The 140,968-nt window shown below is 50.5% G+C and overlaps 4 protein-coding genes across 8 annotated transcripts; 3 read left to right on the forward strand and 1 right to left on the reverse strand.

Annotated features, from left to right (window-relative positions):
* The first annotated feature begins 19,531 nt into the window (after positions 1 to 19,531).
* PLA2G6 (phospholipase A2 group VI) lies at positions 19,532 to 56,789 on the forward strand. 4 transcript variants are annotated; one of them, XM_080939168.1, is made up of 17 exons: positions 19,553 to 19,579; positions 20,078 to 20,149; positions 28,911 to 29,160; positions 32,597 to 32,812; positions 33,623 to 33,806; positions 37,224 to 37,411; positions 38,623 to 38,719; positions 39,621 to 39,803; positions 40,258 to 40,366; positions 43,319 to 43,397; positions 46,111 to 46,274; positions 47,799 to 47,949; positions 52,943 to 53,079; positions 53,404 to 53,558; positions 54,608 to 54,775; positions 55,215 to 55,288; positions 55,465 to 56,786. In XM_080939168.1, exons 3-17 carry the CDS (start codon positions 28,952 to 28,954, stop codon positions 55,607 to 55,609), a joined length of 2,259 nt encoding a protein of 752 aa, XP_080795294.1. In that variant the 5' UTR covers positions 19,553 to 19,579; positions 20,078 to 20,149; positions 28,911 to 28,951; the 3' UTR covers positions 55,610 to 56,786. The 4 variants fall into 4 exon arrangements, with proteins under 4 accessions (XP_080795295.1, XP_080795294.1, XP_080795293.1 ...); XM_080939167.1 differs by lacking the exon at positions 19,553 to 19,579 and adding an exon at positions 19,621 to 19,787; XM_080939169.1 differs by lacking the exon at positions 20,078 to 20,149 and having other exon boundaries at positions 19,532 to 19,579.
* A 4-nt stretch (positions 56,790 to 56,793) lies between these two features.
* On the forward strand, positions 56,794 to 84,859 carry BAIAP2L2 (BAR/IMD domain containing adaptor protein 2 like 2). Its single transcript, XM_080939171.1, has 14 exons — positions 56,794 to 57,018; positions 57,725 to 57,800; positions 58,213 to 58,299; positions 58,886 to 58,947; positions 69,854 to 69,925; positions 70,127 to 70,243; positions 70,780 to 70,926; positions 81,528 to 81,680; positions 81,953 to 82,091; positions 82,209 to 82,422; positions 83,476 to 83,598; positions 83,844 to 84,051; positions 84,388 to 84,431; positions 84,566 to 84,859. The coding sequence occupies exons 1-14, from the start codon at positions 56,968 to 56,970 to the stop codon at positions 84,639 to 84,641; spliced, it is 1,569 nt and encodes a 522-aa protein (XP_080795297.1). The 5' UTR covers positions 56,794 to 56,967; the 3' UTR covers positions 84,642 to 84,859.
* A 3,269-nt stretch (positions 84,860 to 88,128) lies between these two features.
* SLC16A8 (solute carrier family 16 member 8) lies at positions 88,129 to 90,805 on the forward strand (the record flags this gene model as incomplete). Its single annotated transcript, XM_080939269.1, has 4 exons — positions 88,129 to 88,342; positions 88,923 to 89,066; positions 89,279 to 90,046; positions 90,462 to 90,805. The coding sequence occupies 4 exons, from the start codon at positions 88,129 to 88,131 to the stop codon at positions 90,803 to 90,805; spliced, it is 1,470 nt and encodes a 489-aa protein (XP_080795395.1).
* Positions 90,806 to 92,448: 1,643 nt separating this feature from the next.
* On the reverse strand, positions 92,449 to 109,346 carry PICK1 (protein interacting with PRKCA 1). Of its 2 annotated transcripts, none has more exons than XM_080939203.1 (13): positions 109,218 to 109,346; positions 108,793 to 108,896; positions 108,169 to 108,280; positions 101,717 to 101,845; positions 100,231 to 100,297; positions 98,757 to 98,846; positions 96,992 to 97,045; positions 96,589 to 96,651; positions 95,808 to 95,941; positions 95,413 to 95,505; positions 94,564 to 94,614; positions 93,615 to 93,759; positions 92,449 to 93,195 (listed from the first exon to the last, which is right to left on the reverse strand). In XM_080939203.1, the coding sequence occupies exons 2-13, from the start codon at positions 108,831 to 108,833 to the stop codon at positions 92,924 to 92,926; spliced, it is 1,251 nt and encodes a 416-aa protein (XP_080795329.1). In that variant the 5' UTR covers positions 108,834 to 108,896; positions 109,218 to 109,346; the 3' UTR covers positions 92,449 to 92,923. The 2 variants fall into 2 exon arrangements, with proteins under 2 accessions (XP_080795329.1, XP_080795328.1); XM_080939202.1 differs by having other exon boundaries at positions 109,067 to 109,338.
* Positions 109,347 to 140,968: the final 31,622 nt, after the last annotated feature.

A 140,968-nucleotide genomic window follows, 5' to 3' on the forward strand; every position in this document is an offset into this window, starting at 1 on the left:
TCTTTAAAAGGAAATTCTCATAGTTTCACAAGAAAACTATTAACTCTTATTTTTATGTTTCTATTTTATTTATTACTAGTGTGTGTGAGAGGAGAGAGGAGAGAGAGACAGAGACAGAAAGACAGAGAGAGACACAGAGAGAGACAGAGAGAGACAGAGACAGAGAGAGACAGAGAGAGACAGAGAGAAAGACAGAGAGAGACAAAGAGAAAGAGAGACAGAAAGAGACAGAGAGACAGGGAGAGACAGAGAGATAGAGAGATAGAGAGAGACAGAGAGACAGAGAGAGAGAGAGACAAAGAGAGACAGAAAGAGACAGAGAGACAGGGAGAGACAGAGAGAGAGAGAGAGACAGAGAGTAGGTCAGAAGACCAACATTCAGAAGTCAGTTCTCTCCTTCCTCTGTGGGTTCAGGGCTCAAACTCTGGTCATGAGGCTGACACAACATCCACTTTTCCATGCTGAGCTTTTTCACTGGCTTGAAAGAGTTAATTATTAACTATGGGAAGAACATAGTAACTCTACAGTGGAGAACCATGGCAGATTAGCCTTCCGTAAGTGATCCAAGCTAATACACCAGAGTGGGGCAAACAGATGAACTGGAGGGCATGTGTGGTGGTTTGTATATGCTCAGCCCAGGGAGTGGCAGGATTAGAAGGTGTCACCTTGTTGAAGTGGGTATGTCACTGGGGGCATGGGGTTAAGACCCTCACCCTAGCTACCTGGAAGTCAGTCTTTCACTATCAGCCTTCAGGTGAAGATGTTGAACTCTCAGCTCCTTTTGCACCATGCCTGCCTAGAAGCTTCCATGTTCCTGCCTTGATGATACTGGACTGAACCTCTGAACCTGTAAGCCAGCCCCAATTAAATGTTGTCCTTTATAAGACTTGCCTTGGGCTGGACAGATGGCTCAGCGGTTAAGAGCATTGACTGCTCTTCCAGAGGTCCTGAGTTCAATTCCCAACATCCACATAGTGGCTCACAGCCATCTGTAATGAGATCTGACAACCTCCTCTGGTATGTGAAGACAGCTATATACAGTGCAGTCATATAAATAAAAATAAAGTAAGAAAAAAAAAAAAAGAGTTGCCTTGGTCATGGTGTCTGTTCTCAGTAGTAGAACCTTAAGCCAGCATGATAGCTCCTAGCAGACAAGACTCACGTCTTTGGTTACTCTGAAGGCAGGGAGATACAAACATAAATAGTCTGTGATAGATAGTTTTAGGTCAACTTGTCACAAACTAGAGTCAGTTGGAAAGAGAGAACCTCAGTGAGAAATGCCCTCATCACCCCGGTCTGTGGGCAAGCCTGTGGTACATTTTCTTGATTCATGTGGGAGATGCAGCTCCCCTTGTGCAGTGCCTGTGCTGGGCTAGTGGTCCTAGAAAGCAGGCTGAGCAAGCCGCGAGGAGTAAGCCAGAAAGCACTGCTCCTCTGTGGGCTCTGCCAGCTCTTGCCTTGAGTTCTCTGGAGGATGAACTACAAGCTGTAAGAGGAGATTTAACCCTCTCCTCCCCAGGTTGCTTTGGGTCATGGTGGTTATCAGAGCAATAGGAATCCTAAGACGTTGTACTGTGGGTCAAATTGGGGATATTGAAGTCCCATACCTAACATGTCAGACCACGACTGTACTTGGAAGGAAGACGGTTTTTAATTTATTTTGATTTTTGTGCATGAATGCTTGATTGCATGTGCTTATTTGTTTTACATGTATACAGGGCCCTTAGACACCAGACAGGACATCAGTGTCCCCAGAAATGGAGTTACAGATGGTGGTGAGCCACCCTGCAGTTACCATGTCCTCTGAAATATCAGTGAAGTGCCTTCTCTCCAGGCCCTCAGTAAGAGTTTTAAGGACTCGTAAGTTAAAATAAGGTCTTTAGTGGAGACCCTGACTTCATCTGATTCCAGTCCTTAGAAGAAATGAGAACACATAGAGAGAGCCACGGGTCCCCCACACAGAGAAACATCTGGGAAGACACAAGCCCAATAGTGAGGCTTCCGTAGAAACCCACCCTGTGGTAGCTTTGTCCTCAATTTCCGGTGTGTGGTGCGGCAAGGACATGGGTTTCAGCGCTGAAGCCACTCAAGATGTGACCTTTTGTCATGAGCGCCTTATCACAAAAGACAGATAAAAGGAAGTGTGATACAACAAACTTTGCTTAAAAAATATCAACATCTGGGGACTCTTGTTGACAATCACAAGAAAAATTGAGCTCATTGTTTTTCTTTAAATTTGAATTATGTCATAATGAAAACATGTGGACTATCAAGATAGGTGTCGAGTCGGGCTCTGGGCTGCCCCTCTCAGCTGCTCTGCGTGCTGGCCTAGTAACTGTGCCTCCTCTGTGGGCTGGGGAATAGTTTCATGCGTTCACGCCTATAAGCCTTTCTGCCTGCTTATTACATAATAGAAAATCAATGATATTGGGTGAGAGGCAGATGAGGCCTTCTAGGACACTCCCTCTGAGAAGTCTACTTATCCCATAGTGACTTTAGTCATACCAAGTTGGGTGTAGCCTTACTCTGCCAGGACAGCTCATCATTCAGGGAGGTACCTTGTTGCCAGTTTCTAGAGAGAGAGAGAGAGAGAGAGAGAGAGAGAGAGAGAGAGAGAGAGACTCTCTGCTTTTTCAGAACTGCCCCCGGCCCAGCTGGTCTCCCGTTTGTCTGCTTGAGTCTCAGCGATGGCTGCCCAGCCTTGTACCCATGAGTCTCTGGCTCACAGCAGAGGAAGAGCCTTCTGGTTGACCTCAGTCCAGGTCAGCAGGTGCTATTTTTTTTTTTTTTTTCTAAGTCTTAGTTTATGCCTGCAGACTGAGAGTGTCGAACCTGGTCTCTCTGGTTTGATTCCCAGTCACTGTGAGCTGATGTCATTTGGATGTCCCATTCAGCATCAGGACATCCATTCAGCACTGGGCCAGCATGCACATTTCCATGGGTCCCTCTGTCAAGTGGCAGTGATGCCCAAGGGGATTCCTTCTAGCACCTTCTGATACCTGGTATTACTCCAAAGGCTTCCACGAATTTCTCACTACAGGTAACTGATGACAATTAATGATGATTATTGTGCCCTTAATGGGACACTTCCTGTGTACCAGCACTGCACCGTACACGAAGCCTTTCTCATAGTTTCTGTAACTCTTTTATTTTGAGGCAGAATCTCATGTAGCCCAGGCTGGCCTCAAACTTTTTTATGTCTGAGAATCAACTTCTAATTCTCTGGCCTCCACCTCCTCAGTGCTGGGATCACACCCAGGGCTTTGTGCAGGCTGGGCAAGTGTTCTACCAACTAAGCTACACGCCCTGAAGAGCAGCCAGTACTCTTAATGGCTGAGCCATCTCTCCAGCCCCTGAAACATGTCAGTGTATTTAAAGCTCTGTTTCTCCTTCTCACAAAGGCCTCCCTAGTGAAAAGCACAAAAACTTACCATCTCAGAACCATGGGCAGACTAGCAAAGCTAGGAAGTGGGGACCTCTGGTTCCCCAGGTGTAGTGAGTCCCTAGTCCTCAGCCAACTCTCTGTCTTAGCAGTTAGGTATCAGCAGCTTGTAAAAACTTAGCAGCTGGTTCTTGCCAGAAAGGATCTGATCTTGGGGCTAAGTCAAGGGCAGGACTGAGTGTCTCCTGTGGCCTCTGCTAGGGAGGTGTCCCCCATTGGGTGCTTGGAATTGTTGACAGTACTGACCTCAAATCTATTTCTTCTTATACATCGTAGCCAGCTGTAATGAAATTTAGTTTATAAATTAGGCATAGTAAAAAAAAACTTAGCAGCAGGAGCTAGAGAGATGGCTCAGTGGTTAAGAGTACTTTTGCAGAGGAATTGAGCTTGATTCAGTCAACTAACAACAACCTGTAACCCTAGCGCAGGAGATCTGACGCCCTCTTCTGGCCCCCCAGGCACACAGCACCCACGTGTACATACCCACACAGGCATGTAATTAAAAATAAAATGAATCTTTAACGAAAGAGATTAGCAACAGTAGATCATGATAGAATAGAATAGTTGTCACAGGAAGTATAGGAGTGATGTGGATGTAGCTTCTCCATCCCATTTCCCCTGAGTCCAGACAAACGTTACTATTTTGGGGTCACAGCTGAGGACATAGAAGTGAGGCTATGGGAAAGGAATCATGGGTAAGGGACTCTACTGTGCCTTATACTTTCTTATGTGTCTCCTACTTACCCTTCATCTTCCTCTCTAAAAGTCTTTTTTTCTCTGACAGTGGCAGTGAATGTCTCTTATCTAACATGTTAGAGACCGGAAACATTTTGAATTTCAAGTCTGGGGATATTTGCATTATATTCAATAAGATACTTGGGGCATCGTGCCCAAGATGGAAGGCAACATTCATCTGTAGTTCATGTACATCTTCTACATATATCCTAAAGCCAATTGTAGCATATTTAAAGCATCTGTTTTGGTGTGTGTGTGTCTTTTCTTTTTTGTACCGGGTCTTCTGTATCCCAGGCTTGAACTCCCCACGTAGCCAAGAATGACCTTGCATTTCTGATCCTCCAACTTCCACCTTCTAAGTGTTAGGGCCACATGTCACCTTGCTTAGTCATGCAGTACTAGGGATCAAACCCGGAGTCTTGTGCATACTAGGCAAAGAAAGCCCCAGCCTGCCTAAGTGCACCAGTGTCACCTAAGATCAGGTGCTAACGGTGGCACTGTGACGGCAATTAAGACGTTTCAGATGTGAGAACATTTCAGGCATGAGACTGTGGGAATAGAACCGCCAGCCTGCACTGGGCGAGCTGTTTCCTTGTCTAGTTCTTGCCACATCATTGGGCTCAAAAGAGAACCCACCATCACTGCCACAGCTGCAGGGGGACTTCACAGTTGGAACTACACAGCGCCATCCCTACAAGCGTCACAGCTCTCTCAGATGTCAGGAGGCTTCTTGCAGGTCCCAGCCCCTGACGACCCCCCATCTTTTACTCCACCTTCCCACAAGCCCCACCTTCAGTCTTCAGGGTGGCCCCACCCTCTCCTTGTCTTTCATCCATCCAGGCCCTTGCAGAAGGTCTTGTCATACCCTATCATAGTTAGGATTTTTCTTGCTGTGAAGAGACACCAAGACCATGGCAGCTCTTATAAAGGACAACATTTAATTGAGGCTGGCTTGCAGTTTCAGAGGTTCAGTGCATTATCATCATGGTGGGAAGCATGACAGAGACCAGGCAGACATTGGGCTGGAGAAGGAGCTGAGGATTCTACATCTTGATCCAAAGGTAGCCAGGAAAAGATCTCAAAATTTCCCCTCTCCCCACCCACAAGTAGAACATTTTCTCCAACAAGGCCACACCCACTCCAACAAGACCACACCCACTCCAACAAGGCCACACCCACTCCAACAAGGCCACATCTCCTAGTAGTGCCACTAAGCTGCTAAACCCACACACCCCAAACCCACATGTCCACCTGTCTACTTCCTAGCCCCTTATGCCCACAGCACAGTCCATTTCACCTAATAGTTAGGTTTTCCTTTCTCCCCTCCCTCCCTTCAGCCCCCACTCCATCTCCCTCCCCTCTTTTTGGCCACACCTCAAGGTATCTCAGTCCCTTCCTCCAACATAGCCAGTGCTGTCCTATAATGGGCTCTTGATGAGAGTCACTAGCCACCTCTTTGATGCTGTACCTAGAGTCCACCTCCAGCCATGGTCAGTGACATCCTTGGCAACCTGTGTACTGCCCCTTCCTTTTCTCTTTCCCCCTTGGCTTTCAAGTCCCCATCACTAGCCCAGCCCCACCCATGACTCTTTCCTACCCTCCTACCTCATTTCACTTGGGTCTCAGAGCTCTGGCCTTTGCGCTCTCTCTTCTCCCCAGGGCTTTTGAACCTCACCCAGGTTTTGGGGTGTCATCCTAGGCTGATGACTCCCCAGTGTCTGCCTCACTTGTCTCTTGGTCCACATCAGTGTCCCCTGCCCTTCATGTGCAGCTCAATGTTGTCACAGTCATTCTCAGCACCATGCTTTGTCATCTGGACTCCTGTCCTTTCTTTAGCAGCTCAGTGGCATCCCCTTCTCCTTGCAGTGAGAAAGCAGGTCACCATCTAATCCATCCCAGCCCTTACTCCCACAACTAAGCAGGGACTCTCGCTTCGGATGATCTCACATCACCAGCTCCTGTGTCTTCTCATTCTCTTTCCTCAGTGATGCTTCTCTTCCAGCCAAACTGCCTCTCCCCAGGACAACTGTCGCAGCCACCTGCCTGTCCTCCGTGCTCCAAGACTCTATGCAAAGGATTGGGGAAGTGTCTGAAAACCTCAGCTTGGCCTGGCTGCCCTGCTGATCAGAGCCTTCTATGGTCCCCTCACACTACAGCACTAAGTGCAGGCCTTACTGGATCTGCCACTTTCTTGCTTCTATGCCTCAGTTTCCCTCTTGCCCCTCAGGCTGCAGCTCCCAGGCTCTACTGCCCTCCCATGCTTTTGGTTCCCCATATTATGTGTCCTCCTGGCCCCCTTGTCTCTCAATCACTACCTTGGATGATGCTTTTTTTCAGTGGCTTCCCAGATCCCATTGGGAAGGAGCTTAGGCTGTCTCGTGGGCTGTTTGGGGCTGCAGCCTTCTCTTCCTTTTCAAACACATCTTATTGAGTAACAACTACATGTGTGTGCACGGGTGGGGTCCTAATTGTCTAGAGATGCCTGGGTAGGCAAAGTACATGCAGGTTAGGGAGCTAAGCTGCCACAAACATTACACAACAGCAGTGTGTGAAACCAAATAGGGTCCTGCATTACTACATTGTCCCAGGTTACCCCACTGTCCCAGGTTACCCCAACATTCCAGGTTACCCCACTGTCCCAGGTTACCCTTCTGTAGCACCTTACTGCATTGCCCCAGGTTATCTCACTGTTACAGGTTTCTGCACTGTCATGAGTTACTATATCATGGCAGGGTTGCTACACTGTTGCCTCTGTGCCTTTCTCACTCCTCTCTTTTTGGATTCTGAAAGATTCTCTGGTTACTTGGCAATTTCCTTACACTAATTCAAAGCGGATTTTTGTAGCTTACATCAAAAGTTCTGACACATTCTGAGCGCTCTTCCTTTTTCTCCTTCCTTTTCCCTCCTTCCCCTTCCTCTTTCTGAACTCTTCCCTTCTTTTCTCTCCTTCCCTCTTCCCTTCCTTGTCCCCTTTCCCTGTCTCCAATGTCTTACAATATAGCTTAGTTGGCTCACTATGTAGCCCAGGTTGGCCTTGAACTTGCAACGTTCCTGGATCCACCTGAGTGCTGTGATTTCAGGCATGTGTCACCACACCCAGCATTTGCTTCCTTCTGTCTAATCAGATTGCCTATCTTTTCTCGTCGCTCTTGGACGGAAATATCTATAAATGATTGTATTGTCACCTCAAGTTCATTTGCATATGGTTTGAGAAACCCGTCCAAAGACTGACTAAACCGTGACTAACAGTTGATCAAGAACAGAGGTCTTTGTCAGCACAAAGCAAACACAACCCACTGCTATGCTGATCTGACGAGAGATTCACAGATTTTCTAGGTTCTTTCTGTTTCATTTCAGGGCTCCTTACAAGTTCAATATGGCTACATGGTTTTCATAGTTCCCTGAATTTTGAGAGTCCATCCCTTCCGAGCCTGTACCTTTAAGAGCTAGGCTTGCTGCTCATTCCTTGCCATGGTGACCATGAGCACCTCCCAGACTGAACTGTAAGTGGTATCAATAAACAAGAGGTCCCATCCATCCTCACACTGAATGGAGAAGGAACCTTATGATGAGCCAAAGAAACTGCGGGACTGTTTAGAACAACAGTATCTATCCTCTTCCTGTTCTGCCTGATCTAATCTAAACCGTGGTCCACTATCACTTCATGGTGTATGTGCATGTCTCTGTGTGTGTATTCATGTGTGCTTGTTGGTGTATGTGTGTCTATGTTGTGTTTATATGTTTGTGTATGTGTGTGTATATGTGTGCATGTTGTGTTTGTGTGTGTGTGTGTGTGTGTGTGTGTGTGTGTGTGTGTGTAGTATACCTGCAAGTCTGTGGAGGCCAGAGGAAGATGCCAGGCATCCTGCCCTATCAGTCTTTGCCCTTTTCCCTTGAGACCGAGCCTGAACCTGGAGCTAGGCTGGCTACCTGCAGTCCCCAGTCTCTCCCTCCCCAGGGCTTAGGTTGTAGAAGCACGTGGCTACAACAGGTTTTTCACATGGCTTCTGGCTCCTCACTCGTATTCAGCAACTGCTTCTGCCCACTGAGTCCTCGCCCCAGTTTACCAGCTCACGACTTTGACCAAGTTTTCACAAGCGCCATCTGAGTCCATGCAAGCTTCTACAGCAACATGCCTCAGACTGGGAACTTTACAAACAGAAAACTCACTGCTGGTAGTGCTGAAGGCTGGGAAGTTCAGGACAGATCCCATCTAGAGCAGGCCTGCTCAGCTTTAGTCAATGTCTTGTTGCTAAGACATACAGGGGAGACAGCAACGTGTACCAATAGGCTCTCTCAAACCTCTTTGTAATGTATTACCATAACCTTGATTATTAGAAGCAGAAAGCCCATGATTGGTGTAAATATAATCCTTCATCTGCATACAGAACTATGCTGGAGTCGATGAAAACACCTTACACACATACTCCTATGTAACCAAACTTTTTTTTTTTTTTTAAATCTTGAAGATAATGTCTCACTCCATAGACCAGGCTGGCTTTGAACTTAAAGCAATTCTCCTGCTTCAACCTCCCAAGTGCCAGGCTTACAGAAATGTATCGCCATACCTAGTTCCACTTGCTTTTCCAGCCAGCTGGGAGACAGCAAACTCCTGTGCTGCCCACTGAAAGGCTTCTGGGATGTGGGGTGGAGTGGCTCAGTGGGTTGAGATGCTTCCTCTGCAAACATGAGGATGTGAGGTTAAATCCCTGAGGTCATACATTCCTGTTCCCCAGCACTGGTGGGTGCAGGAAGGTAGATCCTGAGAAATTACTGGCTGGTCGACTTAGCCCAAACAGAGGATTTATGGTTTAGCTATGGAGTATCTAAGGCGTAGGGAAGGGGAGAGGAAGAAGACACCCAATGTCCTGCTCTGACCTCAGAAGGCACACACAAGTGTGTGTGTTCACACACTCACGAGCATTCACTAACACATAAACAAACAAATGAGGGGAAAAACATGGTTTTTTGCTGGATTTTCCTTGACAACTTGGGATTATTTTCTTGTGCTCAGTGAGGTGAGCTGAGAACACAAAGAGAAGATGGTGGCGGTGGTGGTGGTGGCGGTCCAAGGTAGTGAGGAGCTGAAGAGTAGGGGCTGTGCCGTCTTGTCCTTAAGAGAAGGACCGGTCAAGTTTTAAGAACCAAGGGTCTGCCTGCCAGTGGTAGCTCATGCCTTTACCTCCGGTACTCTGAAGCAGAGGCAGGCAGATCTCTGCATTCAAGGCTGGCTTGATCTACAGAGAGTTTCAGGACAGCCAGGACTATAGTGTAAAAAGAATACCTTATGTATTGTATGGATATATCACCAGTCAATTAACAGGGCCATGGTGGGACATCAGATGGAGAAAGAATTCTGGGATAGCGCCATGCGAGGTGAGACGGGCCCCAGCAAGATACGAGGGGACAACGGATGCAAGGAACCTGAGCACAGGTAAACAGAACATAGATTGAAAATAAATGGGCTCTCTTACGTCATGATCCTAGTCAGAGAAGGGTCTAGCTATATGATCAAGGTATTTGTAGATATATTTTAAGTCTGAGTCTCATTTCTGGGAGCATGGGGCTGGGAGGCAGAACCAGGTCAAATGTCAACAAACAAAAACAAACAAAACAACCCCCACAAGCTGGGACACTAATCTCCGTTAGAAGTTTTAAGTCTCCACACCCTATGCTGCGGAGCTAACACCAGCTAGCACTGACAGTTGCTACTGGTAGTTCCTGGTGAAAAGCCAGGATTTCACCGCCTGCCAAGCACCAGGCCACTCAGAACAGAGTCTCTGAGTGGAGTACTAGGAGCTCCGAGTCTCTCCCGTTTCTGGCGGAGACATGAGCCTCTGAACGTGTCAGCCTGGCCTATAAGTCTTTAGCATGGGAGCCTAGAACTACCAATAGATTTACAGCTGAGAACAAAGGGAGGCCACCAGGTGACCCTGTCACATGCTGAGCATGTGGGCAAGGGTCTCCACCATGGGAAATCCCACCTTTCCTGACCAGGGCCAGGTTTTCCCCTCAGGATGCGAATGCATGTGGCTGCCGCTTCCTTCCTGAAGAAGACAGAAGGACACAGCCCCAGTTGCCCCCTTAGAAACCACATAAATAGCCTAACCACACACAGCTGCCTCTGGCCTCTATCCTGCCCCACCCCCCTCCCTGGCGTCCTTTTATACAGCTAGAGGGATTTCCACACTGCTTCTCTGCATAAGCAAGCCTACTGCCTGCAAAAGAGGGCCACAGCCACAACCCCTGTGCTCTAGGCCCCAGTTGACCCCATTGGTCTGCTCACTAGCTCGTGCACCAGCTTCTTAGCCGTGTTTAGCCCCAATCCATGTCAAGGTGCTGGCCTTAGCTCTCCTCCGGCATGGTTCCTTCCAGCTAGAATGCTCTTACTTCCCTAACCTGTAAACAGTAGGTGTGACTGGGATCCACTAAAACTTTGCAGAAACAGGTGGCCGTTGGACAGCATGCTCACTCCTGCTCATGGGCACCTCACGGAGCTCCCCACAGGAAGGATGTGTGCCTTTGACCTATGACCTTCCTTCACCTCACAACTTTTATCCGGATACCAACCTGGACTACAGTGATTCCCTTGCACAGATGATGGATTGGGTGACATACACACCACTGTCTCCCCAGCAGCTTCCTGGCCTTTGCCTTGCTTTTACAGCCTGTTCTCTCAGCATGGATACTCTGTTAAAATGTAAATTCCATGAAGTCTCTTCTCTGCTACAAATCCTCCCATGGCTCCCTATTGCCATGTAAAGCAAAGATGCTCTGTAAGTCTTATGGGTTTTACACCCTCATCACCTCCACCACCTCCTTCACCACCACCATCACCACCATCACCAGCACCACCAGCCTCATCACCATCACCACCATCACCACCATCATCACCACCACCATCACCATCACCACCATCATCACCACCACCACCACCACCATCACCACCATCATCACCACCACCACCACCATCACCACCATCATCACCACCACCACCACCATCACCATCATCACCACCACCACCACCATCACCACCATCACCTCCATCACCACCATCATCAACCCCACCAGCCTCACCACCTTCACCCCCATCACTACCATCACCACCATCACCACCATCCCCACCACCTTCACCTCCATCACCACCATCACCACCATCACCACCATCACCAGCCTCACCAACTTCACCTTCATCACCTCCATCACCACCATCACCACCATCACCACCATCACCAGCCCCACCAGCCTCACCACCATCACCACCATCACCACCATCATCACCACCACCATCACCACCATCATCACCATCACCACCACCATCACCACCATCACCACCTTCACCACCATCACCACCCCCACCACCATCACCACCCCCACCACCATCACCACCACCACCACCATCACCACCATCACCAGCCCCACCAGCCTCACCACCTTCACCTCCATCACCACCATCACCACCATTACCACCATCCCCACCACCATCACCACCATCACCAGCCCCATCACCATCCCCACCATCCCCACCATTTCTACCACCATCACCATCCCCACCACCTCCACCATCAGCAGCCCCACCAGCCCCACCACTACCACTACCATCACCATCCCCACCATTCCTACCACCACCGTCACCATTTCCACCACCACCACCATCACCATCCTCACCACCACCACCATCACCATCACCATCCATCCCTACCACGACCATCACCACTACAACCCGGCTTACTCTGTTCCAGCCACAACAGCCTCTTTCTCTTAGAAGCCTGGTGTGGGGCCTTTGCCTTCGGCTCCCTTCGCCCAGGGTACTCTTCCCCAGGTAAGCCTGGCTCTCTTCAGCTCTTTTGTGTCTTCTGTACTCTCCCTTCTCAGTGAGGTCATTTCAGCTACTCTAAAAGCTTCAGGGTTTGGGGCATGGCTTGGTGGCAGAGCACTTTCACAGCACACAGAGCCACAAAGATCTGGGCTAGATTCCTGCCACAGCAGGCAAAAGAAATACATGCTGGTACCTTCCCCTGTGTCTTCCCAACGTTGACTCCGGAGCTGGAGAGATGGCTCAGCGGTTAAGAGCACTGACTGCTCTTCCAGAGGTCCTGAGTTCAATTCCCAGCAACCACATGGTGGCTCACAACCATCTGTATTGGGGATCCAATGCCTTCTTCTGGTGTGTCTGAAGACAGCTACAGTGTCATATACACAAAATAAATAAATACATCTTTAAAGAAAGGAATTTATTTAAAAAAAGACACTAAACAACCTCTCCTGCCCACTTATTCAGAGATATTTCCAATGAGAATGATAAAATAGTCTCACTGTGTGGCCCAGGCTGACCCCTAGTGTTCAGCCTTCCTGCCTCTGCCTCCTGAATCCTGGGACTAAAAGTGGTCTATCACATCTGGCTGGCCAGCTTTTATTATAAATATAAAAAGTAGAAAGTCAATGCCCTTGGTCCACTATGAGGTTCATGCTTTCATTCCAGGAAAAGAAGAGGGTCACAGGAACTTCGAGGTTGAGGAACCATAGGCAGAGAAGTCATTTATTCACTACCGGTCAGAGTAATTAGGCAGGCATCAGTGTGCAGGCACCCAGGAGTACGCCAGTGCTCACAGACCAATAAGTAGTACACAGGTTGCATAGAAGTAGATACACAAACCTAAAAGTAAATATACACAGCCAGGCTGGCGAAGGCCTAATAAGAGCTCTGACCTTAAGGCCATGTTTATACAAAATCACACAAGAGGCGTTCAGCCAAGAAAAATTATATAACAGATTATATCACTGTTTACTTTGAGGTTCCCTGGACATTTGCTATCAGCCATTTTGTGCTGACTCATAGCCCCACCCACACACCATGTTTTAGCTGACTCATACCTGTCTGATATTGGCATCACTTCCATATTGTCTTAAGAATATGCCAGACCTCACCACTGGCCCGTCCCAGCCCCCAGAGCCTACATTTGGGGTCTGTTTGAGACAGGATGGCAAGAGGAGGACAACTGAGGCCAAACATGGAAGAAGTCTCTTGTCATCTGAGGCTCGACAATTCCAGCAGAGCGGACAATGGTTGCTGTGATGTTTGCCTATGGGGACAATAAAACATAGCTGAGTGGACCTGGCCACCAGGTTCTCCCAATATCCCTCAGTCCCTACCTGTTACAAGGTTCTCCCTGTATTCAACTTAAATTCAACCCTAAATTCTTCAGCCCAGGGCCTGGACTGCCCTTCCCTCAGAGGCTCTTCCTTATATAATCCAGACATTTTGCTTGACCCTCCCCCCTTTATTTTTACCTCTTGCCCTCTTGGCTACTGCACCTGCTTCTTCCTCTCTCTAGCCCTTCCCTTCCTCCCTCTCCTCAAACTCAGCTCTGTCTGGTCATGTCCACTCCAGACATTCCCAGATGGCCCTGTCCCCCACATGCTCTTCCTTTTGTCTATAACAAACCTTCTCCTCCACCATACTGAGGGGCAGTCATATCCTTCCTTTTATTTCTTTTTTCCCATTCAATGATAGCAATTAATCCTGCTTAAAGCTTAAGGATACATCACAGACTACGAAGTCTCACCAAAAAACTCTTTTGACCCATTGTTTTGTCTTGTGGGGGCTCTAATCCTGTCCAAGGTTCCTACAAAGCCATCCTATAATTCCATTCATAAAAAAGGGAGACTTCAGCGGGGAAGACGGGGATAACATCTGAAATGTAAATACAGAGAACATCCAATAAGATAATAATAAAAAAAGAAGACTTCAGTGGGAGCCGTGCAAGTTTGAAGCCCTGAGTTCTGGTCCCTAAAATCTTTTAACTCTCATCTGTAATTTCAGCCCTCCCAGGCTGTGGCTAGGGGAGGAGCCAGGGGAATCTTTGAAAGCTTATGGGCCAGGCAGCCTGGCACACACAGTGGAAAACAAAGAGTTCTTTAAATTTTACTTATGTATTTAATTTTATTTATTTTATTTTATTTATGTATTTTCTGTGTGAGTGCTCTATCTACATATATACCTGTTTGCCAGAAGAGGGCATCAGATCGCATCATAGATAGTTTTAAGCCACCATGTGGTTGCTGGGAATTGAACCCAGGGCCTCTGGAAGAACAGACAGTGCTCTTAACCACGGAGCCATCTCGCTAGCCCTGGAAGAGATTTAAAAAGAGATTTATTTATGTTCTTTTTAATAGGCATATGAGTGTCTCTGTGTGTAGTTATAAATGCAGGGGCCTACAGAGGACAAAGGAACAGGACTCTCCTGGAGCTGGAGTTACAGGTGGTTGTGATGAGTCTGACGTGGGTGCTGTAATCAAAGGTGGTCCTCCGGGAGTATAAGGTATGTGCCCTTAATTGCTGTGGTGATCCTGGAGAGGATGGCATGTTTTAAAGGTGGAAATGGAGGATTGACAGCCAAGGTTATCTTCTGATATCTACATCTGTCGACTAGCACTCCTGGGCAGACACGCATGATCACACACAGAAAAAAAAAATGCTACATGTGCTAGGACACTTGGGAGCAGTTTGTCCTTAAGAAATTACTGCCAGGGCTGGAGCGACGGCTCAGCGGTTAAGAGCACTGACTCTTCTTCTAAAGGTCCTGAGTTCAATTCCCAGCAACCACATGATGGCTCACAACCTTCTGTAATGGGATACAAGTTCCTCTTCTGGTGTGTCTGAAGTAGTCATATAAATAAAATGAACAAATCTTTAAAAAAAAAGAAAAGAAAGAAATCACAGCCATATTTGTGTGTATACTGCACCTCTCCCCTCAGTCTGTCTTTGTCTCATTTTTCTTTCACAAGGTCTCACTATATAGTCCTGGAATTCACTCTGTAGACCTTGAATTCACAGAGATCTGCCTGCCTCTTCCTCCCAAGTGCTGGGCCTAAAGGTGTGTGTCACCCTACCCAGCTTGCTGTCCTGTTGCTAAGTGAGTCCCCTTTCCCCCGACACCTATGCATAACTGTCCTAAAATTTTCTCTAATAAAGCCCAATTCTATTTCATAATAGCTCATTCTGAATTTCCCCCCTGTGGCAAAGTCATGAATACTGGTTTCACTTGAAAGTGGCTCTCCAAACAAAAAACAAAACAAAACAAACAAACAAAAAAAAAACCATCATTTCTCAGGTTGTCACAGGTAAATCCCGAGGCCCTGACTCCAGGGCCCGCCGCATAGCTGCCACTGCTCTGTTGACAGGAGGCTGCGGATCCCAGGACACGTGAGCAAAGACTTTAAGCACACTGCCTTTCACTCGTGTATCTTGTTTATTGCCTGTTTTGATGACTCGTGTTCTGTCGACTTAACAAAAGCTAGAGTCATTCCAGAGGAGAGAACCCCCGAGAAATTGTCTTCACAGGTTGGCCTGTTGAAGTCAGTGGGGTCATTTTCTTGAATAAGGATTGATGTGGGAAGGCCCAGCTCACTGTAGGTGGCACCACCTCATGGGTCTGGGTAATGTAAAAACAGCACACTGAGCAAACCAACTCCATAGCCTCTGCTTCAGGACCTGCTTTCAGGTTCCTGCCTTGAGTTCGTTCCCTGGCTTCTCTCAGTGATCGGGTATGACCTGAGAGCTGTAAGCAAAACAAACTTGTTCTTCCTCAAATTGGTTTTGGCCAGTGTTTAGTTATAGCCACGGGAGAGCAAACTAGAACACCTACCTATCTTCTCGGGTTAAGGTGTCACCACCACCAGGACTGGGGCTTTGTTGGTTTATTAGCTGTAATTTTGTGAGCACCAAGAACATTGCCTGGCATGTGGCGGATGAAAACACAAGACAGGTCCTGCCACTGTCTCTCACTGACATGCAACTCTGACGAGATTTGTCTCCTTGGTGTCTCTGTCTACAGAGTGGGAATGACAGCATCACTCCTCAGCAGTGTAACCATGGAAACAGTAAGTGTAAGTTTGCTCTATTAATATATGGTTAATTTCTGTCTGCTTCTCTGAAGCAGGGAACTCAGGGCTCCTGGGAAGCTCCATGGTGCTTAATAGCTTCAGGGCCGAGTACAGCCCTTGGGAAATTTTTTTAAAAAAGATTTATTTTCTATGTGTGTGTCTGTGGTGGAACATGTGTGTGCACGCGTGTCACCGTGATTGCAGAGGCCAAAAAAGGGTGCTGGAACCCCTCGAACTGGACTTGCAAGGTTGTTGTGAGCCACCGGATGTGGGAGCTGGGAACAGAACTCTAGTCCTCTGCAAGAGCATCAAGTGCCTGCATCCTCTGTGTCATCTCTTGGGCCCAGGAGATGCCCTTTGGTCTGTGGTACCGCCGTCTCCCATTTAAGATACTACTGAAGTGAGAAGGAGCAAGCTGCCTTGAGCTGTCCCATCCTTTTCGAATGTCATGCTCATTTGCCGTTTCCAGATGATCCCGTGTTTCCCCTTTTGAGGTTGTCATGCGTTGGCCGGAAGTACCAACAGAAAGGACACATTTCCTCAGCCGTCGAGGTTCTGCTCTCTGACTGTGTTTCTGGGCTGTCTGGGTGTTTCCACTAACTCAGGAACCTCTGTTTCAGATTTGGTTGTGCAGCAGTGTGGTCAAACCCGCCATTCTGAACACAGGGTGGGTGTTTGCTTATGAATGGAATGTACCCTGTTAACTTTTCTCGTACTGGGTAGGATGCCCTGTCTTTTGTGGGCTTCCTGAAAGACATTATCCTCCCTAACTTCTTTTGTGGGGGGAGCTGGTGTGAAGGGCAAAGTATGCTCATTGAGAAAAATCTTTATCTCTTTTTTCTCAGATCAAATTTAAAACTTGAGCAAGTGTTAAATCTCAGGTTAAGGGAACAGTTTCTCCTCTGCACAGTGGGGACATTAGCCACTAGCTTCACTGTCCAGGGATGATGGGAGGGAAGACACACTCTCACTGATAAGGCTCTACACAGTTATTAATAACTGAGGTTGGTTTCATCAACCTGTGTAGATTCTCTTACCTATTCTTTTAAACAGTTTATTTATTTATCTATTTTACATACTGATTTCTTCCCTACCCCCACAGGTGCCCCCTCTCATTTATTCTTTTCTTTTTATTTTTCAGATAAAGTCTTGCTATGTATCCCAGGCTGGCTTCGGATTTGTGAAACTGTCTCTTTCCCTCTCCAGTGGTAAGATTACAGATATATATATATATATATGCCCCTGGCAACCTCTGTGGGTTCTTAACTAAATCTGGAAGGGTGGCTTCAGTGGTTGCCTGGCAACTGGGCATTTGTGTCTGTGGAAAGACTAAGGAGAGCCTCAGGAACTGCACTTTCCATTTGGACAGAGGGCAGCCTGGGGAGATCTAGCTAGGCCCCTTGCTCAAGACTAATTAAAGAAAGTAAAGGTTCTACTGAAGTTGGCTGGTGAAGGGGAAGAGACCAGCTTAGTCCAAAGCAAATGAGTCACCAAACTCAGGCTCCTGGCTTTTCTCGAGCAGTCCTTAATATTGGCATTATTTATTTATTTATTTATTTATTTATTTATTATGGTATAAGTGCTGTATGCATGTACACCTGCATGCCAGGAGAGGGCAAGATCCCTTTAACAGATGGCTGTGAGCCACCGTGTGGTTGCTGGAATTGAACTCAGGACCTCTGGAAGTACTCTGAACCAAAGAACCATCTCTCCAGCCCCAGCATTATTAATTTTAATTGCCATCTATTGAAATTCCATGATAGCTAGGCATAAGGGTTGAGTATTTTCAGTGACATCACCTATTCCCATATGTGACCATGGGGCTGTGGGGCTACTTCTCAGCCTGAGAGGTCACTTGATTAAATCCCTACTAAAAGTGCTAATATATATGCAGACATTCATTTATGTATTGAGAGACAGAGTGTCAGGTTGGGATTGAATTGAACTAATTGTGGCTGAGTTTGAACTCCTGTTGGGATGACACGTGTGTGAAAGAGTTAAAATTTCAAGCTAGCCCCACTAACCCTGCCTTGAGGACAAGTATGTCTCAAGACTGAGAACAAAAACCGCAGACCACCTGGTCTCGATAAGGTCTGACTCCAGTCCTGAGAAAAACTAGTATGAAGGTCAGTGTGCCCCAAAACAGGGTGATCTAGATTTAAATTATATCCAAAAGCAGACAGAGTGTGCTAATTTGAATAAACCAATGAAATTGTTATGTGCTTGTTGTTAACTGCCTATGTAATTTTCCCTATAAATATGTCCCCCTAATTGAGTTCAGGGTCAACTCCTTTATCTCCTGAGTGAGATATGTGTTGTCCCCAGAGTTCTGACCTCCCACCCCCCCCTTAGATAAACCTCTTGCCTGATTGCAGTAAGACAGGCTCTCTGTGAGTTCTTGGGTTCGAGTTCTTCCGGTACTAGAGTGAGGGGCTTCCCCAATCTGAGGGTCTTTCATGTGCAATTACCATACCCAGAATTGCCTGACATCTTGAGGAAGAGATGGTAGGTAACAAGTAAAATTTTATCACTTGCCACTTGGTTTGTTTAAGGGCTGGGTAGATAAATCAGTTGGAAAAGTGCTTGTGTCATGATGACCTGAGTTGGATCCCCAGCACCCACAGAAAAAGCTAAACGGCTGTTTTAAACTTCAAAGCTGAGAAAGAGGAAACAAGAAGTCTCCCGGGGCTCCATGGCCAGCTAGGCTAGCTCAATAGGTGAGCTCCAAGTTCAGTGAGAAACCCTATATCAAAAAAAAAAAAAAAAAAAAAAAAAAAGATTGTGGCAAACACCTTTAAACCCAGCACTCAGCAGGCATAACCAGGCAGATCTGTTTGGTCTTATTCAACTGCACACACGCGTGTGCACGCATACACACACACACACACACACACACACACACAGAGGATCTGTTTGGCCTTATTCAACCGGACATGCACACAAACACACACACACACAACACACACACATGAAATTTTTTCTTTGGTCTTATTTCAACCTAACCGTTAATTCTACATTTTTATTTGCAATCTGGCTTGGGAAAAGCCGGCGATATCAAAGCAGGTTTTTCCCGGTTATGTCCTGTAGATTTATTGGCTTTTTTTCCTATTATCTTCATGTGTTATAAAAAAAAAAAAAAAAAGTTCAGAGTCCAGGCCACCCCGGGTTCCTTGAGGTCAGAGGGGGCCAGGAACAGCCGCCTGCCCCTTATCAACATGTCAGCCAAACAGCCGTCACGAGAAACTTCCGCCCGACGCAGACATGGTCGCCATTAGCCAAGCAGGATTGGCTCCAGTCGGAAGCCCGACCGCCTCCTGGCAACAGAAGCGGCTTCCATTGGACAGTTAAAGAAGATGGCGGCGCCTGACCTCGTGAGAGTCCCGTGCTTGGGGGCGGGGCCACAGTCTGCCCGCCGCACGGGCTCGGTGGGTTGGTGGAGATCCGTAGTGTGGTCACGTGGTCGGAGCGCGTTTGTTTGCGGAAGTAGGAGGGCTGAGAAGTGCTGAGTAAGCCGAGGTGAGTGACGGCGCGCCGGGGGCGGGGCCTGACGGCCCTTTCCTAAACCTTCCGGGTACCCCTGCCTTGGATGTCGCCACCTGGACCCTGCATAGGACTGTCCTCGTGTCTGCGACTCTGCGGCATGTCCTCCGTTGACTCTTATCTGGCCTCTTTGAGTGCTCCCGCTTTTGTCCTTTGATCCCCTGGCGTCCCCAACTCCCATCCGGTGACCGCATTCTTCTCCATTGCCGCCCTCAGTTTCCCTAACTTCCTAAATCAGCCCTTCTCCCAATTCATTGTCCGATTTTCACCCTGGACTGACCACTGTCCCCAGCTCCTCCCTCTGCGCTTCTAAGTGCTCCTAGTTTTCTGCCTCATTGCCCGATTGTTGCCCGATTTCCCCCACGCCACCTGTTTCCTGTGTTCCCTCCCTTTGTGCCCAGCCCCCACTCCCCATTTCTAACTACCTGCTTATCTTGTGCCTCCGCTTTTCATCTGTTCCCACGTGTTTTCTAGCCTCCAATCCTGGGTTCACCTCCAGCTCCCACGGATGACCTGGAAGCTGGTGGCAGGGAGCCTGTGACCCAGGTGACTATGTGACTAGGGATTGGGTGTGAGTGCGACAGGGAAGGCAGAGGGTTTATGGATCTGTGCCTGTATTTTTAATGGGCTATTCACATGATCCCAAACAAATACCAATCCTTCCTCTAAAGTTCCCTCACCTGCCCTCTTGCCAGCCCGGCAGGATTGGGCAGGTTTAGTTTGGCATCCTTGAAGCTCCACCCGTGGGCCAGTGCAGTGTTTTGTTCTGTTCTTCGCCTTCCCGTTTCTAAAGCATGAAGATCATGCTTCATTCAAGTATGTTTTCTCACTGTGCCAGATAGGATCGTATTTTCTGCTCACTTAATGGCTGCCATGAGGCCCAGTATTTGGGTGAGAAGATGTAGAAGACAAGGCTTGGTGACCAGTGTAGCCCTATACAATCTCCCAGCCTGTGTCAAAGGCGATATAGAAAGGGTTGGGGGTAGGGAAAGAGAGGAGCAAAAGGCGGAAGAGCAATCCCGTTTGTTCATGTTTTTAGTGTTTATTAATCACCCTGACGACCAGGCTCTTTTATTTCTGTTACCTTTACTCTCTGCTCATTTTCCACTGAGCAAATATTGATGTAGCTAGCGCACGCCTCCGTTCCCACTTAGCATGGGGAAGGGAGGCCAGTGACCTCCCTTGCTAGGGCCATGCTAATACGTTAGTTAGGGGCTAGATTTTCAGTGTAGAGGGTCCCCAATTGATTATTTTTAAAAAAAGATTTGTTTGTTTTTATTTTATCCATTTGAATGTTTTTCCCGGATCTATGTAAATACACTCTCCATGCATACCTGGTGTGTATATGTGCTGGGGTCCAATGGGGTGCTGAATTCACACGGACCCAGAGTTAAAGAAGGTGTGGATTGTTGCGTAGGTACTGGAAACTGAACCCTGGTTCTCTTCAAGAGCATCAAGTGCTCTTCTAGCCGTCTCTCCAGCTCTGAGGGCAGTGGCAGTGCCTACCCCCAGGAAACTGTGCCCGAGGGAAAATGGCAGGCACCGTTCAGTGTGCTGTGCTGCTGAATTCCTTTGCTCATAGGGCAGATGCCTCCCCTGCTTTTCTCCCTGTGCCCTGTTGGAAGTCAGGGGATCTGTGTTCTACAGTGACACCAGCCATGAGATGTGTTGTTTAAGGGCTCTTCCTGTTGGCTCAGCACTTAGGGCATTTCCCCTCCCTAGGGGTTACTTGTCTTGTTAAATATGAGTTTGGTGGCATGCTTAAAAGGGATTTCCTATTCACCCAGTAGAGTGTTATCTCTAAGATACTGTGAGAGGAGTTGCTTGAACACTGCGTGTGTGTGTGTGTGTGTGTGTGTGTGTGTGTGTGTGTGTGTACACAGGTGTGGCCTGTGTGGAGGGCATGCACAGATATGAAAGCTGCAGGAAGTCAAGAGTGACTGCAGGGCCTTGTACTTGGATTGGACCTTAGCTCCTCGGCCTGCAGCCTTGGGGTGGGGTGGGGTGGAGTGGATGTTGATATGTATGTAGCCCCTGCTCGGGAGGGTGACACCCCGGTAATCTAATCGTGAGACTTGCCGTGGGAATCAACAGGCAGTTCTGTGTGTTTGGGTGTGTTCCTGGAAGCCCCTACAGCCATCACCTGAGATCAGCTCAGATGTTCTGGCCTGTTTCTCCTTCCTCTGTGCTTGTCAGTGTCAGGTGGAATCAGCTCCATCATTCAAACAGATAAAACCGCTTGTATACATGCTGGTGAAGCTGATTTTCCCAGGAGGGATCAACCAGTCAAGCCCCTCCTGGCACTCTCCAGACCCAGCAGTGCTGGAGGAAGGGGGTGTCCTTGAAGGAAAGCAGGAGACTGGGTTCATCCGCCTGCCTTGTTTTGAGGAGTGAGAACTTGATGTGCAGGAGAGGGGGAATCCCTGTCCACTTGCCTCAGGGACGCTGGCTGGTGGCTCACAGACATTCATCTGTCCCTATCTGTCCATTGATTTGTTCATCAAACAGGTGCTGGAAATGGACACCATGCTCTGTAAGGAACCAAAGCGGTGTCATGGTCCTTTGTGAGGGACAGCGTGGAGTGGTTGCCAAGGAGAAAGGCTGAGGGACAGAAAGAGCTTTCTGGAGGAAGTGGCCTCCAAACTGGTGCTTGAAAGACAAGAAAGGTTTATTTAAGTGTATGTCCCTTGTCTATCATAAAAGAGTGGTAAGCGGGCGTAGGAGTGATACAGGCCAGGGAGTGAAGGTGCAGGAGTGCTTAGGGACACTAAGGCACACATGTCACCTCTCTGGGAGGTAATGTTGAGACTGAATGACTACAGTGGGGCCAGGGGTTTGGAGTGCAGGCTGGACCTCTTCTGGGGATTCTGTCGAGTGCTAGATTCTGGGCTTTCTGAAGTGTTAGAGATCCACAGGGCATACAGAGTCAGCTTGGAGGTACAGTCATGCAGGGAAATATGTAGCTTGTATTCAGTTTGGAGTCTGTGTGCTAGACAGGAAGAGGGGAGCCATGTGTATAAAGACTAGGCCAGGACCCAAACTCATGCACCTCCATTTAGAAATGTGTTGAGTGTCAGCTTGTAGGGAGGGGCCCGTCCAGTGCCTACGTTGCCTTTGGAGTGACAGTGGACCCAGTGATGAATGGGGGGGTGGGGGGCTCATATAAGGAGGGAGGATATTCTGGGTCTTATAGAATATACTGGATGGATCATGGCGCCCATCAAGCAGCTTCTGCCTGAAACCATCCAAAAGTGAGGAGGGAAAGCAAACAGCCTGGCAGCCTTGCCAAAAGAATGACCCCAAGAGTGGGAGCAGTCTCCCCCTGAGACTGCCCAAGGACCTTCATGACTGAGGTGGATGCAGCCCTCCCTCAGCCAGTCCAGATGACAGTGATCGCCTATGGCGGCCATGCATGCCTCTGTCCTCCTAGCTGTGACCTCTACTGTGTGTGCTGGGAGGGCCTCTCTCGATCCCCCTCAGCTGCCTCTGTCTTTCCTTAGAGCTTGTGTCCTGTCCTCCATTGTCCTTCCCCGGGGAACCACATTGAGCAGAGCCTGGCCCTGGCCCTTATGGACCTAAGTATCCCCTCCTGAGGACTCACTAAAGACCCTTCCACTGTCCCTCGGGGCTTTTGTTTGGTTTTCATTTTGGTGGCCAGAGTGTAGTTCTGTAGTTTGTCATTTGAGGTCCTCCCGGGATGTAATCCCCCTGTCTCCAATGTGAGTATGCTCATCTCTGGTCTTTCTGTCTTCAGTTCTTCCAGGAGAGCCTTAGAAACCCACAGACACCATCTGTCTTCCAGAAACAAGCCAAGGAGGCACACTGGGCCCCTGAAAGGGAGTGGGGTACAGAGACAAGGGAGAAGCCATAGATCTTGACCTTCTGCTGCGTGAAGGATTGTCACTGACACTGTCACCATGGATGGTTTGGGCTTGTCCCTTTTCAGTTATGGCACCTCTAGCTAGAAACAGGCAGTCTGTGTCAGGTGACCTCAACAAGGAGCAGTAGTGACCGTTGGCAGTAGAAGAAAACAGATGTTATAGGAACGTAAAAACTGTGAGACCAAACCCAAACGTTCTGATGGCAGCCCGGTCCTAGCCCGTGTTCTGTCCTGTAGCTAGACTAAAAGGATACGACAGAGATGGTAGGGGCAGGATGGCAAGACGTTGGCACATATAAATGCTTTGTAGCGTTCCTGCCAGGCCCTGCCATACTTGTTCCAGGATGTGGCCTGTGGGCTCATAGAGTTCATTTCCTCTCTTCCACCTAAGAGAACAATGGCTGCTGGTGGTGTGTCACAGTGGGCTGGCATCTGGCCTTTTCCTTAGTTATTGTATCATACTGGCCCCAGGAGGCTGGACAGAAGCCAGGCCTTTCAACCTATAAGATGAGTCTTTTCCAGAGGGTGCTTCATTTCCCGGAGCACTTCTCTGCATCTGACCCGGCCTCTGGCAAATCTGCATAAAACTACATAGCCCAGGGCTCAGCCTATGCTTGCTTTCTAGAAAACAATAATTTCCTGTGCCATTTGGAAAAAAAAGGAAAGGAACAGTATTACTCAGCTAACCAGGACCTTCACCTCTTCCAGATATCCTGGTATGCTCCTTTTATCTATGTCTTTTTTAGGTTTTTGTTTAGTTTACGTTTTTATTTGTATGGGGGCAGAGCGAGTGCTATGGTGCGCATGTGGAAGTCAAAGGACGAGTTGGCTTGTTCATTCCTCCTTTAACGTGGGTTCTAAGAACTGAACTCGGGTCCCCAGACTTGCATGGTAACTGCCTTTGCCCAGTGAGTCATCTCACCAGTTTTTTTTTTTTTTTTTTAAAGAAGATTGTGCAAAACACTTACTCAGTTAAATGTCATCACAAGAATCTTGAATAGAGCCATATTTGGTACTAGGATGAGAGGCCTTGGGAGCCTTCTGAAGGAGCTCAGACTCCGGAGCTGCTCGCCTTAGTCTACAGCACTGTCATTCCTGTCCCTGTCAGCTGTGTGACCTTGGGAATGTCACTCTGCCTTTCTGTCCCTTAGCGTCTTCCAACTTGAAGTGAGGATGGCCGAGATGGGGAGTGGCTGTGCAGAAGAAGTGATAGGAGCTTGGGAAAGCTCCTAGGATGGGGCAGAGAGAGGTGTCAGACATGCCCAGGCTGACAGTCACTGAGAATTTGTTGGAGAAATAGTTGGAGAAATAGTCAGTAAAGAGTAGATCTCACAAGCAGGAAGACCTGAGTTCAGTCCTCAGTGGAGGCGTGTGCTTATGATTCTGGAGCTGGAGAAGTCCTGAGAACTTGCATGTCAACCTAATTAGCTAATCCCAGAAGCCCCTGAAGAGGCCTTATCTCAAACTCCTGAGCAATGGCAGCTGAGGCTGAACTCTGTCCTCCCTACACGTGTGCGCATACACACACACACATACATGTGCACCAGAACATGCACTTATCCCAATGACACAAAGAATATTTGCTGGGGTATAAAAGGAAAGATTTTTGTTGTTACTTGAGACAAGTCTACCCTGTTCTAGAGCTCACTGTGAGACCAGACCAGCTTCAATCCCATGGTGATCTAACCGCTTTAGATTCCCCAGGGCTGGATCATAAGTGTGAGCCATCATACCCTGTAAGATTGTTTTCTTGCAAAGTGTTGGGGACAGTAGGATATCTCAGTGGGTAAAGGCATTTGCTGCCCAGCCTAACAACTTGAGTTTGATTCTTGGCACCCCCATGATGGAAGGATGCAGGGGCCTAGTACACATATTCCTACCACTGGCTCACCGTAGCACACACACTTCAACGTTTATGTGTTTATTTGTGTGTTTGTGTATGTTGTAGAACGTTTTAGTCCTAACCTGGGTTTCTAGCCCTCCTTTGACTGTTGAGTTTCCAGATAAAAGACACACACAGCTTTTATATCTTCAGTGAGCCATAAACAGCGCAAGAGCTGGGCGGATATCTACCCCCTGTGCTGTTAGAATCTTTCCTATCCATAACCCAGTTATCAGTTACTACGTTTCATCTGAGCTGCTCTTAACTCCAGTTGGCCAGCCCTCAGAGCCAAGTTTTTATGACTCACCTAACCCTCCTAGGCTTCTCTTCTTCCTCCAGGTTCTCCTCTGATCCCTAGCTTGGGGAATCCTAAACCCCACCTACATCTCTTCTGCCCTGCTGTTGGCTGTTGGAGTCTTTATTTACCAATCAGAAATAGCTTGGGGTCAGGGTCACAGGTCTGTGCACAGACTCCAGGGCTGCACTTAGCATTACAATAGACAGCAAAACCAAAGCTTGTGTCTGTGTGTGTGTGTGTGTGTGTGTGTGTGTGTGTGTATTAGTCTGTCTGTCTGGGGAGGGGAGCAGTATCCTCTTATATCTATATTTTCAGCCAAAAATCCTGACTGAGGCTGGCCATATAGCCCAGTAGAGTATTTGTTTTGTGTTCCTGAGGTCATGGCATGGATCCCCAAAGATATCCAAAAACAGTTAACTCTATAATTTGTATACGGTTTTTATTTCATTTTACCATTGTTAATGTATGTATGTGTTATGGTACATGTGTGGAGGCCAGAGGGCAACATAAGTCATTTCTCTCCTTCCTCCTTGTGAGCCTCAAAGATCAACCTAGGTTATCAGGCTTGGCTGCAAGTGCTTTAATGTGCCAAGCTACCTTGTTACCTGGTGGTCTTAATTCTAATCATAACCTCGTATTGTTTGTTTAAACTGCTTCACCTTCTAGATCTGCTATTTTATGGTCTTTGGGTTTTGTTGTTGTGTTTTGAGACAGGCTCTCTTTATAGCCCTAGCTATCATAGAATTCACTCTGTAGACCAGGCTGGCTATCCTTGAACTCATAGAGATCCACCTGCCTCTGTCTCCTGAGTGCTGGAACTAAAGGCGTGTATCACCATGCCCAGCTGTGACCTTTGTTCTGCGTTGTTCTATTTTCTGACCCAGTATCCACTGTTCATTTGTTTGTTTGTTTGAATTTAGTTCCACCTATAAGTAAGAATGTGTACATTTTTCTTAGTATTTTATCAAGCCCCATGTCTTACCATTTTTAAGGTTTATTTATTTTTATTTTCTGTACGTGGGTATTTTGCCTGTAGACCATGTGAATACCTGATATCTGTGGAGGACAGAAGAGGGTACCAGATCCTTTGGAACTGAAGTTTCTAATGATTATGAGATGCCACGTGGGTTTTGAGAACTAAATTCAGATACTCTGGAAGAACAGCCAATGCTCCTAACCTCTGAGCTCTCTCTCCAACCCTGCCTATCTTGATTTGTCAAAGCTGACCTGGAACTTGCTGTGTTCCCTGGGCTGCTGCCTTTATTTGCCTCCTGAGTCTGGGATTCCAGGTGTGGGCCACCATACTTGGCTGTTCCTGTGTTAAAAGAAGACACAACTTGCATTCTTTCCCACCATATCTCACTATTGTTGGCAAAGCGAGCTCTTCCAAAGCTCCAGGATTTTTCCAGAGTGATGCAGTCATAGTCTCTAAATTTTAGTTTTCTTATTTGTAAAATGGGGGAGTAGTTAAGTAAAGATAGCCAACATTTGAAACAGTGCTGTCTTTCAGGTGCCAGGCTAGCCCCAAACTTACTCTGTGGACCGGATGTCCTTGAACCCCACCCTCGTAGTGGTCCTGATTCTAGGTATCCATCTCCATGGCCAGTTAATGCTGTGCTAGGGCTTTCGAACTCTGGTCTGTGCTGAACAAACACAGTGTCAGCCCTTGATGCCATTGTTAAGTAACACAAGGGTCACCTACCATAACCATCTGATAATGAAGCAGGCCATGTGTGTGGTGTGGGCTCCTGGGAAGAGACATGTGCATACACCCAGCCAAGACCCAGCAGGCTGGTTTAAGATTCACATTGATTTTGGAAGAGCATAATGTTTACAACCGATGAGTTAACTTATTTCTGGAATGTTCCATGAATGCTTCCAGACTAGAGCTGCTGAAACTGGAAAGGGAAACCCTGAGGTGGTGTCATGGCCAATCACCGCTCTGTTTTTAGCTTACTCCGCAGGCCTCTTGATTTGTCTCTATTCCATCACCAAGGTTAGTCCTCTTTTCCTGCCGTGGGCCAGAACAAAACAAGACTGGAAACTAGTGTCAGGGCCCAGGCTCCCTCAGGGTATCTGTACTGTTGGGTGCTGTCTAAACTACCCTTTCAACAAGGTGGCATGTTGACTCAGAGGTAGAGGGTGGCTTCTGGGGAAGGTAATGTACTTTCTAGAAGCTCAAGAAAATACACTTCTCTTAACTCTGGGGCTGGGGCTGCAGTCCAGTGAATGTGGAGTTTTGGGTTCTATCCCCAGAGCACATGAACACATAGTCTAAGACTCCAGCCTAAACTGGGAGACAATTTTTATAGCAGAAACTCTGACTTAATCTGTAGTCAAAAAAAAAAAAAAAAAAAAAAAAAATATATATATATATATATATATATATATATCCTCTCCTTCTCGGATGGGCGCTAAGGAGGTTGCCTAGTCATTGTGGTGTGAGGTTCTATCCCAGCATCCATCTACAAAGAGCCAGACACAGTGACATGTACTTGGGATCTCAGTGCTGGGGAGGCAGACAGGACACTGGCTGGGGGCTCACTGGCTAACCAGTCTACTTGGTAAGTTCCAGGTCCCTGAGAGACCCTGTCTCAAAAACAAGGTGTAGAGCCTCTGGGGAAGATACCTGCAGGTGACCCTGGCCCCACAAGTACCTGCAACATTCACACACACATGCACACATGTCTCTCTATACACCAGTCCCTAATGCATGCTTGGCATGTCTGAGCCTACGACTTCCCTTTCATCCTGGGGATCTGTTTCTGTGGCCATTTTCAGAAATCTGTGTGAAACCAGTGAGAGGGTGCTCCCTGGCCCCTCCCCGCCGTGGTGTGGTGCATTCTGGTATGGCATAGTGAGGGGCCTTTGGCTTTGCTGTGGAGTCTGGCATGCTAGCACTCAGTTCTGCCATCTCCAGAATGTCGGCTCTGACTTGCATGGTGAGAAGCTGTCTGCTTGGCCAGACCTTGCTGCAGACATCATATTCATGGCCACTGTCCTTCCTGTCGGCATTAGTCCTCAGTCAGTCCTGGACAGGGAGGAAGTGGTCCCTGGCCTGGCCTGAGGGCTCTGGAGCCTTCCATTAGACCTGCTATTCCACTGGGGCTGTTTCTTTCCCTTTCAGGTTCTTGCTAGTGCAGAATCAGGGTAGAGAGCTGCTGGGGATGGCGGAGTGCCCATGCAGGACTCCTGTGAGGGGGTGGGACACTACATCCGACTGACCAGAGACCTCACTTTCTTCCAGAGCAAAGGGGCAGGCTGGGTCTCCCACCTGCCCCACACAAGATGCAGTTCTTTGGACGCCTCGTCAATACCCTCAGTAGCGTCACCAACTTGTTCTCGAACCCATTTCGGGTGAAGGAGGTGTCCTTGGCTGACTATGCCTCAAGTGAACGTGTTCGAGAGGAAGGGCAGCTGATCCTGCTGCAGAATATTTCCAATCGCACCTGGGACTGTGTCCTGGTCAGCCCTAGGAGCCCACAGAGTGGCTTCCGGTAGGTGATGGTCAGTGGGACATGTACCCTTGTTTCATTCCCTCCATCCTCGGGCTTCCATGGAGCTCTGTCTGGAGGCTCTATTACTGGGGGGGGGGGGGGGGGGAGCTGGAAGGAGAAAAAAAGGTGGGGTCACTTCCTAAGGCTTCGCTCCTGTAGAGGGTGGGAAGGACAAAGGATGGGGAAGCTGAAAAGGACCCAGTGGGGTGGCCTCAACTGGGTCTTCAGTGGGGTGACTGTTGTAAGGGGCTGGCACTAGGCATGCTGGGACTTCTTGGTTCTAGAAGGCCAGGGCAGAACTCCAGGGCAAGGCAGAGTGGGAGAATAGAGTTGGCAGAGCCAAGCCATGTTGAGGGTGTGGTGGAACTGCGCTGACTGACACTGAAGTTTATACCATGCTCTGTGTGCTTGCTCTTCTGTCTGGCTGTCCCATCATCCACCTGTTCACAGAGGCCAGAAGATGGCATCAGACTCCCTGATTGCTGGAGTAACAGGCATTTATGATCTACCTTACATGGGTGGGTGCTGGGAACTGAACTCTGGTCTTCTTCCAGAGCACCAAGGGCTCTTAAAGACTTTTTCTCTCAAGCTTCCTTGGATTGTCCTTTGTTTTGGGGTTTACTGGGCAGAAGCTTCTCCCCAAGACTCATGTTCTTTCTGCTCTGTGGAGCTTTCATTGTGTTACCCTTGGCTTCTGTGTGACAAGCAGCTATCACACTGCAGTTGCCCTCTGCCATGTTGAGAACTTCCGAGCACCTGTGCACACATCAGTCTCTGCTCCTGTGCACCTCACTGCCAGTTACTTCTACGTAACAAAGAGCCCAGAACTTAGGGACCTAAAACAGCACGGATTCATTTAGCCTAAGATCTGTGAGCTGAGCAGAGTTCAGAGGCAAAGGCTCATTTCTCTGCAGGGCTCCGGCTGGCGTGGCTTGACTTACTTCCCTCTTTGGAAGTCTCTCAGCCTGGCAGGTTGGTGCTAGCGCTTGGCCGTGAGATCATCCAGGGCCCAAAGATCTCCACCATGGCTGCAGCTCCCAGTGGCATGCTGGCCAGGTCCTGGGAGAGATGTAAATCTTCTAGTGTCTTCAGGCCTCTGTGAGGACAGTGGGACATCTCTGCTTTTGCTTGTTGTAATGATAAAGCATTTAGACAGTCAGGTCACAGAGCAGAGCAATCTAGATCCTGGTGGCTTGGTGACAGACATGCCAGAGGGCTTGGAACCCTGTTTTATAGCCTACGCATGATAGTAGGTATGGATTGCGTTTTTTTGGTTTTTTTTTTTTTAAGGAGATTTATTTAGGGGCCAGTGAGATGATTCTGTAGGTAAGGGCTCTTTTCACCAAGCCTAAACTGTGAGTTCAATTCCTGGTACCCACATTTGTACATGTACACATACAAATGAATAAATATAATAAAATATTTTTCCAAAATATATTTATTTGTATGTGTACAGGAAGATAATGTTATGGAATCATTTCCTTCCTTCAACCGTGTGAGTTCTGGGATCAGACTCTGGTCATCAGGCTTGGCAGCAAGCACCTCTACTCACTGAGCCGTCTTGCCTGCCTTATTTTTATTTTTCCTTATTTTCTGAGACAGGCTCCCAGACTGTTGCCCTGAATCTTACCATGAGGTCTATGCTGGTCTTGAACTCACAGCAGTTCCCTGTGTCAGCCTTCTGAATGCTGGGATCATGGGCATGGGCCGTCATGCCCAGCTTTGGCATTTAAATTTTTGGGGTTTTTTAGGGAGAGAGGTCCAGAGGAGACCCAGGAGAACTGTTTTGTAAACCCGTTTGGAAAGCTTGCAGACATTAACCTTTCACATAAGACATTCACCTAGCCTTTTCTACTGTGTCTGGTGCCCTCATGATGGTTCATGCTTCTTCCTTGCTTTTCCTGTATTTCCCTTTTTTGTTTGTCTCTACACGCTTAATTCTGCCTACTTTCTGCAAGCTTCTCTTCCCATTCGCTAGTTTTCTCTTCAATACTGTCTAGTCTATAGACTATAGAGCCTTGACCTGAGCTTTTAAAAGACAGTGTCTCATGCACCCCATGCTGGCCTCACGCTTGTCACGTAGCTTACGATGACACTGAACCTTGTCCCCTCGTCCGTGACAGATGCCATTCTAAACAGAACAAGTAAGGGAGTAGCCATATGTGAGCACTCAGCTCACTCCTGCTTCCGTGCTCTGGAGTGTGGTGCCGGCCCAGTCGCCCCCCCGCCCCCCGTGCTCTGTTGTGCTGGTGGTGCCTTCCTGGCATGTATTGCGTCACACTCACAGGCCTCATGCTCTTCTGAGAACCCCATGTCGCTGCCCCTGAAGCACAGGCTGTCCACACTGGTTTGTTCTTTTAGTTGCTCTGCTGAGAGCCTTCCCCGAGCACCGCCTGTACTAGAGGCCTGTATAGGTGTTCCACAAAGCCTGGATGGTTGAGAGCCATTGTGAGAACTGCAGTCTCAGTGTGTGTCCGCCTGGCTTCTTGAAGTGTCACACTGCTTTCCTACCAACCCACAGTAGTGCACTTAATCTCTGTCTCAAGTTTCAATGAGGCTCAGAGAGGGGGAGAGACTTACCAAAGTCACACAGCAATTTCATAGCAACTGGACTCCAACCCAACTCTTTTAAAATCAGCAGACTTTGTTTTCTGACTAGGAACATAGTGCATGTGCTCACTAGAGAAGTGTAGAAATAGGAGAAATGGATAGGAAGGTTAGCTTTATTCTGCTTCTATACAAATCTTGACACAAATCTCACTGGCCTGTCTTGTATAGTTGGGATCACGTTGTGTTATATATTATTTGTATCCTGTTTTTTCCATGTTATAAAATAAGCATCTCCCTGTTTTGTTTTGTTTTTAATTTATTATGTTTCACTTACTTTGTATGTGCCCACGCTATAGCATAGAGGGAGATAGGAGAGCAGCTTTGGGAATCAGCTCCCTTCTTCCAAGGGTCCTTGGGATTGAACCCAGGTGGCAGCTTACTGTTAGCCACTGGGACATTTTGCCAGCCTGTCCCTATCATTTTAAACTACTTTGATGGCTGTGTAATATTCACTGCATAGATAGCTGAGCTGTAACTCAACATTATTCTGTAGCTGGGTTAAATGTCACTTACTCAATTCTGACCATATACAAAGAGCCAGAATTTGAAAGTGAGGCTCCTGGACGTGACAATCAAATTAGAAGAGAATATGGCATGGCTTTCATTAAATAAGATATAAACTCACCAGATGAAAGGTCTCAAGCACAAATAAGGCCAAAGTAAGCTCCATCTTTGACAGTGGTGTTGGGACAAGGGATCAGCCTGCAGCGTCGGGCAGAGGGAGGCTGTTTGGGAGATACTGTCTGATTATGCTAGGCACTGCCTCTGAGCTGGCCCAGGGTCTGTCCCTTATGGCTCACCTAAGTGGCCTCTCTCCTGGTGACAGACTCTTTCAACTGGAGTCCGAGGCAGACGCCCTGGTGAACTTCCAGCAGTTTTCCTCCCAGCTGCCACCCTTCTACGAGAGCTCTGTGCAGGTCCTGCATGTGGAGGTGCTGCAGCATCTGACTGACCTCATCCGGAACCACCCCAGCTGGACGGTGACGCACCTGGCTGTGGAGCTTGGCATTCGGGAGTGCTTCCATCACAGCCGAATCATCAGGTGAGCAGTGGGGTGGGGGTGGGTGCTGTGTGGGGGTGGGGCCGCTGGGTGTGGTGCTAGCTGTTCATTAGCCCTGTGGAGCACACATGCTGCCTGCTGGACTGGAGTCTCCATACCCGGCCCTTGTTCTTCCCATGGCTTGGGTGAGAAAGGAATAGTGTTGCTATGGCTTAATAATCCAAGAACACTAATTAAAATCAGAGGGAAATACAGACACTGAATTCTTCCAACTACTCAGTCATTCAGTAGGAGAGGGCTGGCGATCATAGTCTCCTTCCCAAGCCCTGCTATTTTTCTGCAAGCTTGTCTTGTTTCTTTTATATCCATCTACCCAGTGCTGTATCAGCAAATTCCCCAGAGGTCACCATGGCTGTGCTTGCAAGCCACTGGCTGACTGCCTCATACTCGTCTGCTCAGTGCCTGGGCTCTAGCTAAACCTCACCAAGCTGGGCGTGGTGGCTCATGCCTTTAGTCCCAGCTCCTGGCAGGCAGAGGTGGGCAGAACCTGTGAGCCAGGCTTCTTCTAGGCATGGCCTTGGAGACCACGGTGCCCCATCTCAATCTGAAGCACCAAGGTCCAGTGCATCGCTCATGACACTGAAGTTTCTGTCCTTGTGTCCTTTCTCTGTGTCACCTGTTGTCATCATGCTGTCCCCACATGTGAGCAGAATGCACAGCATTCTGGACTGAATCGTGCCAGAACCTCCAGATCTTGCCTATACTCTGCCTCTGCACTTGGGCTTCTCCTGTCCCTGCCTTTGGTCCCCTGCCTGTCACTTACCTATCACTGTCCACCCCACCCTTCAACAGCTGCGCCAACAGCACAGAGAATGAGGAGGGCTGCACCCCACTACATCTGGCCTGCCGCAAGGGTGACAGTGAGATCCTGGTGGAGTTGGTACAGTACTGCCATGCCCATATGGATGTCACTGACAACAAAGGAGAGACCGCCTTTCATTATGCGGTGCAAGGGGACAATCCCCAGGTGCTACAGGTGAGTGTCGGGCAGGGGACTGAGCAACCAAATACCTCCTTGTACTGGAACCTTGATTTGGGGCCTCAAGTTCATGAGTCTTTCTGGGTCTACTCACCATTTTTGATTCCTGAGGCCTAAGTTCCTTTGTCACCCCCCAACCCCATCCTCCACCCTGTGACACTTGGAAGGAGACATATCTTTGGCTACAGAAGTTCTCCAACTCTGAGATGAATTCCATGGAAACTAATTAGGCATGGAGCTCAGCAGCTGCCCAGAGCTGGCCCCTGGGCTGGGTGCATCAGGTCAGCCCCTGCCTGGAGGGTTCAAGATGCAGTGAGACTTGACCTAATTTGGGGGTACTCAGATTACCCAAGCTGGTATATGTGTTTATGCCAGAGGCACTCCTACAGGCTTAGATTTTTTTTAAAGATTTATTTATTTATAATATATTAGTACACTGTAGCTGTCTTCAGACACACCAGAAGAGGGCATCAGATCCCATTACAGATGGTTGTGAGCCACCATGTGGTTGCTGGGATTTGAACTCAGGACCTCTGGAAGAGCAGTCAGTGCTCTTAACCACTGAGCCATCTCTCCAGTCCCCAGGCTTCAATTTTTTTAAAGCCAACTTTTAATGGTGGTTCTTAAACACTTTAACCTCCCTTCTAGCCCACCACCCGCCAGAGGCAGTGGAAAAGAAAGATTATTAGGATACAGGAGAAGTGGACCTGTTTAGAAATAGTTCTTCGGAGCAATTTCAGTCTGCATTGCCAGGATATCAGCAGTTGAGGTCACACGAATCAGCAGCAGCAGCTCAATCCACTGGTGAACACCATTCATGAATCAGCAACATGAGGTCGATCCAGAAGCTGGGAGGTTCACCTGTGTGCTGCTTAGAAGTAGTTCCTTGGGGCAATTTCAGTCTCCAGTTGTCAGGATAGCAAACTTGAACCAGCAGTGGTGGCATTACCTAGCAGAAACGCCAGCAGAAGTCAGCAGGGGTGACCAGGACCGGCAAGGACTCCAGGAAAAGTTCTCTGCCATACCTCTCAATGAAGTGAAGATCAGCGAAGACAAATGTGATGCTGCAGAGCTAGCTATGCAGGCTCACAGTCAGTCTGTTGAGTCCTGTTTATACCCCTGCAAACATGTGTCCTCCACGGGTCTTGCCTCAGGAGGACCCCGCGTGTGTCCCTATCAGCTGACACATCTAGAAACTCCCACTCTGCCTGCATTTATGCCACTCAGCCCAAATTCAAGGAAGTGGCAAGAAGCTTCAGAACACCACCAGAAGTGTTTTGGTTTATTTCTTTCTGTGAAGTGACGACAAGAGATGACCAGTAAGGAATGGCGAAGTGAACCAACACCATCCAGCATCGCCCACTGTCTGTGGTTATGTTTATATTCCTTCTTAACATCACGTGTCCTCCCCTGTGTCTGCTCCAGCAAGACATCCTCTCACCTGTGTGCCCCAGCCAAACATCATTTGACATCACTGACTTTCCAAAGAAACCAGAGGTTTCCACTTCACACTCCTGTTGATTGTTAGGTACTACGATAGAAGACATTTTGATTTTTTGTAATGCATTATTTTCTGTGTGTGGGTGTTTTGCCTGCATTTATGTCTGTGCACACCATATATGCAGTTCCCTCAGGGGTCAGAAGATGGTGATGAATCCCCTCGTGTGGAGTCAAGCAGCTACTTGTGAGCTGCTGTGTGGCTGCTGGGATCCAAACCTCTGCCTCTGGAAGAGCAGCCAGCACACTTTCCCACCGAGCCATCTCTCCAGTCCCAGAAGGTGTTTTCAAATTATGGTTAAATACACAGAGTGGCACTGTTGAGAAGCCACCGTGGGAAGGAAAGACACACTCTCAGCTTGTGCTTTATTGTTTTGAATGAGCAACTTCCTGCTGGTCTGTCCGCTCTGCTTAGCATCAAGATGTTTCTAGAAAACAGATTTCTGTCCACTGCTGAGCAGTCTAGTGCTTCCTGAAGGAGGACGGTATTCCTGACCAGTGGTCATGTGCCACACCTGTCCTCTGACTGTGCTGCCTTGTTTCTGCACTATGTGACTTTGTTCTAGTCACTTCTCAGAGTGCTCCCCTGGGTCAGAGCACTGTTGTGTTTTCCTCACACAAGAAACTGAGGTTCAGTAGAGGTCAGAAATGTGGCCACCGAGGGTCACCAAACTGGGGTCGGGTGGGCTGGCCTAGGCTCCCCCATGTTGCCAGGCCCCTTCTTCACTGCTGGGTTCCCAGCCTTCCTTGAGTTACAGCTATACCTACTAGTCATGACTAACCTTGGGAGATGTCACTGAGCCCCAAGTGAACCAGCAGAATCCTTTCGGCTTCCTGCTAGCGCAGTGGCTCTCTTGGTGCCTGAGCCTCCAGTTCAGTGTCTGGAAGGGAATTGTATCTGTGTATAGATGAACTGTCCTCATTATCTTCACCTAGTATTTGCATTAGGTATTAGAAGTCATCTAGCGATGACTGCAGCTACTGTAGGGCATGCAGAATGTAATCCCAGCTATCCAGGATGCCAAGGCAGTTCCAGTCCAACCTGGAAGACAGTGGGTCCCACTGAAAAGTGCATCCTGGAGCATATGTGTGGGCTTTTTGCAAAATAACCACTTCATACAAAAGACTCAAGGACCTAGGGTTTGGATAGGCAGGAAGGGGCAGTGCAGGAACTGGACTTGGGACCTTATGTTGCTAGGAAAGCATTCTACCACTATCCCCGTTCAGTTCTTTTGTTGAAAGCATAATAACTGCATACAGAAAGGTACTCTGCAGGGCTAGTGTTCCAGTTCTCTTTCTGTTACCTCCATAAGACACTCTAACCAACCATAAAGGGCTGCTGTTCTCTGGCTTGCTCACTTGCTCCTCAGGCTTGGCTCAGCTAGGTGTAAGATCACCTGCCCAGAGATGGTACTGCCCACCATGGGTGTGGCTCTCCTACATCAATTAGTAATCAAGGCAGTACCTCACAGATAAGCCCCCAGGCTAAGATGACCCAGACCATTCCTCAGCTGAGGCTCCTCTTCTCACAAGACTCTGCTATGTCAGTTGACAGAACCAACCAGGGCAGAAGGACACTGGAGGGTAGCAAGAATCACTCCATTCAGAAAACCTAAGGGTCTCATGTAGCCAAGGCTGGCCTGGAACTCATTGTGTAGTCTAGACTAGCTCTGAACTAGACTTCCTGCCTCAGCCTCCCCAGTACTTCGATTGAAGTGTGTATAGTCGGGTCAGCTCCACACCCACAAACTGACCTCACTGGTCAGACTTTCTTTTAATCTCCAGAGCAGCCTTTATTCCCCTGTGTTCCTCTCTGTCCTCATGGAGACAAATGTCTTTCCCTCTGGTGTCCAGAGGAAGATGGCCCCTCAAGGTTAGAGAAGCGAGTGGCAGGTGCTTACCTGTGTTGTCTGTCAGCTCCTAGGAAAGAACGCCTCAGCCGGCCTCAACCAGGTGAACAACCAAGGGCTGACTCCACTGCACCTGGCCTGCCAGATGGGAAAGCAGGAGATGGTCCGCGTCCTGCTGCTCTGCAATGCCCGCTGCAACATCATGGGACCTGGTGGCTTCCCCATCCACACAGCCATGAAATTTTCCCAGAAGGGGTAAGCCTCACCACCACGTGACCCCCACCACCCAGCAGGGCAGGGACTAGGTCCTGGTTCCTCAAGCCTCATCAGATACCTGGCCAAGGGCACTGGCCTAAAGAAGCTCCCGATGCTGTTGTGGTGGCTTCACAGCCAAGTCTACAAACACTGCAAAGAACAGACCCTTTAGAGTTTTGCACTAATGCACCCACGTCTCTGACCATGTGCCAGTTCTGAAGTCTGATGCAGGCCTGAGGCTTGGCAGGTCTGTAGTACTAGCTCCCACGCTTGCTGAGGGCCCAGGGATGCCCCGGTGGTCCAAGGCCCCATGTGCCTAGCACATTGTGTCTTCTTAGCTGGCAGCCCTGCAGGAGGCAGGTACCAGGTTCTTGTCTTAGGGAATCCAGGACTATTGCCTGGCTCTGCTGAGTTCTCAGGTCTCGGGAAGTTCTCCATTTGTGTTGGAAGAGAATCAAAGAGGTAAAATACGGCAAATTGCTGCCCAGCAGGACCGTCTGGAGTGAGTGAACAAACGGGGTCACTTGGTCTTCACGCTGGTTCCTGTGCTAGGCACTGGTCTTGAGATGAACGAGAGGAAGCCCTGTCTAAGGTGGCGGACAGCCTCTCCCCCCTCGCATGCCAGGCTACAGTGTTCAGCATGCACCTCCTCCCCAGCACTGTGTCCTAGCACGTCTTGATAATGGCTTTCCCCAGTTAGAAACCGGATCTCAGAGGTTATGATTTGAACAGCTTGCCAGAGACCCATTGACCATTACAATGTCTTCTTTGGAGAAATATCTATAAAATGAAGTTCCCAGGGCCGGGAAAACCATCCCCACTCCATCTCCACCTCATCTTTTCTGAGCGAGGCTTGCACTATATAGTCTAGGCTAGCCTGGAATTGGAATCCTCCTGTCTCAGCATCCTCAATGTTGGGATTACAAATATAATGCCAGCCACGTCTGACTTTAGATTTTTAATTTTAACTCCAGCATATAGGTTGACTTCTTATTTTGTTGGTCATTTGATTTCTTGGTTTTCACTTTAATGTAATTTATTTATATTTGCCGTGTGTGTGTGTGTGTGTGTGTGTGTGTGTGTGTGTGTGTGTTAAGAAGTCATTGTTAAGCCAGCTAGTTGGCTGTATTGCAACCTCTAATCAGTAAGAAAAGCCCCAAGTTGTGGCTAGTACAGTGTCCCCTCACTGTCCTGCGGCTGCCTCTCCTCAGGTGTGCTGAAATGATTATCAGCATGGACAGCAACCAGATCCACAGCAAGGATCCGCGCTACGGAGCCAGCCCACTCCACTGGGCCAAGAACGCCGAGGTAGGCAGAGTCAGCAGCCGAGGGGCAGGACAGGCCGAGAGGAGACTGGGAAGATGACAGTGGCACCTGGGGACAAGTCTCTTAACGGTGCATGGACAGACAAGCCCAGGAAGAGCTGAGGTCCTACCACTGTCCTGCTGCTCAATAGCTAGTAGCCTTGATTTCTTTATTTGTGACCGGGGCTCCTGCTGCCTGGCTTTAGAAGTATTGGGAAGTTAGCAAGACAGTGGGTGGGAAATTGTGCCTCATATGAAGGAGGTGGCATTAGTGATATGACCAAGGCTATTAGTCCCCAAGGAGCCTGATGGCCACATAGGCTGAGTTTCTCCTGAAGCCCTTCGTTGGCCCTGTCCTCCTGAGAGGATGTTGAGGTAGCCCAGCTTGGCAGCACATGTCTCACCAACACCCTGGCCGCATTTACATGACAGACAAGAGGGTAAGACTTCTACCTCTGTGGGGCACCAGCTTGTTCAGATGTCTCCTTTCATTGCAACATCTGTGAGGTCTGACAGCGTGAGGACTAGGGTGTCAGGGCTGCAGTGACTGATCCAGGCTCAGGCTGCAGGAGGGCTGGTGGGGCTTTGGGCTCAGCACTGTCCTCTCCACTGTCTCAGTTCACAGTGAGCCAGGATACAATGAAAGACCCTGGAACACATCCCATGGGTGACCTCAGGGAGTCAGTGCTTGTGGGACTGGGCCTGGAGAGTCTTTGCTGCTCTAGGAAAGAGCCACGAGCTTCTAGATCAGTCTTCACCTTATTGTCACCCAGTTCCTGGGGAGCTGGTGTGTGTGGGTTAAGGTCTACGGTCACTCCCAGAACTGTGGCTGCCTCTGGACTTGTCTTTGCTCATACCGGAGACTGCTCAGGGAGGCTGTGCCTGAGTGCTCCCTGTGTCCCCAGATGGCCCGGATGCTGCTGAAGCGGGGCTGTGACGTGGACAGCACAAGCGCCTCGGGGAACACAGCCCTGCACGTGGCGGTGATGCGCAACCGCTTTGACTGTGTCATGGTGCTGCTGACCTACGGGGCCAACGCAGGTGCCCGAGGAGAACACGGGAACACGCCACTGCACCTGGCCATGTCGGTGAGCCTGTGGCCACATGGCCTTGTCCCTGTCTGGCTCTGCCAGCTTCTCAGCTGCTCCATGGTGGGCGTGTGGGAGGAACAAGAGAGGCAGAGCTTAGCTCGCTCACTCTCTTTCCCCAGCTGCTACATCATCACACGTGCCTTCTCCCCGAGCCCAAAGTGGGCAGCTGCTGGTTTGTTAGGAGACACCGCCAGCCCTTAAAGCTTCTGTGGTGTGACAAGACAGCAGTCTGACCTTGGTTAGAGAGGAGAGCACATGCTGTTCATCTATTCCCAGATGAGAGAACAGGAGGGCCTAAGACTGAAGGAAGCAGTCAGCTACATTAAGGACCTGGGGAAGAGCAGAGGGATGCTCTGGAAGTTGCTTGTGAGGGCACCAGGATTTAAGCATCATTCTTTGTGGGTGGGGTCTCAAGGAGTTGCTTATTTTTCTTACCTTCTATTCCCAACAGAAAGATAACATGGAGATGGTTAAAGCCCTCATTGTATTTGGGGCAGAAGTGGACACCCCAAATGACTTTGGGGAGACTCCTGCATTCATAGCTTCTAAGATCAGCAAGCGTATGTACTCTGCAGTCTGATACCAGAGTTTCAGGGAGGGCATAGAGACTGAGGAGGGAAGTCAAGTCCCAACTGTAGATGTCACACTGGCCCACAGCTGAGTAGAGGGAGCCTTCTTCCCCATAGACAGGCTCTGCACAGTAGATGCAAACCCACCAAGGGCTTACTGAGCATGGTGCTCAGGGGGAGGGTGGGCTTGGACCAGGCCTGCAGCAGAACATGCATAGGATCATTGCATGCACCATGCATGCCCACGTATGCCCATGCTTCATACAGGCTGGGGACATGCATACAGTTGCATGCGCAGTGCTGCCCCCTGTCCACTGATTGCTTCTGGAGAGCTTGAAGGGGTTATCGTGGGTGTGGCCCTAATCGTTTCACCCCTTTCCCAGCAGAGAGCTCAGCCTCACCTCTATTTAAACAACCTAAATGGGCACTTCCCTCTCCTCTCCTCTCTTCTTCTCTCCTCTCTTTTCCTTTCCTCTCTTCTCTCTTTTTCTCCCTTCTCCAGCTGTGCTCAGCAAGGATTCAGAGTCACCCCTATAAAAAAGACATAAAGCCCAAGGTGGATGCCCTCAAAGGGCTGCCGCTGGTCATGCCATCCTTCCCCATCTCCTCTCTACAGTAGCATTAGCGCCTTGGCTGGCATTGGCTGGCTCATCCTCTGGGACTCCGAAAGGGATAGCTTTTTTTTTTTTTTTTTTTAAGCGTTATTTATGTTTATGAGTAGACTGTCACCATCTTCAGACACACCAGAAGAGGGCATCAGATCCCATTACAGATGGTTGTGAGCCACCATGTGGTTGCTGGGAATTGAACTCAAGAGCAGTTGGTGCTTTTAACCTCTGAGCCATCTCTCCAGCCCTGGCTTTTGTCATTTTTGAGAATGGCCGACCATGGAGTTAGGAGCTTTGCATCACAGCTGGTGTAGAAGGAAGGACAGGATCTCACAGTAACTGAGCCTTTGACTCTGGCCTCCTACTGCCATATTCCAGTCCTCAGCCCCTTCCCTGGTACCGGGAGGCCGCTTTACTGTAGCTGACCTGCTAACGTGCCAGTGAGTAGTTACTCCACACAACCAGGTCACTTGCTAGATAGAGACCGTGTGTGAGGAGGGTCTCACTTGATGTTGACGCCATGTCTACCCTGTGCTGTTTCTCCTTCCCAAACCCTGACAAGTGATTACCAGGAAGGCGCTCTTGACTCTGCTGAAAACGGTGGGGGCCGACTACCACTTCCCATTTATCCAGGGGGTCTCCACGGAGCAGAGCTCTGCAACTTCACCGCACCCCTTCTTCTCCCTGGACAGAACTCAGCCCCCAGCGATCAGCTTAAACAACCTAGGTAGGCCGCTGCTTTCCTCCATCCTCCCCAGCTGTGTCTGGGCCTTGAATCCCAGAAACCCCCACTAAAGGAACAGGGCTTCAGGGCTGCAGTCGTTGAAGGGAGGAGAGCCAAGCTTTACGAGTCAGTGTAGGCAATCAAAAGACCCACTGATCCCTGATGCCCAGGTCACTGGGTGAGGTGCCATGGTCCATCATCCCTGAGAGAATGCCCTGGACATGCTCAGAGTGACCATTTCCCATGAGACCTCTCAGGTGAGCACTGTCCCAGCCTCTGCTTTCCTGGGATGAAGGGTTAGTAGTAAGGGAAGCCGCCTGGCTACTGGCTTTAACTCACACTGTTTAGATCTGTCTAACAAGAGACTTGATATGCCCCCTGCTGGCTTCTTCCGTTTCCTACAGGCTTTTGAGGTGACCAAGCCGCCAACATTTGTCCCTGTGTGTCACTAATGCCCTTAGAGACAGTTCCAGAGTAGATGAGAACTCTGTTCAGGGTCTTCTGTGTCCTGGCCCACTAAGGAACCTAGGATGCTTAGAAGTTAGACTCCCTAGACAGAATGAGTCTAACCAGCCAAACCTCTCTAACTCGGAGGTAGAGACCCCAAGCCCAGCCCCTCCTGCTAAGCCAACCTAGCCAGACCTAGAACTCTGGAGGACAGAGAAGCTAAAATCCCCCAGCACACCATCTTTCTCTCTCCGTTCTACAGGCAGGCAGCCTCTCAAACCAGGCTGGATGGTAGGCCTGGGGTGCGGCAGTGAATGGGTAAAGCCTGGGCCCAAAGAAACCGCTGAGCCTGCCTTGTCCTGCTGTAGCTCTAGTTCCCTACCCCACCCCTTCTCGAGCTGTACACCCAGGCATAGGCACCTTCCCTACATCTTTCCCTGGCACCCTCAGCTGCCTGGCTGGTCAGTTTGCTGCATGTGTACCTTGTCTGCTATGTGGCATGTGCCTGCTGGGGGAGCCACTGCTGGCACCTGCCTGCCTTGCTGCCTCTAGTCTCACTGTACAGTGGCTGTCAACCCAGCTATGCGGGGGCGTGTGGGGGGCAGTACACAGAGGGAGACTAGACCAGATGGGGCAGATGTGTGGATATGAGCCCAGAGCATGGAGGAAGTTTTTAGACCCGGGACAAGGACAAGGGGGTTCTGACAGATGAATGACTGAGATGTTTCCCTTCATCCATGGCCCTGAGTAGTGTCCTCAGTAATAAAGTCCTTTTGGGGTCTGTGGACTGTGGTCAAGGCATGTGTGGTGGCTGACAGCAGCATCTCAGACAGACCACAGGACACACCTGGGAGGTCAAGCAGGGTCGTAGGAGGGGAATCTGACTACCTGACAGCTAGCTAGGTAAGTAGGGAAGTCTTCCCAAAGCAGTGGTCCCTCCTCATTCCAGCTCACCTTTGCCTAGCAGGCCTGTGACACCCTAGTTCAGGGTTAGCCTGAGGCTGGAGGCACATGGTGGGGGCAGTAAAGTGTGGGTTCAGCCATGGGCAGAGCCCAGCCATGAGGAGATGCACCCCATGGTGGGGTACAGCTCTGTTTCTCTAGAGACACTTGGGGTCTCGGTGAGAGCTGGTGGCCTCACAATAGCCTGCCCTGTTCCCACAGAGCTTCAGGACCTGATGCCCATCTCTAGAGCCCGGAAGCCAGCATTCATCCTGAGCTCCATGAGGGATGAGAAGAGAAGGTAAGTGGGGTGAGGGCCAGGCTGGTGCGTGAGAGCTAAGGCGTTCTCAGCGGACTCGTCCCTCATCCCCACCCTATGCTGGGAGCTCCTCTCCTAGCTGTGCACAACCGTGGTAGAGACCCAAGTCATTGGAGCCTGTGACAGCTCCTTGGTGGCAGATGATACACTGGAGACCAGCCTAGGGCCATGCAGCTGGGCTGAGCTTGGGCTTATAGTAGTGTGGTTCCATTGTCTTTTCCTTAACTTTGCGATTTGTGGGGAGAAGGTAGTCTGAACCCCTTCTGGAGAGAGGTATCTGCATCTGCTCCTCACTGCTGCTCATTTCCTTACCCTCCTTCCGTCCTCCACAGCCACGGCTTCCCAGGTGCCCTGGGTAGGAGGTGGGCCTGGGAGGTGGAGCCCAGGGTCCTCTCATGGTCACAGTTCCTACCAGGAGAAACACCCGACCACAGGCCTTGCCTACAGTAAGAGAAAATGCTGAGATAGACACACACGCACACGTGCACACGCACACGCACACACATTCTATCTATATATCTGTATTACAGTTTCCACAAGCCTCTTGCTCTGTCTCTGCTTTGGACACAGTGTTAGAACTTACAGGGAAAGAAATGAACACAAGTCAGGAGGAGATATGCAGATGTGGGCTTGGCTGTGGACTGGAGTTACCAGAACTGCTAGAGAATTCTCTTCTAGTGCTAGGGGTCAGGACCCACTCCCAGCATGGTATTAATATTCCTGTCAGGATCCTGATTTCTAGGCTCCACTACCATTGAACACTTCCAAGTCTTGCTCTTGAGGCACAGACCTTGGTGAGTGCTGCCCAGTGCTCCTGGTGACCATGACAAGGGCTTGCCATCTCCACAGCCTCCCTTTGTTGTCACACACTGTTGTCACTCTTGATTCCCCTCTTGCTAAAGGTCTTCCTGGGAGGAACAATCTTCTCACTTAGCAGATTTCCAGTCTGAGTCCCCAAGGGGTGAGGTGACCCAGGGTGAGTTAGAATGAAGGCTCCCCTCAGACCTTCCAAGGTTCATGTCCTCTCAGGGGTGTGTACTCACTACAGCCCTTGGAGAAACCACACTCTCATCAGCCACGGCTGCTGCTCCTGTTGCCTGGAAGCCTTGCTAGGTGTCACCCTCCGGGGGTCACAGCCCCCTTATTGTCATGGTCACTGCTTACGTATGCCCTGGAAACATCTATTCGTTTGGCATCCTTGCTCTTCCTTCTACAGTGCCTCCTGAGCCACACACCACTGCATATGTTTGTACGTGTGCATATATGTCCACAGAGGCCCAGGCAGAGCAGCTGTACCCCGGGGGGAGGACCAGCTCCTGACCTAGTCCTCTAGAAGAAAAGGTGGATTCTCCAGTAGGCAGGGTGTGAGGCGTTAGGAGATCCGTGAAGGACCCTCAGGGGAATGTGAGCCTCAGACTAACCCTGCTCTTGCCAGGCTCATAGCCGAGTCTTGCTTGTTTCCTCAAGCCCTTCTGGCCAGGGTTGTCCAGAATTCCCTCGCCTGTGCTGCTGCCCTGCTGCTCTCTGCTTCGCTGAGTCTCCTAAAGGACACATGGGCTGCTTCACCGGTCTTCTCTCTCATACCTGTTGGACATCCAGTGCCATGCAGAGCCGAGGGGCCCTGTCATGGACCTTTTTGTCCAGAGGTGGAACATGAGCAAAGAACAGTTCTCGGAGAGCAGCAGGCAAGAGTTTGGGGTGGGGCAGCTGCTTGAGCTAACCCTGCTGGCATTGGTAGATATCCTAGTTTTACTGATGCTGCTGAAGTGAACAGCAGACAACACAGCTTAGGGAGGAAGGAGTTTGTTTCATCTTATAACTCTAGGTTACAGTTCATACAGTCCATCGCTGAGGAGCCAAGGCAGGAATGTCAAGCAGCTAGTCACGTTGCATCCATATTCAAGAGCCCAGAGAAATGAGTGTATTCATGCTCATTTGCTTGTGCTCAGCTTGATTTCTCCAGGGATAGAGTTGGGATACCCTCCCTAGGGAATGGTGCTGCCCACAGAGGGCTGGGTTTCTCCTCGCCTACAGATTTGAGCAGCTAACCCAGAGTAGGTAGTCTCACATGGAGACCTCTCAGGTGATGACAGTTAAAGCCAACAGCCACATGTGGCAGTGACTTGTAAACCTCAGCACTCTAGTGACTAGGAAAGGAGGATTGTCTCACAAAACCAAAAAGAACAAAACCATAAAACTGAGGGGAAAATGAGCTTAAAAGCCACACCTCCCCAGGTCTCAGCACAGACTTTCCTGCCTCCCTGCAACTTCCTTCCCTGATCTCTCTTGAGGAGTGGTCCCTAACCCTGCTGGAGGGAACCAGCCCTTCCTTCTCTTCCCTGTTTACTTCCAACAGGCCTTAGGCCAGGCCTGCAGCTGACTTGCTGCCCCTAACCCTGCTCCTACCTCACTTCTGGCCTTGCCCTCTCCCCACCTCCCCCACCCAGGTCCTCATCCCCTCTCCCCACCCCAGTTCCCATCCCATTCCCTCCCCCTTCTCACTCCTCTCCCCACCCCAGTCCCTACCCTGATCTCTACCCTGCCCCACCCATCCTTTCCCTTTGCACGTCTGCTTTGTCCTTCCCTGCCTTTGCCTTGCTATAGGCTCCAACAGGCTCTGTTACTTTGTTTATGTATGCCTGCTGTGTGCAAGCTCTGCCAACACCCTCTCGCCCCACTGCTGTCCTCACTGCAGCCATGACCACCTGCTCTGCCTGGATGGAGGGGGTGTGAAAGGCCTGGTCATCATCCAGCTTCTCATTGCCATCGAGAAGGCCTCAGGTGTGGCCACCAAGGACCTCTTCGACTGGGTGGCAGGAACCAGCACAGGGGGCATCCTGGCCCTGGCCATTCTACACAGTGAGCAGAGCCTCTGGGGCATGGGGGCGGCGGTGGGCAAGGCTGGCCAACCACCTTACATGGGAGAGTGCAGAGCTAGTTTAGCAGGGTGTTATGTATCTGTGGTCTCATCCACCTCAGACCCTTGCTGGCTGCTGCCAGTAGGAGCACCTCTGGTGGATGGAATGGACATTTCTGGGGTTATGAAACCATCAGAGGATGCCAGAGCCACAGACACACCTGTGGGAGTCCCAGGCCATCACCTTACAGCCACTGACCTGCCTCCTCTCAGGTAGCTTTGCAGATATGTGAGCACTTGGTTAACTGAGGTGGCCATCAAGGTGGCCTGACATCTCCTCTGGGGAGTCACTGAGCTGTGTATTGCTGGCTGGTTGGACATTCCTAGAGGTGGGCTCAGCTGCATCCCAACAGGCCTGTGCCTGGTCTTCAGCTCCACAAATGGCATCCCTTGCCTGATTTTTGGCCAGATTCTGTGTTTTCTAAAGTATCTGCTGAAATCAGAATCCTGGTATTTCAAAGCCCTGGAGACACCAGAGAAGAACACTTCCCTCAGCACAGGCACCACGAGAGCTCATGGGCTCTGGGTCTGAGGATACAGCGAGGAGGCATGGCTTCAGAAAGCTCCTGGTGAGGTGTGGTTCAGACATCTGGGCATCTGTTGAGCCCTGGGATGAGGCCATGGGGTCAGTCTAGGGGTTTTCAGGAACATGGGCATAGCCAACCCAGGAAGCTGTCAGGAGCCATTTTCTGTGGGGCTCTAGAAGAGTCTTTTACCCCACTGACAGCTGCAGGGGTGTTGGTCATCTGGGGTGGTTGACTGTCAAATGGTTCATTTGTGTGACAAGTGTCACCCTAGTTGTGTGGGTGAGCATGTGGGAATCTGAGGGCCAGAGAAGATCACACTGAACATCAGACCAGAGCCAGGACTAGCCTCAAGGAGTCGGCCCTGCTCCCTCCTGATGTCAGAGGCCCTGAGTCTTTTCAGTCTCTTGTAAGAGACCTCAGGACCTGCTCTGCCTACAGAGTATGGGGTCTGCTTCCTGTAGAGTGGGCAGAGGTCCAAGCCCATCTTCAGATTGTAAGAGCTGTGGCAAGAGGGAAAAGCTGCCCAGTTTAGCCTCAGACAGGCCCAAGTCCTGCTTCAGCAGGCCCCTCTGCTTACACACCCTGGGCATCTCCTTCCACATAGCCTGTCTGGCCTACAGGCTCAGAGGACAGTGCTGTTCTTTTATGATGGCAGGGAACTGGTACCAGCTTTTGTACAATTTTATATCTTCAAGGCCCATTTTAGTAATACAAAATTAGGTAGAGAATCCTGAAAGGGGGCTTTCTGCCTCTATGGGCTGGCTTCATAGAAGAGCCTGGAAGCCCTTCCATTATCCCTTTGGCAGATGTGCCCTTTCTCCACCACCTCCTGTGAGTTCCTGCCCATGGTTTCTGAAGCTCGTAGGTACTTAGCATGCCCTCTTCCCTATGGGCCTGCACATCATCCTGGGTTCTCCCCAGCTCATCTCTTCTTCCTAGGTAAATCCATGGCCTATATGCGTGGTGTGTACTTCCGTATGAAGGATGAGGTGTTTCGGGGATCACGGCCCTATGAGTCTGGGCCCCTGGAGGAGTTCCTGAAGCGGGAGTTTGGGGAGCACACCAAGATGACAGATGTCAAAAAACCCAAGTAAGTCATATGCCCTCCTCCTGCTCTGCCCAAATCTGAGGAGGACAGTACCTCATCCCACCTAGATGAGAGCTTCCCTGAGAACATGGGGAGACTGTCTGCATGCATGGAAAGGAGGGACTGAGGGGCCGGACCTGGAGCTTCCTAGAGAGAGTGGGGCCTTCTTTCTTCAAGCCAGCTTGGCGGCTTTGGCAGACCTAATGACCTCTTGCCTTGCATGGGATATTGTCATGGTGCTCTACAGACTTGTAGCCGTGGACACCATGGGCTAAAAGAAAGTCCCATGAGCAAGAAGAATGGGAGGCCAGTACCCCAGAGAGTCATCCAGGAGGTAGCAGAGTGTTCCAGTGTCCAGATGAGGCTGGAAAGGGGGTGTGACTCAGCAGAGGAGTCCTTAGTCACGTGCTGAGAACCACTGAGCATGACAGAGCAAGACAGACCACCACCACACAAGCATAGGAAACAAAAACCCCCTCTATAGTAACCTTAAATGTAAATGGCTCTAAAACGTCACTGAAAACATACAGAACCAGCCAGGCAAAGAACCAAGGTCCAATTTTTTTTACCGTGTACTGGTTCTTAGGCTTAGCCCTTTGCACTTGTAATTCCTGGCTCATTCAGTTAATCAAACCTTGATCACACAGCCCCCCTATGCACCGTGTGAGGGGGCACATATGCTTGCCCAGACCCCACCTGACTTGATACTGCTGTACAGCATGATCTACTTACTCTATGCCATGGCCAGAATCAGGCATCCCAGCTGGACCAGGTCTCCAGTGCCCTGAAGACATGGTGTATTTCAATCTATTTAGCTTTAGAAGACCTATCTTAAATGTGAGGGGGAACATTGAAGTCTCCGCTATTATCTGAGGACCTATGTGGTCTTTTTGTCTTTAGCATTTGTTTTATGCAATTGGGGGCTCTAGTATTTGACCAATAAATACTAACAATTGTATCCTCATGATGAACTGTTCCTCTTATTAATATGTAGTATCACTTCTTATCATGTCTAATTGGTTCTGGTTTGGTTTCCTTTGCTGATAGAAGGATAACCACCCCTGCTGATTTACACACCCATGTTCTTGGCAGTTTGTTTCCCATCCTTTGGTATTAAGCTTTGGAGTATCTTTTGTTTGTTTGTTCTTGAGACAGAACTGTTCTAGAACTCACTCTGTAGACAAGGCTGCCTGCCCCTGCTTCCCAAGTGCTGGGAGTAAAGGTGGCACCAGCACACCTAGCTGTTCTTTTACCCAGTCCACCACTATGTGTGTTTTCAGTGACGTTTTGGGGCCGTTTACTTTTAAGGTCACTGTAGAAGGTTTGTGTTTCCTGTAAGTTTGTGTGGTGGTGGTCTGTCCTGCCGGATCATTGATATTTCTTTTCCTTCCCTGTGTCGGTTCTGAGGGTCTGCTGAGATGCTCTGTTGGACATGGCTGTTCCTTTCTGGTGTGTTTGTCTGTAACAAGGCCACTTTTCATCTTCCTCTAAACTCAAGAGCGAGATGAGGATGTCCCCTCTCCTGTCCCCTCTCCTACAGCACTAGGCAAGAGAAAGACATAAGAGGGAAAACAGGAAGGGAAGAAGTCAAACTATCCCTGTTTACAGACAGCACAATTCTTTATTAAAAGACCCCATTGAATCGCCTGGAAAGAGAGGAGACTCGGGCCTAAGAAACACAGTGAATTTGCAGGATACAAAATCCATTAAACATGGTAGGCTTCATTAATACAGACAATGTGCCCTCAGAGAAAGAAATGAGGAGAAATATTCCATTCAGAGTAACTCTACAAAAGCCAAGTATTTAGGAACATATTTAATCAAAGAAGAGAAAGATGCTTACAATGAACATTTCAAGGTACTGAAAAGGAAAGCACAGAAGATGCTAGGTGGGAGAAAGATGTTCCACAGTCTTGGGTTGCAGGAACGAATTTGTGAAAATGTCCAAAGTACCAAACTTGTAAATTTAATGCAGGACCCCTCAAAGCTCTAATGTCACATTCAACAGTTTCAGAAAAGACAATATGAACATTTATATAGAGTCCCAGAAGGCCACAAATGGCCACAGCAGTTGTAGGGAATGAGGACACTGCTGGAGGGTGGGCAGTGCCTCAAACTGTGCTGCAGAGCCACAGTGATAAAGGCAGCCAGCTGTGCTACAGGTCAGCAGGAGGGCCAGTGGAGGACCCAGGAACCAAACAGCAAGCCATTTTATTTCTGACAAAGGTGGCAGAAACATGCATTGGGAAAAAAATATAGCCTGTCAATGACTGGTACTGGGAAAGCTGCAAGATGAAATTCGATTCTTATCTTTCATCTTGTACAAAACTCCATTCAAGGTGGACCCAATACCTGAACCTAAAACTTGAGATACTGACTCTTCTGGCAGAAAACACAGGGGACACCCCTCGATACCGGGATGGGTAAGAACTTTTCGACTAGAACACCAACAGCACAGGAAGTAGTTTCCACAGATGGCAGGCATGGGTCAAGAACCGTAGCTGAGAGCTTACATCTTGATCTACAGGCAAAGAGAATGAGGGATGAGACTCAGCATGGCCTTTTAGAACCTCAGAGCCCACCCCCCAGTGACACACCTTCTCCAACAAGACCATACCTCCTAATCTTTCTTTTTTTTAAGATTTATCTTATGTATATGAGTACATTGTAGCTGTCAGACACGCCAGAAGAGGGCATCAGATCTCATTACAGATGGTTGTGAGCCACCATGTGGTTACTGAGATTTGAACTCGGGACATTTTTTTTAAAAGATTTATTTATTTTATTTATATGAGTACACTGTAGCTGTCTTCAGACACACCAGAAGAGGGCATCAGATCCCATTACAGATGGTTGTGAGCCACCATGTGGTTGCTGGGAATTGAACTCAGGATCTCTGGAAGAGCAGTCAGTGGATTTAACCACTGAGCCATCCCTCCAGCCCCCCAATCTGTCTAAATAGTTTTCCAATTGGGGACCAAAGACCTAAATATCTGAGCCTGTAGAGGCCACACTCATCCACACGGCAGCTCCCCGGCAGGCAGTTCTGCTGTCTTTTGACTTCATGTTCCCCTCTTCCTCCATAGTTTGAAAGCCTGAGTTTAGAGCTTGAGTCTCCTCCAGTTCTCCAAGACATATGTACCCCTTTCCCTGTGTGTTTAGTGCATGCTTAAGAGGCCCAGAGAGACTAGGAGTATTACACTGTGGGGGACAAGTGACATTCAATACCCCATGTCTCAGTTATTGATTTCCTGGGTTGGTTGGTTTAATCTTGAGGCATCATTTCATATTCCCCAGATGGCCCAGGCCTCAATAGACAGTTAAGGATGACTTTGATCTCTTGACCTTCCTGTCCTCACTGCTGAGATTTCAGGCCTGCAGGATTTCGAAATTTTAAGGTGGTTCTGGGAGTTGAATTAGATCTTCATGCACACTAGGCAAGCATTCTACCAACTGAACTACATACCCAGCCATTTTTTCTGTATTGTAAAGCCATCTTTAAAAAAAAAAAAAGAAAAAGAAAAGAAAAAAAGAAAAGCCACAGAACTAATAATTCCTAAATTTTGAAATTATCTAGTGTGACAAAGCATGCTTGAAAACTCTGACTTTAGAAGCCCTGAGTTTAGCATTTGCCGATTCTCTTGAAGACTCCCACTGTAGCCTGTTTGAGGCTTCCAACAGTTTAACCAGCTTGCAAGATCTTACAGCTTTGTTTTTGTAAAGAAGATTCATTTTTGATATTTGAAAGTGTGTGTGTGTGTGTTACTATACCACGGAGTGAGCATGTGACCAGAGTCCCAGCATGCATTGAGGCTAGAGGCAGGTGGATCTGAGTTGAGACCAGCCTGGTTTACAGAGTGAGTTCTAGGACAGCCAGCCAGGGCTCCACAGAGAAACCCTGTCTCAAAACCAAACAAAACATCAACAACAAACGATTAAAACCAGGGTCTGGGGGATATCCCAGTGGTTAGAACTCTAGCCAGTCGTCCAGAGGACCCAGGTTCGGTTCTCATCATTCTCTGAGTCGTGTGGCTAGCAGCTGCTCACAGTAACCAGGGCTGTGCTGGGATCTGAGCACATGCTAATTCTTAAGGTCTGCTCCCGGCTCTTTGTGTCACAGTCAGGAGGGACCTCCTCTCTGTTGTTGGTATGTTATGAGTCTGAGTGTTTTTTCCTGCATTTGTGTCTGTGCACACATACATACCTGGTGCCTGCAGGGGCCAGAAGAGAGCATAAGGTTCTCTGGGACTAGAGTTATAGATGGTTATAAGCCATCATAGGGGTTCTGAAATTTTTAACTCGGGTCCTCTGCAAGAACAGGAAGTGTCTTGACTGCTGAGCCTTCTGGGGGAGATTGAGGGGGGGAAGGTATGACTTTTTAATGGGCTCTTGAAAGGATAGGAAGAAGACATAAAAGGAAGGTGTCAAGGGTCACTGTGGGAAGCACACTCCACCCCACCCCAGCCCCATTGCCCTGGAGCTGCAATCTGCCCACTGCTCCCAGGGACCTTTCAGAGTTGGTCTCTACTTAGGTGAATAGTTACACCTCTTAATTTGTTTTTAAATAACACAGCATAATACTGAAGGCACTTACTTCTTTTTTACAAGCCCTGCTTCTTGGCATTCATGCCCCTCCCCCCAGTAAGTGTCACATCAGTTTTTCAGTGACATGGCACCCTCAGCAAGGTGCCACAGCTTTCTAGCAATGCCTCACTGATGGACAATGATACCATTCCTGGTCATCTATTTTAATAATGACATTGGTGGCTCTTGCCCTGGTAACCTCCTGGGGTGAATTTCCAGAATGGGGTTATAGGATAGAAGAAACTGTCTGTCAGTAGATAGGGCACATATTCCCTTCATGAAGCTGCCCAGGTCTACAGAGATGCCTGTGAAAGGCCGGCCAGGGAGGACCCCATTTAGAACAGGGGCCTAGGCCCTGAGCCTGCTGAAGAGATGATGGGTAGCTGGCGCCCTTCTCCCATGCTCCCTACAGGGTAATGCTGACGGGGACACTGTCTGACCGGCAGCCAGCAGAGCTCCACCTATTCCGGAACTATGATGCTCCAGAGGCCGTTCGGGAACCTCGCTGCAACCAAAACATTAATCTGAAGCCACCAACTCAGCCTGCAGGTCAGCACTGAATGCTTGTGTCAGTGAGAAGAGGTAGCTGAGGCTGTGGAAATAGAGAATCACAGGCAGATCACTGGATGCCCCCCCATTACTGCCCTGGTCTTCATTGGCTAAGGACAGGTGTCACTGGAGCCTGTCAGGCCTCAGAGAACTCAAGGGGCCCCTGATATCCACAGTGAGACACAACCTTTCATTGGGATAGCAAAGCCCAGCAGCAAGACCTTGTGGGTCCTAGTTTCCCTTCTTCCTGTACTTTCCTACCCACCCTGAGATCTGAAGGGATGGGGCTTATATCACTGAGCCACCCCACTTCTCCACCCCTAGACCAGTTGGTATGGCGGGCAGCCCGGAGCAGTGGAGCAGCCCCAACCTATTTCCGGCCCAATGGACGCTTCTTAGATGGTGGGCTGCTAGCCAACAACCCCACCCTGGATGCCATGACTGAAATCCATGAGTACAATCAGGACATGATCCGCAAGGTGAGAGCCTTCTCGGGTCACAGTTTGGACGTGGCCACACACTGCCGGTGAGAACAGCGCCCTTGCCTGTTGAGCACTCAGCGGCAGTCTATCTGATGGGCAGTGCCCATGCTAGGGGAGTTTTGAGGCCTCATGCATGCTGAGTACAGAGAAGTCTGAAATCGTGGCCAGCAGCTGCTGTTAGTGCAGGCTGAGTGCTTGCAGCTACCCAGCCGGGACACACCCTTTCCCTGCAGAGCTCACATCCTACTTGAAGACTATACACACAAAGTCCTGGGTGCGTCAGTTCTGGGAGAGCACCCTGCCGAGGCAGGAGGAGGGCCTGTATGAAAGGGTTGAGAACTGGGAAGGGCTCCTGAGCTTGGGACTCGTCCTGAGGCCTCTGGGCGCAAGTCAGTGCAGATGCAGTGAGCCAAGAACAGGCAGTGGCCCTCACCGAGTTGTTAGAGCAGAGTGACAAGGCCCTTGTGCCAGGGGAGGTGATGCAGGACAGTGGGTGACCTGACCCTGCTTCAGCTTTCTAATCCTCAGCTAGTGACAGTGTCTGTCTTGGTGCCCTGGGGACTTAGGTATTGCTGCCTGTGCCATACAGGGAAGGCTTCTGACCAGGTGTGCACTGCTGGCTTCCATGGCCATGGAAGTCCCAGCACAGCCATGGCAAGTTGGGTGGGCATTCTGAAGGAGTCTAAGTCAGAGCCTATTAAGGATGCGGAGCTGGGGTTCCCAGGTGGGAGGGGATTCCATCAAGGTCACCAGCAAGTTGGCAGCAGAGCTGGTGGAGCAAGGCACCCCACGTCAGCTCAGCCTCAGCACCGTGTGGTCATGTGGCCCAGCAGGCCTGCCTCTGCCCCTGGAAGTGGTTGTGATGCCCACCCTCGTTCTCCCAGGGAGCAGCTGCAGGGCCTGGCCAGGGTTGGAATCTGGGTGTGCTCCTGCTCTAAGGCCTTATCTCTGCCCCTCACAGCCCTGTACCCAGCCTTGGCCTCTCTCTGACTCCTCTCCCTACCTGTGGGAAGTCCTCTCTGACCACCCTTTCCTGCTCATCCCAGGGCCAGGGCAACAAAGTGAAGAAACTTTCCATAGTCGTTTCTCTGGGGACAGGAAAGTCCCCTCAAGTGCCTGTAACCTGTGTAGATGTCTTTCGTCCCAGCAACCCTTGGGAACTGGCCAAGACTGTTTTTGGAGCCAAGGAACTGGGCAAGATGGTGGTGGACTGTGTGAGTTGGTATCTCTCCCCGGGGCCTCCTCCCTTGGGGTCTCCACTTCTGGCCAAGGCCTTCTCATACTGCCCTGTCCACCCCTGTCAGTCAGATCTGGGAGACAGTCCAGCCTCAGTCTCCAGGCTGACCAGTCCCACGGGGTAACCCCAGTGTGAGTTTCAAGTGTTCTTTGACCCCAGACTCCTTACTACACACAGCTATGTGAAAGGCCAGAATGCAAATGGACCAAATCTATAAGAGGGAGGGGGAGGCCTCTGTCACGGCCCTTACTGCTACTTGGTGATCCTGGGTGGACTCTGCATGGCTAGGCAATCACTGGGGCCCAGAGTCATGGACGTATGCAGTCACTCTGCTAATGAATGCCTAGAACAGAACCCAGAGCTCAGAGGGTGGCAGGGCACTGTGGCCGGGCCTTACTGAGACCACTTCCCTCCAGTGCACAGATCCAGATGGGCGGGCTGTGGACCGTGCCCGGGCCTGGTGTGAGATGGTCGGCATCCAGTACTTCAGGTAAGGTTCAGGCCTAGATGAGACCCACCAACCCACATGTCCTGACAGAGGCCCATACCCACCATGACCCAAAGAGACTCTTGGCACACACCTGCCAGCCATTGGTCTTCTGTTCCCCAGCCCAAACTCCTATTCACATCCATTCTGGGCCACCCTCTCTTCCTTTCTCCCCCCAGACTGAACCCCCAGCTAGGGTCAGACATCATGCTGGATGAGGTCAGTGACGCTGTGCTGGTCAACGCACTCTGGGAGACGGAAGTCTACATCTATGAGCACCGGGAGGAGTTCCAGAAGCTCGTCCAGATGCTGCTGTCTCCCTGAGCTCCGGTCCTGCTGGCAGGAGTGGGCCCCTGGGCCTGGCAGCTCCATGTCCATCTGAGACTAGGGCTCGGAGCACAAACAGGTTCCCCACGAGGCACCTCTCCTGATCCATCTGCACTTTACCACTGTAGGCGGAAGCCCAGAGTCCCCTCAGCCCCTTTCCCTGACTGTGAAGGACAACTGATTCCATCAACTGCCCCACATAGCAGACCAACACTAAGGTGCCAGTGTACCCAGGGGGTCCTCCCAGGCTCCCTGGCCACTGCTGCCCACCCCTTCTTCCCACTTCCTGATGTCAGGGACTAGAGATATGGGGTTCCACCCCATCATCAGGTGAAAGCCAGGCTAATGAAATCCAGCGATATTCGACTTTGCCCCTCGCACCTGCCAGCCTCCCCGCCCTGCAGCCACCCCACTAAGAGCCCTCCTAGCTCCCAAAGGTCAGTCCTGTGCACATGCTCTTCTCTGGAAGGAGAGTGGGGAGGGGCTCAAGGCCACCTCAACTGTGAAATAAACAGGTTTACACTCAGGTTCACCTGTGCAGTGTGTGCCCTGATGGATGTTCTCGCCCCAAACCCTGCTTCCCAGACGTGACCAGTACAACCTCTCTCCTGGCCCTGATGTGACAGGCCGGTAGAGAAGCAGAGTTAGTGCCAGGCTCATCTGCCCAGGGAGACCTGTGGGCCCGACAGCTGGGCAGTGAGAGGAGCCACACTCTGCCCCGAGTCTGTGGGACTCATCTTCACATCATCCTTGCTGCCAAATTGGAGCAACAACTCAATGGTCAAGTACTTGCCCAGCGTGTATGAGGTCCTGGGTTCCATCCCCAGTGCAGGGGAGGCAGGGAGCTAGGTGGGCAGGGACCCCCTCAAGGCATCGAGTCCCAAGCAGAGATGAGGCCTGTCAGAGTAGACATGTCCTTCATGGGTTTCCCTCCAGGATGCCTCCGCTTGCTCTGGCAGGAGGGTGTGTGTTCCAGACTGTAGGTTGGGCAGAGCCATATAGGACAGTTGAGAGGATCGGGGGCTCCCAGGCATGGAGCCTTGAGTAGGAGGCAGCCTGGGAAAGTGGCTCATCCACACATGCCCACCAGTCCACGCCCAGAGGATAAATAATTGAAGGGCAGGTCACAGGAGCCTGCCTGCGTCACAGGATGCCTTCCCTGCAGGGTCTGGTTACGCCCCAGATCACATTGACACCCCCCCCCCTAGTGAATAATTAAGCAGCCACTTCCCAGACTGCACTCCATCTGCAGGCCCTCCTCTTCAGCCTCCTCGCAGCCTGTCCAGAGCACTGGGCACCGAGTATTCCCCGCCAGGTTATAGCCACCTGCCTCCTCAGGGCCAGCACCACCTTCCATGGCCCCCGAAATGGACCAGTTCTACAGGTCCACCATGGCCATCTACAAGGTGAGCTCATGGGCCATGGCCAGCATGTAGAAGCTAGGCTGGCTTCAGGACAGAGGGAGAGCCAGGCTGAGCTAAAGTGTAGGTGTGGGATTGGGGATCCTTGGGAGTCATAGGCAAGACCCTTCCCCATGCACGCTTCACACACCCTCACCCGTGAGGTAGAAAGTAGCCAGCCTGTTAGATAGATGAGAAACTGAGCCCACAGAGGTTAAATAGCTTGTTCAAGGTCACGAAGAAAGGAAGAGGTTTGGCTGGGATTGGAGTCAAGGCCTGGTTCGAAGTGTGAGGGTTACTTCAACCACCCAGTGTCCCTCCAGCTGACCACAGCCCAGGGGGTGGTAACCCAGTCACATGGCGAACCCCTGGGGGTGTTTTTGAGATGTGGGGTAATGTCAACAGGTATCTATTCTGGTGAGGCCTGGACATGGGACAGCTGAGCCGTGCCTGGTGGGGTGGCAGAAGATAGGTGGGCATCATTCAACCAGTGAGACCAAGAGGGATTAAACCTCTCTGAGGCAGGTGTAATATAAACTATGAGGGGACACCTGGCTTGGGATTGGCTCCCAGAAGATGCCTCTTAGGCCTTCGTAGGAAGGAGCCGGGATTCTGGTAACCCCAAGGGTCAGAGTGACCTCACACTGGTGGCTTCTGTCCATCTGTCCTTCTTTCCACCACCATGATCGGCATCCCTTGCCCTCGGGTCCAGAGCATCATGGAGCAGTTTAATCCCGCCCTGGAGAACCTGGTGTACCTGGGTAACAACTACCTCCGGGCCTTTCATGGTGAGTCTACCCTGGTACTTAGCCCCTGCCCTCACTGGGGCTGCGGCCACGGCTCAACATTCCTTACTAGCTGCCGGGCTCACCCTCAGCCTCGGGTCCCACAACCTGCCTTTGCCTCACACATGCCTAGAGCTGGGGATGCCTTTCCACACAGCCTGCCCCTCGCTGTGTCCTGCCCTTAGCTTTTACAGCACATAGACACACTCTTTCATGGGCACACAGGCTTGCAGCCCTCCCACAGGGGACACATGGAAGGTCCTCCTCAGCAGCAGACAGGGCAGGTGCCTCTTTGTTCTCTGGCAGTATTGGACACCATCCAGGGACACCTGTCCCCACTCCATCACATCTCAGCGTCCCCTCCACATAAATCAGGGTAACGCAGGTTGGGCCTAACCTCTGACCTCTCCTGCAGCTCTGTCTGAGGCGGCTGAGGTGTATTTCAGCGCCATCCAGAAGATTGGGGAGCAGGCCCTACAGAGCTCCACATCACAGATTCTAGGTGAGGTGACTCTCTGCCCCCACCCCCACAAACTTCTGCCTACTTCCCCAGCTCTAGGCCCTTCTCTTGGGTTTGGCTGGTTTATTTTTGTCATTCTGTTTTTCCACATTGGGTTTCTCTGTGTAGCCCTGGCTCTCCTGGAACTCACTCTGTAGACCAGGCTGGCCTTGAACTCAGAGATCCACCTGCCTCTCTCTCTCTGCCTCCTGAGTGCTGGGATTAGAGGCCTGGGCCACCCCACCCAGCTTCCCTGTGTTCTTATTGTCTCCTCAGACCTAGGGCCTGTGTGGCCCACTCTGGGGTTTACTAGGCCTTCCTACTATACATATACCTTCCTAAAGCCTCCACCTCAACGTAGGCCTGTGGCCAGTGTTGGGAGCCCCATCTCTCATGTTTGTACCCTTGCTCTTCCCTACCCCTCCCTGTAGACCAGAGTGGCCAAGTCCTAAGTCAGAGAGCCATATTGCAAGTCCTTGGACTTTGGTCCCTAATCTAGCTGAGAATGTTCCAAGCTTGCCAGGCTTCTGCCCGGAGGAAGGGGGGTGGAGAGGCTCCCCACACTAAAGGCTACCCCTCTTGCCTCCAGGGGAGATCTTGGTTCAGATGTCAGACACTCAGCGGCACTTGAACTCAGACCTGGAGGTGGTGGTGAGTATCAGGCCCCAGGGCCAGCATCGCTCAAGCAGATGGGCTGCTACAATTCAAGAAAGAAGGCCCAGAGGTGGGGAGGTCAGAGTGGGTGGTAAAGCAGAAGGACCTGAGGTCAGATCTCCAGCACCGATGTAGAAGTCCAAGCAAGGTGGCACATGCTTATAACCGCAGCTCTGGGGAGATGAGACAGGAGGACCCTAGACTTGCAGGCCAGAGAATCTTGCGAATCAGTGAACCGCAGGCCAATGAGAGACCCTGTCTTGAAAAAGGACCATCTTTACATGTGGCCCATGTACACACACATACAGACCAGCACATGCATCATACATATGAGAGACAGAGAGAGAGAGAGAGAGAGAGAGAGAGAGAGAGAGAGAGAGAGAGAGAGAGAGAGAGAGAGAGAGAGAAGACACCAGCTCACTCTCTCAGACCCACATCTAGGGGAACCTCTTGGGCTCCACTGACCCTTGGTAACATGGAGACAATTTGACTTGATTAATCCTCAACAGGCACAGCTGCTGCCACCTTTTCTGTCCCTTTTTATCAAGGAGCTGAGTCTCAGGGTTCAGGCATCATTGCCCGCAATTCTAGAATGAGTAGAGAAGCTAAGGAGACAAAGGTCCATTACAGCGGGCCCAGGACATCGCCCCTCCACACCTGGCTCCTGCTCCATCTCCCGAGTTGCAGCCCCTGCGATCTGAATGCCAGCCACTCTAAGCATAAGAGAGACCACACCTTCATTGCCATTAAGAGCACATGCAGGTGTCTCAACAAAGGCCTTGGGCTGGCATGCCACCCAGCAGTCCTGTCCACACCCCGAGTCCCAGCCTTGCTCCCCTGAACAAACTAGTCCTTTGCAGGTGTGGTCATGGGCTGCTGTCCTGCTGTTCTCATGGCCTGGGACTCTCCAGCCCTTCCTCCCAAAGTCTGGCACAGGTGCCCCTTCCCCCAGCATTTCCTCCTCTTCCTGGACACCAGCAGATGCTTCTGTTTGCTCCTAGCACATGAGATTGAAGACAGGAAGTTATTTAGGCTCAGATCCTGGCTCCACCACTCACTGGCTTTGGAACCCTTGGACTCTGAACCTCAGTTTACCTATCTGAGAGAAAAATGGAGTTAACTACATTCCCTGGTAGAGCTCTCTACGGGGGATGGAGCGAATCAATAACCTGAAGCTGTTCACTAGGGTTGGGGATGTAACTAGGTTGGTAGAAAAGCCTTGTCTAGCACACAGGAGACCCTGGGTTTGATCTCAGAGCTGCATAAGATAGCCACAGTAGCATAGACCTCAATCCCAGCACCGAGGAAACAGGAGTAGAAAGACCAGAAATTTGAGGTTGCCCTCAGCAATATAGCAAGTTTGGGCTACCTTGGGCTACATACGACCCTATCTTAAGGAACCATTTTCTGGCAGGTTGAGCTCTGGGTTCCTGAGCTGGGCTAATGAAATCTTAAATTGCCAGTGCCTGCTCCTCTCCGACCCAGGACCAGCAAAGGCTGGGGTGTGTCCTCTTTGCTCTGTAGTACCTGGTCCAGTAGGGGCTTTAGGCAGGACTTCCTCGGATGTGGAAGGGAGTGGAGCTTGCTGGATGGATGAAGAGCTTCCCAGAGTGCATAGCAGCAGGAAGAAGCAGACCAGAGCCTCTAGGCAGGGTGAAGAAATGGGCGTGGCCTGGAAGACTCAGATGAGGATTTTGAATGACAGTTCCTGCTTCCCAATTTACGAAGGGCTGGAAGTTAGGGTGCTCTCTCTGACAGAGACTAGTTTTTCCAATGGAAATATATACACACGACAGTCAGACTAGAACTTTTGGCACCGGGATGTCACAGACACTTGGTGGCACAGTACCAAGCCTCCAGCACCTGCTTGGACTTGGTTGTTGGTTGTGGAACTTGGCTCTCCGTGCTCCTGTGTTCACCTGGCCTGGGCAGGGACAATGTCACCCAGGCCCACTCTGTAAGGAGAGCTGCCTCTCCAGGCACCAACATCTTGGCTGTGACAACGAGACAGGGCCCCCAGCCAGAGCTACACCAAATAGAACAGCTCCAGAGCTCTCCCTCTGGTTCTCTGGTCCATACAGACTCCTGCTGGCACTGTCAGAAATGGCAGGGATAGGGACAGAAACCTCAGGTTCCCACAGCAGGGCCAGACCAAAAAATGGCCAGTGACCATGTGTCCCACAGTACATTGAAACCTGGCCATGGAGCAAAAGAAGACAGACAGGACAGGGATGTTTGGGGATTGCAAAAGGAAGCCAGGCCCAGGAAAGGGAGGCTGAGGCACGCCTGCGGCTGCTGGGGACATCCCCAGGGACAGGGACACTGGCTGCAGCAGGCAGATAGAGCCGGCAGAATATGAGTCAGTAACTGGCCAAAGGCGGTCATTGCTTTCTGAAAGTGGCACTATTGGTAGCTTTTTGAGTGAAGAAAACAGACTCTCGCTTAAATTAAAGGGAAAAAAAAACCCCTCTTTTTCCAAATAGAATTAAAAATAAAAGCAGCAACTCTCCCAGAGTGTGCTGTGCTGAGTGTCTCATGATGGGGTGACAGGGTGACCCAGCAGCAATAGCACCTCTCAAGTCGGTTCTCCTACCCCACCCCCAGCTCCGGGAAGCTCCTCTGCTGTTGCCCGTGGAGGCCAGAAGAGGGCATCCTTGATGTTGGAGTTACAGGCACTTGAGAGCCGTCTGATGTGGACGCTGGGGGCACAGCTCAGGTCCTCTGCAAGAGCAGTGGGTGCTCATGAAGATTGAGCCACCTCTCCAGCCCTAATTTGATTTTTTAGAAAACATTTCTCTTTAATTTTAGATATGTCTGTATGCTGCCTATACTCAGGTGCCCTCAGAGGTCAGAAAACAATGTCAGATCCCTTGGAGCTCGAGTTAGAGGTGGTTGTGAGCCACCCCACCCCATGCTGATGCTAGGAACCAAACTCTTACCAAACTCACCGAGAGCAGCAAGCATTCCTCCCCAATTCTGATTTGATGTTTTCACCCAAACCATTATCACTGTTGCCTCTGCTACTGTCCGTGTTTCAACCCCTGTGTATAGTTCAGTGCTGAGCAATGGTTATCTCTGTGGAAGATCTTTAACCAGGGAAGGCTGGGTCTCTTGCTCCTGTGTCCTTTACACTGGATCCGGGGAGTCTGTCGGCTCCTGTGCTGTGCAGTGGGTCCAGGTGCTCTGGCCTGACCCCTTCCTTCCCTGCTATAGAGGTGTGGGGGGGGGGGGATTAGTGCTTTCTCCCTGCAGCCCCATGCTGGTTTGGGCTCTGATGTTTTTAAGTTTCAGGGCATACGCGTGTATACACAAATGCCTATGTGCCTTGGAGCAAAGTTCAACTCAGTGTCTTCTATCTCTCTTCCCCTTAGTTTTTAAAGCACAGTTTCTTACTGAAGCTGGAACTCACCAATTCAGCTCCATTGGATGGCTAGTGAACACCAGGCATCTGCCTGTCTTTATCCCCCAGCCCTAAGGTTACAGGGACATGCCACATTGGCCAAGTTGTGTGTGTGTGCAGGGGATCTGAGCTCAGGCCCTCCTAGTTAAGAGGCAGGCACGTTACACTGAGCCATCAACCCATACCTGAGATGTACTCTTTCTTTTTAAAAAATAATTTTATTTTATTTTATTTTCTATGCATTAGTGTTTTGCCTGTATGTTTGTCTGAGTGAGCTGCCTTGTGGGTGCTGGAAACTGAACCTGGGTCCTCTGGAAGAGCAGTCATGACTCCCAACCACTGAGCCACACCCCCAGCCCCAGGTGTACTTTTACCTTTTTTTCTCACTTATTTTTATTCTATTTTATACACATGAGCATTTTGCCTGCATGCATGTCTTTATACCGTGTGTAGACAATGCCCATGGAGGCCAGAAGAGGGCGTCCTCTGGACCTGGAAATTTGGACAGTTATTAGCCTCCTTGTGGATGCTGGGAACTGAACTCGGTTTCTCTGCAGGAGTAGTAAGTGCTCTTATCTGTTGAGCCATCTCTCCAGTCCCTTTCTTCTTCCTCTTCCTCCTCATCTCTGACGCCTCTTGCTTTGTACCGTGGTAGGATGCATGACCATTATGATCACAAAAGGCCAGAGCACGATGTCAGTGTCTCCATAGATTGCTGTCTTATTATCTGGAGAGCAGGTCTCTCGAAGAGCCAAAAGCTGACTAGACATAAGCTCACGGAACCTGCCTTCCTCTATACCCCCCCTGCACCCTACATGCCCCCCAACCCCCGAGGAGTTGCAGACACACACAGGAATTTGAACTCATGTCCTAGCATTTGGAGAGCAAGTGCCGAGCCAGCCCCATAGAATTTCAGGTTTATTTTCTAAATGACGTATTTATTTTTATTTATTATGTCCATTGGTGTCTGGTCTGCATGGATGTCTGTGTGAGGATATCAGATCACAGGGAACTGGGGGTACAGACAGCTGTGAGCTGCCATGGGGATGCTGGGAATTGAACCCATGTTCTTTGGAAGAGCAGCCAGTGCTCGCAACCTCTCTAACCCTTCAAGTTTATTTTTTAATAAACTTGAGTTTTGGTTTTGGAATTATTTTTTTTTCTTCTTTTTTTTTTTTTGTATTGTTTCTTCAGAGACTCCTATTGTCTTGCATGTTGAACCTTCAAAGCCTGTCTTTAATTTAGTCTCTTCCTCCTGGGTAATTGATGTTTGCTGGGGTTTCGTTTTGTGTTGTTTTAAACACTGTTTAGTAACTAGAGCTGGACGAGGGTTACCAACAAAGCCCAGGCCAACTACTGTTTCCGTGCCGCGATTGTTAGATCGATATTCACTACTTCACATGTACCTTAGAATTTCATGTGTTATATGTGTGGACGCTCTCTTCTGTCACAGTGCTTCGAGCCCTGGCTACGTGAGCACCCACAGTCTGTCTATCGAGCCCCGAAGTGCCGGATGGGCTTTTTCCACCTGGAGAAAACCACTGAGAACTTGGAGGCCTGCGTTCTCCCTTCTTCTGGGCAGCTTGGAGTGAAACCTTCGGGTGTGGGTTCTGACATGTGTTTCCTTTTGTGGGGAACACTGAAGGGGTGTCTGGCGCTTTTGAACTCTGATCTCCCACCGTGATGAGCAAGCACTGGCTGCTCGGCCAACCTCACAGCAGTCGTGACCCCTCCAAACGTCCCTTCTTGCTCTCTTTCAAGTTCGCAGCCTCCTTAATTGTTTTCACAATTCATTTTCATTCATTGCTGTTACATGCATGCATGTGTGTACACATATGTGTCCATGTGTAGTATGTAGTCCTAATTATAACCTGCTCTGTCTGTATGTGTATGTATGTTTTCAGGGCTGACCATTTGGCATTCAGTAACTGGTGGGTGCTCTTCCCTGGGAAAACTATTTCTCCCACTCTTAGCTTTCCCTATGACCTACGGTTCTTGGTTTCCCCAGCCTGCATTGATATCCATTATGATATCTTTGTTCATCCCAAGTGTAGGCAGTTATGTTGGTGAAACTTTACAGGTGTCGCTTCTGAGATACAGTGTGATGGTTTGCATGTGCTTGGCCCAGGGAGTGATACTATGAGGAGGTGTGGCCCTGTTGAAGTAGGTGTGTCACTGTGAGGGTGGGCTATAAAACCCTCATCCTAACTACCTGGAAGCAGGCTCCTCCTGCACCATGTCTGCCTGGATGCTGCCATGCTCCCACCTTGATGATAATGGACTGAACCTCTGAACCTGTAAGCCAGCCCCAATCAAACATTGTCCTTATAAGAGTTGCTTTGGTCATGGTGTCTGCTCACATCAGTAAAACACTAACTATGACACACAGTCTCACAGCAAACCCCTGATCCTCTGGCCCCTACACTCTTTCTGTCCCCTCTTCCACAGTGTGCTCTGAGTTATTTTGTATTAGGTGCAGGAGTTATTTTGTGGATGTAGCCACTGGGACCGGGCAGCAGAACTCCACATCGGTTGTGGTTTTCTGTGACAGTCTCCGTCAAAGAAGAGCATCCTTGATGAGGGCTGAGGACTACACTTGCACGAGGGTATTAGGACAGATGTTTAGAGTATAGTTAGGGGTGATTCTGGTTAGGCAAAGTAGTGGCTGTAGATGTTCTTCCAAGATGCATGGCTTCACTGGCTCTGAGTAGTTGACTAGATTTCGGTACCCGGCATGATTTTCCTCTCATTGAGAGGTCTTAAGTCTAATTAAATAGCTGTTGGTCACCACCAATGTATGTATGTCACTGGTGTACTACTGAGCCCTTAGGGTTATCTACAGTGACATGCTGGCCAACACCGTGCTTTATTGGTGCTGTAGCTGAGTATCTATTCATTTTCTTCTATTTTTACATAATGTGTGTGGGTGTTTTGTCTTCATGGAGGCCAGAGGAAGGTGTTGGATATCCAGAGTTAAAGATGGCTGGGAGCCACCATGTGGGTACTTGGAAATGAACCCTAGTACTATGGGAGAGCAACCGATACTCTTAACCACTGAGCTATCCCTCTGGCCCCTCTATTCACTGGGTCAGATGATAGGACACCTTTAATCCCAGCACTCAGAAGGCAGAGGCAAGTGGATCTCTTGAGTTCAAGGGCAGCCTGTCTACACAGTGAGTCCCAAACCAGTCAGAATAGGTAGCAGGACCCTGTCTCACAAGATTTACATACATACAGCATAGTCTTTAGAAAATTGTTTATTTTGTATGTATGGGTGCTTACTTATATAAGTACTTGTAGGCAATGCCTGTGGGGGCCAAAGGAGGATGTCTCATCCCCTAGAACTACAGTTCCAGAGGATTGAGAGCTACTATGTATATGCTAGGAACCAAACCCAGGTCTTCAGCAAGATCAGCCCATGCTCTTAACACTCTCACCCTACCCTGCCTCTTCTCCAGCATGATCAGACTTTGATGGGCAAGAATTATCAATTCTTGTAAGTGACTTGTTCTTACATCTTAGCTGAGAAACGTTTACTGTCCCATGATGAAGGTGTTCCCTGTTTTCTTCTGGAAGCTGTCTTCTTGGCTTTACATCCACCTCTGATTCTTCCCTTACACACACACACACACACACACACACACACACACACACACACACACACACACACACACACACCATAGATAAGCAGATATCCCAAACACCACTGGAAAAGTTTCCTTCAGTCATCTTGGCTGGAGACTGACTAGAGGCACACGAGAGCCATGTCTGGGCTCTTGCTTTGGTCCATAGTGGTACATGGGGACCACGTCTGTCCTTTGCTCTGTTCCTTGCTGACGTTCTGTCTGTAGGTCTGGCCCTCACTGTCCCAACCATGCAGCTGAACAGGAGCACCAAGAGCAGGTGGGCTAAGTAAGAACTTGGCTTCTCTTTGTTGAGATCATTTCCAGGACTCTTTCTGTTTAATTAGAAGTCACGGAGTCAGCTTGTCGGTGTCTTTAGGGGAGCCTGCTGGGATTTAACAGGGATTGCTTTGTGGGGTCACCTTAACCATGTGCCTTCAGATCACTCCTAGGCTCGAGCCCTCTTTTATTCTTCTGAGTAGTGTTGGATCATTTTTACAGCCTAATGGCGTTACACATCCTAGGATAGGCTAGTTCCTGTTTATCTGGTGTTTTAAAATCTTTGTGTGGGTTGTGTGCACAGATGTGTTCATTTGTGTGGGAGTACTGGGCGTGCCATGCCACGCCGTAGTTGTGGAGGTCAGAGGACAACCTCAGGTCTCAGTCCTTGCTGTCTACCTTGTTTGAGATATGTCTTCTTTGTTGTTCCATTGACATCTCCACCAGGCTAACTGGTCTGTGAGCTTCCAAGGGTCCTCCCGTCTCTCCTTCCCTCTTGCCAAAGGATTACTGGGATTCCCTGTGTTACTGCTCTACATGGGATGCGAACTCAGATCCCAGACTTGCACAGCAAGAGCTTCACCCACTGAGCCACCCCAACAACCCTATCTAATATATCTGAAGTCATTGTAATTGGCATTACCAACTCCTTTTTTCCAATTGTTCATCACTTAGCTGGGAGAAGGAGTACATGCCTGTAATCATAACATACCAGAAGCTAAGGCAGGAGAATCCTAAGTTCAAGGATAGCCTGGGCTACATAGCAAGACCCTGCCTCAAAAATAAACTTCAGTTGTTTATTGCTTGACTTATGTTCTAATAGGATGAGTATGAGTCCCATACTTACTATGGCCTTTAGTACTGGGAAGAAGGACAGAGGCAGAAAAGACAACAGGGGGCAGCTGCAGTCCCTTGGGGAGGAGGGATGTGGTCAGGGAAGGGGTGGCTGTGTGGTGGCTGGTACTAGGGAGAGATCAGACTAAAGTGAGAGCCATCAGGATTCTCTGAGAGATGGAGGGCAGATGTGAGAGAGAGAAGTTGAGGTTGATGTCCAGGCTGACCAACTAGACCAGTGGTTCCTTCCTATTGCTGCAACCCTTTAACACAGTTCCTTGTGTTGTGGTGACCCCTGAGACCATAAAATTATTTGGTTGCTACTTCATAACTATCATTTTCCACTGTTATGACTCTCAATGCAAATATCTGGCATACAGAATATTTAATATGTGCCCCCAAAGGGGTCACAACCCACAGGTTAGGAACTGCTGACCTTCACCAACAGGGTTGCTCTCAGCGGAAGGTGTTTTTAGCATAGAATACAAGGTCTGAAAAGTCAATCCTGTTGGGATGGAGTCTGAGCTGTGCATCTGAGAATTAGCAAAAATCGCTTCCTAAGGTGCAACGGAAGCAAAGCCCCACCAGCCTGCACTTCTGGGGGCCAGGAGTCCACCTCCCAAGGGAGAGGGAAAAGAGTTGGACTAAGCAGAGCTAAGGGAAGGCGTCTGAGGGAAAGCAAGTGTCAACTGTGTGGAGTGAGTCCCCAGACTGACACAGAATGTAGTGTTGCAGGGTCACTGTCATCGGAGGTTGGGAAAGCATTGCTATTGGTGTGTGACTGAGCCGGGACGCAAGAGGACAAGAGCTAGGCTTGTTCCATTGAGGCAGCTTTCAAAGGCTCCATATCCAGCTAAGGATGTACCTCAAGGATAGAGCTTGGGTTTGATACCCAGCACTGCGAAGAAAGGCAGGGCAGTTCCTGGTCTCAATGGCAAGAGTTCAATAAGCTGCTGGCCCCTCATAGAGCTTTGTGGCCTGTGCCTCAGCTGGCCTCAGTGTCCTGTGCCTTTCTGTGTGGATCTCACAGGGTCCTCTTATGCCATGAGTGTGCTCTGAGAAGGAATCCTCAGCCTTTCCTGAAATTTCTCTCTCTCTCTCTCTCTCTCTCTCTCTCTCTCTCTCTCTCTCTCTCTCTCTTTCTCTCTCTCTCTCCCTCTCTCTCTCCCTCCCTCCCTCCCTCTCCCCCTCCTTCCCTTCCTCCCTCCCTCTCTCTCTCTTCCTCTCTCTCCCTTTCCCCTTTCCTCCCTCCCTCTCTCTCTCCCTCCTCTCCGGTCCCTGCCCCTGTGTGTGTGTGTGTGTGTGTGTGTGTGTGTGACTTGCTGATGACAGACAGTCCTGCAGCAAGCATCTTTGCCTCAGCTTAGTCTCTTTGAAGGACCACTTCAGCCTGAGCGAGATGTTCACGAACCCTGTGGCACTTGATTCCCCCTCCGATGAGTTAGCCTTTGCCTTCTGCGCCTTTGGCCACCACAGTGGGAGGGGTTGAAATATGGCTGTTCAGATCTATTATCCTTGTTCACAGCATTTGTGCCTTGGTTCACACAGGACAGAAAACAGAGAGAGCTACCTTGCCCTCCACAGACTCCAATACATGAGAACACAGGCAAAGCCCACATGAGCAGCAAAGAGACTCAGCTTTGCCACTGCACTGAAGAGCCCCAAGGGCTGCACTTGAGGGACATACCAAGTGACTTCTGCAGCCAGACTGTCGGGGCAAGCCGCTCTGCTTCCCTTGCTGACTCGTGAAGTTCCATGGTTTCCCCCAGTTAAAGTGTTCTAAGCATGTCCAGTCTGTTAGCTTGGTACATTTACTCCATGAGGTTCGAAGGCTATTTCTACATTTCTACCATCCACTGTCTTTACTAATGCTCTGGTCTCAGAGTGGCTTTGGTTTCAGGATCTCCCCAACCTTCAGCAAGCTCTGTGGTTTATATTGGCTGGTTGTGCTGAGGATGGGGGCTTACAGGAACACACAGGTGTGACTGTCCAGAAGTCCCGCTCTGTCTTGTTGGTGCCAGTCAGGGTCAGGAGGAGGGCAGGGTGGATAAGGATGTTCAGTATAAGGAGCTCTGCACCGAACCAGTGTCCCGCCCAACAGGAGAACTCGCCTGATGTTCTAGAATGATCCACATCTCTATTTTTTTGTTTTTATAAACATTCCCCGGGGAACAGGCTGGCAGTGATAGGTGTGGTTCAAGGACTAGACTGGTACAAAGGGGAACCTCAAGGCCCCTGGCAGACCAGTCATGACAAGTTCCTAGGAGCAACCATGGAGACCCTTCGACTTGTTCTAGTGTACCAACTCTCTGCAGTGGGGAATTTCCCAGCATTCCTTTGCTGTGTGGTATCTTAGCCCCAGGGGAAGGGCCGGCAGGAAGCCTTACACAGGAGAAGAAAGGATACAGAAAAGATGGGTGGGGCTGTCAGAAGTGAATGTGGCAGAGAGATGGGGGTAACCTTGTTCCCACGGAGTCAGTACCCAACGGCTTAGGCTTCACTTCCCTCCAGATCATGAGGCCTCGCTGATAGAAGGTATCCGGACACGCCAGGATCTTTCCCAGCCCATAGCACCAGAACTCATCAGGTCAATCCCTGGGGACCAGAGTGGTATAGCAACTAGTTCAAAGTCACAAAGCAAACTGGAAACAGGAGGGGAGCAGTTGTTTGTTTGTTTTTAGAGGCAGGCAGTATGGTCATAACAAGAAAACTGTTGGGGTCTGGGTCAGAGGGCACTCTGGTCACACCCGTCCTGTGCTTCACGCAGGTACAGACATTCCACGGAGATCTGCTTCAGCACATGGAGAAGAACACCAAGCTGGACATGCAGTTCATCAAAGTAAGCCTGTCCCTCTAACCCAGCCTCTCCCAGACAGGACACACACACCCCTCGAAACAGAGAGCCACACAGACCAGCGCCAAGCAGACACCTGCCGGGATTATACATAGTCCCATCTGGATCCCTTGGTTCCCTGTCCCTTACTCTGAGCCTTGACCTCTTTAAAGCGCGGATCTCCTGCGTGTCTCTGCCCTACCCCAGGATAGCTGTCAGCACTACGAGATTGAGTATCGCCACCGAGCGGCCAACCTGGAGAAGTGCATGTCTGAGCTATGGCGCATGGAACGCAAGAGAGACAAGAACGCGCGGGAGATGAAGGTAAGCAGGTGTGAGGGTGTGCGGACAGGTCTCTGGGGAAAATCTAGCACCCTTGTGAGCTGCTTCATCCAAAACGAGCACAGTTGTGGGGAGCACAGCTGGTCACCAACGGCCACCCTCAGCAGCCCCTTCCCTTCCTCAGCCTCGCTGAGAAAATGGGACCATTGGCCCCGCTGAACTTGAATGGGTAGCAAAAATGATTCCACCCTGGTAAGAAGCATCCAGTCCCTGCCTCTGCCTCTGGGATTCAAACTCAAGATTACTTTAGAGTCCTTTAATGAGCTCCAATCTCCCTCTTCCGAATCCCGTTACCAAGGAGAACATCACCCATCCTCCCATTCCTGTTTCTATAAACCGTCCTCTCTATGGTAACCTCTGCACGCCCCTGTGCAGGGTACCAGAGACAGAGCCATGGTCCCCAGGCCAGTGGGTCACAGGGTGAATGCAAGCTGCGCGGCGTTCCGGGGAGGACTGGAGAAGGGACGTCTGAGTCAGAAGGGCTCAGGCCCCCAGCCAGAATCTTCTCCTGCCCCTAGGAGAGTGTGAACCGGCTGCACGCACAGATGCAGGCCTTCGTGTCCGAGAGCAAGCGCGCAGCCGAGCTGGAAGAGAAGCGACGATACCGCTTCCTGGCTGAGAAGCACCTGCTGCTCTCCAACACTTTCCTGCAGTTCTTGGGCCGGGTGAGTGGGGCTGGGGAGAGCAGGCCACGCCCTCCCCGGTCGGCTGTGCGAAGGCAGCAGGAACGCTCCTTCCTCCCCCTCTGCTTTCTTCCTCTGAGTGGAAATTAATCTCACAACACTGTTTTCTGTGTTCATTTGCACGTATTGTTAATTCATGATTTGTTTGGCATTTGCACGTATTGTTAATTCATGATTTGTTTGGCAAACACAGGCTTATGCATCCAAACACAAGTCATTTATTTAATTAGGTCAGAGGATAGCTCTGTGAAGTTGGTTCTCTTTCAACTTTTATTGACTTCTGGAATCAAACTCGGATGCTTAGGCCTTTGCCGCAGTCTCTTTTACAAAGGGTTATTTCGCTGTCCCCCATTTAAAAACAAAATCCGGAATGCCCACCCTCCTTATATTCAGTGATAGGTTTGCTCAACAATTAGACATTAATTGTATTGTCTAGGTGAACTCCTTGAAGCTTTGCACTGTCGAAAGAACAGTTCGAATTTCTCAGTTCTGTTGGATTTCTAATATAATTGATTTCTGTATTTACTTATCATGTTGTTTTGTGCTTGGGGCTTAAGACTATTAGACCTTCCCATAAATACTTTTTTTTTTCTTCTGCTTGATAGTTCTCTTGCTTTGGTCTTACTCTAATTTTAACATTGTTCTTGTTTCTCTTCAAGTACAGAGTTCTGTTAACAACATATGGACTGGGTTCTGACTTTTGACCAGTTTGACAGTCTGTGATGATTATATTATTATTATTATTATTATTATTACCTTTCCTTCTTTCTTTTCTCCCTTCTTTTCCCTTCTTCCTGGCCTTCCTCCTCTTTTTCCTTGAGGCACGGTCTCATTTAGTCCACATTGGCTTCTAACTCATCATGTAGCTAAAGATGATCTCTACTGTCTGACCCTCCTACCCCTATCTCCAAGTGTTGGGGTGACAGACATGCCCCTCCGTACACGGGGTCATGTGGTGCCGGGGGCTGAGCCCAGGCAGGACTTCTTCATTCACACAGATGGGCAGTCTACCAACAGAGCTGCATCCTCAGCCCACAGTAACTTCTAAATTGGAATCCCCCTGCCCCAATCCAAGCTGATGTTTGCTTACACCTAGGGCAGGGGTTCTCAACCTGTGGGTCATGACCCATTTGGGGTAGACCAATCTTTTCCCCAGGGGTGACCTAAGACCATTGGAGAATGTAGATATTTGTTTACATTATGATTCAAAGCAGTAGCAAAATTACAGTAACGGGGTAGTGACAACAATTTCATGGTTGGGGGTCACCACAACATGAGGAACTGTAATTAAGGGTCACCACAACATTAGGAAGGTTGAGAACCACTGCTCTGGGGTGTATCTTCCTAGTTGACCTGAGCTGACTGTGCACCCCAGGTGTCCTTCCCTCCCTCACCCCTCATTCTTGCCAGCCTGGTTGAGTCACTGTGCCCTCCTAGTGCTACCCTCTCTGTCTCCCTCAGCCAGGGATATATTGTTTCTTATAGTCTCTCCAGGGTTGCTATAGCCACACATACCCCCCACTCAGCACAGATGACTAGCAGTTTTCAGTTATACACCATCAATACACACCATCACCACAATCAACTGTAGCACCCAGCCCAGTCTCTGCTGCCACTCCCCATCTGGTCCTCTGCTCTACAAGACCCCAGATCACTTCCTGTCTCAGGAGATTTGCCCATTGTGGGCATTCATAGCAAAGCAGTCATTGGATATGGGGCCTCTGCTACTGACTTTCCTTTCCCTGCAGGATTGTGTCCCATTGTCTGGGTGTCCAGTGGACACTGGAAAGATATTTAATAGAGCCAGTTTTCATCTCTCTTCGGTATTCAGCCACGGGAGTGCTTTCCCTAGATAATGTCACATGTAACCATTTGAGAAACTTCCAGATACTTGTCTTAAGTGCTACACTGTTTCACCTGTCAGTTGGAAGTCTGTGATCTCTCACATCCTCACCTGCCCCTTAGTATGGCCATTTTGCTTTTAGCCATTATCTTCCTTAGAGTTTTACTGCTGTGAACAGACCTCATAACCACAGCAGCTCTTATAAAGAATAACATTTCATTGGGGCTAGTTTACAGGTTCAAAGGTTCAGTCCATTATCATCAAGGCAGGCACATGGCAGCGTCCAGAAAGACATGGTGCTGGAAGATCTGAGAGTTCTTCATTTTAATCCAAAGGCAGCCAGGAGGAGGGTCTCTTTTGTCCTAGGCGGAGTTTGAGCATTAGGAGCCCTCAAAGCCCACCTAATAGTGACACACTTCCTCTACCAAGGCCACACCTCCAGATAGTGCCACTTCCCATGGGCCATGCATATTCAAGCCACTACCACTATCCTCTGTGGCATGAGGTGGCATCTGTGTGTTGGTTTACATTTCCCTAAATGCTAAAAGCTAGGTATCATTTCCCTGCTTCGTGGCCACTGCATCTCACCTTTGGGAGGAAGATGCTTCCTGCCTGTGTCCGAAACAGTTAACCTACAACCTCCAAAATAATGTGCTGCTCAGGAGGGAGCTGTGTTTGAATCAAACCAACATCCTCTGTGCACAGACAACAGGAAGCATGTCCTCTACCCCACCTGAGATGTGGGACACCCCAGATCTGACTCCTGTGGTGTCAGAAAAGTGAAGCAGAGAGACAGACAGACAGATACTCACTTCCTCATGACCTGAGGATATTACTCAACAGATCCCAACTCTGGAAGGGTAAAGAGAATAAGAGGAGGGATCTTACTGTTTTTCTATGGGGGAGTGCTTCCTCCACCTGGGGGGAGAGAAGGGTCAAAGGTCGAAACAATGGAAAGAATTATGTTGAGGTCCCTACCAGGTGGAATATGGCTGATAATTTTCCACCATGAAGAATCCCATAACCCTCTGGGTGGCAATATCTTGTTATGTTTGTTGGAGAAGCTTGGTGAGAAGCTGAAAGGGCAGGGACCAAAGAGTAAGTTAGCACAGTCACAGTGATTGCTAAGGGGGTGACCCACGGTCCCAAGCAGTCAGGTGTCTTTCCAAAAAGTATTGTCTACCCTTTCTCTGTGTTTGATTTTTTCTAATAGTTGTTGAGCATTTTCTCTATTGGGCCAGACTGGTTCACATGGAAACAGCATCCTTCCACTAGGCACCTCCCTTTTGGCAGTCCTTAAGTGTGGTCCTCTGCGGTCACTGGAGCCAGGGAATCTATTTGGTTTTATCAGGTGATGATGCTTTGCTGTACCAGGCTCAGGTCTTCCTTCATCTCATAGGGTTGGCTGTGTTGTATCTGTTACAGCTCTGTCATTGACAGCCCTCTAGGAGTACAGGAGTAGCCTGAGGCTTGTCTTTCTCCTGCTCTTATGGACAAGATATTGATAAATGTTATATCCTGGGAGAACATCAGAGCCTAGCTTGAGGAGGACAGTGGTGCACTGCCCTTCAGGGTAGCAACTGTTAAGTGCCATCTCGACACGCAAAGCAAGTCACGTTTGATGCTCTTGCTATGGGAACCAACTGGGTACAATTTGTTTCTGGTTGTATACAACCACACTGATATTAGCTAAGCAGGAGTCATCTATTGGTAGGTTGGTTTGCATTAGGGTGGGTATGACTGCCCAGTATGTGCCACTTGGCTGGTTCTCAGACAAGTCCAGAAATCTTTCCCCACAGAAAGGTATGGCTGGAATTTGCTACCTGGATAATTTTTTATGAGATGGATGTTGGGCTGTGATTGTGGGGTCCTCATCCCGGGAGTTAGTTGGCAGGCTTGGTGCTCAGGGTCTAAGTTGTTTCTGCTCACAGAAACAGAAATGGCTTTGGCCCTTAGTGACAACTGTAAGTGTTTAACTCCCAAATTATGTCAGCCTTATGCCTCCCATTCAATAAATGAATTGACTCTTTGTCACTGTGTGGGTGCCCCTGCTTATATCCCCGAACTAGCAAAATTAATGCAGTAAATGCATACACAACCAGTGTTATGCTTCTGAGGGGCCCGTCCTATCTGGAGGCAGCCACAATGTATGAGTCTTTTCTGGTCCAGGAGCAAAATGATACTTTTGCAGGGTTCTTCTTGAATACATTTAGATGTATCAGTTGGGGCCCTGTGGGCAAAGGGTTAGGAGAGAGGTGGAGTGTCTTGGGGCAAGCGAGGAGAAGATCTGAGGACATGGAGGGGTTCCTGGGGAGCAGTGTGGTGAGGTTGAGGGGTGGGCGTGGCTCAGATACATGGTCGAGATCTGATAGGTAGGCATGGCAAGGCTGGCTGAGGGCAGCGTTGGGAAAGGACAGTGGGAGACAGGACAGCTGGTGTCTGGTGGCTATGTCTAACTGTTCGGAGCAATTGGCTATTGAGATTATGTGTCCCCTACTTTTTGGCAGAATATTGCAAGGGCCTGTCCTTGGTTAGCACATAAAAGAGACAGAGGGCTCATGTAGGTCTGGAAGTGCTCCCGTAGAGGTACGTAAGAGAATGTTCTTGAATAACTTTTTGGGAGAAGAGAAGGATTGGGAGGGGCAAGAGTGGCTCTTCCAGGGGCTCTTGGTGCCTCCATAAAGAGGCTAAACAGCAAAGGGGGGGAGGGGAACCCAAGCAGCGCACTGTAAGTAGGAATGTAAACAGCTCACACATGGTGTGGTGGGTGGGGCCAGGTAGGCAAGGGCTCTTCTATTCTGGCTTGGGGTATAGTTCCCCCTCTTGTAAGACGAAGAGGTCCCACGGGGTGACTGATGGCTAGCACGTCTGAGCCCTATCTCAGGAGACCCTATATCTCAAGAGGACAGAGAGCTAAGGAGGGTTGAGGAGTAGTAGAGATTGGTCTGTGGGGGAAGGGCTGCAGAGGAAACTGGGAAATACATGTGCTGTTGGAATCCTCCTGTAGGGCCTCGGCAAAGTGGTGAATCCCTGAGGCAGGACCATCCAGGTGAGTTGCTGGGCACACAGGGTATCCGGGACCTCCCAGGTGAAGACAAAGCAGGATTGGGATTTGGGGTGCAGGGGAGGATAGAAAAGAGCAGCAAAGGAGGGGGTGGAAGAGAGAGTGTGTACAGGTTAGTGACTATGGAGACAGAACAAAGGCCTGGTTGATTTTCCGGAGGTCCTGGACCATGTGCTAAATGCCATTGGGCTTTAGTTGGTGGAGGTTAAAGGGGCTGCTCGTAGTAGTCACAGAGCAATGGGCTTATGACCAAGGTGAGAGGTGGGGGTGAGAGGATATTGGTCCTGGACAACAAAGACAGAGGGTCTTCTAGGTTAGAAAGACGGGACCATGATGGTCAGTTACTGAGGGGTTTGAGGTGTCCCAGACTAGAGAGAGGGTTGACGGAGGGCAAAAAGGCTTTGAGTAGAGGTCTGGTTTTGGTGGGGATGTCACCTGAGTGCAGGCTAGGGGGTAAAATGGTGAACATTCTCGGGGAAGAGATGAATATGGAAACCTTAAGCTTAGACAAGAGACCCCGGGCCTAACAGTTGGAGTTCGTAGTGAGACATTAGGGTAGGAGTGGGTGAAGGGTGTGTGGCCAAGCTGGCAGGGGTACATGGTGGATTGTGGGGAATGCCCGAAGCTCCTGTTATTGTTAGGTTGGAGATGTGGACTAACCCATGCCACTTGGTAAGGAGACAGCGACTTCTGTGTTTAGTATGAAAGGGATCTTTCTACCAGCTGCTATACCGTTCTCCCTGAATGTTGACAAGCTGAGATCAGATTTGATTGGAGGCCAAGAATTCAGACCCCTTCATTTGACTGAGACATTGGAAGAGGAATCTTGACAGAAGTTGTGGAGAGGGCATCAGTTATGATCTGACCATCTTCCAGTGGCCCCATTGCCCACAGCTGGGGAAGTCTTGAAAGATGGGTTAGGACACTTGTCAGCCTAACAGCCAAGTTGATGGCATCAAAAGCAAGAACCAGGGGGCTACCCTGCCTGCTGGGGACAGTGGGTGGCGGTGTATGCTGGTTTTGTTGAGAGTCTCTACCAAAAATTGGAAGCTGGCATGGCATTCTCTCCGATCCTTTCCACAGTCCCCTTCTTTTTCCTTTTAGCCTCATCCTCTCTGTTGTTAAAAACCTTAAGAGCCATGCCAAGGAGTTAGGGTCCCTTTTCTAGTCTTTGGCACTGTGTCTAATGTCTGGAGTGGACTGACCCAGGAAATGGACGTGGAATAACAAGGAATAAGTTCCCTCCAGAGAGTTGATGTCCCCATTAGTACCTCATTATTACCCTGGTGAGATGGGACAGGAAGAGTGAGGATTTCTCCCGAGCTCTGGGTGATCTCTTAATTCCGGTTTGGGTTTCTCAAAGGTGTCATTTTGTTGATAGCTTGTCAGTGTGGTCCCGGCTGCCTTCCAGACATGTTATTTCCATCTTGTGTGAGGACTTGAATATGTATAATCTACAGGTGAGGACATAGACCAACTATTCGGCGGTGAATTATTCTCAGAAATGGAGTGGGTTTTCGGAGACTAACCCATGGCTTTGTTCTATGATGTACAGTTCTGCCAGTGTGAAGGGCAGGCCTCACAAGGTGGGACCATGCCTTCCTGACACCTTAGGTAGAGGAAACATTGTTGCCCTAGACCAGGCAAGGAGAGGAGAGGGTGAGAGGGAGGGTGGTTGTGGGGAGTCTCTACCAGGGATGGTGGGTGTCCCAGAAGCACCTGTGCAGACGTGTGGAGGGTAAGGGTGAGGGTTAGGCAGCAGGGGAGTTATTGGAGCATTGTAGGGAGGAGGTTCATTGGCTGGACCAAAAGCCAGGGAACTGGAAGGGGTCATGTAGGGGCCAGGTTTTTTTGTTTTGTTTTGTTTTGTTTTTTGTGATAGAGGAGGGCCTAGTGGGCAGAACAGGAACTGCAAGGAGAAGCTCAAAAGTGAAGGTTGAAAAGCTTCAGGCACAGAGCACCTTGGATCACTTTGACGCTTCATTTGAAAAAGTTGTCTAAATCCAAATGTCAAAATCCAAGAATTCCAACTTGGAGCGGTAATGGCCACCATCAAGGGGGTGTTGTGGTCAGATTTGATTAGATAATTGAATGAGCTTAGTGAATAGAACTCGAGAAGATGGAGCACTTTAAAATTACCCTTTTGGAATGGGTAATTTAGAGTCTGTTTTATAATTTGGTTTAAATTTGGAATGACAAACAGGGCTGGTGGGGAGTCTTACTCCACTGCCTGGGGTGTCCCCCAGATTTAGGGAGAAGATGAAAATTAACTTATTAGGAGGGACTGTTTCCACTAAGATTTAAGGGAACCACAAAGTTAAATGTGGACATTTCTCAGAACCTCCAAGCCTTTATGACTCAGAGGAGTAAGAAACCCCTAGAACTTCTGGAGTCTGGTGAGTGCACCTTGAGTTTTGTTGAATTTGGGTGCAGGGATGGCAGGGGTCAGCCTGGAGATCCGAGAGTCTGGGAGAGGAGGTAGAGGAAGATGGATGGGAGGGTTCAGAGGAAAGCAGAGACTGAGGTTCTATCGACAAGACTCACGACTCATGGAGCCAGAGGTCACCAAGACCAGAGGTCTCAGGTCAGACTGCTGGCCGTGTAGAGTGTATAGCGTTCAAGCTCCCAAAGGAATGACCCTGGGGCGGTGGGGAAGGAGGGCTTTTTGCCGAGAAGACTTAAAAGGGTTCTGGGTTTCAGTACCAGATGTAAGAAACATGAGGCAGAGCTGCAGACAGACTCCATTTCAACAGGGTGAGGCTGCTTTACTGGACAGTGAGGGACCCCAGCCTTCCTGCAGGATGAAGGCTGAGTGTATTTAGAGAGGCTTGGGACACACACACACACACACACACACACACACACACATACAACTACCAGGAAGTTACAGCTAGCTTTTGTGGTTAGTCTGGGAGCTGGGTTCTGTTTTCCTTCCATACCTGGGCACATTGTTTCTGCAGGTGAAGCGGAATGCTCAGGCTGGGGGCCGAGTAATTCTTTATGGTTTGGACCTATTGCCCAGTGTAGCCTGACTGGATTCCTCATGACCCAAGGCCATTACGTAGCATATTCTGTTACACTAAAGAAGCAGAAAGCATAGAACCACACATGTGAAGAAATGCAAGGGCATTGGCCTAGGAAGGCATCTTTCCCATTTCCCTGGTAAGTGTTAAAACCATCAAGGCTCCATCCAGATGCTGACTGAGTGGCTAAGCCCCAGGGCGATGCCACACTGCACTGGTTTGTACTCTACTCCACAATAGCCTGGGGCCTGTTCTTTTAATCTTGGCTAATCAGAAGGTTAGAATGACCGACCTTCTGTGGAACATCGCCTGCTAAATATGTGTTCTGTAGGTGAAGTTGGCATTGTGACCATTTTTAGAGTTCTTTTTCTTCACTGGGACAGGTCATAATTTTCTCTTTCACTTTGGGTATTAATTTATGGACAGTTTCTTTTGTTGTTGTTTTCTTCCTTTTTCATATCATACCCAGGCATGTGTGTAGTAGAGCCTGAAGTTGATGTCTGATGTCTTCCTCTCCAATTTTCTTACTGGGTGTGTTAGTAGGGTTTGATTGCTGTGAAGAGGCACCATGACCACTGCAACTCTTATAAAGGAAAACACTTAACTGGGGCTGATTTACAGTTTCAGAGATTCAGTTCATTATCACTAGAGTGGGAAGCATGGCAGCATGCAGACAGACATGGTGCTGGAAGAGGAGCTGAGAGTTCTACATTTGGTTCACAGGCAGCAGAGGGGGACTTTGTGCCACATTGGACTTAGCTTGAGCATATATGAGCTTAAAGCCCGCCCCTTCAGTGAGACACACTTCCTCCAAACTTCCTAATAATGCTCCTCCCTATGTGCCAAACCTTCAAACACTTGTATAGTGTATAGGGCCATACCTATTCAAACCACCACACTGGGGCCAGGGGCTCTTGCTGAACTCAGAACTCACTGAAGCTGGGTCGGCCAGACTAGCCAGCCTGCTCCAGTTTTCAGGGGTTCTGGGCAATTCAAACCCCCATCCTTAGCGCTTTAGACACTGAGCCGGCCTGGAGCCCTGCCCACAGGAGCTTTCTCATGTTCTGGAAACAACAACCTTGGTGGTGACCCATGACTATGTAATAACCCGGGCCAGCTCAGAACTTGCTCTGCAGGCCAGGGTAAACTCAAAATTGCAGTTATCCATTCTCCTGCCTCTGACTCCTGAGTGCTGGGATTCCAAAGAGCGCCACCATGGTAGGCCTCCCCAGCACCACCATAAACTCCTGATCCTCCAGCCTCCGCTTCCTGGGCACCGGGATTAAGGTTTCACCGGCATGCTTGGTTTCCGCAGTGCCTGGGATGGAACTCCAGGCTTCGTGTGTACTAAGCTAACATTCTACCAAGCAAAGGACACCCCAACACTCATTCGATTGTTTTTCTTTTTTAAATATTAACGCTTCTGTGTGTCTGCGTACAGGTGCCACGGCGATGTGTGGGCAGTGGGCTCCCGCCTTCTACCTTGGGTCTCTTACTGCTTCTGCTACAGCACATCATACCACAGGCCAGCTGGCCGGTCAGCCTCCTGTCTCCGCCTTCATTCTTGCTGTGGGAGTGCTGAGCTCACACATGCGCCTTCTTACTTGGGTCACATCCCTTCTTGTCACTCATAGGGGCTCTTATGGTCCGAGAACCCCCTTTCCACTCCACTGTCTGTTCTTAGATTCTTGCATGGCGTCTTCTCTGGCTTGGGAACCCCAGCTCCTCTCCCTGGGTCTGTTTAACAGGGCTGGGCAGGGCTGAGAAAAGCAAGTCTTGCCAGGCCAGCCTTGGTGGTTTAGTCCCGGCCAGGGGCTCTCAAATTGGGCAAAGGTCCCTCTAAAACATCAGGCAAGGCCTGATGTGCCAGCCGCACCTGAAGCTCCTCTCTGAGCAACTCTTGCTGAATACTGGCTGCAGGGAAACACGGTGCCCACCTAGGCCTCCTGGACCAGCTGCTCCCACAACCCAAGGTCTGTGGTCGCTGCCCTGGGAGACTCCTCTGAATTTTCCAGCAGCAGTTCCAGCTGCCAAGGAGAAATCCTTGAACGGTAACCATAGGAGGCACCTCTGCTGCCCAGTGAGACCATCACTGATCTCTTTGACAGGTAGCGATGAGACCCCTAAGAGACACCAAGGAGATAAAGCCCTAGGTGTCTTTATGGGTTGATCTCTCTGCTTTATTAACGGAGACAGAGTCTTCTTGTTGAACCCAGAGCTCCATTGTTGGGCTCATCTAACTAGCCAGTTGTTCCAGAGATCCACATGCGGCTTAGACACTTTGCTCAAACTTCCCAGTCCCCCCCCCCTTTTTTTAATAGATAAAACATGCAGCTTGCTCAGATTAGGACCCAGAGAGATGTGTGTGTGGTGAAGGACCATGGCACCCTCTAAAGCCCAGAGCCTGACAGGCCCATGATTTACTTAGTTAGGAATGGGCCGGGGAAGGGTGGGCAAACCTCAGTGGGTGTGGTTAATCTCAACAGATCTGGGCTGCCTCAGCTGCCTCTCTTTGCAAAGGCTGGTGTTCAGGCCTTTTTCACGTGAAAAGCAGGCTTTGGAGTAAGAGGTGGGATGTCTTAAGGAATCCCCAAGATGTCACACCTTCAGGGCCCGGTGGTCTGCAAGCACTTGACCCAGTGTCTCCCATCAGGCCCGGGGCATGCTACAGAACCGCGTGCTGCTATGGAAGGAGCAGTCAGAGGCCAGCCGCAACCCGTCGCGTGCCCACTCCCCGGGGCTGCTGGGTCCCACGCTGGGGCCGCCCTACCCCTCGGGCCGCCTGACGCCCACCCGGCTGGACATGGTGAGGCCCTGGCCGCCCCCGCCGCCCTTCGCGCCCCCACCGCCCTTCTCTGGGCCCTGGGCGCCGCCACCCTGCGTCTGGAACCCGTCGCCCCCTGCGCCCCCGCTCTACGCCGCGCCCCTCACGCCCTGGGGCCGGGGGGTCGTCTCAGCGCCCCTGTGGTGGCCCCACCGTGTCCCCAACCCTTACGCCGACCCCTGGGACTGGGGCTGGGGGCGGGGCTAGCTTGGCTCCACCCCTCCCGCCCCACCCCCTGCCCTCTCCCCTCGCAGCCCCCGAGGCCCCTGGGAGAGTACGGCTCCCCCCGCAGCCGGCACGGCTCAGGCTCCTATGGTCCCGAGCCCGCCGAGGCGAGGTCCGCGTCCCAGTTGGAGCCAGACCGCCGATCGCTGCCCCGGACGCCGTCGGCCTGTGGGTACCTAGCACCCGAGGGTGCAGGGGACGGGCTGTGGAGGGGCTGTGGGTTAGGCTTCAGCAGGAAGGATGGAGGATAGACTGCTGACAGCACTTCCACTCTAATCCCCGCAGCCTCGCTGTACGCTAGCAGCACCCAGCGCTCGCGGTCTAATTCCTTCGGCGAGCGCCTGGGCGGCGGGGGCGCCAGAAGAGTCCGCGCTCTGGTCTCCCACTCGGAGGGTGCCAACCACACGCTGCTGCGCTTCTCGGCTGGAGACGTGGTTGAGGTGCTGGTGCCCAAAGCTCAAAACGGCTGGCTCTACGGCAAGCTGGAGGGCTCGTCCGCGTGAGTGGAGCCCTAGGGTCTGTGCTCCACTGAGGTTTCCAGGCCTACACTTCTCCAACCTCTGCCTGCCTCAGTTTATTCAACGGCTCCTAGGGCTGAGATAGTCAAATAAGAGAACAAATGGGGTGGATGGGCTGCAAGCTCTCAGAAGCGAGGGGCTCAACAAAACCCCTGCCTTGATGCCTTCTGTGCTTCCCTCTGCGCCCTCCTGTGCTGGATCTGAGTAGAGACGAGGGAAAGACCCTCCCTGCAGACACTGAATAGCTCACAGCCCTGAAGAACTTACTCGGGCTTTTCTACACCCTAATATGGAGGCGGGAGAAGCAGACACCTTGAAGTCTCCACACAACCTGGAGCACATTGTGGGGCTGTTAGCCCACTAAAGAGGATGGGGGGGGGGGCCTCTGGTTTCTGCAGGACAGGGTGTGGCTCAGCCTTCCACCCTCCTCTATCTACCTCAATAGAGGCCAATGCATGAACCCTGAATAGCCAAGGGGTGACCACTGGAAGCACTCTTACAGGAGTCTGGGGGTGGTGGAGGGTTGAGGTGGTGGTCGTGAGGGGTCCAGGCGGAAGTGGAGTAGAAGACAGAGAAACCGGGTGGTGGGGACAGAGCAGGATGTGGTGTGAAGATCTGTATGTACCGAGGGGGCACTGGCTAGATAGGTGGTGGACTGATGGGTGACCAGTGCCCCAGTGGACACACTGGAGGAGGCCTGTGGGTGGCTGTCCAGGTGAGTTGTGGACGGGTGAGTGGAGGTGGAGGCCTAAGGGAGATGACTTTAGCTTTCAGCCACCAGTCCTGATACCCACTAGCCCAAGCCCACTCCAAACTGGTGCTGAGCCGTGAGCCAGAGAAATAACCAGAGGGCCCATGTCTGAGGGGCATCACCGGATGACCCTGAACACCCTGCAGTCTAAGATTCCAAATCCTTCTCTCCCAGGTCCCTCAGTCCCTAGTGGGACATAAGGCTAAGCGCCACAGGTTCTGTTAGGCCCAGACTACTGGGAAAGCCACACTGCTTCAAAGGACTCTTGGTGTGTGTCCTACAGGAGTGGCTGGTTCCCTGAGGCCTATGTGAAACCTTTGGAGGAGATGCCAGCGAATCCCATGAGCCCTGTGGCCCCCGTGAACTCCATGGTCCCCATGAGCCCAATGAATGAACTGCCTTCCAGGTACCTTAGTTGGAAGGGTGGGGCCCCAAGGGCTTCTCCCCTCCAGGAGGCAACTGTGAGATAATCTAATGGGTCTGGCCTCTTTGGTGTCTGGAGAACTGTGGCCCAGGTCTCCCACCTCTGAATGATGGTGTCTGTATAGCTCGCTGTGCCTCCTATCAGGGCCCCTTCACAGTCTCTGCTCCCCAGCCTCAGGCCCAGCAGGTGGGAGGGGGCACCAGGCCTGCCTGCTTTCTCTGACTCAGGTCCTACCCCCTCCGGGGCAGCCACAGCCTTGATGACCTCTTGGACCGGCCAGGCAATCCCGCAGCGTCATCAGAATACTGGGATAGTCAGTCCAGATCCCGGACTCCGAGCCGTGCCCCCAGCCGTGCCCCCAGCCCCGCACCCCCGCCCTTGCCCAGCAGCAGACGCAGCAGTGTGGGCAGCGTGGGGGCAGCCACTGATGTCAAGGTCAGCCCCACCTGTCCTCGGCCTGGCCAGACCTATGGAATAGCCCAGCAAGGGAGACTTTGACCGCTCCTCTCTGGGGGATGGGAGGGAAGTGGAGGTGAAGGAGTGAGCTGGGACCACGGGGTCATCAGCCTTACCTTGCAGGGGCAGTGAGCCCCAGGCCATGGCACTGCGCAAAGCCTAGAGCTTTCTCAAGTATGACAACAGACTTTTGGCTGCATAGTGTTCTCAAATATGGCCCTGCAGGGCCTTTACCTCCCAGTGCTGTGCTTTCTTGGGGTGAGTGATGGGACCCCATCTTTCCTTCGCCCCTGAACCTGCCCTCCCTCCGTGCAGAAACTTATGTCCTGGGAACAGAACCCCCCAGAGCTCTTTCCACGGTGAGTCCGGTGGGCAGGAGGCCAGATGGGAGCTGGTGACTCAATAGGGTGGCAAGAAGCAGCAGCCTGGCCACTCTCCCTAGGCCCTGAACCAGTGGGGATCAGCCTCCCTCACCCCAGCCTATCCCCCACAGGGGTACAAATCCCTTTGCCACCGTGAAGCTGCGTCCCACTGTCACCAACGACCGCTCAGCACCCCTCATCCGCTGAGGCAAAGCTCTCCACCGGGGCCTGAGGTGGCCCAGCACAGCTGCCTAGAGCTATTCCAGTTGACAGCAGCAGCCGTGGATCCGAGACGCCAACCCAGGGGACCGTTCTTACCCCTCTGCCCCTAGCCCAGGATCTCCCTGAGGGCTGGGCCTACAACATGGAGCAGGCAGAAGGGGGTGGAGGCACGGAGCAGCTTGTTGCTTCCTGGACCCAATGACTCTTCCAGGGATCCAGCATCTTGCCTTCCATCTTCTATCTGCCTGTGCCCCAACAGGAAGCACCCCCTCTCCAACCTCTGTCCCAATTGCACCCCTGTTTAACTTTTGTAAACGATAAAAATAAAGGAAGTGGGCACATTGAGAATGGAGGTGTCTGATTTGGGGACAAAATCTTGGAAGTGGAGATCCCCTGGTTTTGTGTGTCAACTTGACACAAGCTGGAGTTATCACAGAGGAAGGAACTTCCCTTGAGGAAATGCCTCCATGAGATCCAGCTGTAAGGCATTTTCTCAACTAGTGATCAAGGGGGGAGGGCCCAGCCCATTGTGGGTGGTGCCATCCCTGGGCTGGTAGACCTGGGTTCTATAAGAAAGCAGGCTGAGCAAGCCAGGGGAAGCAAGCCAGTAAGTGACATCCCTCCATGGCCTCTGCATCAGCTCCTGCTTCCTGACCTGCTTGAGTTCCAGTCCTGACTTTTTTTTTTTTTGGTGATGAACAGCGATGTGGAAGTGTAAGCTGAATAAACCCTTTTCTCTCCAAATTGCTTCTTGGTCATGATGTTTTGTGCAGGAATAGAAACCCTGTCTAAGAAAAATTGGTACCAGCATAATGAGGTATTCCTGTGACAATCTGACCATGCTTTGGGGAGAACTGAGGAAGGACTTTAGAACTCTGAGTTAGAAGAGCCATTTAGGCTAGGCGAGCTCTGTGGGATGTTCAGTGGGAGCTTGGAAGATAATGTTGAGAACAGTGCAGAAGATGGAAGCCTGGCTTGTGAAATTTCAGAGGGAAAATTAAAGACTCTTATCAGGGCCGTTCTTGTTTTGATTGTGAAGATTCTGTAGTTTTGGTTAGCGGGGGCTGAAGAATCAGCTGTGATTAACAAGATACCAGAACTACTGAAGCAAAACCTTTGCATTGCTGGGACTATTGATGCTGGTCAGCTGGAGCTTAGAAATTAGTGGTGATTAAGAAGAGACCAGCATCACTGAGGTGAAATCTTCTGGGAACTGTTTTCTGAGAGCACAAAGAAGCTGTGTTCCAGAGAGAGCCAAGGTTGTACCTCGTGCTGTGGCTGGACTTGGTAATGTGTAAGAGTCACCCAGGTGGTACTGGATTTGAAGGAATGAAGGGGTCATGGAGAACAGCTGGGGCTCGGCACTGTGAGAGGCCATGGAAGGCCACTGTTGAAGGTGCAGCCTCAGTTGCAGTTGATGCCCCAGGACTGAAGGGGTCATGTAAAATATTTGAAACTTGGCACCATGAAGAGAGCCTATGAGAGGATATTGGTGAAGCCTAGTTGCATTGGAAGACAGTGGTGTTTTGGAGATGCCAGTACCATGAGATGACCACCAAGAACAGCAGGGGCAGTGGAGAACAGGCAGCTGGAGCCTAGAAGACAAAGTGTGTGCTACAAAGGGCAGAGCTGGAGAAGTGACCCAAGGCCTTAGAGGTCAGAAGACCATGAGTGGATCCCAGACACTGGACAGTCAGTTTGATTTTGACTGTGCCCTGATATTTTTCCCTCATGAAGTAAGAAAGTATTTTAGTGGGGCTGCAGTTAAGAGACTTTAAACTGTAAGAAGACTTTGAATTCTAAGAGCTTGGATATTTTAAAGGGATTGGAATTTTAATATGTAAGAATTTGTAAAGACTGGGACTTTTAACATTCTTTAGATCATGGGGATGAATAAGAAAGTAAGGGTTGAGGCTTAATGATGTGTGTGTCAAGCTGACAGGGGGCCAGTTCTTAATCAGGATGTTTTATGCAGGCATAGAAACCCTAAGACACCTGGAGAGAAGGAAATCTCAGGCTAGTCCTTCAGGACCCCCCTTTTTTGAGCAGTCTTTAAGGTTACATTAAGACCTTCCCCTAACCACCCCCTCCCAATCTCTAAATGGTATCCCAAGAAATGGTGACTGTTCCTGTTAGCTGGCCTGGGACACAGCACCCTTTGTTCTAGCCACCCCCTCCCAGTCAGGCTCAAACCTGGATTAGCCTTACCCAAGGGAAGCCAGGAGCCCCTCCTGGAATGCGGTGGGGTGGGGGTGGGGGAATGAGGTGGGGTGAGAGCAAGAATGCAATAAAGTGACCTGACAAGCTGGGTGTCTCCAGCGAGCCATAGTGCTCCCATCACCAGATTATGATCCCTCCCACAAAGCAGGGTTTTGTGCCCCATTGGGACTCAGGGAGAGAAGGGGGGGTTCTCCTTGTCCCTTGTCCCACTGTGTCAGCCCTCCTGACTCAGGGTCACTTGTGTCCAGTTCCCTTTCTGGTAAAAGCTTCTTAGCAGGGGCGGGATGAAGGGACTCTACGCCCCAGGCTTGGAGAAGGAGTTGTCAGCAGGAGCGCAGCCACCATAATCAAGGCTGTTGGACACTCTCGGAGCTAAAGGCTGCCCCTCCCACAGGCCGCAGGAGATGTGAGGCTCAACCCTAAATTCAGAGTCAGGTCCAGGTGAGTGTGGTGAGGGCTGACAGGGTCCAGCGTCTTATTCCTGTGTTCAGTCACGCTGTGGGTGGGTAGGTGGGGGCAGCAAGGAAAGTTAGAACCTAGAAGTGGGGGAGGGCAGAGTCTTAGCTGTCCCTGGGCAGAGGTTTGGGGCCCCCACCCCCACCTGTGGGAAAGTGCAGTAAGACTTGGAACCCCCCTAAGGATGGAGGGCCTAGGTTGGAAACTGCTGGGGCTTAGGTCTCTCAGAGTTTCTTCCAAGGTTCCCACCTCCCCATGGTGTTGAGACCCCACCTTCCTCCCCAAGGTTTCAGGCTGGAGTGCAAGGGGTCCCATCAGCTACCCTACTAGTGGGGAAACCGAAGCTCAGTCAGGAGAGAAGACTTGTCCAAGTTACAAGGCAAACTCCTTCCACAACTGGTCTCAAAATGGACCAAAGCAGGCTGGGACAAGGAAACTACTTCCTGTTGACCATGGTATCCCTGGTGACAGGAAATACTAGGAACAAGGCATAGCAAACTTGGGGTCCACAGTAGCTGCTGGCCTTTGGCACTCAGTACACCTCTGCCCCTGCTGTCACTAGGTCCCTGAAGGAGAAGAGCCCTGGTGAGGAAACCTCAAAGTCAAGTCTCCATTCAACCTTCACCCGCCTTTGTGGAAGGTCAGAAGACTTGGGGCGACCTTCCTATCTTGCTGGCTCTATGACCTGAAAGGGTTCAGTGGGTGTCCTGGGCTGTATCTCTTTGTCTCTCAATCCTTCCCCTACAGCACCCACCACTGTCTTTTATCCCCCTCTTCCCCAGCAGAAGCAGAGGCAATGGGTGCTGGCGGCCCGCGGCGGGGCGCTGGTCCTCCAGATGGTGGCTGGGGCTGGGTGGTGCTGGGCGCCTGCTTCGCGATCACTGGCTTCGCCTATGGCTTCCCTAAGGCTGTGAGCGTCTTCTTCAGAGAGCTCAAGCGCGACTTCGGGGCAGGTTACAGCGACACGGCCTGGGTGTCTTCCATCATGCTGGCCATGCTCTACGGCACGGGTCAGCACTCCCCGCAGACAACGCCTCCTGGGGTCCATCATGGGGCTGGGAATCTTGAGCCTAGAGAGGCACCCCCCATACCCCTGGCTAGCTTGTGGCAGCCTCGGCTCTAGGAGAGAGTGGGTAGGGCACATCTACCGAAATGGAGCCACACTCCTGTTGCTACCCTGAGGGGATTGGGGGTCCATCCTGCCAACAGACCTACACTGGGCTACATTACCCTGGAGAAGCAGTCCAGCTCCCTACAGCCTTAATGCTGGAGTTTTGGTGGTTGATTGGGTGGGAGCCTTCAGGAGGCTGGCAGCCTGGGGACACCCAGGGAATGAAAACTAGACGCCATTCTTCCTATTTTGCTTGTGTGTTCTCAAGAGGGGTAAGGGATGGGTGGCCACAACACAGCCCCCCAACACACACATCCTCTCTGACTAGTCAGGCTGTGTGACCTCAACCTGTTTCTGAAGGGGATGAAGAGGAGTAATTGCTCCTTCAAAGTCTTTCAGGCCTCAGAGGTACAAGGCCTGGTGCATTTTCGGGAGGGGAGATTGATCTAACCTGGACAGTGACTCTGAGCCGCCCACAGGACCCTTGTCCAGCATCCTCGTGACGCGCTTTGGCTGTCGACCGGTGATGCTGGCTGGTGGGCTGCTGGCTTCAGCGGGCATGATTCTGGCTTCCTTTGCCTCGCGCCTCCTGGAACTGTACCTGACAGCTGGGGTGCTCACAGGTGAGAGTACCCAAGGTTCTCCTCTGCAGGGGTATGGGTGCAGGTCGGGGGTCCCTGCTGTTAAATCCTCAGTTTACCCCCAAAGGGGCGACCCTCCCAAGTCACTTGGCTCAGCATCCTGGGCTCGGACCCTTTCTCCTTGCCGGGGGGCCCAGCCCAGATTAGCAGCTGGGACCAGGAGGGGCACCCCAGCCAGGTCGCCTCGCCCGCAGGCCTGGGCCTGGCTCTCAACTTCCAGCCGTCACTCATCATGCTGGGGCTTTACTTCGAGCGGCGACGGCCCCTGGCTAACGGGCTGGCAGCAGCGGGCAGCCCCGTGTTTCTGTCCACACTGTCTCCGCTCGGCCAGCTCCTAGGGGAGCGCTTTGGCTGGCGCGGCGGCTTCCTGCTGTTTGGCGGCCTCCTGTTGCACTGTTGCGCCTGTGGGGCCGTCATGCGTCCACCCCCTGGACCCCCGCCGCGCCCAGACCCCGCACTTCCCAGTGGCCAGGCTCGCCGCCGGCGGCTGCTGGACGTGGCAGTGTGCACCGACCGCGCTTTCGTGGTGTACGTGGTCACCAAATTCCTGATGGCGCTTGGGCTCTTTGTGCCAGCCATCCTGCTGGTCAATTACGCCAAAGACGCGGGCGTGCCTGACGCTGAAGCTGCCTTCTTGTTGTCCATCGTGGGATTCGTGGACATCGTGGCACGGCCGGCATGCGGTGCTTTGGCGGGCCTGGGGCGCCTGAGACCCCACGTCCCCTATCTCTTCAGCCTGGCCTTGTTGGCCAATGGACTCACGGACCTGATTAGCGCCCGTGCGCGCTCCTACGGCACCCTTGTGGCTTTCTGCATTGCCTTCGGCCTCTCCTACGGCATGGTGGGCGCGCTGCAGTTTGAGGTGCTCATGGCGACCGTGGGTGCACCCCGCTTCCCTAGTGCGTTGGGCCTAGTGCTGCTCGTGGAAGCCGTGGCTGTGCTCATAGGACCGCCCTCTGCCGGTGCGCACCTTCGGAGAGGTGGCAAAGCCTGGGACCTATTATTCTGTTGGAAGCCCTTTAGATAATTCCCAAGAATGAGGGGTTAGAAAGGGCCCCTTGCTGGTTGGTAGATTTCCTCCACAGTTTTCCTCCAGCCAGGGACCACCCACAGCAGAAGTGAATGGAAAAGACACACACAAACACACACACACACACACACACACACACAAGCAGTCTAGACAGCCGTCTCACCATGTCCTTCTCAAGCACTTAGCATGAAGTCCTTATTCATGAGAGGTGGCGCCTGGGAGGGGGTTAAATTCGAAGCTTAGTTGTGTTCCCAGAGCTAGAGTGACAGGGCATATGTGTCACCAGTAAGCCCCATCAAAATAGTGTGGAGAGGACCCTGACAGGCTTTGACAGCCCACTTCCCTAGGCCGCCTGGTGGATGCTCTGAAGAACTATGAGATTATCTTCTACCTTGCTGGTTCTGAAGTGGTCTTGGCAGGAGTCTTCATGGCAGTTACCACCTACTGCTGCCTGCGCTGCTCTAAGGACATGCCATCAGATCCATCTGCTGAGGGAGGAACCAGTGACACGGAGGATGTGGAGGCTGAGAGGGACTCTGAGCCAATGCCTGCCAGCACCGAGGAGCCCGGCAGCCTTGAAGCTCTGGAGGTGCTGAGCCCCCGGGCTGAGTCCCCAGAACCAGAGGAGGCAGTGCCTGAGCTGGGTCCCGAGTCCGTAGGTGGGCATGAGGGACATGGCCAGAAGGCATGAAATTGTGGCTCCCTCTCTGTGGGCCTGGTGGTCTCTTGGGAACCCCATCTGTTAGGCCCTGTTCACAGTGAAGCTGCTGGGGGCTGACAGGAGCACAGCTGATAAAGGCCCTAAAAGATGTATTTTGTTCCTGTGCCTCTCAGGCCACATGAGCCAGGGGAGGGGTAAGAGTCTGAAGGGTCCCTAAGACTCCCTGAGCTTTTGCAGGAATTGGGGGGTGGGGTCCCAGCCAGAGATACCAGGAGTAGGAGGGGATATTGTATGCTGAGGCACATTTGACTATCTGCTTGAGACACGGTGCAGGGTCACGGTCAGTAGCAAACTTCAGTGTCAATTCTGGAGAGCATGGGAGCCAAGTGGTCGCGGATAAGCCTTGGAGGCTAAGCTGTGCACGTCCCTCACCGCCCTGAGCAGTCACCCCTATAGAGGATATATTCTGGTGACCTAGGATCAAGGACTCGTCACTTTTGGTCAAAACACTTTCTGAGGACACTGTTGTGGGCAGTCTGCTCTCCACCACACGAATTCATGGTACATGACTTCTCTCAGAAATTCTGCCTCGGCCACCCAAGTACCAGGATTACAGCATCCACTACCACACCTGACACTTGCAACTTTGAGCTGTATGATGAAATTCCTGTCATACTCCCAATTCCTATCTAGCTAGGAGACCTCAGAATAGTCCATCTCACAAATGGCCCCTTCCCAACTACTGGTGGTCCCAGTTGGGTCTAAGTGGCAGGAAGGTTTGGGGAACACAGCCAATGACAATGACTCAGCTGACTTACATTCATCTGTGGCTCCCCAACTCCAGTGCTTACGAGTGCTATTGTAATCCCTGTATGAATGTTATATTATTGAATCTCCTAACCACCCAGTGATGTAGAATATCCATGCTTCAGACAGGCAAACCGATGCACAAGGAGGGCAGAAATCAGCCCAGGGTTACACAGGGATCATTACTGGGTCCCAAACTTTGGTTTTTCCCTTTGTCCACCCACTGGATGCCCCTTCAGTGTGGCTAAACAGTGCTGTTGGTCCCCAGGTAGATAATAGTGCATCTTTCTCCCTCCAGCTTCTGCCTGGGAAACCCACCAAGGTTTCTACAGGACTGCAGCCCAAAGCTACAAACAAAGGAGCATTTCCATTCTGGACCCTCCCACCTCACCTGTTGTGCCCACAAGATAGCCATACCCTGTCCTAACAGGCACCTCAGAGTAAGAGTTGCAGTGTGTGCTGCACAAAGCCAGGCAGACAAACATAAGGTCACTAGAACCCCTGGGCTCTGAACTGAACATGTGTCTCTAGAGTAGTCTCCCTAGCCAGCCCCGAATGACCCCAACCAGTGTCTGTCCTGCCCCCTTGCCCAAAGCTTATTTTACAACCAGGAACAGGGAGGGTCAAAGAGTGCTTGATGACACTGGAGGCAGGGGACAGCCAAGGCTTTAGGACCCAGACTCAATCTGCAGCTCCCACTGTTCTCAAAATGTGTGGTTTTGAGCAAGATGCTACCCTGAGCTTCGCTACCCGGAGCTGCTCACAGAGGAAATTGCCGAAGTGTTGTGTCCCACCCTCCCTCATGACCCAGGAGGCAGCTGACATGTGGCTGCAAAGGGTCTGAGCCATTGCAAGGAGCCCATCCATTCTGTCTGGGTTTCTGTTTATTCAATACAGGCCCAGCTTCTAGCCCTTGAGGCTAAGCCAGAAACAAATAAATATAGGCCACCAAGGTGTGCATGTGGACTCAGGGGACCACCCTGGTACACTGGCCCCAGCCTCGGATGTCTACCTGGCTCCCATTCCCTTCAGGCTTGGCATCACCGAAGTACGCACAGGGACAGGTCCTGTGCTCTGCCTGCTCCAGCCCCTTCTCTTTTCTGTCCAAGGCCCAGCTCTCCCTCTAGCTGGGAGGTGGGAAGAAAGAATGGGGGCTAGAGTCCAGGTCCCAGGCCGCAGCCTGGGTTCACTGTTGAAGGACAGAGGAGCAGGGAGGCAGGCGCCCCGAGCCAGCAGGCTTTTATGCGCCACTATATGCCTTTGCTGTCCTACAGCGGCCCCGCCCCACTCCCACTGTGGTGCTCCCGCTACCCTGCCCCCCAGGTCCACTCCAGGGGGCACTCAGGAGTCACACCAGCTTCCGCCCTTGTCCGTAGGCCCCGTGGCCCCACGTACGTCCTTGGACACTTCCCTAGCTGCCCCATCCTCCTCATCTTCATCTTCATCCTCTCCATCAGTGAAGCCACCTTGGTTAGGTCCATAGGCTAGAGTGGTGTGTGCCAGGTCCACCTCAATGGGGAAGACGTCAGCGTCGCGCAGCACTGCATAGCAGTCATTATAGTACTTGGACATGGTAGACACAAAGCGCTGCAGCTGGAACACGATGTCCTGGACTGGGGCGGGAGGTGAGCAGACAGGCCCAGTCACTATGACTGCTTCCTCTTAGGAAAGACCTGGAGCTAGTTTGGCCTTCCTGTTGGGACACTTCCTGAGCCCCAGGCCTAGGCAGGGTAGAAAGGGGCACAGCCAAAGGCTTCCTGGCCTGGCCTAGATGTCCACTTAAGTCCTCCAAACTCTTAGCTTAGGAAACAAAGAAGGCTGCCTGAGTAGATCATGGACCCAAGCCCTGCCCCCAACCCAGCTAGGCTCTAGGTATACTCCTGCCAGGGCCTGGTCTTGGGAACTCGGGGAGACTACTCTCTGAGCTTCATCTCTGATTTAGGGAGGGAAAAGCACCTACCCTGGGGCTAAATGCCGGGAAAGGACCACCTAGGATAGCATGGGCCTCCAGAGCCCCACACGCAGCCCTCACCATGCTTCTGGTCCAGCAGCTCCATCTTCTCTAGCACATCTTTGCGCATCTGGGAGAAGCGGGCTCGAGCCTCCTGGCGGCAGCGCAGGATCAGGCGGTACTCATAGTTGCCTGTGCTCACTCGGTATAGCGGCTCTCCTAGGGCCTGGAGCAGGCAAGCTTGTCAGCACCCTTGGGTGGACCTGGGCCTCCCAGGGACAGCTGGGGCTGGAAGGCTGAAGGCTGGCCCAGTTCACAGCTATACCACAATGGGCTTTCAGATGCCAGTGATGGACAGAAGCTCAAAGCAGTAACTTTGGAGGGGAAAAAAAATCAACCACAGAAACACGAACACAGCTCATATGAAATAAATGAACACTGGTCAAAGGATGGACCCTGACTGCAAACACATAACAAAATAGAAACAAATGAACAAAAACCAAAACCAACCAGGACTGCAGAGTGGTTAAGAATAGTCATTGCTCTTGTCGAGTGGTTCAGTTACCAGTACCCACATGGTTGTGCACAACTGTCTGTAACTTTAGTTCCAACACCCTTTTCTGACCTCCACAGGCACTACACACACACATACATACACACACACACACACACACACACACACACACACACACACACACGGCAAAACACTCATATACATAAAATTTTAAAACACAACTTTTTTTCTTTTTAAAATCAAAGCATAGCTCTTTTCTGTAAGTCCCTCACAAACTTGGGGTACATGACCTAGAGCAGATCCAGGAAATTACCTCATGGCCAACTAGCTGGTACTCCAAGCCAGAGCTGGTAGAATAAGCTGAGAGCCCCAAACTCTAGGCTGTACAGTCCAGCTAAAACCCCAGGATGCCTGACATACCCACCATCTCTCAAAGACCCAAGACCTTCTGAGGCAGCAGGGGAAGTGTGGGCACCCCAAGCCATCCCGGTACCACGGTGGGCTTTTGGTACTCACAATGCAGCTGTATTCCTCGTCATCCATCTCCTTCACCTTCAGACAGTAGGACTGCATGGGATGGGTGAGGCCAGGAAGTCAGTGGCCAAACTTCCTGGACTCCCATCCTCAAGTTTCCCGAGCTCCCTGCCACGCTTCCCTATGCCCTCAGGTCACACCAAAGGAGCAACTATATAGGCCACCAGGTTCAGGACCACCTGAGAAAAGCTGAAAGCAAGCATGGATGGAGGCCCAGGAAAGGAGCATCAGGGGTATGAGGCACTCTTCTGGGAGGGTACAAAGGCCGGAAGGCTTCAGAAACTCAAAAGCAATCAGATTCAAGTCTCTGGAGATGCTCTGGGGATTGGAGGGTGTGGCATGCATAAGGCCTAGGGTTCTATCTCAAGAATAAGAAATGGCTGAAACCAAAACCAAAACCCAAAGATACCATGTGGTGGTGGTGCTGGCCGGATAATGGAGCTCAACTCCTTGAAAACATGCTGTGCGTAAGCCTACCAAGTCAAGACTCTAAGAGCTACAGCAAACACCTGTACTCAACCCATCATCTTCTAAGTTCCTTTGAGCATCAGATTATCATCTAGGACTCAAAACATCCTTTCCCTAAACCTAGTCTGAGCTGCTGTGAGCAAGGATACAGAGTGAGGGTGCTTCTGCACTCCAGGCTGTAGGCATTTTGGAGCTCCTTGGTGTGGAATGCAGAGTCTAGGCTCCCCCTGATTCTCTATCAGGCCTTTAATCTCACAGGCCTGACTCAGCTGATGTCTGGGTCCAGCCTGCCTGCTGGCCTCAGGACTGGCCTCTAGGGTGGGCCCACCTCAGGTGACCAGACACTGCAGTCCACTCACTCACCAGGTACTCAAACTTCACATCCAGGTACTTCTTGATGGTGAGGCGCGTATCGGGGATGGCTTTATTGAGGTACGTGTTCAGGTCTGTCAGCATCTGGGAGGTTGGAAACAAATGGCACCGATGTATCATCCCTTCCTTCCTAGTGGACTAGGGCATGAGCCAAAGGGCACGCGTCAAGGTTAGAAGACTATGTCTGGTCAAGGATCTAGCAATAAAACAGTGCTTAAACCAGTCGAGTTCAACAGGGACCCAGTGAGACAGTGACTGATGGATGGATGGCCACAGAGGTGACAAAGCTAGTGTCTGAATCTGGCACCTGACTCCAGCCCAGAACCACTCCTGTGCTAAGCTACTGCTCTTGCCTTGGCCAGTGGGGCTGCACTCGAGAGACTCACTGGTTTGATGGTTTTCAGTAGCCGAATGCCGAACTTCTCAATGCTGCGGTGCGCATCAGCAAACTTCACGAATGCTTCACTTGCTGCTGGCTGTGGCTCCCGCACCCCAATCACAGAGAACACGTCACCAAAGGCTGCATGACAAGTTTGCCTTGAAGCCCTCACTTGACCCATAGAGAAGCTAGGGGTTTGCTGGGCAACAGGACAGGGCCCTGGCCAGCAGAAAGCCAAGGTCTTTTGGGGTTACATCTTCAAGAGACTTGGGCCATACTTGCAAGGAGATGCCTCCTCATTCTAAGCTTACACTCCCAGAGGAACTAGTTTTTGTTCCCTCAAAGTGACCAGACAAAAGCTGAGTGGCAATCTAAGGTGTTTGTGCTAGTCGAGAGCAGAGCACCAGGCTGAGAATCCAGATACCCGGGTCTGAATGCCAGTACTGCCACCATGAGCTCTGGTCCTACTTCCAGTCTGGACTGTCTTTCCTGGCCTGTAAATGATGTTGTGTCTCTCCTACCTACCATGGGACTGAAGATCAAACGTAAAGAGAAGCTGCCTGCACTGTAAGTAGCAGTGAGACAGGGCATCATAAGGCCAGGTGGACCAGATGCTTCATGGTTACTGCCACACCCAGCATTAGTCTGGGTCAGAGCAGGGTGCTGGCTTCAGTGTGGGGATGAGAAGGGTCCAGAGAAGAAGCTGGCCACACCTCACTGTTAAGTGCTACTGAGTCCTGAGGGACAGGAGTTTGCAGAATCAATGGCATGTATGGGGATGCCCTTACCCCGGTGGGTCTGTGACAGCTCATAAAAGGCCCGTAGGAGATTCTTGGTATGTTCTGTCATCCCTGTGGGAAGAGATAAGTGACAGAAGACAAAGACCCAAGTCAGAGATCACATTGGCCCCTTAGCCTTGCAACCTACCTGAGGTCCCCACTGTGTATTAGGACCATAGGCTTTTCCCCAATGCTTAGTGATGAAAGCTGAGTTGGCTCCCTACGTGTATCCCATATGAAAGGCAACTGGGATTATGTATGACAGTCTCTTAGGGGTTCTCTCTCATAGTGCAGAAATTTGAAAGGACACCTGATACACTTACTGTTCCCCTGGCCCACTGCCACTCTCTAAGACAGGGGTCCTCAGGTCAGGCTAATACTAGGCACTTCGTGGCTGAGACCCCCTACCTACCTTTGTATAGCTCGGCAGTGCGTTCCAGCTCCTCCAGCCGCTTTACCAACCCATCTGTGGAGGTCAAGAACAGTGGGTTCAGCAAGCAAAGGGAGGACAACAGCCCAGCAGAGGCTAGCTGGGAGAGGGGAGGCTATAAAGAGGCTCTGGCCAGCCCAAGCACAGCGAGCATGGTTCTAGCAGGAATACCCCCTATTCCCTCTGCCTTACTAAGAACCACCGGATTACACTCCTAGAGCTAGTCAAGGTCTCTTCCCTCACTTGGTCACCTCCTCCCTGAGACTGACTACCAAGGCCAAGTGTTGAGGCTCAGCAATCAAAAGCCCCTTTGGCTCACCTAATTAACATGCCCAATTAAAATTAAACTCATCCTATGTCTGGTGAGTGACTGTGGTAAAACCAAGATCCAGGTCCTGCCCTTGTCACTCCAAGTGCAGGTGAGGACCTCCCCAACTCTGGATATATCTCCACCTGTGGAGATGAAGTAAATACACGACTCACAAGAGGGTGAGGGCTTCTAGGCCCTGCCCAGGCCAGGTCCAAGAGCACAGGCAGCCAATCTGAGTGACCCTTCTGTGTGCTAGGGAATACTTAAGGTCCCCGGTAACCACTGGCTCTTCTCCAGCTTGCACCTTGGGGACAAGGACCACTTTGCCTATCCTACAGAGAAAGCTGAGGATAAGAGATAGGGCAGCTGGCCTAAAGTTAGCAGCCATGCCCGTCTAAGCAGAGTCCTGCTCGCTGGGCTTTGGTGCACTTTGGTGTAGTTTCAGGCAGGGTCTTTTAAGCGGGAGGGGAGGGGAGGGGAGGGACTTTACACAGGCAGAGGCTGAGGCTTTTTTTTTTCTTTTTGGGCAGGAAAGCTTACTGTGTGGAGGGCTAGGAAGGGGGAAGGTGTACACCTCAGAGGTCTTCAGGAGGCTGTGCGGCCCACAGCCTCTGTGTCCTGGCTCTCTAGAGCATGAGCACGTGGCCAGCAGGCACTTGTTTTTAGCTGGGTCATGGGACATCATGACAGCTTCAATTTTAGAAATCCTATTTACAGCTAGGGAAATTGCAAGGTTCGGGGGAAACAACAACCAGTTCTAATTTCATCTCAATGCACAGTGACTACAGTAACAAGGATTTATAGGCACCACAAGGCTGAAAATAGCAGCCGCCACTTTGTACCCTATTTGGAACATGCTCAGGCCCCACCCCCATCCTCCCAGCCAATAAAGACCGTGTGCCCAGCTGAGCCCAGTTTATATGGGTATTTTTATCTTCCCCGCGTACATGCACAGCACTGCTATTTATAAGCATAGGCTGGCGATGGCAGGAGCAGGACCACGGGTTCCATCAGCTCCGGGGAGACATCCAGTTCGTGTGTAAAGTGCCTTGCCTGCACATGGCTTCTCTGCACAGGCAGAAAAGTGGAGACAAGGCCGGCAGCGCCACCTCCTGGTCAAGGGCAAGACTGAGGTGGACAGCACAGAGCAGGACCAGCATGTGAGCTGTACAGGGAGCATGCAGGTAGTGGAGTGGGGCTCATGCTGGCGAGGCATCCAAGCCGGAAGGGAGCACCTATCCTCCAAAGTCGGTGTTGCCCCTCACCCCTTGGTGGTGACCTAAGAGCCCACAGCTGACAGTTGTAGTAGAGCTTGGGGAGCTGAAGAGGATCCCAGGGATACAGAGGTGTGACCTGACTGTCCACATTGAGGCAGAAGGATGCTATCAGACCTGATGGGGAGGGGGAGCTGAGCAAGTGGATAGAAGGAAGACTTACCATTACACAGGATGGCACGGCTCAGGCCCAGGGCATCAGCTGTGCCCGAACTCATGTTTTCTACCAGCCGGTGCTTGACTTTCTTCAACACTGGAGCAGGAGAAAGAGCCAATGAGTTTGCTACTGGCTGGGCCATCTAGGCCGAGCCCCATCACAGCTGCCTCACTGTGTGCCAGCAGGTGGAAGACAAACCTAGGCTTGGGGCTTGGAGCAGTTTGGAAGCAATGGCTCACAGCAATCTATCCTGGCCTACTTGTCCTGTTCCTTCCCCCACACGGAGGAGCTGGACAGGTAAACATGGAGTGCTTAGCACAAAGACTGAGACCCACAGGCCAGACAGAGCAGCCGTATCCCCCCTCTTCCAACCAGCATGAGATGATCTGTGCCAAGGGAAAGGCTCTCCAGGTGGTTACTTCAGAGCAGTGGACATCGCTAAGTGCCACTGGCTGGTGACTCCATGTGAGCAGCTAAGATCTTGGAACAGATCCTAGGCTGGAATCAAAGTGCTCAATAACAAGAATATCAGACCAGGGAGGTGGCGCACACCTGTAACCCCAGAACTTGGGAGGCAGAGGCAGGGGGGATCTGAGTTCTTGGTCAGCCTGGTCTACAGAGCAAGTTCTAGGACAGCCAGAGCTACACCGAAAAACCGTTGATGAGAGCTCATTTGTCGTCCTTAGTCTCTATCCTAAAGGGCTGTGGGCTACAGGTGACGATGGGTTTATCTGGGTGTTCTGCCAGGAGACTGTCAAGCCTCCGGTCTCACACTTTGCCACATGGTTGATCCAGAGGAGCTAGCAGCTAACTATTGCTGTCTCAAGACTTCTGCAGAAGCAAGATCTTGCCCATCTAGCCACAGGCAAGTTGCCAAATAGCACACTGTGATGGTTTGAGTAGGTATGGCCCCCATAGATAAGTTTGAATGCTTGACCCATAGGAAGGCTGGCCTTGTTGGAGGAGGTGTGTCACACTGTAGGGATGGTCTTGGAGGTCTCATGCTCAAGCTATCCCCAGTGTGGTACAGTCTCCTTCTGCTCTTTCAGATCAAGATGTAGAACTCTCCACTCCTCCAGCACCACACCTGCCTGCATGTCGCCATGCTTCCCGCCATGATGATAATGGACTAACCCTCTAAAGCTGTAAACCAGCTCCATTTAAGTGTTTGCCTTTATAAGAGTTGCCTTGGTCATGGTGTCTCTTCGCAGCAATAAAACTCTATCTAATACACACATTATAAGGTCCAGTTTGCACCACGTCTTTCCGCAAGTACACAGCAGGAGAGGCAATGGAGGAGGGGGATTAAAACTGGTCAAGGTCTGGTAGTGAAGGGTGTAAAACACAGGGCAGTGAGCATGCAGGGCCAGGGGTCTGTGAATAGCTACAAGGAGAGCACCTGGCTCCTCCCAGCCTTTTGGATTAGCTTGGACAGAAAAGGCCAGAGCCCCTGGCACATGGCTGCTCTGGCCTGTCTTACCAATGTCCAGGGACATGCCCTGCTTAGGGTCCGCCTGCAGCTTGTTGTAATGGATGGTCACCTCCCCCTACAAGAGCAGCACAGACACAGTCAGGACAGTGGCCCCCTGGCTCCAGCCCCCCAGAAACTACTTTCTACATGTCTGGCTCTAGTACACCAACCAGAAGGAAAGGAGCAGAGCTTCGCAGAGACCAGGAGGAGAGGTAGAGTGACTTAGGGAGGCACCATGTTCTAGTGACTGCTCAGGAAAGGGCATCTGCACGTGGGAGGTCACCACGGTCACTTTTGTCCTTGTAATCCTAAGGCCTTTGAGATTGGGACTGAATCTACTCACATCAAACTTGGACTGAAAACTTACACCCACAGCACAGACAGTCAGTGATCCAACAGTCAGTCAGGGGTAGGGTGTGAAGGGTCCCTTGAGACTGACATGGTCCTGAGCTCTTAGCCCCTCCTTAATCTGTCTGGTGTCTAAGCAGGCACTAGGAAGAGCCACAGAGGTAAACCCTTAGTGCTCAGTGAGGACCATGATGACTTGGGAGCAGGATAAGAGTGTGACAAAGAAAGCCAGAGAGCAATGCCTGTCTGAGTGGAAGCAAGAAGGAAATAGTGCGTGCTGACTCAGTGGTTAAGAGCACTGGCTGCTCCTGCGTATGACCTGGGTTCAGTTCTCAGCACCCACACTGGTTCACAACCGTCTGGAACTTTAAGTCAGGGGATCTAATGACCTCTTCTGATCTCTGAAGATAGTAAGTACAAATGTGGTGGTATACATGCATACTTCCAGACAAAATGCACATAAAATAAATCCAAACGCTAATACACACACACACACACACACAGGGGACAGTAGGGGCTGATCCTGGAGCCTTGGAAGGTGCCAATGGAAAGAGGGAGGCTGGCCTGGCTACGGTTTGGGGCCTCAGACATGGGCCCAAGTCTACACAAGCTGAATCCCACCCCTCTGTGGCTTTGCATCCCTCATGCAGTTTCCCCAAGGGTCTCCAGTGGCCGAATGGCAAGCAGGTCATGCTTCTTTAATGAGTGACAAGGACTCAGAGCAAGGGTTTCCGTGGAACATCTAGGGTGGAGAATGAGCCGGTGGAAAGGATGTGGGCTGCATCTGGACCAGAAATGCCTAAGTTCAGGGTTCTCCACAATCTGAAGTCCTTGCAGAACTTGGGAAGTAGTCCCTCCCACAAAATTCTAGGACAAACATGGCCCAGCTGTGGCCACTAGTCCACTGACCCAGTGTAGTCACTGTTGGCATCTAGTGTCTCTGCAGCCCCAAGCAGAGACATCATAGCTCATCTGAGTGTTCAGCATCTCTGGGAGCTCAGAGGAACCCAGGGGTCCAGGAGATTGGAGTGTGTCCCTCATATTGCTATATGTGTAATAGGTAGTGAAACCTAAGCCTGCTAGGCCCCTGACAGCCTGGGTCTCACATTCCAGAACAAGCTTCCAGCTGCTCCCATAACCATCTTACCTTCACCTCCTGAATCATCTTGGCCACCTCTACCTTGGTTTTTCCTTTGATTGATCTGCCATTGACCCCAGTGATCTCATCACCAGCTGCCACAGTGCCGTCCAAGGCTGCAGGAGTGTTATCAAATACCTGCAGATGTGTAGGAAGTAGGAAACAATGGAGTGGAAATTGGGACCTAAGCAGGCCCTCCCTCAACCTCAGGCAGTGCCAGCAAAGGCAAGAGAAAATCTCCCCATTCTCGGGAAGGGGACAGAAGGCAGGCTAAGTCTTTCCCAGTAGGAACCAGTGGTCCTCAGAGCTCTCACAGCTGCCCTCCACTGTCACCACTTCTTGGGCTTTCCGATGGTGTTTAGTAATTCTAGCATCTACTTTGGTCTCCAGAGAACAGCCCAAGGTTACTCTGAGCATGCCCCCTAGGCCTGAGAGCCTTTTCCTAGTTCCTCCAATGGGACTTGTGCTCACTGGTTGTGAGGTGGCAATTCTATCAGTGATAACAGTAAAGAGACAGCTGACTTTGGAGCACATGCACAGACAAAGATGCAAGGAGCACACACAGACATGGGATCCACACACAGATGCAAGGGGCACACACAGACATGGGATCCACACACAGATGCAAGGGGCACACACAGACATGGGATCCACACACAGATGCAGGGGGCACACACAGAAATGGGGTTCATACACACAGACATTGGGTACAAATAGATGCCAGGAACACAGAGACATAGGATCTACACATAAATGCAGGGGGCACACAGACATGGGTTTACACACAGAGGCAGGAAGCACACACAAACGGAACAGCACAAACTGGATCAGAGAGGAACTACAGAAACATCAAACTGACCAGCAGCGATTCTATACTTCTCAGCTGGTTTTGAGACAGGGTCTGACTTTATAGCCCAGGTTAGCCTTGAAATCGAACTTCCTCCTCAGCCTCCCAATAACATGATGAGCCACTATGTCTGGCTCCTATGTCACCTCTAGTTTCTAAACCTTCTTAAAACGCCATGTCTAAAGGACACTTCATGTTTGTTTACATTGTTACAAGGGAAGATGAAGTGAAGGTAAATATTTATCAGCCTTCAGATCACATTACAAATACTGCAAGCAGTGATGGGGAATGGGAACTCTGGCAAACTGCTGAAAGCTGACAGAAGCAGAGGGAGGGATGCTAGTGATGGCTGGTTTTGACTGTCAGCATGAGCAGACAGAGCCTGGTAAAGCACGAGTATGTCAGGGAAGACGTTTCCTGAGAGAATGGGCTGCCCTGAATGTGGGCAGTATGACGGAACCAAATGAGAGCTTCCTCCCTTCCTCCCAAGTTTCCCGAAGATGCCGCCACTGCAATGATTTTGTCCAACACAGAAAACAGGTCCTAGGGAGGTGAGGTCATCGCCCTGAGTAAGAAAGACTGAGCATGCTCTGCAGGAGAAATTTTAAAATTTGGGAGGTGCAGGCTAGAGAAGCCCCAGGTGTGGTAAACGTATCCCAGGGGACAGTCTTGGTGGGGGTTTGGGACAACAGACTGCCATGTGGACAGCGAAGACTGCTTCAGATGTCATCAAGGCAGATAATACTGCATTCTGGGAAAGAATATGTTAGTTATGGCATTTGTTAGTCAGACTTATGGTAAAAACTTAATGCAAAGCAGGAGGGTCTGAAAAATATATTTGCCCAGAAAATAAACTGTGGCTTAAATGATTCTCTTACTAAGCTGGGCGTGGTGGCATATCCATTTAATATAAACACTGAGTCAGAGGCATGTGTGTATGTGACCAGGCCAGCCAGAACTATAGACAGAACCTGTCTCAAAAATAAATTAATTAATTAAAATAAAACTAAAAGAAAAAAGATTATGCCATTAAACAGGTGAGAAGCTAGAAAGGATGCTTTGGTGACATCTAAGGCATTGGCTGGACCCCAGCTATACCAGCTGGCTTATGTCAACTTGACACAAGGTAGAACTTTCTGGAAAGAGGGAACCCCAACTCCCTGAGAAAATGCCTCCAGAACAGTGGGCTGTAGGTAACCCTGTAGGGCAACAATTCTCAGCCTATGGGTCCCATATCAGATAACCTGCATTTCATACGTTTATGTTACAATTCATAACAGTACAAAAATTATAGCTAAGTAGCAAGAAAATGTCATGGTTGGGGTCATAATAACATGAACTGTACTAAAGGATTGCAGCATTAGAAAAGATGAGAGCCACTGTTGTAAGGCATTTTCTTAACTTCTGACTGTTAGTGGAGGGTCCAGGTCACTGTGGGTGGTGGCATCCCAGGGCAGGTGGTCCTGGGTTCTATAAGAAAGCAGGCTGAACCACCACGGGGAGCAAGACAGTAAGCAGCACCCCTCCATGCCTCTGCATCAGTTCCTGACTCCAGGTTCCTGCCCAACTTTCCTCCTCAAGTTGCTTTGGTCATGGTGTTTCGTCATAGCAAGAGTAACCTAGGCTCAAAAGTATAAAGGTTTAACTCAAGTGAAAGGCTTTGCTTAAGAAGAGAGCTCAAGGGGCTGGAGAGATGGCTCAGCGGTTGAGAGCACTGACTGTTCTTCTAGAGGTCCTGAGTTCAAGTCCCAGCAACCACATGGTGGCTCACAACCATCTGTGATGAAATCTGATGCCCTCTTCTGGTGTCTCTGAAGAGAGTGACAGTGTAACCACATACATGAAATAAATAAATCTTTAAAAAAAAAAAAAAAAAAAAAAAAAAAAGAAGAGAGCTCAAAGCACCCTTCTGGCAAGAACTTCCTCGGAAAGCATAGTCCCTGGCCTTGGGGTCTGGTATCATTCACACAACGCTGGGTGTGTAGGTATATATGTATTACTGCAATAGGGATGCATGGGAGTTTTCAAAGGAAGCCTGACCACTGAGACAGGACTGGGATTCCTGCAGGCAAATCCTGAGAGGGCAGTGTGAGGGTCATGTTGAAGATGAACTGGAAGACACCAGCATATGGAGTGTCTGCTGAGGATGGTTTATAGGCAGGAAGCAGAGCACCTCAAAGAGAAGCCCTGTGGGCTACAAATGACAGGGCCACAGGGCAAGGCTGTGGAATGGATTCATGTCACCACATGCCACAGACACCAGCCATAGGGCTGCAGGCACTAATGTTCCCACTGCTGATTCATTGCATCTCCCTATGTCTGCCTATCTCCTCATAGAAGAGGATGTTTACCGTGGGAGACTGTATCTCAGGAGTATGGGAACGTGACTTTTATTCAATGTTCTAGAAGCTCAGAGTTCAAGGTCTGCCTTTCATCTCAGAAAAAACTTTGAACTTGGGTTGTTTTGTTTTTAAGAACATTAAAGGGGGCTGGAGAGATGACTCAGTGGTTAAGAGCACTGACTGCTCTTCCAGAGGTCCTGAGTTCAATTCCCAGCAACTACACGGTGGCTCATAACCATCTGTAATGAGATCTGATGCCCTCTTCTGGTGTGTCTGAAGACAGCTACAGTGTACTCATATAAATATAATAAATTAATCTTAAAAAAAAAAAAAAATTGAAGCCGGGCAGTGGTGGTGCACACCTTTTAGTCCCAGCACTGGAAGATAGAGGTAAGTGATCTCTCTTTGAGTTTGAGGTCAGTCTGTCTACAGAGTGAGTTCCAGAACAGCCAGGACTACACAGTGAAACCCTGTCTCTAAAAAGAAAAAAAGGGCTGGAGAGGTGGCTCAGTGGTTAAGAACACTGACTGTTCTTTCAGAGATCCTGAGTTCAAATCCCAGCAACCACATAGTAGCTCACAACCATCTGTAATGAGATCTGATGCCCTCTTCTGGTGTGTCTGAAAACAGCTACAGTGTACTCATATAAATATAATAAATATTTATTGGGCTCTTGAAAGCCTGGCTCAAAATAAAGCAAGGCTTAGCACCCACATGGTGGTTTTCAACTATCTCTAACCACAGTCCCAGGGATCCGATGCCCTCTTTTGGCTTCCCCAGGCACCAGGCATGCATATCATACTCAGACAAACATGCAGGTAAAATACCCATACACATTAAAAAAAACAAAGAAAGGAAGATGCCAGTTCATTAGAAAATTCAGCACAAGTTCTGGAGAAAGGTAGGGCATGCTTCTGCCCCTTCTTTATTCCTAAGCCTCCACAGAGCTGGCCAGGAACTTAGAAAAGCTTTCATGAACACCACTGTGATGCTAATACTGAGTCAAGACAGTAGTGAATGGGAGATGGGATGTCAGATCTGAGCTGAGTGACCTCTCCTGAACTAAGAATGGGTGATAAAGTAAGAAAACAAGCAAGACAGGAAGTCTGGAGAGACGACGGCTCAGCAATCAAGTGCATCCTGTTCTTACGGAAGACCCACGTTAGTTCCCAACACCCACAAACCCAGAAACTCACCAACACCTGTGAATTCAACTTCAAAGGGATCTGATGCCTCTATTTTGTATGAATATTTACATTCAAGTGTGAGTTTGCACACACAAGAGCGTGCATGCACATGCATGTGTGCGCAAATGCACAGGCACAGACATACAATTAAAGGTAATAACAAACACAACCAGGAAAAGTGGGAGCCATATCTGAACAGGGTGAGTTGGAGGGCAGGGACTGCTGATGGATACAGGCCTTTGTGCATTTGATTTGTTATGTGCAAAATGAAAAAAATGCCATCATGTTAGGATGCAGTTCATTCAATAGCCATGATCTCGGCAGTGAACACATGGGGTGGATTTGAATGGCACAGAAGCTGAGCAGGTTTGTGAATACAGGGGACCCAGGACATCTCTGTCTCCGAGGGCAGAGGAGACCTAATCACCCTCAAAGATAGAGGTTAGAACAGATGATCTTCCCAGAGACCTGCGCCACTGGGTGTTCCAACGGGATAGTCTGGAGCCTTCCAATGCTACAGAAATGTCACTGGCTGGCCAGGTACAAATGACCAGGGGCAGCTTCCTCAGCAGAAATTGTGAAGTTGCTCCTCTTTCACAAGCACGGCAGCTGGGAAAGGCACAGCTGCCAGGGAACCACCGCAGCTGCGACCCAGGGAAGCCCCACTGCCATTCCTTTCCATTTTCGAAAGAACTCGAAGATATTTGTGCTTACCTATCTCATTTACTTGGTTTTGTTTCTTTTGAAATGGGGTCTCATGTAGTCCCGTACAGGTTTTCAATATTTAATTTAGAAATTTCATGTGTACATACGTATGTGAGTGAACATATGTGCACTGTATGCATGCAGGGGCAGGAGGCCAAAGAGGGCATCAGACCCTATGGAACTTGGCACAGGTAGTGGTGAACTGCCTGATATGGGTTCTGGGAATCAAACCTGGGTTACATATTTTTAAATCCTCACTTACCACATAAGCAAACTGAGGTCCAGAGTGATTAAGAAACTCACTAGTACTCAGGGACGTTTACATACAAGCCTTGGGCTACTACTTCCTTTTGTCTGTTTGCTGAGACAGGGTCTCAAGCAGCCCACATTGGCCTCAAACTCACTCACTGTGTAGTCCAGCATGCCTTTGAATTGCTGACCCTCCCAGTCTCTACCTCCCAAGTGCAGGGACTGCAGGTGTGATGCTGCCACGCCCAACAGAGACCTTGTTATCTCATAGCCTTCCCTCTTTGGTCGGCAAACAGACTCATTTTTACTGACTGTTACGTGCCAGGCAGTAACCAGCACTAACTTTAGTTGAATGCACATCATGTGAGGCCAAGAAGAGTCTGTCAGGTATCCAGATCAGAGCAAACTGGGAGTGAAGAATAGGTAGGAAAGGAAGTGGGGATGTGATCAAGAGCACCCGCAGTGTTGCTAAGACCAGGCCTCAGGAACAGGCAGGGCAGGTGAGATGGCTGGGGGTGGGGTGGGGGGGGTCTACCATGCAAGCCAGAGGGGCTGATTTCAAATGTGGGATCTCACAGGAGAGAACTAACTCTTGAGGGCTGTCCTCTGGCCAGTGTGCAGTTGACTTAAGGGAGCCTACACTCACACATGCGCACATGTCAATCACACATATGCATGCAAGTGCAGTGGTAAAACTGTCAAGAAACAAGATCTACCTTTGTCTGTTGGCAAATGCAGGTATGTGTCTGCATTTATGCATGCAAATGTATGTATGCGTGTATATGCATGTGCAGGTCAGTCACCTTTTTTGGGGGGGGTGGCAGGGGTGTGTGCACAGTGTCTTTGTAACCTGGAACTCACCTATTAAGTTAGGTGTCTTAGGGCCACCTGTGACCACCTCCCCCGTACTACGGTTACAAGACCCCACACCCCATCAATGTTTCACACAGGTGCCTGGACTTGAACTCTGTACTCAGGCTTACATGCCAAGCACTTTACCGACAGAGCCATCTCCCAGCCTCTGGAGCTAGCTTTTTTCAGTGGAGAAATAAACCTTTCTATCATACCCAAGAAGGAAGGTGAGACACTCCGCGCAGGACCTTGTCCAGACCTCCAACATCTGTCTCATACCTGGACAATATAGAGACAAGGGCAGTATTGGGCCCCTCCTCCGATGCTGATCCCAATCAGGTTCTGAGCATCCTTCTGCAGGGTGACCTTCCCAGGCACAGTGGGGATTCCTCTGGAAAGAGAAGCAAGTGACAGTGAGTTCTGGTGAAAGACTGACTGGAAGGAACAGGGTCCCCTGTCCAGAAAAGCTCCAACAATCTATACAAAGTAGCCTCTTCCTTTCTCATCTGGAAAGAGCAATTTTTACCAGAACATGCTCAAGAGTCATGCAGCTATAGGGTCAAAGCCTAGAGTTGCTAAAAATCTGCAATTGTCTGTGCTGGAGAGGATGATCTGATGGTGATATTTCCATGTAGCCTTTGCAACCTGGTTCTGTTACCACCTTTAGAACACCTTTCCAGACCACCTTAGCAGTACCTGGATAATGCCTTCAGGGTTCACATGGCCCAAATCGTGTTTATCTGTTAAGCTGTCACAATCCTCTACAAGTGATCTAGTACTGGGATGTCTGGGCCTATTTCTACTCCCGTACACTGAGAAGAAACACTGTGTGGAGCTAGGACACCCAAGGACACGAGGGACCTGGGTCCTCAGATCTCAGGTGTTGGAGAAAAATATACTCACAATTTATCCTCCTCGATGTCATAGTCTAAGTCTGCAAACATGGTTTCGAGAGCTGGGGCCGACTGGCTAACTGCCCAGCTCGGGAGGGGAATAGGAAACTGGGTCTGACGGAGAAAAGAACACAGGGTTTCAGGGAACTGAAGTGCCCAGATGCCAGCCCCAAGCTCCCCACCCTTCCCCCTCCCGTACAGCGGGCCTCTGGTCCTCCCTTCTGGACTGGGAGAGCCTCAGGCTGAAAGGGCGCGCTTAGGGGGTGGGGTTAGGTGATTCTTACTTGGTACGGGAGAGGACCTCAGGCCAGGGCGATGGGCTCGGATTCTGGAGCCCGCCCCCACGGTCTCCAGACCCTTGGGAGGCGCTTCAGACGCTCACCGAGAAAGTCCGTCCCACAGCCAGGCCCGGGCCAGGCTGGCACCTGAACCCACCTGCCGTTCCACCTGGCGGCGACCGCGACTGTCGCGTCACTTCCGGTCGGACACGGAAGTCCCGCCTCTCCCTATGGGTCTTTGCCCCAATCCCTGCAGGCAACCCTTCTGTCTCTGCTCCGGGACTCTCTGAACCAGGAAAAAGAACAAGTGTTGGTGGAAGTTCGCCGTTGGTGTGGAAAAAAAAAAAAAAAAAGGAAAAGGAAGAAAAGGTCTAGACATACTGGCGGCTCCGGACACCGCCCTTAGCCGTGCCGCCATCTTGGGGAGGGCAGAGCTCTTCCCAGCTTCCTTAGCGGCACTCTGGGGACCACTTAGACCGGGCGGTTGCTGGGGCAACGGAAGCATCCCGGGGCCAGCGAAGTTCAGTGATCTGCAAACCTCAAGACCTTTGCTTTCACATTTTCAGTACCACTTCCTAAGGAAAGCCTGTGTCTCCTCTTCCTGTGTACTGGAAGGTTCCCGCTAAATCCCAGTCTCTCAAAGAAAGAAATTAAGTACCTGAGAGAGGGAGTAACTTTTTACAGAGATAACAGTTGGTGTAAGATCCAGATCTTAGTCATGAGATCCCTACTGCCAGTCTTTGAACATCTGCGCTAAATTTAGAGCCATGAAAAGTATATTATGTGGACTTTGTCTTTTTCAGATTTAACTTATCTTTTTCCCACGCATGTACTATTATCATTCAGTAAAAGTTTCTTCTGTATTTTGGCAAAGGATCTCTCATACCAAACCTCCTTCCTTAGTCCCGAGGCCCCTGGAGTCCTATTGAAGATACAGCCCCATGTTCCTGAGGCTCAACAAACACCATAAGTACTTCCCAGCTGGGGAGCTCCAATCTTATCTCTCTACCAACTTCTGCTGCCAATGAATTTATCCAATGAGTTCGCTGGAAGAGAATGGCCCTCCAGGGACCACGGTGCTAGCAACCTCATCTAGGCAGAGTGGGACTAGTGTCCTTTCTCAGCTGGAGGCGGGGTGTGGAAGCACAGAGGTCCTTGTGCTCATAGATAAGCACTAGGGGAACCAGGAATGTTAATCCTACAGGATTGTCACTTAATGGGAGGGATGTATAACCTGTTTTCTGCCCAGAAGCCTAGGAGCAGATGTGATTAATAGCTTGGTGACCTTTGCTCTATCTACATGGTCAAGATCACACTGGATACTTCCCCCACCCTTATCTTGAGCCTCAGTTAATCTATAGAACAAATCTTTATGGAAGATGCCACATGTACTTTACAAAGAGTTTTGATGTGCACATTATCAATTTAATTATCACTGGGAAACTTATTAAATTGTGCTGTGCTTAAATATGCCCAGAATAAACTACACAGGGTCAGACACTCAAAAGTTTGAACCAACACCTGCTCCTGAGTCAAATTGGACCAAACTGCTGCCTTGCCTCTCCTGATCAACACCTTCCCCACCTTGGTGTTCACAGAGCCCTCCACAGGGGTGGCACATATCCCAAAGAAGCCCTCCTAAAACCTGCAGGGATCTGAGCTGAGTCTCAGCATGCCAACACCCCCCACCCCCCACCCACCCATCCCCTCAGCTCAGATCACTGCAGGAGACCCTGGTTCATCTTCACCTGTGAGGCACAAGTCTTGCCAGCTACTCTGTGCAGGTGGGGAAAGGGCCCTGAGAAGCTCCACCCCTTTGCTGCACTGTCAGAGGCAGGAGTTGCTTTCTCCAAGCTCTTTATGCAGCCTGAGTGTTTGGCTTTTGAGATACGATCTCATGTAGCCCAAATTCAGTATATATAAGCTGACTTTCCTGCCTCTTTCCTCCTCAGTGTTGTTTGTAAATCTGGGGACTCAACTCAGGGCTTCTTCAGCTCTCCCCCCATCCCCACAGCCCTAGTTCATACTCAGTCTCTGCCATTTTGTACCAGGGGATTTGAGCTAACTCTACATCTGCAGAACAAAATGAGGAACACAACTCCATCCAGCAAGTGTTAAGGTCAAGGGTAAGAAAACAGGGTTAGAGTGTTCTTTAAATCACTAACTCCCAAAGCCCCTCTCCTTGGTTGCCTGGGTCGCCACCCAGGCTCAGGAAGCCTTCCCAGATAGTGCCAGATCACCAGTCTCTTTCTGAGTTCTGGAGATAGTAGTTACTTGACTGGGTCGTTGGTGATCTATTACATGCTGTCCTACAACGTCCCTTCATGGGGTCCCTGAGTCAATTCTATGGGACTGACCTATGTTTCTGTCTTTTCTCTGGAAAGCTCCCCACCCCATTTTTTCAGCCTTTATGAGATAGGGTATTTCTGACTAGTTCTAGCTGTCCTGGAACTCAATCTGTAGACCATGCTGGCCTCAAACTCAGAGATCCATTTGCCTCTCTGCTTTCTGAGTCCTGGGATCAAAGGTGTGCCCCACCATCTCCCGACGTTCTTCCCCTTTAAATGGGGCTTAACAGTCTGGCTATGCGGCTTAATGGTAGAAGTCTTACTTAACCTGTGTGTGGCCCAAGGTGTAATTGTCAGGACGGCACAATGACAATGATAAATGCAGCAGTTTAGAGATCATGTGTGACCTGTTATACAATGCTTCCCACCCCTCTCCTTCCTGGGTTTATAATCTATGGTGATCCCATAGATGACACAGATGCTAGGAGCCCATCAGCGGGTGTCATAATAAAACAGCAGCAAAAACTGGAACGCTTCACGGTCAATACCTGTATAAAATGTGACCCACACTGTGTTTTAGCGTGAGGGCACGTGTGTCAGCCCAACCAGCCCAGAATCCAGTTCCAGCTGAGCAAGGAGGGCAGGTTGGGACCTTTGTTAACCTGATGGGAAAGAAGTCCCTGGTAGAAAGATGATTCTAATGGCAAAGTGAGAACTTGTCTTCCAGAGGGCAGAAAGCCCTGCCCTGCCCTGCATCTGCCCCAGAGCCTGCGTCTGGCTCCATGTGTCTGGTCTGGAGTAAAATGTTTGTAGAAATTGACATGGTTCTCTATGGGACCTGGAGGAGAGTGGCCACAAGGGGCTCTGAGGGGGAACATCTTTGAGGAGAAGTAACCCAGCATTTCTTCCATAATACTGGAGTCACAGGCCAGTGTTAAGCACTGCCCTTTGAAGTGGTTGGAGCACACGGTTTTCCTGTGGAGTAACAATGAACCCTCTGCCATCTGTGTGAGAGAGATCACTTACAAAACACATCCATATTTCATCCTCTCGTTCCGGGCCTGCTCTCTAAGGTTCCCAGCATCAGATTCAATCCCAGACCCACTGCCTTCACACACCCTTTTCCTGGGGACATACTGCCACCTGGTGGTTGGTTTCAGTACTACCTCCTAAGGATGCCAAAATAACCGTGCCCGGGTCACAGCCTGCTGACTCAGGGCTGATGGCAGCGCCTGAGTGAGTCTCCAGTATGTGGACAATGGGTGAGGCTGGTCATTCGAATGCCAGGCTGTGCCTGACCCTCCCTGCCCAGCTGCTGCTCTGATCCAGCACAAGACCTACACTCCTCACTCATGGCCGTGTCCATGGCTACAGTGAAGGTGGAGAAGTCAGGTGAGTCTGACCCACTCACTCATTTTATTAATTTTATGAATATTTATTGAGCACTTACAAAGCCCCACCAAGAGAACACACAGTGAAGGAAACAGTCGGGTGCTGCTGCTGAGCCCTTTGGAGGAAGCAGGAGCATCAGCAAGGCGAAAGGAAATACCCTAATTCTGTGGCTAACCTCCTAGAAAAGTTACTGGTTCCATCCACATGGTCTTGGAGGAGACGCTGGCAAGAAGGCAGAAACCCGACAGTCTCTGGAAAATGCACACCAAAACTTGTTGAGCTGACATGAGCAAAATCCAGGAGGCTAGCAGGTTACTGTGGGTTTGCATGTGACAGATTGTGATTGTGAGTGTGTGTGTGTGTGTGTGTGTGTGTGTGTGTGCGTGTGCGTGCACGCACGCCCTTGCTTACTGACCAGCTTCCTCTGTCTATGCTCTACTATATTGCTAGCTACTAGAACCTGGAGCCTAGCCCTATTCAAATCGCCCTCCATCTCCAACTTGTGGCACAGTAGCAAGTACCTGGTCAGTGTTCCACTGGCCTGTGTGCATAAAGGAGGATCTACAGATCCCAGCACTTTAAAGTGTAGGACAACCATCTGTTCTCAAACATTGCCTTCTATCAGCTGGCTACACCAGCAGTGGGATGGGTGTACCTCACAGGGGCCCAGGAGTGCCCCCATCCCCCATTCTGGTCCCCTAAGTAGCTCTATTCCTGATCCAGCTCAGCATGCAAAGGCTGACCTATGACTTTCCTCTGCCCCCTGCCCCGCCCCTCCAGCACTCTGCCCTCTGGGTTAGGTCAGTGATGAAAGCCAGTGGCAGCCCAGGGGGTGGAGGAGAGAGACAGTGTCTGATTGTTCCCCAACCCTACAAGTCACTACGGAATAGGTCTCAGACAGCCCTTCCCTCCTCCCTCCTATCTCCTTCCTGTCTTCTTCACTCCCTCTTTCTTTCGCCTTTCCTCTTTCAAACTCCAGTGAGAAGTTGTTACCCAGGCAGATGCTGGGCACCCCACTCTGCACCCAGAGATTCTGAATCAACCATCTGGCTTGGGGTTCACTTTGGATAGAGTCTACAACAAAAGCCAGAAGACCTTGGGTCCTCTCTCCAGCTGTGACCTCAAGAGTGACATACAGGCTTGGGTGCTGTGAGTGACACAGCCTCTCAGGGATGCTCCAGCAATGACAAGTGACACTCCTTGCCAGTTCCCTGCAGTGCCCCCTGGGTCAGCCTTGTGCCATCTCTGGGTCTCAGGGTCCAGCTGTGCTCCAGGGAGCCCAGTGGCCTGAACTGGCACCCTAGGCTAAGGCTGGATGCTAGTTAGACAGGCAAGACCCCACTCCTCTTCAGGGTGTCTGGGGCTCTTGCTGGCTTTCGTGCTTGTGTTGAACTGTGATGTCTCTCCCTATGAGTTAGCAGCCACCTCAGGGCATTGATTTTTCTCTTTCACTTTTTTTTTCTTTTTCTTTTGGCCTTCAAGAGACAGGGTTTCTTTGTGTAGACCTGGCTGTCCTGAAAAAACTCTCTGTAGACCAGGCTGGCCTCGAACTCACAGAGATCCACCTGCCTCTGCCTTCCAAGCGGTGAGATGCAAGGCATGCGCTACGGTGATCTTTCGTTTCTTAAGGAAAGTCTCAAACATGCAAAACTAAAAAACAATGTCAGGTTCCGCCAATGCCCCCTCTTCTGTTTGCAGTCAATCCTGTGAGCTCTGTGCCCCTCCCCTATGTGGACACCAATATTGTTTTGGTTTTATTATTTTTAATGGCTGTATATGAGGGCTGTGTGTGCAGATGCATCATCTCTCCTGGAACTGGAGTCACAGACCTTTACTTAACATAGGTGCAGAAAACCAAACTGAAGTCCTTCACAAGAGCCGTGTGTGTGTGTGTGTGTGTGTGTGTGTGTGTGTGTGTGTGTGCGTGCATGTGTGTATGCAGGCTGACTCTTGGAGGTCAGGAACACCTTTAAGGACTAGGTCTCTCCTTCTCCTGGGGGATCCAGAGATCACATTCTGCTTCTCGGGCTTTCGTGACAAGCAGTTATCCACTGAGCCATCTCACCAGCTCCAAGTTTTTAATTTTCAAAAAGAAACCAATAAATATTTTAAAACAAACATTGTAAATCTTTTATTATATTTAATTGTGTTATAGATGGAAGATTTTTTAAGTCATATTTTCTAGAGCCAGCAAGGTTGACACACACTTGTCATCCCCATTCTCAGGTGGCTGAGGTCCATGAATTTGAAGTCAGTCTGGGCTACCTAATAAAACCTTATTTCAAAAAAATAAAAATAAAAAAGCCATCTGTGGTGACCAAGGAGGCAGAGGCAGAAGGTAATGCAGCCAAGGCTACGTAGTAAGACCCTGTCTCAAAAAGGAAGCGGGAAGGACATTCATTGTATTGTTGCCTTTGATGTTATATGCAATCATTTTGAATTCAGATATGATTCACACTGCACACACATTCATGACTTTGAATGTCTAGTGTTATTAGGGCCTTTGAAGGTCAGACAGCCTTTACCACTGTTTAATTCCAAAAATCATTTTTATCATAACCCTCCAAACCATTTGCCCACGTACATTCACTTCCCACAGTTCCTACCGTCTCGTGGTCCCATCATCCACTGTTGTGGAATTTCACAGAACGGGGTGATGTGTGACCTTTTGTAACTGCCTTCTCTCATTGGGAACATTTTCAAATCTCACCTGTGCTGTAGCTGCCCTTCATGGGGGTGTTGTTTTGACTGGTATTTAAAAAAAAAAACAACAGCAACAAAAAAAAGAAAACAGACATTCTCTCACTATGTAGCCCAGGCTGTCCTAGAATTTACAACAATCCCCTTGTTTCTGCCTCCCACTCCCTTCATTTTAAAATCTTACTTGTATGAGTGTTTTGTTTGCATACATGTTATTTGTCTGTGCAGTGCCTAAGAGGGCATTGGATCACCTAAGACTCAAGTAGCAAACATCTATGAACTTCCATGTAGGTGCCAGGGATCAAACCTGGGTCCTCTGGGAAGGCAGCCAGTGCTCTTAGCCCCTGATCACTGTCTCCAGCCCCCTGCCTCTACCTCTTGAGTGCCCCCTGAGTTTTAAGTGTGTACCATTAAACCTGGCTTTGCAATTAAAAAACAATAGTAGGCTAGGTAGGTGACTCAGTGGTTACTAGAGTTCATTTTCCAGCACCCTTGTAGTTATTCCCAGCCATCTGTAACTCCAGTCTGAAGGAACCCAACACTCCCTCTGGCCTCGGAAGGCACCAGCACATGCTTGATACACATTCATACATGCAAACAGAACACTCTCATACATAATTTTAAAAAACGCAGTGTGTGTGTATAAGTGTGTGTGTGTGTGTGTGTGTGTGTGTGTGTGTGTGTGTGTGTGTGAGTGAGAGTGAGTGTGTGTGTGTATGTCTGCATGACCAGGTATGGGAGTCTAAGGGCAAGCTGTAGGAGTCTGTCCTTTGCTTCTACCATTCAATGCTGGGGCTTGAACTCGGGTCGTCAGACTCTGAAGTGGGAGCCTTGATGTCTGCACCATCTCAACAGCGGTGAGTCTTCCTGCCCGGTTGCGTTAACAGATGTGTATCTCTGGCAAGTTTCAGCTCTCTCTGTTTGCCGGTGGGCTATTTGGGTTTCTGTGTAAGCAGTGGTGGTTCTGGATATCCGTATGCATCCTCCTCTCCAATCCCCACATGTTCGGTTTGTTCTGGAAGTTCAGTGTATGAGCTAACTGCCTTGGCTAGGAGCTCAGCTACATGAACAAATGAGTGTCCAGTGCAAGAAGTCTGATTTTGACCGAGGAGTCTCCTGCCACCTTTTAAAATATGCCTGAGAGGGACTTCAGCCATGATCCCTCTCAGCTCAGAGGCTCCTCTTCCATCCCCAGCCCTGTGGTCTGAGACAGTTCATCCCAGAGAGCTGCTGAAACCTGTGTGCAGGACTAAGGTGGCCATGGGATCGTCTCCTGAATTCATTCATTCAGTAATGAACGGTGTTGACAGATTCCAAGTATTAAGCCAGGCTCGAGTTTCTAGGGTGTGTATATGTCCTTCTGCCCGGCTGGATCTGTGTTACACCTTATTTAGGAGTGTTAATGCTGGAGGACCGGACATCTCATTCCACGGTAGGCTTGTTCCCTGCATGCCTTTGAACGGTCCAGGGAGAGGACAAGAACGGCCTCTGTGACCTCCCTGTGTCTCCGTCTCCATCTTCTCCAATCTCGCCTTTTAAACAGCTGGGGCTCGAAGCACTCGGCCCCATGATTGCTTCTGCAGGTACCAAGGTGGGAGATGCCCTCTCCCACTCAAATCCTAAGCAGCTACAAAGCTAGAGAGCCTGTGACCCAAGCTCTAGATGAGCCTCCAGAGTTGTACCCCTCTCCAAACCTTACTGAAAAGAGAATCAGGATGGAATCCAGCCCTCCCTCCTCCTGCAGAGGAAGTGGCTAAGTAGGGGCCAGGGTCAGAGGTTAATGACAGCATTGTGCTGGGGGCTGTGGATACCTCAGCTTGTCAGTGGCAGCATCTGAGCATTTTTAGCCCCAGGGGAACCCCTCCCCTTTCCCATCCATCCTTCTTAGAGGGAAGAGTCCTTGCTGGCCTTTAATTGCCTTCATGTCACTGAACACTGTGGGGACACAAGGACGTCTTCTCTGGCGGGGTCTGCTTTGCTGAGGCCCCAGATACAGTGCACCACCTCCTCCACCTCTCAGATACCAGTTCCCGCCACCATGGGCTACAGAGATGTGGAGGGACCAGGGTCTGGAGAGGGAGCCAGCCAAGATCTCCTCTAGTCTCCTACCCACCCCCAACACATGCATGTGCTCAGAGTGTCCCACACCAGCCATGTCTGCCTTCTGGACACCCGAGCCCTCAAAATTGTTCTGATAATGCCCAGATTGGGGGAGTGGGGGGCATGAGGTATGATTTCCATGGTCAGGGACATGACCAAGTCCTGTGACTTCCTATTGCATATGGCAGGCGGGGGCCAGTGCCAGGAAGACAAAGGAGAAAGGGCCATGTTCATCGTTTACCAGGGGCTTACAGGCTGGGAGTAAGAAGACACATCCACACACCCACACAAACAGAGTAAAATGTAATCAAACTCAGCTGAGCCCAGTGACACACCACTGTAACCCTAGCACTCAGGAGACAGAGTCAGGAGGATTGCCATAAGCACAAGGCCAGTCTGGTCTACATAGAATTCCAGGTTGGCCAAAAGAGCTACATAGTGAGAGCCTGCCTTAAAAAAAAAAAAAAAAAAAAAAAAAAAAAAAACAAAACTCAGTAAATAATGTGTTCATTAAGTCCCACCCTCCCCAAGAATAATTAAGGTTCTTTTTTTCTTTTTTTCTTCTTTTGGTGTCTTTCCAGATATTTTTAAATTAAAAAAAAAAAAAAAGATATTTTGGCTGGAGAGATGGCTCAGAGGTTAAGAGCACTGACTGCTCTTCCAGAGGTCCTGAGTTCAAATCCCAGCAACCACATGGTGTCTCCCAACCATCTGTAATGGGGTCTGATGCCCTCTTCTGTCAAGCAGGTATATGTGCATACAGAGCACACGTGAGCATAAATAAAGCTCCCAAAAATATCTTTTTGTGTATGTGCATGTGGGTGTCTGAGGAGGCCAGAAGATGAGGGCCAGACCCCCCAGAACTGGAGGAACAGGTAATTGTGAGATGTCCAATGTAAGTGCTGAGAGCCAAACTCTGGTTCTCTGCAAGAGCAGCAAATACTTACTCACATGCAGGGTTCTGCAGAAGCCTTTATAAAGTTCTTACAGAGGTTAGGTTCAATTGTAAATTGAACCCCGCTCCAAAAAGAAAAGGTAGATTTAAAAAATAGCTGCCATGGGTTAAAAATCTTAAAATAATGGCCATGTGGATTGGCTAAGTGGGGTTAAGAGCAGCCCAGACAAAACATGACGAATTATATAATAAAAAGTATTGGCTAAAAAAATAGACAAAACACAGAGAATAAATTATTTGCCCAACTCTAGTGCTAATTAAGGCTTATTACAAATATAAAGATGGTGATAAAAAGACTTTTATCAAAACTAAATGGTCAAAGGCGGGTAAAAACCCCAAATTGGGATTAAACATTTCCACAACACTGAAGCATCTCTCTCCAGCTTTCTCCTACATTTTAAAAGGTGTTTTCACATGTGCAAGCATGTGCACAGTCTCCCTACGTTCCCCAGATAATGCGTACGTGCGCGCCTGTGAAGGCTGGAGGACAGCCCCCAGGGCCAGTCCTTGGGTGCTATCCACCTTTTTGTTGGCCTGGAACCTGACAAGTTTTCTAGGCTGGCTTCCCATGAGCTGCAGGACCCACCTGGGTTCACCTCTTTAGTGCTGGCGCTGCAAGCACAGGCTATCGCGCCTGGCTTTTTCATGTGGGACCTGGGAACTGAACTCATGTCCTCAGGCCTGCACAGCAAGAACTTGGCCAACGGAGTCATCTTCTCTACCTGTCCTGTTTTCTCCCAGCCCATTCTGTTTTCTCTCTACATGTGCTTCAATCCAGCTGAGTTCTCGCAGTGCACCTGGGCATGGATCTGTACTGAAGTCTTTTCATTAATAAAGTACTGTCAAGTGCAGCCTCCCCTGGAACCAAGTCACCACAGAGACAGGGCTGGCACAGGGAAGCAGCCCCCACCTCTCAGTGGTGGCAGATGTGTCCTGTTTGTCATATGGTGACCCTGAAGCCTGTCATGAAAGGACCCTGCAAAAGTCAAGACAAGTAAGGCTAACTTGACAACTACCCCCACCCACCCACCCAGGTCCTGTATCCTCCTTCTTCAGTGAGTGCAGCTTGAGAAGCTGCCTGTCCTGCTGCTCCAGGTGACAAAACTGAGCAGCAAGAATGACTGATGCCTGTGACAGAAGGTATGAGTGGTCTGGGGAGGCGCTATCCAAACCTTATCTCCTTAGAGAGATCAACGCCCCATCCCCTTCAGACCAGCAGGGGGCCCTGTCTGTCTCCATCCTAGAAATATTTCTGATGAGTAAGGTGGTCTTATAGATAGGAAACAGGGCTTTGAAGTCACCCAAGAGCAGACAAATACAGGGCAAACATGTTGAAGTCCTACTATGTGCTTGGCACCATGTCATGGCAGGTGACAACTTTGTAGCCTCCTAGTGGAAGAGCAGGAGGGTTGGCACACATAGGGGAGTGACTGGAGGTCACCCAATCCCTCTGGAGCTTCCTAGCCTTTGACCCCCCTTGATACCCACACTATAGGATGATGTCATCTATCCAGGATCAGGTGAGGCGCCTCTGCAAAACCATCCAGACTGACACAGGGGTAGGGCAGGCTCATTGCTCCCAGGCCAGGAATGCAGCTAGCACCTAGAAGTAAAAAAGATAGCTTAAGGGCTGGAGAGATGACTCAGTGGTTAAGAGCACTGACTGCTCTTCCAGAGGTCCTGAGTTCAATTCCCAGCAACCACATGGTGGCTCACAACCATCTGTGATGGGATCTGATGCCCTCTTAGCTGCTCCCCTCTCTAGACCTGGAGATACCAGTTCTCCTTGTACCCCAAGCTCTATGCACCCTGCCTACAATGGCAGAGTGGAAAGAACACTGAACAGGAGCCTTCAGCCTCCCTCTTCAACCAACAAATGGTTCCTGTCTCCCTGGCTCTGCTGCCTGCAGGAGAATCTCCTTCCCTTCCTATCACTCCTCGGTCAGCTCTCCGAACCTACACCATGAGCATCTCTCCCTCCACACCCTCCTTTCTCTCCCCCTGTGGAGAATGGTGCCCCTAGACTGTGGTCCTTCATCTCCGTCCTGTGCCCAGGAGAGTTGGCACTGCCCCAGATGCCATCAGCAAGTCTCTTTCCAAAATATACCCACCCAGGCCTTTCTCTTTGAAGCCCTCTCTCCTGTATTTCTGGGCCATCTTGCTGGCCACCTGACCTCTCTGATCTCAGTGGAAGTGTAGCTAGCCAGTAGCATCCTTCCCTCCTTTTTTCATGCCCCAAGGGACCTGCAATCTTCCCACACATCTTCCTGACCTTACCCTAGGATGGGGGGCCTTCATCTTGCCCAACTCTTTTCCAAGCCTCAAGCTTGCTCTGTGGGACTTGAGACCCCATAGTCTCTCCTCATATACATGTTCACGGCATTCAAACCTATCTTGTTCTGCTATACCCTGCTATGAGATGGAATTATCCTCTGTCTACCAGAAACGGTGGAGTTAGGGTATTCTTGCTACTTTCCCTGTGTTGTGCCTGGCCCCTGCTCCCATCCCACATCATCTGGTCCATTCTCTGAGCTATATCTTCCCATCTCACTCATCCCTATCACCATGGTGATAGGAGCTGGCCTCCAGTGAACCCCATCCACCACTCAGAGGTGGATGTACCTTGGGCCTCATTTTCCTGGATGACGCAGGGAAAGCCAGTCTCCCTTCTTCATTGTTTGTGTTGGGGGCTACACGAAAGCTTACACCTTGGCTGTCATCACTGTTGTCATGATCTCAGTCACCCAAATAACTGAGTGTCCCCAATCAGGGTCCCCGCCTCCACGTTCCCCCAAAGAACACCCCCACCATTTGAGGGGTGCTGGCCATACACAGAACATGGAGGTAAGCCTGCCACATTTCTCCAACCACTGCAGCATGCCTTCAAGGCAGTCATTGTCACCCCATTTTACCCATAAAAAAACTGAGGCCCCGGCGCCACAGCTAATCATCGCCCCCAATGGATCCTGCCTGTACCATGCACTGGTTGAAAACCTTTGCTCTGTGCTGGGCACTGGCCTAAGTGCTGGAATCCCAACAATAGCCAGGCTGGCCTGGACTTAGGGCAGAAATCTACAGGGCAGAGATCTTTCTAGAACACTGCATGAATATGACTCTCTAAGCTCAGTGAGTAGTTAAGCTTAGTAGTGCACACCTTTGACCCCAGTGCTCAGGAAGCAGTGGCAAATGGGGCTCTGTGAGCTAGAGGCTAGCTTGGTCTATAGAGAGAGTTCCGGGGCAGCCAGGGCTCCATATACTCTCTCAACACTCAACCTGTCAATCAATCAATCAATAAGCAAGTAAGGACTCCTGTGCCCTCAAGATCCATGTGTCCCCTCAGGAGCCACCATCCATCCTCTGGGCTCACATGGCAACTCATCTCTGCCCACCCCTCATTTTCTCTGCTACACTCCACTATAGCACAGAGGCACACACACCATTCACCATCTCCTTCTCTGCTTCTCTCCATGTTCCTGACTTCTAAACCTTCACTTGGATCTGATCTCGGTCACCTCCTCCAGGAAGCCTTTCTTCCCCTACTTCAGGCAGAAGTAGGGTCCCCCAGTGTGTCCAGGTACCCTGACTGGCAGCAACTGAGACTTAATCTCTCTTCTTTGAGGGCCAGCCAGGGGGAGCTGATCGACTCAGAGTCTCTCCCTCTGCCCCTACAACGTCCACCACCAAGTCCTCTGCCTTCCTAGGACGGATGCACACACACTCCCAGCCTGTGAACGTGCTGTGGGTGAGATGAAGGGTCACTGAGTGTTCTGTGGCTGAGCCCGGCCTCCTCAGAGTGGCAGTTTCTGTGACTCTAAACATGGCCAGGTAGGTGACTGTGATTTGTTTAAATATTTCTGTCCACCTCCTTCCAGGCTCTGGGCCCTCTTGGGATGGGCAAGGTAATGGCCCCAGAAGGCAGAGCAAATGGACCGGAGTCAGTGGGGTAAGTTCCAAGAGCCCATTGTATAGCTTCCCAGTGACTCAGTTTCCTCATTTAAAAAATGATATCATCAGTCCTTTCCTGACTGTTTTGAAGGGTGGCTGTGGGAGGGGATAGTGACAAAAACTTTCCAGAAAGCAGATGCTTCATTGTCTGGCTGGTTTCCTGACATCCCATCTCAGACACACTGTTTTATTTTGCAAAGTTCCGATGAATTTGGTGTTGGTTCTTTCTGGAGGTCAGACCCAGTGTGGGTGTTCTCGTGGGTCAGGATCTGTTCACAGGGCTCTCCCTGGTGAGGTCTGCTGGGCAACGCCTGGGGTTTGGCCCCCACTGCAGCACCTTCTCAGAGAGGTCTCACATCATTCCCCATTTGAGCCCCGGTCTCCACCTCCCGGGCAGCAACTTCCTCTTCTCAGGAAGCCGCTTTGTAGATTAAGATGGCTGGCTGAAAGGTGTCTTGTCTCAATGCAGAGACACAGCCTGGGCTCGGAGATTGGAAGAGGAAGGTCCCATTTCAGCCTGGATACAGAAAGTAGGCCACAGGACATCAACTTGAGGCCCAGGCTCTCCCGGAGTGGCTTCCCCAATCCTGGCAGCCTCAGAGGAGCCGCGGACAGCCTAAAAGGACAGTTTTCAAAATGGCCGCCGCGTCCGCTAAGGCCCTTTCTCCTCCCAAGGCGCCTTGGGAGAGGGAGGGCACCATGGCCAGGCCACGGTCACTCCTCGCAGCCCAGGGGTGTACACAGAGTAGGGCAGGAGGCGTGGGGAGGAGGGACTTGGGGGTGGGTGGGGGGCAGAGAAGAGCCAGAGAAAAGGGCCGGGAGAGAAACAAAAGGTCCCTTTGTGGCACGGGACAGGGAGACGAGGGAGCGCATTACCCAATGCCCAGAAGCCATGTTGGTAACAAGAGAACCATTCTCTGCCTCGCTTGGAAAACAACTTGGAGCAGAGAGAGACAGGGAGAGATTTAACCCCATGGGCGCGGGCACAGGGGCCTGAGGCCACTGTAGGAGGTGAGGAGAGGCAAGAGCTAGAGGGGCCTATGAGGCTAGAAAGCAGTGGGGCTTCCTGTGTCGTCCCAGCCCAGCTTTGTAGAGTCAAGACCAGACTCTCAACATGGCTGCTTGGCCAAATCCCAGCAGTCTCTGGCCTGGGGATGAGCCACAGACGGGCTTCTACCTGCCTAGGCCTGGCCGGATGAGCCATGAGGGCCTTCAAGTTCCAGGGCCTCACCTGCCCCAACCTCTGGGGAACCCCCCTGATTCCTTACATCTCCTGGGTTCAGGCCCCACAGCTGATCCCACCCAGTTCCAAGGCTGTTGGGCTTCCGGACTTTTTGCTGACAGGAAACATATTTCTCCCTGACAAAGTTCCTCCCATCTTTGCACCGTTTTGCCCGATAGAAAGTGCTTCAAACATAACTGAATTTCCTTATCCACAGCCCAGCTCTTTCCTCCTACCCCACCTTCTGTGTACTAGTCTTGGTGCCCAGACTTCTAGAAGCCACATCTGATAACAGAGCAAGGGTCAATAAAAAGTCCTTTTCTCTCCTCTCCCATCTTCCCTTATCTCTGTCCTCTTGCCCTATTCCCACTCTTTCCTTCAGTCTCCTCCCTCCCTTCCCCTCTCCCTCCCTCTCTCCCTCCCTCAAACACTGATGGAGTATTGGCTGTGAACTCTGTACTGCTCCAGCCTTTGCCTTTATAAATCTAATGTCCACATGAGGGAGAGAGAAGATAGACAAGCCTACGGGCTAAGATCAGGATGTCTTAAGCTCTGTGGTGCGGAAAGCAGGGTAGTGGGAGAAACAGGGTTGGGGAGTCACATGAGAAACAGATTCTCTGTAGATGTGATAGCATGTGCCTACGAGCCCAGTACTCCGAAGCTGAGGTTGGAGGATCTCAAGTGTGAGGCCAGCCTGGGCTACAGAGTAAGTGCCCAGCCCTGTCAAGAAGAAGGTAGAGGAGAGAGAGGAGAGGGAGGAAGGAAGAGAGGGAGGAGACAGCCCTGCAAGAGTGTGACACAGAACTAAGGTTCTGAGAGAAAGAATATTTCATAGAAGAATGTTCTAGACAGAGATCAACACATGCTAAGGCCCCAAGAGGGAATGTGTTGCTGAGCTGAGGAATAGGCAGGAGGCCAGTGGGGCTGGAGCAGAGCGAGCCAGGGAGATAGAGTAGAACTCGCTCATGGTAGGGAGACCAGCTGTGGAAGGTAAAGGAAGGGAAGATGTCAGGGTCTACCAAGGTTTGGAGCAGGGGCTGGTATGGTTTGAGCTGCATTGAGAGGACTCTGGCCGTCACAGGGTAAGGCTTCATAGAAGGTCTCAAGCATAGAAGCTGGGAGACCCCAAAGGACTTTGCTGTACCTTTGTAGATGCCCCACACAGGCCCTTCCTTAGTGGCTGTCCCTCCAACTACCATCCAGTTCTTGCAGTTAATGTTTATGTAATACCTATTATGTGCCAAGAGTGGGAATCACTATCAGAGAGTTATGGAAGGTGAGCTCACTGGTGGTGGTCAACAGGACCCTTGAACACACCTCTAATAAAAGGTAAACCTCACCTACGATGCCTTGGCCTTGTAGCATGAAGCCCTTCCTTTGGACTGTTTCTAAGATCACCCACCCCAAGTCCCATCTTGCTGTGGCACAAATGGCCCACAAAAACTGAAATTAAATAACTTAAATGCCGGGCCTCCAATCTCTCTCAGGCTGGCCGCTGACCTGAAGCTTCACTTTCCTATGTGAAACCCACTTGGCAGATTTGTGGGTACATGAAAAAAGAACATTCAGCTGGGCATCGGGGCACACACCTTTAATCCCAACACTTGGAAGGCAGAAGCAGGTGGATCTGAGTTCAAGGCCAGCCTGACCTACGTAGTAAGTTCCAGGACAGCCAGGAGACCCTGTTTCAGAGAAAGAGGGAGAGGGAGGGAGGGAGAAAATGTGAATTCATTCCTCAGAGGGCAGAGGGAGGTCACTCAGCTGGGAAAGTCAGCATTACTCAGTGATCTACAGGGCTAGCCCAGCTGTAGGGAATCAGGGCTAGGCATTAGCAGCAAAATTCAAGGCCCCTACCATGAGTGAGAGGCCCTGAAGCCATAAGTGGTGGGAAGGTGATGTGTTGGGGGCATTTGGGGCCCTTGGGCAGGCCCAGGTCTTGGCATCTTTGTCTGTCTGAAGGAGCCACACCAAGCCCTTAGGATGGTGTCAAGACAAGAGCCCAGGGCAAGGAAGGCTGTGGATGGAAAGACTGGAAGGGGTCTGCGCATGTGCACAGTTGAGCAGTCCAGCAGGTGAACTCCTCCCACAGGCTGAGGAGGACAAGGAGGACACATCGAGAGACTGAGAAGCCGCAGACAGGAAGACTGAGGGAGGGGAGGGGGTGAGGACTCACAGTGGCAGAGAGGGAAAGGCTGGGCAGTAAGAAGACTCTTGTCTCCATTCTAAAGGAAGCTCTTTTGCTAAAACACTCCTTTAAACAAGCCCTGGTCTTGCCAGGTCTTTATTTTCCCATTGGTGGAACAGAGACCGAATGGCACCTGTTGTTAATTAGATTTCTCGGCCCATGCCCAGATAGACCACACCAAATGAACACGGTTCCACGTGGAGAGGTTTACTAGGATGGGGACAGGGTCAGGGTCAAGAGAAGAGAAAGAGTGAGGAGGAGGGGTTTCGCTCTTTTATAGGGGTAGTGACGTCACTTTCTCCCAGGTGGAGGTGGGATTTTTTGAAGTGAGTCTTCTGGGAATGCTTTGGCTGTTTCCATGGCAATTGATGTGCTAGGTTCCTGTCACCTGTGGGCGGAGCCATCGCTGGGAGGAAGGGGCTATCCTAAGGCCGACAGCACCTTTCTTATAGATTGTCCAGTAAAATAACGAGCTTCGGGGAGGAGACTGGCTCCTCAGTTAGGCCCTGACCTGGCATAGAGGAAGCACTGCAAAACATAATTAAATTCATGAATTAGAAACTTCAGTGAGACTGTGTCTCAATAAATAAATAAATAAATCCGTGTGCTTTCTTATTTGATATGAGATAGGAGTTTCTGCGACTTCTCCTGATTCTCTGACAAGAGCTCTCACAGGCCTGTCCTCTCCAGGAAGCCGGGCTTCCATTCCAAGGAGAAGGAACTACTGTTATTCTCATTTTCAGGGGGAGAAACTGAGTCTCAGAGCAGCACCCCAGGCTGCACAGCTGCTGTAAGGATAGAGACTGTAAATAGGATTGGGAGAGGGGCTAGCTTCCTTGAACTGTCCCCTGCCTCCACTACCCAACCTGCCCCAGGTCCTTGTCTCCTACCAACTGTGTGTGTGTGTGCGTGTGTGTGTGTGTGTCTGTCTGTCTGTCTGTCTGTCTGTGTTTCTTCCTCCTGGAACAATCCTGTCTGTCTGTCTGTCTGTGTTTCTTTCTCCTGGAACAATCCTGTCTGTCTGTCTGTCTGTCTGTCTGTCTGTCTGTGTTTCTTTCTCCTGAAACAATCCCATCACCTCAACTAGGCAGTTCTGAGCAGGTCCTGCGGAGAGAAGTGAGGTCTGAGAAGGCAAGGCCACTGTTGAGGCAATGGCAGAGCATGGAGCTCAAGAAGGCAAGAAAGACCTCAACTGGAATGGAACAAGATCCAGAATGGTGGAGCCACAATCAGGAGGTAGAAAAGAGCTTAGGGAGCCGCTGGAGAGGGAAGAGGAAGCTAGTGAGATAAAGACAGCTATATATACCCGAAGCCTGTTTAGGTACCTGGCCCCCACGATGACCCTGAGACCCGGAGTCAGCCACCACCATGGTCATTCTTAACTCACGGGATCAAAGAATCGACCCAAGTGGGGCAGCCTGCCTGGAGACAACAGATCACGCGGGGCGCGGCCCGTGTGAGCCCAGTGCCTTGATCAACGTCACCCACTTGTCCAGCAGCCCAGGACGGAAGCCTCTAGGCCCTTCCACGCAGTGCTGTCGTCAGCCAAGTCACATGGGGGGCAGGCAGCAGTGGGGCTATGGCGCCTTCCGGTGGCTTCTCCGCCTCCACCCCGCCCCTCAGGATACCACTAGGTTTGGAAAACAACCGAGGAAATCAAGTGGAAACATAAATCCGCCACCCGGTTTCTCCCGTTCCCCAGGGCCAGACACCCTCCCCTCTTCCCCCCTCAGCACAGGAGGGCAGAGCCAGCACAGTTTGGTTTGCTTTGGCGAGGCCCCGTGGGCACTGTGGCTCTTTCCCAGAATTCCCAGCCACTAGTCCTATCACCTAATCCGTCCTCCCCAAAGGAACTTGGGGCATTGGGCTTGAGCTCTTCCTCACCCCCAACCCTCTGGACTCAGAGAAATGCCCTACCTGGCTTCTTCCAGAGACAGACAACCAGCCTGGCCAATGTCCTTTGTTTTCCCCTGTGGCTCTGTGCAGAGTAGCAAGTGCTGAGTGGGCACCCTGCCCCTTTCCCAGATCCCATTTAGAAAACAGGAGTTATGAATGGCAAGAAGGGACCCTGAGACCCCACATTTCTAATCAGAAGCCCCTTAGTCCACAAGGCCTTCTCAGCCTTGCTTCACCGTGTGTTTGGCCACCTCACCTCTCCCAGCTTAACCACCCCTAACCATTCCTAAGCCCCTGCTAACACGATGCCCTTCCCCTGCCCAATTCTGGCTCAAGACAGAATCTTGATCATTCTTCAATGCCTGGTTCCACTGTTCACTGCCAAAGACCAGATTCCAGAGTGGCACCTGCTGCCCCTTGTGTGTGCACACAGTGTGGATAGAGTCTCTGTGTGACATCACCTGTGTCTGACCAAGGGCAGGGCCCAAGGGAGCAGAGCAGAGGGCAGGAGCAGAGACAAGATTCTTGAAAGGTCAAAGCTCAATGTGCTATCCTGCACACACTCCTTAGGGCTTCCCCCTCCTGCTCCCCATCCTCTTTTTCTTCTTCTCTCCCCTCCCCCACGCACCTCCAGGTTTTATCACAGTAGACAGTGTCCCCAACCTCTCCTGAGCCCCAGCCTCCAGGTGCAGCGGGCTCTTTGATAAGAGTTGGGGGGCATGTGCTCATGGGCATTAAATCACTTCCTACCAGGGAAATGCTGTGTGTTTCTTGAAGGGTCCAGCCCAGACCCCTGGAGCTCTGCTGGGGGCTGGGTATTTAGAAAGTGGGCAGAAGCATCCAGAGTCCAAGAAAGAGGGATCCAAGACCCCCCCGGAAGGGGTTGGTGGATATGAACAATGGCTTAGGGGAAAAACTGTGTGGCTGATGACCAGCCTCGGGGGTGAGGAGTTGGCTGAATCAAGAATGACTCCAAAGCGTCATGCCTGGATCATTCCAGAACAGTGGAGCCATTGATGTGCAAGGAAGTGGCGGGGGCTTGTTTGGGGGCAGGATGGTGACACAGGCTTGGAACATGGATATGTTGGGGCTAGAAGCAACTCTAGAAGCTACCCACACCCCACACGAGGAAGAGGCAGCCATCAGCCGGGATACCTGTGAAGGGTCTGGGACCAGGGGCTTGACTTAGCAGGGCTTAAAGCTGAGGACGTATCAAAGTCACCATGCTGAACTGGGGGAACCCGAGGGAAATGAAACTCACTCCTTGCCCTCAGGAGTTTGATGTCCTGTAGAGGATATGGGCATAGCCACAGGCCTCTCTGGACCTTAGGAGTGCCCACAGGCATGGTAGGGACCTTGGAGAAAGGATAACAAGGAGCAATAGTGTCAACTCTTCCGAACAGCGTCCAAGCAGCTGTGTTGTAAAGGATGCTGAGATGGTTCATAAGACCGAGATCTGGAAATTAAAAAGACACAACGCAGATTTCCTGATATTTGATCATTACATTGTAATTAGGTAAGAGAAGGTCTTCTTTTAAAGGAACACGCTAAGTCATCAGGGATAAAGACTTGTTTCAGCACAGTCCTTCAACAAGCAGTTAAGAAAGTGCATAGGCCTCGTAGTATGTGTGCTGGAGCGTGTCTTGCATGCACACAGAAAAGTGATGGGGGTGGGGAGTAAGGCAATCCATCAAATGAGGTCAAATGTCAACATTTGCAGAATTTGTGCTGTGGCTCATAGGAATTCTTTTGCTAGTGAACTCTTCTATCAGATATCAGATCAAAACCAAAGGGCCAGGCGGCGGTGGTGCACACCTTTAATCCTAGCCCTCAGAAGGCAGAGGCAGGTGGATCTCTCTGAGTTTGAGGTTAGCCTGGTCTACAGAGTGAGTTCTGAGACAGCTAAGTCTACAGAGAAACCCTGCCTTTTAAGATGGGGAACAAAAGGGCAGGAGAGATGGCTCAGCTTTCTGCCTTTCCAGAGACCCTGAGTTCAGTTTTCAGCACCCACATGAGGCAGCTCGCAACTGCCTGTGAAAACATATAAGCAAATAATTTTTAAAAATAGACTAAAATTGTAAACAAAAATAAAATCAATATGACAATAAAGTACTATACTAAAAAAAAAAAATTCAAAAGCATTGTCCCTAAATGATAAATGGGCGTGAAGGTCATGTTGGAGCCATGCCCTTTAGACCAGGGCTTTTTGAGGGAGTAAAGGAGAGGCAATGCCAGACGACCTAAGGCCCACAGACACATCATCATGGGTAGGTTGAGGTGTGGGTGGCCTTCAGTCCTTTTTGTGGAGAAGGAAAGGACCTGTGGCTCTTCCTGCCACTAACTGCCTTCAAGCATCTCACTTCACATCCCTGTAGACCCCAACCTTTGGCTGGTGACTGTTGGCTGATGTGTCCCACAAATGAGCTAAGAGTAGATCAGGAGAGGCCTTTGTCCTTATCCCTGGGCAGCCCAGCCCACCCTGCCCCTAGTCCTTCCCCTATGTAGTATCACCCAGCCCTAAGCATGGGGTGAAGTATGCCCTATGCCCTAGTCACAGCACACTGTCACCAAGTTGAAACTGGAATGTAGGTCAGGGACTCGGACAGACCAGAGAGAGCTTGCCCACCCTAGCTGCCATCTGCGTGTGCCCCTGGAGTGACCCAAAACCAGGGCAGAAGGAGGACTGGGTACCCAGGGACTTAGAAACTACACCCTACAACTCAGGAGAGGCAGGGAGTCAGCTCAATACCGTTCTCTGACCCTGTACTTCTAACCTTCTCAGAAACTTGACAAGGCTGAAGGGAGTTTTTAACACTGTAACAATCCACATCTACTTCTCTGTCTCCACCACCTCAGGGCCTTTGCATGGCTCCCTGGAGGATGTTTTATACCCATCAAGTTCACTGTGAGTCCTGGACCCAGGAGGTTCTTGCTGTGTTCAAGATCCCTTAATATCCCCACTTGCCACCAACAGAAATCCAAACTTGCCCCTGGAATTGACAGTCCAGCCCAAGGCAGGCCACCACCATTGCGAGTCTGTGCTGAACTTAATGCCTTGGTCTAAGCCACACAGGAGGAGGTGGCACTTGTTGAGGGGCAGAGGGGCCCTGGGCCATTTGCTGATAGAACAGAAAGAGGGTTGGATTGAAGCCCCGGAGCCAGGAGGGATCTGGGAGACGGATCCAAGCTCCAGCTCCCCAGTCTCTACAACACAGGGTGGAAGCTGATTTCTATCCTGGCAAATACCAGGAGTCAACACAACCTGCCCATGTTGTATGGGAACCAGTTCCCCAGCCCCTGGTCAGTCTCCTCAACTCCTCTACATACTTCAAAACCCCGCCCAAATGTCACCTTCTGGAACATTCTTTTCCACTGCCTGCCTCTGATCCTTACCTTCATGCACTGGGTAATACATAGTCAGCTGTCATCCCCTGGATCCCAGCCACGCCCCCCCCAAGACAGAGCCTATGAGAAACTGAGTCTTCAGCCTGGTGCCTGACAGGCTTGGGGGCTACTTTGTGAGTGACCAGGATTGCCTTTCATCACCTCAGGCTCCATCCTCCCTTCCTGGGCCATGGCTCTTTTCCTCTGTTTCAGATTTTTCTCTGAGTATAGAGGTCTAACCAGTTTTCTTTGATTTTAGGGTTTTTTGTTTTGTTTTGTTTTTGATTTGCTTTAAAAGCAAGGTGTTAACTATACAACCCAGGCTGAATTTGAACTGAGCAATCCGCCTTCCTCAGCCTCCTGAGTTCTGGGATTACAAGCCTAGGCCACCACGCCTAGCTTTCCCCCTTTATAAACTAGACTTGGACAGGAGCCTACCCTCTCATCAAAGGGCCTGTAAGGATACCTCTCCTGTCATTTTTTAAATTTTTTTATCTATTTACATATTTTTTATTTATTAATGTGTAGGAGTGTTTTGTCTGCGCATCATATGCACGCCTGGTGCCTGTGGAGGCCAGAAGAGGGCGTTGGACCCCCCAGAACTAGACTTACTAATGGTTGTGAGCTACCATGTCAGTGTTGGGAATTGAACCCAGGTCCTCTGCAAAAGCAACTGGTGCTCTAACCACTGATCCATCTCTCCAGCCACAGCCTTTCTTCCTCTTAATCACCCGCTCTGCCTCATGTCTCCTTCCCCAAGCTCCAACCTTCTCCTGCCTTTACCCTTACTCTCCAGACTTCCCCAGCCATTTTTCAGGGTGCTTTCTTTTCTTTGATTGTGTGTCCTGAAGGGGCAGAGACTGTAACCCTCAAGTCCGGCCTCTCTAGCTCCCTAGCACGAACACAGGACCCATAAGTGCCCATCAGTGGCCTGGAATACCATGGTTGGTACTTGTAGTCTGGTGGCTGATTAGCAGAGTCCCCATTCAGATGGGCCTGGCTGTCACAGTGGGTGTTTCTTTGAATCACGACCCCCAGCCTGGGGAAGAGATGCATACTGCTCCATCCGTGCTACAGAGGAGGATGTCTGGTGTGCACATGCGTGTGAACAGGACCGTGTAAGGGAAGATGTGCCTCTTCCTCCTCAGCCACAGATGAGATACGATGGCCCTGCAGACACCATCCTCTCTGACCCGTGCACAGGCAGCGCCAGCTGCACACTGCGCATGCGCAGTGGCACATCCGCGCGCAAGCGAAGCCACTTGCATCTGGAATCTGAGCAGGAAAGTCAGCATATTGTCCATATGTGCTGTCCACGGAAAACCACGGAAATCTTTCAAGGGTCCGCTTTCCTTGTCTTTTAAAGAATTACTGGTTTTATGAATCACACACACACACACACACAGAGGGAGCAAAAGCAAGCAAGAGGATATGTGTGCCTTGGCACAGGTGTGGAAGTCAGACACTTGGAATCAGTTCTCTCATTCCATCACGGAGTGTTCTGTGGACTGAACTCAGGTTTTCAGGCTTAGCAGCAACTGTTGTTACCAATGAGCCATACCACTGAACCACTGAGCCTGTACAGTACAACTTTTTTTGAAGATAGGATCTCATGTAGCCCAGGCTGGCCTCAAACTCCCTATGTAGTCAAGGATGACCTTGAACTTCTAGAAAATCCTCCACCTGGGGTTACAGGTATATGTCACCGCGCCTCGTTTATACAGTCCTGGAGATAAACCCAGGGTTATACAGCTGAGCTATACCCCCAGCCCCACTCAAGGGACTTGAAATCCCAGAGTCAAGGGCAGAGCAGATTCCACAGCAGGAGGGAGACAGACGGACCCTGCTCTGGTTCTTTTCTGCAGAGCTTCCACGTTCTCCCGAGGTCTCAGTGTGCACGGGGATGAAAGAATGCAAGCCTGGGGGAAGACAGCACACAGAGCAAGCTACAGGACAGCAAACAGACAGGCTCTTAGGGAGGGGCTGCTCTCAGAGGCTCCTGGTTTATGCAGAAGCAGTGGCTCAGGGTCTGATGTCTGACACCTCCTTCCTACAAAGCTGATGATTCTAGACAATTCCAAACCTCCCTCTAGCCCCGCTGTCCTCTGGGTAACACAGTGGCAGGACACAGGGGCCCCACAGAGCCGCCACTGTGATGTAGCCGGCTGACAGGTGTCTGCACTACAGTAAGTCTTCCATAAACATTAGCAGCTGGCCTTAGGAGGCTAGAGGGGGTGGCATCCAGAGTCCTTGTCTGTGCTAGGGGCTGAGGGATCCGCGAAGATGAACTGAGATAGAATGGTGTGGGGGTGGCGGGAGGACCTCCTGACGGCTGTGCGGACACACTACGCATGCGCACATGCTTCAGGGTGGACCAGGGAAACAAGGGAAGGCAGGTGAGGGGCCAAGCCCTGGTGGAGGGAGGAAGGAGAGCAGTGACAGGTCCTGATACAAGAGCAGAGGAGTCCAGAGGATAGAGATGAGAACAGCTGAGAAGCTGCGAACAATTTGCTCACGGAGTGTTGTGCACTATGGTTGGCAGGGTCCATGTGGGGTTAGCAGGGTCACAGCCTCAAGAGAATCGCTACCCAGGAAAGAAGCACAGAGACAAGTGGGCTGACCTTGGCCCTGTGACCCATCACTGTGCACGGGAAAGCCACTTAGGCTCCACACAGGATGCCACCACACCTTCGAGCGCTGGGCCTTTGCTTACTTTGCTCCCTCCTCGAGGTGTTACTGCCTCTTAGAAGCGCGGGATCCCAGTTAGCTTTACCATTATCACCAGCGGACAGATCTACACTAAAGGAACTCCAACAAGTTGAATGAATGAATGAATGAATGCGTGAATAAGTGAGTGAGTGAGTGAGTGAGCCAGCGAATGAATGAATGAATGAAGAAACTGCCACATCTCCTCAATGCTAATGACGACACCAACACACCAGCAGGCTAGCACCATCACCCTGGCTTTCTCTCTTTGTGCCCCTCCCCACCCAGTCACCACCCACCCACCCACGCACACTTTCCCTCTCGCCTGGGGCAGCTGGTGGGAGGGGGCTGGGCCCGGCTGGGCAACTGGGGGAGGCTGGGAAAGTCCAGGCTGTCCCTCCTGGGGGCGGGGGGACACGGGGGCTGTGTGCTGGGATGCTTACAGGGATGGAGGGAGGGAGGGTCGACAACCCGTACAGCTGCGGTTCCCTTCCCAGCAGCCTGCCCGGGCACAGAAAGGTCTCTTTGTTCTCTGCCTTTAAAGGGTAAGAGAGAGACTTATGCATGGCAAATTAGCCCAAAAATGTATTTCTCTAAAGCACCCGATTGTCTCCCCAGTCTGCAGCTGCAGGGAAGTCCCAGGGAGCTGGGGAGGGGCAGCTTTGGGGTGACCCTGGGGGACAGGGAGAGGAGGTAGGGAAAGAGGGGCCGTCTTGCCTTCCTGCCTCTGCTCTCAGACTCTCAGTCACTGAAGAGCACAGCTGGAGAGGGTCTTGCAGTTAGAGAGACAATCCACCGCTGTATTACAGAGAGGGAAACTGAGGCTGAGAGAAGTGGTCATACTGCACTGAGGAGCACTGGCCCATGGCAGAGGAGGTCCCTTGGAATAGTCTATCTATCTCGTCCCCAGTTGAGGAAAGGGCTCAGGGTCCCCATGGTCAGCCAAACCAACTAGGCCAGGCACGGAAGGCTTACCTTTTGTCCACTCAGGGCCGAAAGGTTGACAAGGCCACACCCACCAAGCCTCCTGTCCAGCCTGGAGTCAGCCTCGGACGTCTGATGGCTGGCCGGCCCATTGGGAGGTAGAGGTTGGGGCTGAGGCCCATGATAGGAACCCTCCGTGAGTTCTGCTCTAAGGGCAGCAGGAAGGTCCTCTTGATCAGGAACTAAAGGAGTACAGGTAAAGAGAAAGTTCCAGAATTACACAGTGTACTCCAGGAACCAGCTCTCTGCTGACTCTGCCGCCACTGCTAGGATCCCAGCAGTGAACAGAGCCTAGTTATGTCCCCAGGGAGCTCAGAGTCCTATGAGGCAGACAGACAAATGATAACAAAAACATCCCACTGACAGAGGCTCCAGATACAGCAAGCACCCCAAATCCAGGGGAGCCAATACAGAGAAGGTCTAACCCAAAGAAGGTTCAGGCCTTGAGAGAGGGAGGAGGGGCATCCTGTTGCGGCTCCTGACTGCCACTCTTGTGACCAGCACCTCAGACACAGATTCTACAGGCTCCATAGACCTCTTCTAAGTCTAGCTTTTGGGTACCTCGGGGTAGGGAGACACCTAACAGGCCTGTCACAGGAAGTGAGCAGAAGACGCTGGATGACCCGATCTGTTGCTGAGGCCTGTGGCAGTTGTGAGGTGCAGAAGCTGGACATAGGCACAAGCAAAACACTCAAACACATAAAATAAATAAATCTAAAATAAATTGAAAGGGTATGCAGATAAGGGGCCGATGAGATGATTCAGCGGATAAAGGCTTCTGCCTCCCAAGCTGGTGGATGGAGAGAACAGACTTCTAAATTCTCTCTCTCTCTTCCTCTCTCTCTCTCTCTCTCTCTCTCTCTCTCTCTCTCTCTCTCTCTTCTAGTAAATAAATAAATAGAGATAATTTATTTATTTTCATTTTAATTATTAGTTTATTTTGGTCTCAAGGTCTCTCTATGAAGTCTTGGCTGGTCTGAAACTCATTGTGTAGACCAGGTTGGTCTCAAACTCACAGAGAGCTGCCTCTGCCTCCCACATGTAAAGATTAAAGGTATGTATCACCACACCACACTTATAAGTGTAATTTTAAAAAGATAAGGAATAGCCAGGCATGGCGGCACAAGGCCTTTTATCCCCTGCTCTGGAGGCAGAGGCAGGCAGATCTCTGAGTTCAAGGCTAGCCTGGTCTACAGAGTGAGTTCTAGGACAGCCAGGGCTACAAGAACAAAAGCAGACAAACAAACAAAGCTCAGGAGTATGTGTGAGCGTGCTGATGGCTATGAAAGAGGTGTGTATGTGAGTGTGGTGGTTACATGCAAGTGTGTGAGGTTGTGTACCTTTGCCCCGTGTGCGTGTGTTATGCTTTGCATATGGCTGTGTGTTCCTCTGTGAGTGCTCATGCGTGTGAATGCACATGTACATGCAGTGGATTCTGGGTAAGTTTTTGTGGCATGTGCTTACGTGCATATATGCTCCTGTGTCTCAGTCCTGCAATTAGATGCTTGCACAGTGGTGAGGTTCTGTATGAGAGGGTCAGGGAAATAAATGTATGTAGAATATGCGTGCACATGTGAGTGCTGTTTGAGCACACATATTCGTGTGATCACGGAGAGACCATCTTGGGAAGGGTATGAAGGACCCAAGCTCCTCAGGGATCCTCAAGTAGCCACCAAGGGCCTAACTTCATTGCCCCCAGGACTGTGGTGTTTTTCTCTCGGGCGGAGAATGCAGTCCTTGGGTGTGGAGCGGGGACCACAGGAAAACTTGTCAATGATCCCTCTATGAAACACCACAGAAACCAAAAGCAGAGAGCCATATGGACACCAGATTGCCCCTGTTCCTAGTAGGTTGTCTCACACAGCCAAAAAATGAATCAACCCAGGGCCCATAGACGGCAAATGGGTAAACCAAGTGTGGTCTGCACCACAACAGACTTTGTATTATTCGCCATAAACGAGAGGCAGGGAGGCAAGGTCAGCACACGAAACTGCTTGTCAGTCAGTCCTGAAGACCTGGGTTCCATTCCTGGGACCCAGAGAAAGGAAGAAGGAGAGAACCAGCTCCCTATGAGTACCATGACATTATGTTATGTACACTCAAGCAAACAGGAAGACACATGATAAGACCCTTGACGACATGTGCTAAGTGAAAGAAGCCAGAAGCTAAGACTCCACTGAAGTAATGGAGGTCCTGAGTTCAATTCCCAGCAACCACATGGTGGCTCACAACCATCTGTAACGGGATCTGATGCTCTCTTCTGGTGTGTCTGAAGAAGGTGACAGTATACTCACACAAAATTTTAATAAAAGAAAAGAGAAAATAAAGAGACAGATGAGAGAGTTCTGGAGATGGAGCATGGAAACAGTTGTGCTGTGTAAATGCAGTTAATGCTGCTCTGTGCACCCCAAGATGGTTGAGCTGGTTAAATGTATACTTGCTGTGCACACACAAGTGTGTGTGTGTGTGTGTGTGTGTGTGTGTGTGTGTGTGTGTACACTCTGAGGGATTGATTAAATCCAGGGTCTCATGCATGCTAAACTGCATCTCCTGCCTCGAAAGCATTTCTGGAGAGATAACAATTCGAGACAGGTTTAGAAGAAAGTCATTTTCATAGCTTCTCTTTGTTTGAGACAGGGTCCCATGTAGACCTTGGCTGGCTTCAAAGTCAGATAGATGTAGCAGAGAATGACCTTAAATCTCAGCTCTCCCAGCCTCAACCCTGTCCCTAGTGCTGTGACAAGTTTGTGTGAGTACACCCGCTTTGCACATTTGCACAGTGCGGGGAGGCCAGGCTCAGAGCTCCCTGCACTCTGAGCAAGCACTCTACCAACCCTGGTATCACCCAGCACAGTTCTGCGGGTTTTCGGGAAGCATCCTTGCTTTGTAACCTGTTGTGACCAACGGTGAGTGAACAGCCTAACAGACATCCCGGGACTTGTCAACCCACACCCAGCACTGCAGGTGGGTGCGCAGCGGAGGGTGACTACGGGTGTGCCTAGGTCCCCCGCCAGGTAGCATCTCTCCCTCTCACCACCCCCATGAGAGTGCAGAATCTTCAGAAAAGGTAGGAGCCCTACAAAGGGACCCACAACAGCCCACTAGGGTGCAGAGTCTGCTCTTCCTTCCATCTTCTCCTTTCCTGTAGCTATCTTAAAGTTTCTGTTCTGCACATGTGTAATACGGAACTCGCCTTCAAGCCGTACATAGAGAATGCCAGGCAGTGGTGGTGCATGCCTTTAATCCCAGCACCAGGGAGGCAGAGGGAAGTGGATCTCTGAGTTCAAGACCAGCCTAGTCTACATGGCAAGTTCCAGGACAGCTGGGGCTATACAGAAAAACTCTATCTCAAAAAACAAAAGCAGGGCTGGAGAGATGACTCAGCGGTTAAGGACTGCTCTTCCAGAGGTCCTGAGTTCAATTCCCAGCAACCACATGGTAGCTCACAACCATCTGGAATGGGATCTGGTGTGTCTGAAGACAGCTACGGTGTACTCATATACATAAATAAATAAATTAAAAAAAATAAAACAAAAAACAAAAGCAAATAACAATAACAAAAGTCATTAAGTTGGAAATAAAGGAAAGGGTCAGCTTGGGAACATCACAGAACCTAAAAGAGGTTCTGTGAAATGCTTTTTGTCCAGCCCTCTGGATAGAAGCAAACTGTCACTACGGCTTTAGTAAGTGAGCTGGCACCTTGGGGCTGGAGCAAGGGTCAGTGGTAGAGATTACTCCTACATGTGACAGGTCTGGGTTCAACCCTCAACACCACAACAAATCAAAAAGCGGCATCTGAGGAGTTTTGTGATTCATTATTCACATGTGCAGATCACTTTTCGTGCCTGAGGACCCATGTGACATGTAACATGCCTGGTACCTGCGGAGACTGTAAGACAGTGTTGGGTCCGCTAGGACAGGGGTTACAGGGAGTTGCGAGATGTCATGTGGATGCCAGGCCTCAAATCCGGTTCCTCTCAAAGAGCAGAACTGAGAGCCATCTGTCCCAGCCCTGTGACATCTTATTCTTGCCCTCCAAGCTCAGGGGTAAATGCTTCCTAGTGAGGACTCTGCACCCTGGGCTCTCTGGGCTCCTCATTCTTACCAAGGAGGTACAGCGGGACAAACCTGAGACAGCAGCTCAAGCCATTTAAGGACAGACATCCTGCAATGTTGTTAAATGTCTCCATTCCACAGGAGCTGTGAACCTTTCACCCTCACAGGCCCCTTACAGTTGTACCTGATGCAGAGGCCCAATAGCTCCTCCCCAGGTACCAGGCCTAGGAGGCACCAGAACCAGGGCTCAGACCCCACTGAATCTAACCCAGAACTGTGCTGTTTGCCACTAGTTGATTCCTGCGGGGCCTCCTATTCTTCCTTGGGGAAGGACTCCTCAGGACCACATCAAACGGCAAAGCTGGGGTCTAACCCAAGCTAACACACACTTGGCCCATTCCCACATTTCTACACCTCAAACTCTCCCTGGGGCCTTCCCCCAGCTGGATAACCTGTAAGCCCTGGCCTTCCCCTGCTAGTGGCTCCCAGCAGTGATGCTCCTGAGGACAGGCCCATGCAGGACTCCTCTTTTGTGGACTGGATGCTCAAGGGAGAATTGGTATACAGTAGACAGCAAGTAAGTGAAGCAGAGCATGAGAGACTTTGGAGAGCTCTTGAATCCAGTAGGGCCCTAACATTGTAAGTATGATGACACTCATACCAGAAGCAAAAGGGCTGGGGGATGGGCGAGGAGAGAAGAAGAGAAAAGTAGCAGTGAGCAGGTCTTCAGAGAGGTATCCTCACCTACTTAGCCCATAAACAGAGACACCAGAAAAGAACCAGAAAACCCCAACAGTGGTGCCAGGGGAACCGGAGCTGAATGAGGGAGAGTCAGGAAACCATCTATCTCATGCTACAGACTTCTCTTTGTTGAGTTTTTTTCTGAGACAGAATCTCATGTAGCCCAGGCTAGCCTCAAACTCGCTATGGAGTAAAAAATGTCCTAGATTTTGAGCTTCCTGCATCTACTCCCCACGTGCTAGGATTATGGGTATATACCGTTGTGCCTGTTTTCATTATGGGGATCCGGTTCAGGGCCTTGTGCATGCTTGGTAAGCACTTTACTAACTGCTACAGCCAGAGTCCCCATGTGCTTCTTAGAAAGCGTCTGAAGAAATGGGTTTGGGGGCCCCACTGTTCTCCACACCCTGGAACTGGAACTCTCTCTGCCTGCCTTGGTCATGTGCCTATAACCACAGCGTCTTCAGTGGTATAGGAGAAATGGTATGTGGCACACAGGACTGTGACTGACCTCTAACCTGACAGTCACTGTGCCCAGCCACCTCTGAGCTGATCCTTGCTAGGCCTTGGGGCTGTTTCTGATCTTGGAGCATCTCCAGCTACCAGTCAGTCATCAGAGGCTTTCAGCTGACAGGTTATGCAAGGCTCAGATGCCAGTCATGTGGGATGGCCAGAACCCTTGTGGGATGCAGACTATACAGGCTGAAAAAGTGGTACCCAGAGCTCAGGATGATGAATGGAGAAGGCATCAATGTGCCTCCATCCTGAACTGCCCGCATCACAGTATGCCTCTAACATAGTAGTTCAGTCACCATCACCCCAGGCTCAGAAGTAGCCTCACAGGGACGTCTTCCTTGCACACACTTGCACATGTATGCAACATCCTACCGGCAGCATATCTGCACATGGTCAGATGTTTGCAGTGCCCAAAGCTCAGGATAACGGATGGAGAACGAATCAACATGGCTTTACAGCAACTTGCCCACATCACACATGGTCGGATATTCCTCATCTCTCCTTCCTTTTCTAGTCCAGCCGCTTCTACTCCACCCTCCCCAGCCTCTCTGTGTTAGCCTTGTTTCCCAACCCCCAAGAATCTCTTCACAGACAGCCCCAGACAGGGTCTTGACCCACATCACAGCTGAGTCCTGGCCCCAGGCCAGCCACAGTCAGAGCCCTTGACACTGGCTATAGATTGTCCATCAAAGCTGGGTGTGCCAGAGGCCTTTACCCCAGCCTGACCCTGGCCCTGACCCCAGCCTCCAGCCTGACCTTAAACCCAAAGTGAACACTTACTAGCCTTGATCTTGGTGATAGACATGAACCCTAATCCTGAATCAAAAATGAACACTTT

The sequence above is a fragment of the Micromys minutus genome (genome assembly GCF_963924665.1).
Source record: "Micromys minutus genome assembly, chromosome: 27".
Lineage (NCBI taxonomy): Eukaryota > Metazoa > Chordata > Mammalia > Rodentia > Muridae > Micromys > Micromys minutus.

Excerpts from the sequence above, each read along its gene's own strand:
- PLA2G6 (XM_080939170.1), top strand. The coding sequence starts at position 28,952 with ATGCAGTTCTTTGGACGCCTCGTCAATACCCTCAGTAGCGTCACCAAC. Across the intron at positions 53,559-54,607 it reads ATCAGGACATGATCCGCAAG|GGCCAGGGCAACAAAGTGAA; the intron begins GTGAGAGCCTTC and ends TGCTCATCCCAG. Across the intron at positions 54,776-55,214 it reads GCAAGATGGTGGTGGACTGT|TGCACAGATCCAGATGGGCG; the intron begins GTGAGTTGGTAT and ends ACTTCCCTCCAG.
- BAIAP2L2 (XM_080939171.1), top strand. The coding sequence starts at position 56,968 with ATGGCCCCCGAAATGGACCAGTTCTACAGGTCCACCATGGCCATCTAC. Across the intron at positions 57,801-58,212 it reads CTACCTCCGGGCCTTTCATG|CTCTGTCTGAGGCGGCTGAG; the intron begins GTGAGTCTACCC and ends CCTCTCCTGCAG. Across the intron at positions 84,052-84,387 it reads GGGCAGCCACTGATGTCAAG|AAACTTATGTCCTGGGAACA; the intron begins GTCAGCCCCACC and ends CCCTCCGTGCAG.
- PICK1 (XM_080939203.1), bottom strand. The coding sequence starts at position 108,833 with ATGTTTGCAGACTTAGACTATGACATCGAGGAGGATAAATT. Across the intron at positions 108,281-108,792 it reads GACATCGAGGAGGATAAATT|AGGAATCCCCACTGTGCCTG; the intron begins GTGAGTATATTT and ends TTCTCTTTCCAG. Across the intron at positions 100,298-101,716 it reads AGATGATTCAGGAGGTGAAG|GGGGAGGTGACCATCCATTA; the intron begins GTAAGATGGTTA and ends CTGCTCTTGTAG.